This window comes from Chlorocebus sabaeus, chromosome 11 (genome assembly GCF_047675955.1).
Source record: "Chlorocebus sabaeus isolate Y175 chromosome 11, mChlSab1.0.hap1, whole genome shotgun sequence".
Lineage (NCBI taxonomy): Eukaryota > Metazoa > Chordata > Mammalia > Primates > Cercopithecidae > Chlorocebus > Chlorocebus sabaeus.
Window position 1 is genome coordinate 50772490 of NC_132914.1, and position 125151 is coordinate 50897640.

The 125151-nt window shown below is 49.9% G+C and overlaps 6 protein-coding genes across 31 annotated transcripts; 3 read left to right on the forward strand and 3 right to left on the reverse strand.

The window, feature by feature from the left end:
• Positions 1–6092: 6092 nt before the first annotated feature.
• CSAD (cysteine sulfinic acid decarboxylase) lies at positions 6093–38918 on the reverse strand. Of its 13 annotated transcripts, none has more exons than XM_008003377.3 (15): positions 38808–38918; positions 21785–21916; positions 20963–21089; positions 20787–20877; positions 20323–20429; positions 19768–19883; positions 18882–18961; positions 18530–18584; positions 9708–9824; positions 9562–9626; positions 9200–9281; positions 8558–8757; positions 8317–8368; positions 8072–8161; positions 6093–7131 (listed from the first exon to the last, which is right to left on the reverse strand). In XM_008003377.3, the coding sequence occupies exons 2-15, from the start codon at positions 21908–21910 to the stop codon at positions 6958–6960; spliced, it is 1482 nt and encodes a 493-aa protein (XP_008001568.2). In that variant the 5' UTR covers positions 21911–21916; positions 38808–38918; the 3' UTR covers positions 6093–6957. The 13 variants fall into 13 exon arrangements, 12 of the variants coding, with proteins under 12 accessions (XP_008001568.2, XP_072876880.1, XP_072876882.1 ...); XM_073020779.1 differs by having other exon boundaries at positions 21785–23974; XM_073020781.1 differs by lacking the exon at positions 38808–38918 and adding an exon at positions 38312–38418 and having other exon boundaries at positions 21785–23974.
• Positions 38311–48243, forward strand: ZNF740 (zinc finger protein 740). Of its 2 annotated transcripts, none has more exons than XM_037997066.2 (7): positions 38311–38417; positions 39258–39771; positions 42376–42525; positions 42871–42960; positions 43436–43559; positions 43872–43990; positions 44980–48243. In XM_037997066.2, the coding sequence occupies exons 2-7, from the start codon at positions 39763–39765 to the stop codon at positions 45067–45069; spliced, it is 582 nt and encodes a 193-aa protein (XP_037852994.1). In that variant the 5' UTR covers positions 38311–38417; positions 39258–39762; the 3' UTR covers positions 45070–48243. The 2 variants fall into 2 exon arrangements, with proteins under 2 accessions (XP_037852994.1, XP_008001566.2); XM_008003375.3 differs by having other exon boundaries at positions 39258–39573.
• A 494-nt stretch (positions 48244–48737) lies between these two features.
• On the reverse strand, positions 48738–69488 carry ITGB7 (integrin subunit beta 7). 10 transcript variants are annotated; one of them, XM_037997058.2, is made up of 17 exons: positions 66562–66647; positions 58532–58608; positions 58141–58166; positions 57649–57852; positions 55147–55348; positions 54890–55060; positions 53974–54215; positions 53416–53574; positions 53000–53095; positions 52749–52838; positions 51611–51757; positions 51106–51299; positions 50542–50765; positions 50101–50320; positions 49740–49948; positions 49273–49433; positions 48738–49053 (listed from the first exon to the last, which is right to left on the reverse strand). In XM_037997058.2, the coding sequence occupies exons 3-17, from the start codon at positions 58162–58164 to the stop codon at positions 48973–48975; spliced, it is 2424 nt and encodes an 807-aa protein (XP_037852986.1). In that variant the 5' UTR covers positions 58165–58166; positions 58532–58608; positions 66562–66647; the 3' UTR covers positions 48738–48972. The 10 variants fall into 10 exon arrangements, with proteins under 10 accessions (XP_037852986.1, XP_072876875.1, XP_072876876.1 ...); XM_037997060.2 differs by having other exon boundaries at positions 49044–49148; positions 66562–69488; XM_073020774.1 differs by lacking the exon at positions 58141–58166 and having other exon boundaries at positions 48738–49148; positions 66562–69486.
• Positions 69489–70242: 754 nt separating this feature from the next.
• On the reverse strand, positions 70243–91897 carry RARG (retinoic acid receptor gamma). Of its 3 annotated transcripts, none has more exons than XM_008003401.3 (10): positions 91652–91897; positions 90847–90913; positions 87082–87407; positions 75299–75447; positions 74946–75087; positions 74104–74264; positions 73717–73893; positions 73154–73358; positions 72741–72899; positions 70243–71545 (listed from the first exon to the last, which is right to left on the reverse strand). In XM_008003401.3, the coding sequence occupies exons 3-10, from the start codon at positions 87263–87265 to the stop codon at positions 71358–71360; spliced, it is 1365 nt and encodes a 454-aa protein (XP_008001592.1). In that variant the 5' UTR covers positions 87266–87407; positions 90847–90913; positions 91652–91897; the 3' UTR covers positions 70243–71357. The 3 variants fall into 3 exon arrangements, with proteins under 3 accessions (XP_008001592.1, XP_072876878.1, XP_008001594.1); XM_073020777.1 differs by lacking the exon at positions 91652–91897 and adding an exon at positions 91184–91586; XM_008003403.3 differs by lacking the exons at positions 87082–87407; positions 90847–90913; positions 91652–91897 and adding an exon at positions 79564–80060.
• An 8376-nt stretch (positions 91898–100273) lies between these two features.
• Positions 100274–102173, forward strand: LOC140712855 (uncharacterized). The gene has a single exon (XM_073021342.1). It carries the CDS (start codon positions 100535–100537, stop codon positions 101051–101053), a length of 519 nt encoding a protein of 172 aa, XP_072877443.1. The 5' UTR covers positions 100274–100534; the 3' UTR covers positions 101054–102173.
• Positions 102174–111171: 8998 nt separating this feature from the next.
• On the forward strand, positions 111172–113855 carry MFSD5 (major facilitator superfamily domain containing 5). Of its 2 annotated transcripts, none has more exons than XM_008003406.3 (2): positions 111172–111517; positions 112268–113855. In XM_008003406.3, exons 1-2 carry the CDS (start codon positions 111187–111189, stop codon positions 113635–113637), a joined length of 1701 nt encoding a protein of 566 aa, XP_008001597.2. In that variant the 5' UTR covers positions 111172–111186; the 3' UTR covers positions 113638–113855. The 2 variants fall into 2 exon arrangements, with proteins under 2 accessions (XP_008001597.2, XP_008001596.1); XM_008003405.3 differs by lacking the exon at positions 111172–111517 and adding an exon at positions 111540–111713.
• The last annotated feature ends 11296 nt before the right edge of the window (positions 113856–125151 follow it).

A 125151-nucleotide genomic window follows, 5' to 3' on the forward strand; every position in this document is an offset into this window, starting at 1 on the left:
CCCTCTGGTCAAAACTGGAATAATTTGAGCATTAAAATAAGAACTGAAATTAATTATAATCTATTGAATAAAACCAGAGTCCATATTGATAATACACATGAATCAAAAAGGAGTGAGGAGGGCTCTTTTTTATAGTCTAACGCCAAATGATAAAAATAGAGGGAATGCTGGAGTTAGAAAATCACCATTGTGCAACTATTATGATAAAAATTGGCTAGGGGCCGGGTGCAGTGGCTCACACCTGTAATCCCAGCACTTTGGGAGGCCGAGGTGGGTGGATGACTTGAGGTCAAGAGTTCGAGACCAGCCTGGCCAACATGGTGAAACCTCATCTCTACTAAAAATTAAAAAAAAAAAAAAAAAAAAAAAAAAGCCGGGCATGGTGGTGTACGCCCGCAATTCCAGCTACTTGGGAGGCTGAAGCAGGAGAATCACTTGAGCCCTGGAGGCGGAGCTTACAGTGAGCCGAGACTGCGCCACTGCACTGCAGCCTGGGTGACAGAGCGAGACTCTATCTCAATAAACAAACAAACAAATAAATAAATAGTTGGCTTGGGCAAAATCATGAATGGATACTGACGCAGGGCAGGCAAGTCCCATAGTAGGGCTTAGCCCATGAAGGTCTGTGGCTTCACCCAGGAAAGAGGGCAAGCTGGTGGTAGGGTAGAAGAAAACAGCCTTATTGAAGTGACAGTGTTACAGCTCTGTGACTGCTTAGGGCAGGTCTGTAGTCATATTCACACCTACTTTTAATTACACGTAGATTAAGGAGTGGTTTATGCAGAAATTTCTAGGGAATTAGTAACTTTTGGGTCATTGGGTCGTTACCATGGGAAAGGGTGGTAACTCCTAGGTGTTGTTGCCATGGCAATGGTAAACTGACATGGCACACTTGGGGGTGTGTGTCTTATGGAAAGCTGCTTCTGCCCCATTCCTGTTTTAGCTAATCTTCAATTTGGTCCAGTGCCCAAGCCCTGCCTCTGGAATGAGTCCGGCTTCCTACCTCAATGCTAAATCTAGATGGGGAAAACTGAACTGGGCAGGGTTATTTGCATGATCTCAAAGCGTCTCCCTACAGATTATTTACAAATTGTTACAAGTTCGCAAGTTACAAAATAGTAACTATATATCATGGAGAAACCAGACAACATCATTAGCAAGTTCGACCTTGATTAAATTAACATCACCAGTAAGGAGCAGGTAGACATTGTAGGGCTTGGGTTGGGCTTTCCCTTAAAAGAACACAACACAATTTATGTCGTATTTCAGGTCAGATGCATAACTTAAACCCGGTCATGAGCAAACATCAGGAAAACACAAACTGATGAACATTCTATACAATAGCTGGCCCGTATTTTTTTTTTAATGTCAGTGTCATTAATGACAAAGAAAGGCTGAGGAAGTATTTGAGATCAAAGGAGACAAACAGCAATGACAACAAAATGCAATCCATGCTGGGGAACTGGGCCTTGTGCTGGAGGGGGAAGTGCTACCAAGGGTTATTGGGACAGTTGACAATGGTGGAATATGAACTTTATAATGTCAATGTTAAACTTCCTGTATTTGATCATTGTACCATAATATATATTTTGTTAATTTTAGAGACAGGGTCTTGGCTCTGTTGCCCAGGATGGAGTGCAGTGGCTCAATCATAGCTCACTGCAGCTTCAAACTCCTAGGCTCAAGCAATCCTCCCACCTCAGCCTCCCGAGTAGCTGGGACTATAGGAGCATGCCACCATGCTGGGCTAACTTATTTTTTATGTTTTTATAGAAATAGGGTATTGCTGTGTTGTCCAGGCTGATTTTGAACTCCTGGAGTCAAGGGATACTCCCACCTCAGCCTCTCAAAGCGCTGGGATTGCAAGTGTGAGCCACCTTGCCTAGCCTGTACCATGATTTTTGTTTGTTTGTTTGTTTGTTTGTTTTTTCTGAGACAGAGTCTCACTCTGTCGCCCAGGCTGGAGTGCAGTGGCGTGATCTCGGCTCACTGCAACCTCCACCTCCAGGGTTTAAGGGATTCTCCTGCCTCAGCCTCCCAAGTACCTGGGATTACAGGCATATGCCACTACATCCGGCTAAACCTGTACCATGATTATTTAAGAGAGTATTCTTGCTATTGAGAAATAGGCATTATAGTATTAAGAGATAAAGGGTCATAATATATGCACTGACTCTCAAATGATTCAGAAAAAAATGAGTATAATGCATTTAGAGAGAGAATGACAAAGCAAATTTGTCAAAATGTGAGAAATGGATAAATCTGGGTAGAGTATATGGCAGCTATCTATAACTAAGAATAATTACAAGAATGCAACTTTTCTATAAGTTTGAAATTATTTCAAAATAAAAAGATGTTGACTATAGTCCTCTGCCGTACTAGCTGAGCTATTGAAGGATGCTATAAAAAAGGTTTTTAAAAGGCACATAAACAGAAGAGAAAGAGCCAAATGAGGACTAGGGTGTATAAGGACAGTTCCAAGTGTCCAGTCAAATTCTGACTTTAGCTTGTTCTCTTTTACCTACTTTTTTTTTTTTTTTTCTTGACAGAGTTTCGCGCTTGTTACCCAGACTGGGTTGCAATGGTGCGATCTTGGTTCACCACAACCTCCACCTCCCAGGTTCAAGTGATTCTCCTACCTCAGCCTCCTGAGTAGCTGAGATTTATCTACTTTCTTAAAAGGGCTCTTACTCTCAACCTCAGAGAGCTGCTATGACATCATAGGTACCCCACCCAGCTTCTTACCTTCCTAGGTCCTGGCCTTCCACCCTGTGAAGGGCACCATCTTCCTTCCCCAGGCAAGGGGAGGCTGGTCCCTAGGTGCTAGAGACTAGGATACTTTGATGCCTTTGCTCTTACCGAAACCAAAATCAAAACCAAACGACAACAAAAAATAATTCTAACATTGCAACCCACTCAGGCGTTTCCAATGCCTTTATTTTCCTATTTGAGGGAAATATCATTTCCCCAGACCAAGGGCAAGATGGGTGACTAAACCTGGGAATGGCCTCAACCTTCCTGCAAGCAGTAGATCCACAGCACATGGTTAATAATTTATGCTATTAAGGTTAGGCTACTAAGGCTATTAAGGTGTACAGTCCTAACGGACACACCTATGAATTAGATACACCTGTCAACAGAAGCCGGTCAGATCCATAGTTAAGAACCAGAGCAAGGCCGGGCGCGGTGGCTCAAGCCTGTAATCCCAGCACTTTGGGAGGCCGAGACGGGTGGATCACGAGGTCAGGAGATCGAGACCATCCTGGCTAACACGGTGAAACCCCGTCTCTACTAAAAACACAAAAAACTAGCCGGGCGAGGTGGCGGGCGCCTGTAGTCCTCGCTACTCGGGAGGCTGAGGCAGGAGAATGGCGTAAACCTGGGAGGCGGAGCTTGCAGTGAGCTGAGATCCGGCCACTGCACTCCAGCCCGGGCGACAGAGCAAGACTCCGTCTCAAAAAAAAAAAAAAAAAAAAAAAAAAAAAAAAAGAACCAGAGCAAGATGGTCTGAGTTTAGTTTCTGACTCCACCACTTACAAGTTGTGTGAACGGTTGGGTGCAACAGCTCTGCCGGGAATCCTGGCCCTTGGAACGTTGAGGCTGGAGGGTTGCTTTGAGCCCAGGAGTTTGAGACCAGCCTGGGCAACATAGCCAGACCCTGTCTCAATTTTATTTTATTTTTTAAAAAGTTGTATGACTGAGAGCAAACCAGCTAGTTTCCGTAGCTCATGAACCATTCACTCAACAAAGTAACCACCTCGTAAGCACCAGGCAGTATTTTGGGAGGCAGCAAAATGTAAGCTCTCTGCTCTCAGAGCTTACATTCCAGTTAGATGAGACAGAAACTTTAAAAATAAATAATTAAAATATAGAGTGTAACTTTATTGAATCCAGAGAGTCTGAGGCTGAATTTTGGGAAAGGAGAAAAGAAACATCAGTTTTATAAAGTTGAAAGGAAAAAAAAAAAAAAAAAACACAAGTGATTAACTGATTTTATGTTCTGTTCTTCTGGCCTTCTCTTTAAAATATTTCTCAAATGGAGATGATTCAAGGAATTTGAAGATTTTATTTTTGTTTTTGCTTTCTGGCTTTGCTTTGAGTCAAAAATAAGGCTTTTTTTTCCTACATTTGAGACATTTTGCAGATACACAGAATCCTTTAAGAGTAGAGTTTGGAGTTTACATTGAAGGTGTCAAAAATTCTACTATTAGAGGAAATTAAAATACCATTCATAATGAGAATAACAACTTTATAGGGGAATTACTAGCAATTTATGAAAGGCTTTTTTTCTCCAAATGGTCAAAAGAATTGCGTCGGAGATTTGGATGTTCTTTTGCTATGGTTCGTACAGTCTGTATTTGCTCTTCAAATAACTTTGGATGACTTTTACATGGCCACATTACTGTTTCCATAAATGATATTTTTAGGAATTGGAAATAACAAAAAGTTCTGGTAGACTTGCCACTTGTCCTTAATAACTTGTGTAGCTAAATGTCTCTTTCCCAAAAAGTGATTGAGAAACAGTATCAGCTAGGATTTTAAATGTTAAATGGATGGGCTGGGTACAGTGGCTCATGCCTGTAATCCCAGCACTTTGGGAAGCCGAGGCGGATGGATCACTTGAGGTCATGAGTTCGAGACTAGCCTGGTCAATATGGTGAAACCCCATTTCTACTAAAAATACAAAAATTAGCCAGGCATGGTAGCATGCACCTGTAATCCCAGCTACTCAGTAGGCTGAGGCCAGAGAATCACTTGAACCCGGGAGGCGGAGGTTGCAGTGAGCAGAGATCATGCCATTGTACTCCAGCTTGGGCAACAAGAGTGAAACTCCGTCTCAAAAAAAAAAAAAAAAAAAGTTGGCTGGGCTCGGTGGCTCACGCCTGTAATCCCAGCACTTTGGGAGGCCGAGGTAGGTGGATCACAAGGTCAGGAGATCGAGACCATCCTGGCTAACACGGTGAAACCCCATCTCTACTAAAAATACAAAAAATTAGCCAGGCGTGGCGGCAGGCACCTGTAGTCCCAGCTACTTGGGAGGCTAAGGCAGGAGAATGGCATGAACCTGGGAGGCGGAGCTTGCAGTGAGCAGAGATTGCGCCACTGCACTCCAGCCTGGGTGACAGAGCGAGACTCTGTCCCCCGCCCAAAAAAAAACGTTAAATGGATGTTTTTATGTAAGACAGTAAGAAAACCACAGGACATGCAGTGGTTTGGTTGCTGGTTAGTTGTCATTATCGTTAACTTTTCTATTGTTTAAATTTCAGAAGAAAAATCTTGTGTGCATATTAAGATTTTTCGAGATTGATAATTACATAAGGCTCTGGTCTCAAGATCCAATCCGTGTCCATTTTGTTTCAATGTCACTAAAGTAAAATTGATTATAGGGTGATTCTGCTTTTTCTCTCCCATTAAAGGTTTTCAGGGGAAAAAAAATTGTTCCTCTCTTACCATCTTTTTATTTCACTTTTTTGAGACAAATTCTCACGCTGTTACTCAGGCTGGAGTACTGATGCAATCACAGCTCACTGCAGCCTCAACCTCCTGGGCCCAAGCAATTTTACCACCTCCTCTGAAACAGCTGAGACCACAGGTGTACACCATCATGTCTGGCTAATTAAAAAAAAAATTTTTTTTTAGAGATGGGTCTTGCTATGTTGCCCAGGCTGGTCTTGAACTCCCGGGCTCAAGCGATTCTCCCACCTCAGCCTCACAAAGTGCTAGGATTATAGGCCTGAGCCACCATACCCGGCCATATCTTGTTTAAAAAAAATAAATAAAGTTCTCCATTATTTGATTGAATGTTTTGTTGTGCTTCGTTTTTTGAGTCTTGCTCTGTTGCCCAGGCTACGGTGCAATGGCGTGATCTCAGCTCACTGTAACCTCCATTTCCTGGGTTCAAGCAATTCTCCCACCTCAGCCTTCCAAGTAGCTGGGATTACAGGCACCCGCCATCATGCCTGGCTAATTTCTGTATTTTTAGTAGAGACGGGATTTTATGCCTCAGCCTCCCAAAGTGCTGGGATTACAGACGTGAGCCACCGTGCTTGGCTGGTTGAATGTTCATAAATTTCAAAAACATACCAAAAGAATGCACTTGAAATTTTAACTTTATTATTTTCCCATTACAAAAGTAATGCATATTGATTACATAATAAAAGGGACGGAGCTCAAAACATATAAAGGAGTCTATGCTTTTTTCTTTTGTTTTTTTAAAGGAGTCTGTTTTAAAATTGCCTATTACCCTATTCCAGGGAAAACTATTAACATTTTGCCATATTTCATTTTATCAGTCTTTTCCTATGTATTTTTGAACATAGCTCAAATATTACTGTATATGAAGTCTTATATTCAGCTTTTTCAACATAAATTACGTTAAAGTTATTTTTATGTCAATAAAAATTATCTTTGTAAACATAATTTTAATGGCAAAATGACATTCCATCATACAGACATACTATAATTTATTTAAACACTCTCCTAAAATCAAATATTTAGTTAGGAGGAGGAGTTAGTAGGTCAAAGCATATAAACATTGTGCAGATCACTGTGGCCTAGAAAGGCTGTTCTTTTTTTTTTTTTTTTTTTTTTGAGACAGAGTCTCGTTCTGTTGCCCAGCCTGGAGTGCAGGGGTGCGATCTCGGCCCACTGCAACCTCTGCCTCCTGGGTTCAAGCAATTCTGCCTCAGCCTCCCGAGTAGCTGGGATGACAGGCGCATGCCACCACGCTCAGCTAATTTTTGTGTATTTAGTAGAGACAGGGTTTCACCTTATTGGCCAGGCTGGTCTCGAACTCCTGACCTCAAGTGATCCACCCACCTCGGCCTCCCAAAATGCTGGGATTACAGGCATGAGCCACCGTGCCCGGCCTCAAAGGCTGTTCTTGAGAGCACAGGGAGGAAATGCAGCGACTCTGCGGGTGAGGGGTGGTATCAAGGCTGGCAGCAAGGAGAAGGCTCACAGGTCCTGGCCTAGTCGCTCCAGCTCGTTGAGGAGGAAGTCCATATCAGCACAGGTCAGCGCAGGGTTGGCCACAACCACACGGAAGAAGTTACCCCGGGTTCCGTGGGGCTGGTAGCCAATCATCATGGAGCCCTCCTTCACCATGCGCTCCTTGAGCACGGGGGCCACCTGTGGGAGGGTGGAGAGAGATTCCAGTTGCAGCCTGGGGTAGGCTGACAGGTAGGCTGGCTTCTTGTCCTGCCAGGCTTTCAGAGGTGCTTTTCCCTCCCACCCAGCCACCTTCTAGGGGTAGGTAGCATACATTGCTCAGACTTTGACCTTGGCCTCAGTTTACCTTTTCTGTCATATCTAACCTGCTTGGCCTTCTCTATCTTCTGCTTTTCTCCCCATTTCTCCCATCTCCAAGAAATCTGTCATGTGGGCCATTTTCTGCCAAATCCTGACTCTCTCTTGATTGCTAACACTGCTTTAGTCTAACTTCAAGCCTTGGTCATCTAAGGCTTAGTCAACACCTTCTTCTCCCCTCTCTTAATTCCTGTAATATTTTTGATAATATTAATCTGTGCCCTGTGATCTAGCAAGTAATTTACAAAATTGCCTTGAACACATTGCTTCCAAATAGTAACTCCTGTTTTATAATAACAACTCCATCAGGGCAAGAACATTTGTCCTTTCGGATCATCTGCAGCACCTAGTACTACTCTATCTTTAGGGACCAGGATATAACACAGCTCCTTGCCTCCAGGTGGCACTTCTAGACTGGCCTTCCCGGGTTGCTCTGTCCCCAGCACGGGTGATAAGGCTCTTCCATGATCTTTCTGCCTCCTATCTGTCCTGGGCCTGAGTTCCCAGCCCAATTGCCAGCACAGGGCTCTGTGTACTGCACACTGGTAACTTCTCTGACTTCTCCTGTAACACCCCTCGCTTCTTCTTACTTACCAGAAACATACCTTCCTCCCCATCCCCAACCCTACCCCTACCCAAAAGACAGCATCTGTGCCTCAGAGCAAGAGACCAGCAAGGGGACCTGCCATGCCACTCCCAGCCAGCAGGGGACAGAAGCGCATCAGGTCCCTAAGGGGAAAGCAGAGCTGCAGAGCACGCCTACCTTGGACAGCCTCTCGTGGTAATCTGGACTGTCCTGCTTCCCTCGCAGGCTGGGGGGTACGAACCAGAAACACACATTGACGAACTCAGGCTGAGAGGAATGAGAAAGAGGAAGGTGCAGGCTGAGGAAGGGGGACCGTTTTCCCTCTCCCTGCCCTTTTCCCTCCACTAAGGCTTTAGTTGGGGTTAGGGAGCTGCAAAAGAGCTGGGCGGGGGCAGGTGCCACAAAAGAGAAGGGGGTCCTACCTCCATGACTAGCTCCAACCCTTCCCGCTTCTTTATTTCCTCTACCAGGTACCTGTGAACAGTGAGAAACCATAGGCGGGGAGGAAAGGCAGAGATCCAGAGACAAAAGAGGCCTACTTAGAATGAGCCACAGAGAGACCCAGAGAAAAATAATCCCGGGGAGCAGGAAAGGGGGAGGGGCAGTGACCCAGGAGAGGGGAACAGGGACGACCCCCCACACACCCCCACTCTACCCGCCTACCGGGCAAGGGCAAAGGCCTGGTCGATGCGCCGTTCCAGCCCTTGATCGCCCTGTGCCTTCCACATGAGCCACAGCTTCAGACAGTCCACACGGCGGCCACACTGCACTACCTTGTCTCCCGTGTCCAGAGCCACATCATAGAACTTGTCCTGCTGGAAAAGGTAGCTGGCCTGGGACCCATGGCAGCGCTTGAGCAGGTTCTGTGTGGGGGTGAGGAGATTGTCAGACCCTACCCTCTCCACCGAGGCTTTCCTCCAGGGCTACACTGTGGGGGTCTTAGCTCAGGATACCCTTTTCTTTCCCTGGAACCAGGCGGCACTGCTGGGATGGCTGCCTGCTGGTTCCAACCTTCTTTGGGTTTCCTCTCAGTACCCAGGGTTCTTCCTAAACTCTGATGGCAACTTCAAGCTAGAAACTCCAGGATACCTCTGACTCCAACTTCAAACTGGAAACTTTTCCCTTTGAAAACAGGACCCTGGGGGAGTGAAGGAGCCTAATACAGAATAGGGTGGTAGCAGAGATGCAGCTTCAGAAGGGATGGTAAGGAGAACAGAGAAAGGCCTGAACTTTATCTAAGGTAGGATAGAGAAGGCAGAGCTCCAGAGAGAGGTGGGGCTGGTGCAGGGGCAGGGGCAGACCCACCGAGGTATCCTGGAGAAGAAGTGCAGAGCATTGCAGGCCTGCCGCGAGGAGCTTGTGGGGATTCCAGGCCACAGAGTCAGCCCTGGATGGAGTGGAGCAAAGGCAGGTCAGTGGCTCCTCCTCCAGCTGCCCAACCAGAGCCCCTCCTCCTTTTCCAGGACCCCAGTAAAGGTGCTTTGGTCTCATCCTCACCCCGGCATCAGGAAGAATTGCCATGTCTGACCTCCCGGCTCCAATCAATCCTCTCCAGTCCCCCTCCCCTCAGCCTCCTTCCCCAGCCATGTTAAACTCCCTAGTCCATGATGATTCTCTGGACCAGTGGTTTGAAGGGTGGGATTTGGGAAGAAGGGGACTGTATGCACCTCTGGATCCCATCCAGGAGATGCCTGTGTGTCTGTGACAGCAGGACGCTCCCACCCCAGGCAGCCTGTGGAGCAGGAGGAACAACGTGGGCCTTGGCCTTAGCTCGGCCCACCCCACCGCACCCCCAAGCCCAAGTCCCACTCACATCCACATGCAGCCAGAGCCCATGACGCTGGCACACATCAGCAATTGCCTCCAGGGGGTCAAAGGCCCCTAGCACAGTGGTGCCAGAGGTGGCACTAACCAGGAACGGCACAGCACCCTGTTGCCAAAATGTAGAGGGAGAAAGATATAAAGTCATCTCAAAAGCAACTCAGAGCCTGGTGCTGGGCCCAGCTCTAAGCTCTTTGCATGCCTAAAATGGCCCATTTCAACCTCACAACAATGTGTTACTGTCCTTTTTAATGTGCAGTCAGGGACACTGAGATTCAAAGATCCAAGCAGAAGCTCCAGAGATGGACTTTGAACCTAGGTTTTTATTTCCAAAGCTCATACTCTCAAAAAATTGAATGTTTTAGTGGCAGATCCAGTGCTACTGAAAAAGGCATAGTGGCTCACACCTATAATCTCGACACTTTGGGAGGCCAAGGCAGGATTGCCTGAGGCCAGAAGTTCAAGACCAGCCTGAGCAACACAGCAAGACCCCACCTCTAAAAAAAATTTTTTTTTTAAATTAGTCAAGTGTAGTGGCACATACCTGTAGTCCCAGCTACTCAAGAGGCTGAGATGGCAGGATTGCTTCAGCCCAGAAGTTTGAGGTTACAGTGAGCTATGATTGTGCCACTGCACTCCAGCCTGGGCAACAGAATGAAACTCTGTCTCAAAAAATATAAACAAACAGGCCAGGCACAGTAGCTCAGGCCTGTAATCCCAGCACTTTGGGAGGTGGAAGCCGAGGCAGAGGCATGAGAATCGCTTGAACCCGGGAGGCAGAGGTTGCACTGAGCCAAGATCGCGCCATAGTACTCCAGCTTGGGCAAAAGATCACGATTCTGTCTTAAAATAAATAAATAGGCTGGGCGCGGTGGTTCACACCTGTAATCCCAGCACTTTGGGAGGCTGAGGCGGGTGGATCATGAGGTCAGGAGTTTAAGACCAGCATGGCCAAAATGGTGAAACCCCATCTCTACTAAAACTACAAAAATTAGCCAGGCGCAGTGGCAGGTGCCTGTAATCCCAGCTACTCAGGAGGCTGAGGCAGGAGGATCACTTGAACCTGGGCAGCAGAGGTTGCAGTGAGCCGAGACTGTGCCATTGCACTCCAGCCTGGGTAACAAAGTGAGACTCTGTCTCTAAACAAACAAACAAACAAACAAACAAATAAATAAATAAATTTGAATAGTACAAAAGTTTATGCAGAAATTGAATTAGTAATTTTTAAGACTACCACAGCTTGATGTGGTAGCTCATGCCTATAATCCCAGCACTTTGGGAGGCCAAGGCAGGAGAATTGCTTGAGCCCAGGAGTTCAAGACCAGCCTGGGCAACCTAGTGAGACCTCACCTCTACAAAAGAAAAAAAAAAAAAAAGTCTGGGTGTGGTGGCTCACGCCTGTAATCCCAGCACTTTGGGAGGCCAAGGCAGGCGGATCACCTGAGGTCCAGAGTTCAAGACCAGCCTGACCAACAGGGAGAAACCCCGTCTCTACTAAAAAGACAAAATTAGCTGGGCGTAGTGGCACATGCCTGTAATCCCAGCTACTCGGGAGGCTGAGGCAGGAGAATCACTTGAACCCAGGAGGTGGCGGTTGTTGTGAGCTGAGATTGCGCCACTCCAGCCTGGGCAACAAGAGTGAAACTCCATCTCAAAAAGAAAAAGAAAAAAAATAGGTGTATAGTGGTGCACTCCTATAGTCCCAGCTACCTGGGAGGCTGAGGTGGGAGGATCACTTAAGCCCAGGTGGTCAAGGCTGCAGTGAGCCCTGATCGTGCCACTGCACTCCAGTCTCAGCAACAGAGCAAGACCCTGTCTCAATTTTTTTTAAGTTAAAAAGAAAAGAAACACCCAGGTCCAGATGGCTTTGCTGATAAATTCCATCGAACATTTAACAAAAATTGGTAACAGATCACACACTCTTCCAAAAGACAGAATATACAAAAATCAATTGTATCTCTATACACATTAGCAATGAACAATCTAAAAATGAAATTAAGAAAACAATTTCATTTACAAAAACACCAAAAAGAATAAAATACTTAAGAATCGATTTAACAATAGAAGTATAAAGCATATACTCTGAAAACTACGAAACACTGTGGAAAGAAATTAAAGACCTAAATAAATGGAAAGATATTTCATGTTGATGAATGAACACAACTCCTATCAAAATCCCAGTTGCCCTCTTTGCAGAAATGGACAAGCTGATCTTAAATTCATATGGAAATTCATGAAACCCAGACTAGCCAAAAACAATCTTGAAAAAAAGGCAAAGTTGGAGGACTCACACTTCCTGATTTCAAAACATACTACAAAGCTACAGTTGAATCAAGACAATGTAGTCTACAGGATAGACATGTAGATCAGTGGAACAGAACTGAGAACCCAGAAATAAATCCTCACATTTACAGTCAACTGATTTACAACAAGGATGCCAAGACAATTTATTGAAGAAAGAATTGTCTTTTCAACAAATGGTGCTGGAACAACTGGCTATCCACATGCAAACAATGCAGTTTGAATGCCTTTCTCATATCACACCCTCAAATTAACTCATATTGGATCATAGGCCTAAATCTCAGGGCTCAAACTATAAAACTCTTAGAAGAAAATATAGGAGTAAATCTTTGTGGGCTTGGGTTAGGTTAGATATAACACCAAAAGCAGAAGCAACCAAAGAAAAAGTAGATAAATTGGACTTCAAAATTTAAAACTTCTGTACTTCAAAGGATACTATCAAAAAAGTGAAAAGTCCAACAGCAAAGACATGGAATCAACCTAGGTGCCCACCAACAGTGGATTAGATTTTTTTAAATGTGGCATATACAAACCATGAAGTATTATGCAGCCATAAAAAAAGAATGAAATCATGTCTGTTGCAGCAACGTGGGTGCAGCTGGAGGCCAGTATCCTAAGTGAGTTAACACAGAAACAGAAAACCAAATACCACATGTTCTCGTAAGTGGGAGCTAAATACTGAGTCCACATGGACAGAAAGATGGGAATAAAAGACACTGGGGACTATAAGAAGCAGGAGAGAGGGGAGAAAAAGTTGAAAACATACCTATTGGGTACTATGCTCACTACCTGGGTGATGGGTTCAATCGTGCCTCAAACCTCAGAATCACACAATATACCCTTAGAACAAACCTGCACATGTCCTTACTGAATCTAAAATAAAAGTTTCAGAAAAGTGAAAAATCAACCTAGAGAGTGGGAAGAACATATCTGAATATCATATATCTGATAAGGGACTTACATCTAGAATATATGAAGAACTCAGTAACAAAAAGACAACATAATTTTTTTAATGGGCAAAGGATCTGACTAGACATTTTTTCAATAAAGATATATAAATGGCTAATAAGCACATGAAAAGATGCTCAACATCACTAATCATTAGGGAAATGCAAATCAAAACTACAATGAGTTACCACCTCATACCCATTTAGGATAACTACTATCAAAGTAACAGAAAATGGCGGGATGCAGTGGCTCACGCCTGTAATCCCAGTACTGTAAGAGGCTGAGGTGGGAGGATGGCTTGAGCCTAGGAGTTTGAGACCAGCCTGGGTGACACAGCGAAAAGGAATTTTGGTAGAGATGTGTCTCTACCAAAAATAATTTTTAAAATTGGCCACATGTCGCAGTGTGCACCTGTGGTCCCAGCTCCTTGGGAGGCTGAGGTGGGAGAATCACTTGAGCCCAGGAGGTTGAGGCTGCAGTGAACCATGATCGCACCACTGCACTCCAGCCTGGGTGACAGAGCAAGACCCTGTCTCAAAAAAACAAAACAAAGCAGAAAATAACAAGCATTGGCCAGGCGCGGTGGCTCACACCTGTAATCCCAGCACTTTGGGAGGCCAAGGCAGGCGGATCACAAGGTCGGGAGATAAAGACCATCCTCGCTAACACCCCGTCTCTACCAAAGACGTGACACCCCGTCTCCACCAAAAATACAAAAAAAAATTAGCCAGGCCTGGTGGCAGGCGCCTGTAGTCCCAGCTACTCGGGAGGCTGAGGCAGGAGAATGGTGTGAACCCAGGAGGCAGAGCTTGCAGTGAGCCGAGATCGCACCACTGCACTCCAGCCTGGGCGACAGAGCAAAACTCCATCTCAAAAAAAAAAAAAGAAGAAGAAAATAACAAGCGTTGACATGGATGTGAAGAAATTAGAACCCTTGTGCACTGCGGGAATGTAAACTGGTTCAGCCACTATAGAAAACAGTATGGCAGTTCCTCAAAACAATTCAATAGAATTACCATATGCTCCAGCGATTCCACTTCTGAGTACACACCCAAAATATTGAAAGCAGGGTCTTGAAAAGATTCCAAACAACAACTCAAACAGATAAATGGATAAGCAAAATATGGCATATATGTACAATGAAATATTATTCAGCCTTAAAAAGGAAGAAAATTCTCACATGCTACAACGTGGATGAACTTTGAGGACATTCTGCTAAGTGAAATAAGCCAATTGAAAAAGACAAATACCACCAGGCACGGTGGCTCATGCCTGTAATCTCAGCACTTTGGGAGGCCGAGGCAGGCAGATCACAAGGTCGGGAGTTTGAGACCAGCCTGGCCAAAACATGGTGAAACCTTGTCTCTGCTAAAAATACAAAAAATTAGCTGGATGTGGTGGTGCGCACCTGTAACCCCAGCTACTTGGGACGCTGAGGCAGGAGAATTGCTTGAACCCAGGAGGCGGAGGTTGCAGTGAGCCAAGCTGGCGCCATTGCACTCCAGCCTGAGCTACAAAAGCAAAACTCTGTCTCAAGAAAAAAGAAAAGAAAAGAAAAAGACAAATATCGTATGATTCCACTTACATAAGTACTTAGAGTAGTCAAAGTCATGGAGACAGAATGGTGGCTGCCAGGGGCTGGAAAAGGGGGTAATGAGTTGTTGTTTGATGAGTATGGAGTTTCAGTTTTACAAAATGAAGAGTTCTGCTGGGTGTGGTGGTTCATGACTGTAATCCCAGCACTTTGAGAGACCAAGGTGGGCAGATCACTTGAGGCCAGGAGTTCGAGACCAGTCTGGCCAACATGGCAAAATCCCGTCTCTACTAAAAATACAAAAACTAGCCAGGTTTGGTGGCAGGGGACCTGTAATCCCAGCTACTCAGGAGGCTGAGGCACAAGAATCGCTTGAACCCAGGAGGCAGAGGCTGCAGTGAGCTGAGATTGTGCCACTGCCCTCTAGCCTGGGGGACACAGTGATACTCTGTCTCAAACAAAACAAAACAAAAAAACAAGATGAAAAGAGTTCTGGAGACTGGTTGCACAACAATGTGAATGTATTTAACACCTACTGAACTGTACATGTAAAAATGGTTAAGATGGTAAATTTTATGTTACACACACAAAAAAACAAGTAGAACTGGCAGCAGATTCTCAACAGAGACCCTTCTGGCATGTTGGGTGAGTCAGTTCTTGTTCATATAGAGCTATCCCTGTACATTGCAAAAATGTTTAGGATCCCTGTTTCCCTCTCAATAAACACAGTAATGCCCACTGGCTAGTGTCATAACACAAAGCAAAATAAAACAGTTCCACACACTTCCAAATGCCCACTTGATGACTAGGAGAGTGGGGGTGGATGGCAGCACCAGCCCCAAGCAAGTACCTATGGATGAGGAAGGCTATAGGTGGGGTGGAAACAGTCCAGGCAAAGGGGGGAAGCTGCTCCAGCCCCATATCTTCAATTCCAGAAATATCCCATGGCCTCTGCACACACACAGAATCTTCTTGTCTACCCAAAGGGGTACCACCTAGTTTATTTCCTTTCTCCCTTCCAGTCTCAGCTCAACCATCCCTTCTGAGGGAAGCCTTCCCTGACTCCTTCACCTCCTGATTAGGTCAATTCTCCGGTATTCTATGCTCAAAGAGCACAATGTATCTCACCTTCATAGCACATATATATATTTTTTTTTTTTTTTACATATATTTATGAATGTCAGTCATCCTTACTGGAATAAAAGTTCTATGAAAAACAAAATGGGTGAAGGATCTGAATAGACAGTTTTCCAAAGAAGATATACAAATGGCCAATAAGTACATGACAAGATGCTCAATATCATTAGTCATCAGGGAAAATCAAATCAAAACACAGTGAGATCCCACTTCACACCCACTAAATGGTATAATAAAAAAAGATATGACAAGTGCTGGTGAGTATGTAGAGCAACTGGAACCCTCATACACTGCTGGTGGGATTGCAAACTGGTGCAGCCACTTTGGAAAACAGTCTGGCAGTTTCTCAAAAGGTTAGATACAGAGTTACCATATGACCCAGCAGTTTCACTCCTAGGTATATAACCAAGATAAATGAAAACATATTTTCACACAAAAATCTGTACACAAATGTTCATAACAGCATTATTCATAAGAGTCCCAAAGTGGAAACAACCCAAATGTCCATCAACTGATGAATGGATAAATAAATGTGGTGTGTCCATTTAATGGAATATGATTTGGCCATAAAAGAAGGGAAGTGCCGATACACGCTACAGCTTGGACGAACCTTGAAGACATTATGCTATGTAAAAAAAGCTCATCACAAAAGGCACGTATAATATGATTCCAGAATTCAGAACTGGCAAATATAGAGACACTAACTAGGTTACTGGTTGCCTAGAACCGGGAGCTCTGGGAGAATTAGAGACCGATGGCTAAAGGGTATGAGGTTTCTTTTGGGGGAGATAAATGTTCTAATACTGATTGTGATGATGTTTGCACAACTCTGCAAATATGCTAAACCACTAAATAGTACCCTTTAAGTGGGTGAATTACATGTTAGGTGAATTATATGTTATGTGAATTATATATCAATAAAACTATTACCAAAAAAGTTTCTGTAATAAAAAGAGAAACATCACTACTCTAATTGTGGCCCTTACTGCTACTCAGAGGTAACATCCACATATCAATAAATATATACTGTTCTAAATAACAAAAATGGGCTCATAATGTCCAACCCTTTTTTTTTTTTTTTTTTTTTTTTTGAGACGGAGTCTCGCTCTGTCACCCAGGCTGGAGTGCAGTGGCGTGATCTCAGCTCACTGCAAGATCCACCTCCCAGGTTCACACCATTCTCCTGCCTCAGCCTCCCGAGTAGCTGGGACTACGGGCGCCTGCCACCACGCCCGGCTAATTTTTTGTATTTTTAGTAGAGACGGGGTTTCACCGCATTAGCCAGGGTGGTCTCGATCTCCTGACCTTGTGATCCGCCTGCCTCAGCCTCCCAAAGTGCTGGGATTATAGACGTGAGCCACCGCACCTGGCTCATAATGTCCATTCTATACTGCAATTTGCAATATATATTTACTATACACAGTGGAGATACTTTCATGTTAGTATATATAGTCTCATCTATTCTTTTAAATGGCTACCCAGTACTCTAATAATAGTAATAAACAATAACAACAACAATACCAGTAGCTTGTATTTATACAGTGCATCTATGTGCCAGGCAATATTCTAAGTGTTTTACATATACTAATTCATACAATCCTTACAATAACCCTATGTGGCAAGTTCTATATTCTGTCCATTTTACAGGGGAAGGAACTAAGACACATAGATATACCATAATTTATTTTGTCTACTAATGGACATTTAAATGTTTTTTTTAAACATTTGTGGCCAGGCATGGTGGTTCACGCCTGTAATCCCAGCACTTTGGGAGGCCGAGGCAGGTGGATCGTTTGAGGTCAGGAGTTCAAGACCAGCATGGCATTGAACCCCATCTCTACTAAAAATACAAAAATTAGCCAGACATATTGATGCACGCCTATAATCCCAGCTACTCGGGAGGCTGAGGCATGAGAATCACTCGAACCCAGGAGGTAAAAGTTGCAGTGAGCCGAGATTGTGACATTGTACTCCAGCCAGGGTGACACAGTGAGACTGTCTCAAAAAAGAAAAAAAGAAAAAAAATGGCCGGGTACAGTGGCTCACACCTGTAATCCCAACACTTTGGGAAGCTGAGGCAGGCGGATCACCTGAGGTCAGGAGTTTGAGACCAGCCTGACCAACATGGGGAAACCCCATCTCTACTAAAAATACAAAATTAGCCAGGCCTGGTGGCACACGCCTGTAATCCCAGCTACTTGGGAGGCTGAGGCAGGAGAATCGCTTGAACCTGGGAGGTGGAGGTTGCGGTGTGCTGAGATCGCACCATTGCACTCATGCTTGGGCAACAGGAGTGAAACTCCATCTCAAAAAAAAAAAAAAATTTACATTTACATTTATTTATTAATTATTTTTGAAATCACACCACTGCACTCCAGCCTGGGTGACTGAGTGAGACTCTGTCTCAAAAACTATTAAAAAATAAAAATAAAAAAAATTGTACAGATGGTGCCAAAATGCCCTCCAAGGTGGCTGTAGCAGTTACATACCCCTCAAAGTGGAGGAGTGTGCTAATGTCCCCTCATCCCCACTACTCACAGCCTTCACCAGTGCCTCTCCCCTCCTCAGCCTCTGCCTGCACAGACCCTTGCAGCCCACAGGAACCTTCCACACTACAGTGCAGGCCCCCAGCACCCTCCCTGTGGTGCTGCCTGGGACTCGCTCAAGGCAGGTTGGATCCTGCCTCTCAGAATCCAACCCGGCATAGGTGTCTGGGCAGAGCCCCAGAAAGCAATGTAGTGTCCTCACCCCCAGGTTCCCCACAGTCACTTCAGCCCACAGGGGAGATGGGCATGGAGATGAGAGGGATGAAGGGTGCCTTGAGCGGGGAGAGCCCCAATAACCCTCCAAGAAGGTTGGAGGCTCCATCATCCCAGCGAGCCTCACTTACTCACCTCAGCCTCAGCCATACCAATCTGCCTCTCCAGATCCTCGGGGACCATTTTCCCTCTGAAAAAGAAAATGCAGAGGGTACAGCAGGGACAGGTTCTCTGTTGAAGGCAGGGTAAGATGGGGTTAGCAATGCAGAGATGACAGTGCTAGTTTTTCCCTCAGGGGTTGAAACAGAGCTCAGGGCAGAGGTGGGAGACGCTGGCAGGCTCTGGTAGACCGGAACAGCAATTCTACTGAACAGCGAGGGGAGAGAGGTCCACCAGCGGTAAAGGGCCTGATGCCAGAGCATTCTGGCAGCAGGAAGGTACTCTGTGCCAAGCTGGGTCACAGCCATGTGGGCAGAAAGACCTTCACCTCTCATCAGCCTTGACTACTCGGACACTGTCGGTGCCAAGTCCCAGAAATGCAGCTCCCTTCTGGATGGAGTAGTGACACTGCAGGGGAAGGCAGAGGGCAGGTTAGCACAACTTGATGGGGGAGGGGAGAGAAGGTAAAAGTCAAGTGTGAGCTCCAACAGATGGGATCCTGTAGACCAGGGCTTCTCAAATGTTAGCGTGCATACGAATCGCCTGGATGTCTGGTTAAAATGCAAGTTCAGGTCCACTAGGTCTGAGGTCTGGGGTGAGGCCCGAGATTCTGCATTTCTTTTTTTTTTTTTAGACAGTTTCCCTCTGTTGCCCAGGCTGGAGTGCAGTCATGCCATCTCAGCTCACTGCAACCTCCACCTCCCAGGCTCAAGAAATTCTCATGCCTCAGCCTCCTAAGCAGCTGGGAATCCAGGTGCCCACCACTATGCCTAGCTAATTTTTTGTATTTTAGTAGAGAAGGGGTTTCACCATGTTTCCCAGGGTGGTATCAAACTCCTGAGCTCAGGCAATCCGCCCACCTCAGCCTCTCAAGTGCTGGGATTATAGGCGTGAGTCACCGCGCCCAGTCAGATTCTGCATTTCTAACAAGCCCCAGGTCATACCAATGCTGCTGGTCCACAGACCACACTCTTGAGTAGGAAGAGTATGGACTGTGTCCACTGTACTCACGGCCCCTCCTCTGCCCCCAAACAGAAGGCAATGTGAACAGGAGCAGTTACTGGCCTCCTTGACTGGAAGGAAGCACATCCGCCTGGGGGCAGGCTGGCCTTGGAGGATGTGGGGAGGGCAGGGAGAAGACCTGGAAGGTCTCTACTTAGCTGGCTGGAGATTAGAATCAGGAGCCCAGGGTTAGGCCTATGCCTCTTCCCCACCTCCTTCGATGTGAATAGTGCCAGGGGCGGCAGTGTGCGGAGGCCCCTCTGCTTGCAATCCGGGTAGCGCTGATAGCGGGCCAGATTTACAGCATACATGTTGGAGATGGAGCCACCTGTCACAGGGAGGGGGCGGTGGCAAGAGGAAGGAGCACTGGGTCAAGACTGGAGCTTGCCTCCCCTTCCCTTTCCACCAGAAGAGCTCATCAAAGCAGCAGGTATGACTGGCTCCGAGGCCACAATTCCCAGGATCATGCCATCTCAGAATGGATCCAGGATCAGATTCTCTTGACCACACCCCTCCATAGCCGGGGCTGCCCCCAAGAGACAGCACCCATCCAGAGACAGCAGGAACTAGACCAGTGATCCCAGGGAATGGTGACAAACATGAGCATGAAGGGACGAGACAGCCTCCTCCCTGGTTTGGCCTGGGTCCAGCTGGAGAGGAATCAAAGAGGAATCATCCCTCCCTGCCAGATGCTTAGAGCAAGAGAACGGTGCAGAAGCAGGAACCCATAAAAAGGGCAAAGAAAGGTCCCCCTCATTCTCACAAACCAGGGCAGAAGATTCCATCCCCAGAGCTCCAGCCCACCAGGGCCCGCAGTTTCCTCAGCACCTCCTCTTCCATGAGCACAAACACGGGGGCGATTTCATATGTGTACCTGACAGGAGAGAGAACGATGAGAAAGGAAAGATGGGGAGGGACTGCCCAGACAGGCCCTTAAACTGCACAGGAGTCAGAAAAAGGAGGCAATGAACAGTGAGCGAAGGAAGAGTCCAAGGAGAAGAACAAGTTGGTGACAGAACCAGGGAAGCAAGAAAGAGAAAACAGAGGTCAGGAGGCCTGAGAAAGTTTGGAGAAAGGGGGTCCAAAGGATACAAGGAAAAACTCTCTGCCGATAGGGATTCCTAGAAGCAGTAGAGAGAGGGCAGAACCATTCTCCTCCCCTACCCCTCAGGCACCTCTCCAGCAAACCTAAATCCTTTGTGGGATGGTAGAGGGGCCGTGGGATGCTCACTGGCTGGTGTTGAGGCTCTCAGTGATAATGCGCCCGGCCAGAGCATGGGGATCCAACCCTGAGAAGAGCTGGTTGAAGAACCGAGGGTGACCTGGAGAAGGAGAGTATGCCAGGGAGCTCAGAGTAGAGTTCAGGGCAAACTCCCAAGTCTCCTTCCCAAAGAAGCCAGGGCCCACCAGTCTTGACACTGTAGCGAATCACAGCCCGACACCGCTCCAGGATCTGCTCCTGCGACTCGCCCTGGCTCCGCAGCTCCAAATCCAGCAGCTGCTTCAGCTCCTCAGGCTCCTTCCACTCACAGACCTAGGAAGAGAGCCAGGGCCGCTGGGGGCCTGGGATGCCTGTGGACTGACTGTCAAAACACACCTCCACAGACACGAGACAAGGCCAATCTGCACTAAAAACAACTTTGGGATATTTCCAAAGTAAAACTCTGAAAATGAGCAAGAGTAGTGAACACAGTAAGACTCAGAATGTAAATCCCTGAGGTACCCGGAGGGACAGGGATGAATTCTGGGGAGAAACCTTATCAAAAAGAGGAAAGTTCTGAGCCAGATTTGGAAAGAAAAAGAGAAGGCTTGGGCCGGGCGTGGTGGCTTATGCCTGTAACCTCAGCACTTTGGGAGGCCTAGGCAGGCAGATTACCTGAGGTCAGGAGTTCAAGACCAGCCTGGCTAACATGGTGAAACCCCATCTCTACTAAAAATACAAAAATTAGCCGGGTGTGGTGGCACATGCCTGTAATCCCAGCTACTCGGGAGGCTGAGGCAGGAGAACTGCTTGAGCCCAGGAGACGGAGGTTGCAGTGACCCGAGATCGTGCCACTGCACTCCAGCCTGCCCGACAGAGTGAGACTCTGTCAAAAAAAAAAAAAAAAAAAAAAAAAGACGAAGGAAAGAAGGAAGGAAGGAAGGAAGGAAGGAAGGAAGGAAGGAAGGAAGGAAGGAAGGAAGGAAGGAGGCTGGCTTGATGGGAAGGAGGAGGAGGAAAGGACTCACCTTCTGGGAGGCACTGGTTCCTTTCTGAATGGCCTCATCCACAACAACCCCAAACACGGCCCGGAGCAAGGCTTCCACAGCCACTGGGTCCCCAGCAAGGGAGGGGAGTGCTTCTGAGTCAGCCATTAGGATCTGTGGCAGAGCAGAGTCATTCCCTACTCAGCCTGTGAACCCTACCTGGACCTACCCAGCAGGAGTCTCATCTTCCAAACGGGCCTGAGGCCCAAGTCCTGCAGCTCAGTCTCAGCATCCAGTGCACAGACAAGGGCAAGTGAGAGTGCCCAGGGAGAAAGCCAGTGGGAACAGGTGGGAAAGAAAAGGCAGACAGTGCTGAGCAGGTGGACTCTAGTGGCCATTTCCACCTAAGGCAGAGACAAGCTTACCTCTCTGCTCAGGAGAGCCAGAGGCAGGGTGCAAAGGTAGCTCCTCAGAACAGTAGGACCAAGACAGCAGAGGGAGTGGGGTGAAAACAGCAGTCACATGGCCATAATTCTCATGACCTTTGCCCTAAAGAGAACTTTGACAGATTTGGGATAGAGACAGCAGGGTGAGGTGAAGCTCCCTGAATAATCATTAGCTGACAGAAGGAGATGGGAAATCAGATGAAAGGCAAAACCCATGCCACATTAACCCCACGGTGGCGAGAACCAGAGGGCCAGTGCAAAAGAGGGGACCCGCACTGTGCATCCCAGGGCCCAGCATGGGGGTGTCTTGAGGGCAGACAAGGGCCTGAGAAACTGCCACAGGTGACCCTGGAGACTGAGGCGGAGGGCGCCTGAGAGGCAGGGACGTAAAATCCCCCCACCTTTTTATTTTTTGAGATGGAGTGTCACTCTGTTACCCAGGCTGGAGTGCAGTGGCACAGTCCTGGCTCACTGCAACCTCTGCCTCCTAGGTTCAAGAGATTCTCCTGCCTCAGCCTCCCAAGTACCTGGGACTACAGGCGTGCACTACCACACCCGACTAATTTTAGTACTTTTAGTAGAGACAGGGTTTAGCCATGTTGGTCAGGCTGGTCTCGAACTCCTGACCTCAGGTGATCCACCCACCTCAGCCTCCCAAAGTGCTGGGATTACAGGCATCAGCCACCATGCAGGCTGACATAAAATCCTTTAAGCAGGCCTCAGAGGCCAACCTCTTTTGCATCCCAACCCCCAGAGTCTTTTCAGAACTGCCCTGCTTTCTAAAGCCCTCTCCTAGAGCAGGAAGGAAAGGGGTTATATTGAGGAAGCATTTGCTAAACAAGTGCGATCCTGTGCCTTCCGGGCTGGGAATCCTGTTTGTAGTGAGCACCAACTGTGTTCACCACATGGTGCTGAGGACTGAGAACGCCTCCTCACCCCACTGGGAGGACACAGACACATGTGCAACAGTTACAGACCAGGCCATGGCTGGATGCCGACCCTAGGTCTCCTCGGAATTCAGGAAAGAAGGAGATGGATGGAGGCTGAAGGCTGAGAAAGACCTGCAGTGGGACTGCAGATGAATCCTAAGAGAGGGCAGGAGAAATGGGGTGGGTGACTGGAAGGAAGAGAAGCATTCAGGGGTAAGAGGAGGAAAGCCATGAGCTTACAGCGGAAATGAATAGGACTTGTCCTGAGGTCAGTGGCAACACAGGGCTGGCGGGAGCATGGGAGTGAAGGCAGGGTGGGGAGAGTTTTGTGAGCACATGAGGAGTCATGAGTGCCAGGCAGGCCAAGGAATCGACATTTTATCCTACAGAAAATGGGAAGTCACTTAAAGATTGTGTGACAAGGAATAATGTAGTACAATGGATGCTCTCAGAAGACCAATTTATAGCAGTAGGACGCAGAAGAATTAACAGGCTCTTGCAGTAAGTAAGGCAAGAGGCGATCCACACTTGAATAAGAGTGATGATGGTAGGAAATGACAGAGAGAACAATCTGTAGGCGTGCTCATTCTCTGGATTGTGCTGAATTCAACACTTAGGGGAGCTACGTTGTAGGAGAAGGAAGACTCAAAGATGATCCTGGGATTTCAAGCCTGGGAGACTGGAAAAATAATGGCACCTCTCAAAGAAACAGGGATGCAGAAAGGGAAACTGGATAGAAATAAAGTGGTATTGCTTGGAAATACTCATCTGAGTGGAGGTCTTCTGGGACTACAGATGGCAAACTGTTTTCCATACATCCTATGGGAGGGGGTCAGGCCCACAGCTCTGATGAGATGCTAGAATGGAAAGCAGGTTTGAGAGTCAGGGTATAGCTGAAGCCTTGTGATGGGCTCCATTCCCTAAAGGAGAGAGAATTCAGAGAGATGGATGGGAGGAGGGAGCAAACACCAAGGCCTGGGGGACCCTCCAAATGACAGGGCAAGAAGATCAAGAAAATCTGGAAAGGGAGCAACCATCCTCAAAATGGGATGGTCTAATATAATCCACTGCCAACAGTCACTAGACCTCACACATGATGTGTGGTGCACACATCATGCATCACGTAACGACGTTTCAGTCAACGAGGCTGCAGTGAGCTGAGATCGCACCACTGCACTCCAGCCTGGGTGACAGAGTAAGACTCTGTCTCAAAAATAAATAAATAGTAAAAAATAAAGTGGACAATTACGTGGTTTTTCATATATTCACAAAGTTGTTGCAACCATCATCACTGTCTAATGCCAGAACATTTTCATCACCCAAAAAAAACCCTCAGTAGCAGTCATTTCCCATTCTTCCCTTCCCCGACCCCTGGCAACTACTAATCTACTTTGTTTCTATAGATTTGTCTAGTCTGGCCATTTCATATAAAAGGGGTCATATAATATGTGGTCTTTTGTGACTGGCTTCTTGTGCTTAGCATAATGCCTTTAAGGTTCATCCAAGTTACAGCACGTACCAGTATTTCTTTGTATGGCCAAATAATATCTCATTATATGGATACACCACATTTTATCTATTCATTTATCAGTTGATACACATTTGAGTTGTTTCCACTTTTTGGCTATTATGAATAATGCTGCTGTGAACATCTGTGTACAAGTTTTTGTGTGAACATATGTTTTCAATTCTGTTGAGTGTATACCTAGTAGTGCTGGAATTGCTGTGTCACAGGGTAACTCTATATATAACCCTTTGAGGAACTGCCAAACTGTTTTCCAAGGTGACTGGACCATTTTACACTCCCATCAGCAGTGTATAAGGGTTCCAGTTTCTCCACAACCTTGCCAACACTTATTATTGTCTTTGTTATCACAGACATCTGCATTTTTAATTTTTATAGGGATTGCCTACATCCATAAAGGTTGTACCAATGTATGAAAGTCCCTGCATCAGGCTGGGCGCGGTGGCTCAAGCCTGTAATCCCAGCACTTTGGGAGGCCGAGACGGGCGGATCACGAGGTCAGGAGATTGAGACCATCCTGGCTAACACGGTGAAACCCCGTCTCTACTAAAAAATACAAAAAACTAGCCGGGCGAGGTGGCGGGCGCCTGTAGTCCCGGCTACTCGGGAGGCTGAGGCAGGAGAATGGCGTAAACCCGGGAGGCGGAGCTTGCAGTGAGCCGAGATCCGGCCACTGCACTCCAGCCTGGGTGATAGAGCGAGACTCCGTCTCCAAAAAAAAAAAAAAAAAAAAGTCCCTGCATCTTCAGCCTCAGCAGCAGAGTATGCTATCAAACTTTTGAAAATGGAGACTAAAAAATGGTACCTCAGGGTTTTAATTTAGTTGAATGCCTGCATTAGTCAGTTTTGCCATATCAACAAATGCCTTCAGAATCCCACAGAGGTTTATTTCTCTTTCATGGTTTACATTGGTAGTGGTGTTGGCTACAGTTCTGATTCATGTGCCTTTATTACAAGACCCAGTCTGAAGTAACTGCCCTCATTTGGAACACATTGTTTTAACGGCAGGGCAAAAGAACAAAAGGCAGAGAAAACCACACACTTACTCTTAAAGCTGCTGCTCAGACCTGGCATATGGCATATCTGCTCATACTCACTTGACCAAGACCACACAGCCAAGTACTAGGGCAGTGGGGTGAGGACGTATATTGCTCCCACAGAGGGCACTGCAAAGGGCATGGCAATGGGGGAAAATATAAACTTCTCTTACAAGATCATTGGGCACGAGCCCATAGTAGGATTTTTCGTTGTTGTTGAGACAGAGTCTCACTCTGTCACCTAGGCTGGAGTGCAATGGCACGATCTTGGCTCATTGCAATCTCCAACTCCTGGGTTCAAGCAATTCTTCTGCCTCAGCCTCCTGAGTAGATGGAATTACAGGCGCAAGCCACCACGCCCAGCTAATTTTTGTAGTTGTAGTAGAGATGGGGTTTCACCATGTTGGCCAGGCTGGTCTTGAACTCCTGAGCTCAAGCGATCTGCCCACCTCGGCCTCCCAAAGGGCTGGGATTACAGGTGTGAGTCACGGTGCCCAGCCCCATAGTAGGGTTTTGCATTGTCTCACCTCAGCCTGCACCGCCCTCCTCCCTCATTTACAGATTTCTGAGTATGAACCACTGACACAAAAGCTTCCTCTCCTTCTCCCTCACGGATGCCCTCTTGATTATCCCTTCTCATTTTTTCAAATCTGCATCCTACCTCTTTCTCACAGCATTTTACATTGTTCAAACCTCACAACATACCCGCCTCCAGCCACCTCTTCACGGCCAATCTTCTTCAAAGGGTTATCTCCAAGTAGCTTCCACCTTCAAGGTCACCAAGAATTTCCCTGCCTCCAAACCCAATGGACACATCTCATCTTTATCCTGTTTGACACCTCTGGAGCCATCCAACATAGTTTGCCACTACATCTTGAAACATATTCTTTAACTGGCTTCCATATTACTACCCTAGTTTGTCCCCTCTCTCTGGCCATTCCTAGCTTCCCATGAATTTTCACCTTCCTCTGGCCCTCCTTTAAATGCCGGAGTTCCTCAGGGTTCTGTCCCAGGGCCTCTTTCCTCTGCATCTGTACCTACTCCTGGGCAAGCTCATCCATGCCCAGGGCTATCTGCTGGTGACCCCGTCCCTCTCAGACCTCTCCTGAGCTCCAAATCCCTGATGCCACCTGCCTGACCTGGAATTCCCACAGGCACTTCACACTCCACAAATGAGCTCCTTATCAGCTCTCTGAAATCTGCTCTTCTTCTTGGGTTCCCCAGCTCGGTGAATCGCACAATCTTCTACTGGTTGCTCAAACCAGGGATTTTAACTGATACTAAACTGATTTTCCTATATATATATATATATATTTTTTTTTTTAGACGGAGTCTTGCTCTGTCGCCCGGGCTGGAGTGCAGTGGCCGGATCTCAGCTCACTGCAAGCTCCGCCTCCCGGGTTTACGCCATTCTCCTGCCTCAGCCTCCCGAGTAGCGGGGACTACAGGCGCCCGCCACCTCGCCCGGCTAGTTTTTTGTGTTTTTAGTAGAGACGGGGTTTCACTGTGTTAGCCAGGATGGTCTCGATCTCCTGACCTCGTGATCCGCCCGTCTCGGCCTCCCAAAGTGCTGGGATTACAGGCTTGAGCCACCGCGCCCGGCTTTTTTTTTTTTTTTTTAAGAGACAAGGTCTTTCTCACTCTGCCGTCCAGGCTGAAGTGTGGTGGCATGATCTTGGATCACTGCAGCCTCAAACTCCTGGCCTCAAGCAATTCTCCTCAGCCTCCCTCCTGGGATTATAGGCATGAGCCACCATGCCGGGTCTTTTTATTTAATCTTCAAAGGTTGTTACATTTTCTCTCTCTTCTCCAACACAACACTGAAACCTATCAATCAACACAACACCAACACCTGGATAGCTTCACTTTTTTCCTCTGGGGCATGTTCTAATTTTTTTTCCTTAAAAATATAGTACTTTAGGCCGGGCGCAGTGGCTCAAGCCTGTAATCCCAGCACTTTGGGAGGCCGAGATGGGCGGGTCACGAGGTCAGGAGATGAAGACTATCCTGGTGAACACAGTGAAACCCCATCTCTACTAAAAAATACAAAAAAACTAGCCGGGCAAGGTGGCGGGCACCTGTAGTCCCAGCTACTCAGGAGGCTGAGGCAGGAGAATGGCATAAACCCGGGAGGCGGAGCTTGCAGTGAGCTGAGATCTGGCCACTGCACTCCAGCCTGGGCGACAGAGCGAGACTCCGTCTCAAAAAATAAAAATAAAAAAATAAATATAGTACTCTAGAGCTGGGTGCAGTGGCTTATGCCTGTAATCCCAAGACTTTCAGAGGCCAAAGCGGGCGGATCATGAGGGCAGGAGTTCGAGACCAGCCTGGCCAATATGGTGAAACCCTGTCTCTACTAAAAATATAAAAAGTTAGCCAGGTGCAATGGCACATGCCTGTTGTCCCAGTTACTCAGGAGGCTGAGGCAGGAGAATTGCTTGAACCTGGGAGGCAGAGGATGCAGTGAGCCAAGATCACGCCACTGTACTCCAACCTGGGGGACAGAGCGAGACTCCGTCTCAAAAAAAAAAAAAAAGAAAAGAAAAATACAAAAATTAGCTGGGCGTAGTGGTACTCACCTGTGGTTCTAGCTACTCCAGGGGCTGAGGTGGGAAGATCACTTCAGCCTCGAAAAACAGGAGGCAGAGGTTGCAGTGAGCTGAGATCTCACACCACTGCATTCAGCCTGGGTGATAGAGTCAGACCATGCCTCAAAACAAAACAAAACAAAACAAAACAAAACAAGCACTTTCCTTTAAAGGAAAAGTGGTAGCTTTACAGTGAGAAAACCTGGTGGACACCACTTTGCCCAAGTAATCATCACCAATAAGGCAACAGGCCGACATCATGGGCCTCCTGATATGAAACGCTCAACATCACTTATATAGTATTTCTGCCAAAAATGCAGGACCCAAATCTAATTGGGACACAAAATATATATCTAAACTGAGGGTCATTCTATAAAACATCTACTCTGTACTCTTCAAAAATTTCAATGTCATGAAAATTAAAGGGAATATGAGGAACTGCTCCAGACTGAAGGAGACTAGAGGTATTACGACCAAAAGGAATATGTAATCTTAGACTGGCTACTGGATAAGGAAGAAAAATTCCTGCTATAAAGAGGGCCAGGTGCAGCGGCTCACACCTGTAATCCCAGCACTTTCAGAGGCTGAGACAGGCGGATCACATGAGGTCAGGAGTTCGAGACCAGCATGGCCAACATGGTGAAACCCCATCTCTACTAAAAATACAAAAATTAGCTGGGCATGGTGGCATGCATCTGTAATCCCAGCTACTCGGGAGGCTGAGGCAGGAGAATCTCTTGAACCTGGGAAGTGGAGGCTGCAATGAGTCAAGATCACAACACTGCACTCTAGCCCGGGCATCACAGCGAGACGCCATCTCAAGAAAAAAAAAAAAAATTATTGGAACAACTGGTGGAATCTAACTATGGATGGTATTATAAATATTAGTATTCTACCAGTGTTAAATTTCTTGAATCTGATAACTGTATTGTGGTTATGTAAGAGAACGTTCTTATTCTTAGAAAACATGCTAAAAGAGCATAATGTCTGCAACTTTCAGACAGTTCAGAAAAAGACAATCCTATTTGTATATATGCATAGGCATTTATTTGTAATATGTTCATTGACATATGATTCACATACCATGAAGTTCACCCTTTAAAAGTAATTCAGTAGTTTTTAGTATAAAACTATGCACTGATCACAACTATTTGATTTCAGAACACTTTCATCACCCCAAAAAGAAACTCCATACCTATTAGCAGTCACTCTCCATGCATTTTTGAAAATACTGAAAAGGAAGGAAAAATACTTCAAAATATTCATTTGTGGCTATTTCTGGGTGTTGTTACTATGGATGATTTTTAAGTTTCTTATTTATACACATCTATATTTTTATAACTTTATACAATCATTTCACATTGCTTATGGAATTAAAATAAAGGTTATTTTTAAACAATATAAAAATTGGCTGGGCGCGGTGGCTCACGCCTGTAATTCCAGCACTTTGGGAGGCTGAGGTGGGTGGATCACCTGAGGTCAGGGGTTTGAGACCAGCCTGGCCAACATGGCAAAGCCCCATTTCTACTAAAAACACAAAAATTAGCTGGGAGTGGCAGCAGGTGCCTGTAATCCCAGCTACTCAGGAGGCTGAGGCAGGATCCACTTGAACCTGTGAGGTGGAGGTTGCAGTGAGCCAAGATGGCACCACTGCACTCCAGCCTCGGCAACAGAGTGGGACTCCATTTCAAAAATATATACATATGGAGGAATTAAGGGGGTACAAGAATTCTAAAATATACAAGTCATCAGGCTCAAGGAATGTCCCTTGCACATTATGTGATTTCCCAACTCCTCAATCCACTGTTATCAAAGGTCTAATGGAAGGCAAAGGGAGCCACACATTGCTCATCTCTATTACACAACCCCTCAACCCCCCACTGGCTCTCAGGGAAGGGAATGGGTTCAGTTTGTTTAGCAAACATTGACTGAGTGTCCTCTACTTCTGAGTGCCTGGCTGGCATTACCCTAGGTGCTGCATCTGCCCTGTGGGCTCCAGCTAACAGGCTGGCAAGAGAGACCTGCATGTAAAATAAAGGGAAATTGCCATAAGAGGGAGTTGAGAGGTCACCATGGAAAGGCAGGAAAGTTCAACTGGCCCAGGGCAGGCTTCAAGGAGAAAACACTAAGGCTCTCCTTAAGGCAATAGAGAGCTGGTGCAGGAAAAGACTCAGCAGTAATAATTACAATGCTATTTGAATAAGTGATGGAGTGGGCCTGAGGGAAGAGGGAGTTAGGTAAGGTCACATAGGAGGAGGCCTGCCTGGGGACAAAGGGATCTAGGCAGTTGTCTCCTGAAGCGCTCTCAGCCAGGTTTATGGTTAGAAAGTTAAAGTACTCTGTGCTATCTCCCAATCAACAAACCCCACTGGCTCCACGCCCACATTAAGAGAGGTACAAACTCCAAACCCTCCTATGTATATAATCTTTTCTCTGCTTCTAGACTGTACTTTCCTGGGTGGAGAGAACTAAGTCTTCTCCTTCATTAAGTAAACTAATAGAAAACAGGGACCCCTCAAATGTTAGTTTCCATCTTCTTGATTGTCCTCTCCCCTCCCCCAGGGACTTGCACAGAGGCATTACATAAACATTTGTTGAATCAATGACTTACAGGTACTGGAAAAAATGCTGCATTCTACTTAACATTTGACTTGCATCAACCAAGAATCTGTAGTAACGATAACAGATTTGCAAAGGGGGCTTTTTCTTCTCATTTATTATCTCATTTGAACTTCACAGTAGTACTAGAAATTTGCCTAAAGAGGTATTTATTCATTCTTGTTTTCAAGATGAGGATTCTTGGCTGAAAGAAGGTCAACTAATTTGCCCAAAATTACAAAAGTGACATGGGAACAAGCCTAGATCGCTGACTTTCTGACTTTAGGCTACCTCTTCCACTGCATCACTGGTCCGTGTGGCATTTCTCACTATTTCTCACCTCTGACAAAAATTAACTGCAGCTAAGATAAAGACAGAAACTGAAAATATACAACCATAAGAATCCCAGAAAGGGGTGCGGCGGGCGCAGTGGCTCATGCCTATAATCCCAGCACTCGGAAGGCTGAGGCGGGTGGATCACCTGACGTCACCTGAAGTCAGGAGTTCGAGACCAGTCTGACAAACATGGTGAAACCCCGTCTCTACTAAAAATACAAAAAATAGCCGGGTGTGGTGGCACATGCCTGTAATTCCAGCTACTTGGGAGGCTGAGGCAGGAGAATCACTTGAACCCAGGAGGCGGAGGTTGCAGTGAGCCAAGATTGCACCATTGCATTCCAGCCTGGGCAGCAAGAGTGAAATTCCATCTCAAAAAAAAGAATACCAGAAGGGGCTGGGCGCGGTGGCTCATGCCTGTAATCCCAGCACTTTGGGAGGCGGACGGGTCAGGAGATAAGACCATCCTGGCCAACATGATGAAACTCCAGTCTATACTAAAAATACAAAAATTAGCTGGGCGTGGTGGTGCGTGCCTGTAATCCCAGCTACTCAGGAGGCTAAGGCAGAAGAATCGCTTGAACCAAGGAGTCGGAGGTTGCAGTGAGCTGAGATCATGCCAGACTCTGTCTCAAGAAAAAAAAAAAAAAAAGAAAAGAAAAAGAAAAGAATACCAGAAGGAAGTACAGGGAAATATTTAATAATATTGAGGTATCATGTCACAAAAACCCAAGAGCCACAGGTAGATTTGACAACGTAAAACTTTTTAAATTCTGCATAAAGACACCATTAAAGTGGTTAAGGATAATGCCTTGCTTTATTTTTCCCACTCATTATTTTATCCAATCAATATTTTTCAGAATGTTTTTTGCTGTCCTTGCAATTATTCTTTTCCATGTAAATTTTTTTTTTTTTTGGAGACGGAGTCTCACTCTGTCGCCCAGGCTGGAGTGCAGTGGCCGGATCTCAGCTCACTGCAAACTCTGCCTCCCGGGTTTAAGCCATTCTCCTGCCTCAGCCTCCCGAGTAGATGGAACTACAGGCACCCGCCACCTCACCCGGCTAGTTTTTTGTATTTTTAGTAGAGACAGGGTTTCACTGTGTTAGCCAGGATGGTCTCAATCTCCTGACCTCGTGATCCACCAGTCTCGGCCTCCCAAACTGCCGGGATTACAGGCTTGAGCCACTGTGCCTGGCCTCCATGTAAATTTTTAAATCAGCTCAAGTTCCATGTAAAATCTTGTTTTAATTACAGTTTGCTTTAACTTAATCTGTAGCAAAAACTGATGTCTCTACAATATTAAGTCTTCCTATTCATGAGCATAGTAAAACTCTCCATTTAATCAAACCCTTTAAATTTTTTAAAAATTTTATTTATTAATGGCAGGGCACGGTGGCTCACATCTGTAATCCCAGCACTTCGGGAGGCTGAGACAGGTGGACCACGAGGTCAGGAGATCAAGACCATCCTGGCTAACACGGTGAAACCCCGTCTCTACTAAAAATACAAAAAATCAGCTGGGCATGGGGGCGGGCGCCTGTCCCAGCTACTCGGGAGGCCGAGGTAAGAGAATGGCGTGAACCTGGGAGGTGGAGCTTGCAGTGAGCCAAGATCACGCCACTGCACTCCAGCCTGGGCGACAGAGCGAGACTCCGTCTCAAAAAAAAAAAAAAAAAAAAAAAAAATCATTATTTCAGAGATTAGGTTTTGCTGTATCACCCAGGCTGAAGTGCAGTAGCACAATCATGGCTTACTGCAGCCTCAAACTCTTGGGCTCAAACAATTCTCCCACCTCAGCCTCCTGAGTAGCTAGGACTACAGGCACATGCCACCACGCCGGGTTAATGTTTTAATTTTTTGTAAACAGGGTCTCACTATGTTGCCCAGGCTGGTCTTAAACTCCTGGCTTCAAGCAATCCTCCCACCTCAGCCTCCCAAAGCACTGGGATTACAGGTGTGCGCTACCTCGCCTGGCCAAAATAGAATGTTTTTATTGTGAATTGGATTATTTATTCTATAGTATTTTAGTGTTGGTTATATTCTTATATTTTATTTATGTAATTTTTGTTCATTAATCTGACATCTGGTCATGTTGCTGAACTCCACAGTTTTGATACATTGTCAATCGTTTCTCTTTGTAAGATGAATATATAGGAAACCAAGGAGGCTTTAGGGTGACCAGGAGCTCTCCTAAAATATTAGTTTTAATAGTAAACATCGGCCGGGTGCGGTGGCTCAAGCCTGTAATCCCAGCACTTTGGGAGGCTGAGATGGGCAGGTCACGAGGTCAGGAAATCGAGACCATCCTGGTTAACACGGTGAAACCCCGTCTCTACTAAAAAAAAATACAAAAAATAAAACTAGCCGGGCGAGGTGGCGGGCGCCTGTAGTCCCAGCTACTCGGGAGGTTGAGGCAAGAGAATGGCGTAAACCCGGGTGGCAGAGCTTGCAGTGAGCTGAGATCCGGCCACTGCACTACAGCCTGGGCGACAGAGCGAGATTCTATCTCAAAAAAAAAAAAATAGTAAACATCCCTGACTTGTTCCTATCAAAGATAGTAATGTTGCAAATATTTTCCCATAAAGCATGGCTTTTGTCTCAAAAGCTGAGAAAGATAAGTGAAAAACAGAGAAAATATTTTATATGCAGATGACAAAGAATAGCTATTAACCACAACACGGACAGGATTTCTACCATCAATAAGAAATATACAAATGATCTACCTTTTTTTAATGGGCAAAGGATATGAACAGACAGTTTACAAAAACAATTAAAAAGGTCAAAAAGCAATAAAATAGTCCCACCTATTTGGAAGGATGAAGTGGGAGGATCACTTGAGCCCACAAGTTGGAAACCAGCCTAAGGCAACAAAGCGTGGAGGCCCATCTCTTTATGTATGTATTTATTTATTTATTTGTTGAGACAGAGTTTCACTCTTGTTGCCCAGGCCGGAGTGCAATGGCACGATATCCGCTCACCGCAACCTCTGCCTCCTGGGTTCAAGTGATTCTCCTGCCTCAGCCTCCTGGTAGCTGGGATTACAGGCACACACCACCATGCCCAGCTAATTTTTTTTTGTATTTTTAGTAGAGATGGGGTTACTCCATGTTGGCCAGGCTGGTCTCAAACTCCCGGCCTCAGGTGATCTGCCTACCTCGGCTGGGATGATAGGCATGAGCCACCATGCCCGCCCAGAGACTCATCTCTTTAAAAAAAAAAAAGGAATAAGAGAGAATATTAACTTCACTATTAATGACATGAAAATTTAAACAATTAAATACGATTTTTCACCTATTAGCTGAGTAACTGTATAAGAAAATTCATAGCACACCCTAAACATTGCCAAAGCTGTAGGAATAGGGAACATTCACACACAGCTCTGAGTAAGCATGGGAGTTGTTACAAACTTTTACAATTAATTTTCACAGAATCTATTAAAATTTACATATCCGGCCAGGCATGGTGGCTCAATCCTGTAATCCTAGCACTCTAGGAGGCCGAGGCCAGTGGAGAGCTTGAGCCCAGGAATTCGAGACAAGCCTGGGCAACAAGGCAAAACCCTGTCTTTACAAAAAAAAAAAAACACTACAAAATTAGCCAGGCATAGTTGCCCACATCTGTAGTCCCAGCTACTTGGGAGGCTAAGGTGGGAGGATTCCATGAGCCCAGGAGGTTGAGGCTGCAGTGTGCCCTGATTGCACCCCTGCACTCCAGCCTGGGCGACAGACCAAGACCCTATCTTTAAACAAAATGAAAATACAGTCGGGCATGGTGGCTCACATCTGTAATCCCAGCACTTTAGGAGGCCAAGGTGGGTAGATCACCTGAGGTCAGGCGTTCAAGACCAGCCTGACCAACATGGTGAAACTCTGTCTCTACTAAAAAATACAAAAAAATTAGCTGGGCGTGATGGCGGGCACCTGTAATCCCAGCTACTCAGGAGGCTGAGGCAGAATTGCTTGAACCTGTGAGGCAGAGGTTGCAGTGAGCCAAGATCGCGCCATTGCATTCCAGCCTGGGCAGCAAGAGTGAAATTCCATCTCAAAAAAAAAAAGAATACCAGAAGGGGCTGGGCGCGGTGGCTCATGGCTGTAATCCCAGCACTTTGGGAGGCGCTCTCTGCACTTTACCCTGGGCGACAGAGTGAGACTCCATCTCAAAATAAATAAATAAATAAAAATAAATAAACATAAAATTTTATCCCATCTACAAATCCTTACAAATGCAAAAGGTATTTTTTTTTTTTTTTTTTTTTTTTTTTTTTTTTGAGACAGGCTGGGGTGCAATGGCACCATCTCGGCTCACCACAACACTTGCCTACCGGGTTCAAGCGATTCTCCTGACTCAGCCTCTAGAGTAGCTGGGATTACAGGCATGTGCAACCACGCCCAGCTAATTTTGTATTTTTAGAAGAGACATGGTTTCTCCATGTTGGTCAGGCTGGTCTCGAACTCCCGACCTCAGGTGATCTGCCCGTCTCAGCCTCCCAAAGTGCTGGGATTACAGGCATGAGCCACCTCGCCCGGGGCAAAAAGGTAACTATTTAAGGATCTTCATTATTGTATTGTTTACAAAGAAAAAAAATCTGAAACCTTAATGTTCATCAAGATGGAAATAGACAAGGCACACAAATAAACTGGAATACTGTGCAACAATTTTTTAAATGTTAGCTGACTTTGGCCGGGCGCGGTGCCTCAAGCCTGTAATCCCAGCACTTTGGGAGGCCGAGGCGGGTGGATCACGAGGTCAGGAGATCGAGACCATCCTGGCTAACACCGTGAAACCCTGTCTCTACTAAAAATACAAAAAACTAGCCGGGCGTGGTGGCGGGCGCCTGTAGTCCCAGCTACTCGGAGGCTGAGGCAGGAGAATGGCGTAAAACCCGGGAGGCGGAGCTTGCAGTGAGCCGAGATCGCGCCACTGCACTCCAGCCTGGGTGACACAGCGAGACTCTGTCTCAAAAAAAAAAAAAAAAAAAAAAAATGTTAGCTGACTTCGATGTCTAAAATACACTGTATGGTGCATTACAGGTGCTCAATACTGGATGAAAAGATTTTTGTATGAACATAGAAAAAAGCCTAAAAGCATATACACCAAACTGGTAAGAATGATTTCCTTCAGGAGCATGGGATAAGTAGATGAGGAGAATAACTATTGTGTGTCTTTTATACTTTTGCATTGTGACGATTTGTAAAATAAGTAGGAGCTAATCTTTTTTTTTTTTTTTTTTTTTTTTGGTGAGATGGAGATTTACTCTTGTTGCCCAGGCTGGAGTGCAATGGCCTGACCTCGGCTCATCCCATCCTCCTCTTCCCAGATTCGAGCGATTCTCCTGCCTCAGCCTCCCGAGTAGCTGGGATTACAGGCATGTGCCACCACACCTCGCTAATTTTGTATTTTTTTTTTTTAGTAGGGACGGGGTTTCACCGTGTTGCCCAGGCCGATCTCCAACTCCTGACCTCAAGTGATCCACCCGCCTCGGCCTCCCAAAGTGCTGGGATTACAGGCGTGAGCCACTGCGCCCGGTCTTGAGCTAATTTTTTAAAAAGATTTTTTTAAAAGACATTTCTGGTGATGTTTCTTTATCTTTCTTTCTCCATTTTGTCTCTATTTTAGAGTGATCCTAAAACACAAAAAAACGTACTTTCAATGGCCCAAATCATGGAGTGGCTCAGGGATATGAAATCTGCCTAAAATAAATAAATAAATAAATAAATTAAAAGTTGAGAATCCTTGTCTTTTTTTCATCACAAAGAGTTTTTTTTTTTCCTTCTTTTGGCATCACCATTACTTCTCCTAAAGTCATGACATAATATCACCTACAGCAAATAATGAGGACTTAAGTGGAATTGACATCTCCTTCCATCAAGCGCATTTGCAGTCCATCTTCAGCAGGACCTCTCTTTTTTTTTTTTTTTTTTTTTTTTTTTTTTGAGACGGAGTCTCGCTCTGTCGCCCAGACTGGAGTGCGGTGGCGCGATCTCGGCTCACTGCAAGCTCCACCTCCCGGGTTCACGCCATTCTCCTGGCTCAGCTCCCAAGTAGCTGGGACTACAGACGCCTGCCACCGCGCCCGGCTAATTTTTTGAAATTTTTTTTTTATTAGAGACGGAGTTTCACCGTGTTAGCCAGGATGGTCTCGATCTCCTGACCTCGTGATCCGCCCGCCTCGGCCTCCCAAAGTGCTGGGATTACAGGCGTGAGCCACCGCGCCCGGCTAGCAGGACCTCTCTCTAATGGCTAAGGCTAGGCAGAAGAATTTGAAGACAGTCTGGTTTCCATTTTCCTAATGCAGCCTGGCCCAGGAGCCAGGTCTCCCATAAGACTAGTCTACTGGGGAAGTCAGGGTCTTTTCCACGTGTGGAGGCTAGTGTTCAATGCTGGACGGCCTGGAATAACGGGGGAAAGTGAGAGGGTAACCAGGCTGGCCTTGGGATTCGCAGACCATGGCTGGGGCTTTGACTTCTGCAGGGAGGTGAGCAGTGTGGCCTCGGGCTACTCAAGGAACGCTTCTGCGAGAACACTCATTTTCAAACTGGTTGAGCGCACAAGGCAAGAGTGCGCAAAGAAAAGTTAACGCCTCTCCCAGCTGACCCCAAAATCTACTGATCTGGGCTTGACAGAAAAAGTTTGGAGAAGAACCACCTCGGACGAGTTACGTGAAAAGGCTGGGTACGAACTACTTTGGCTCTACTTGGGGCGCCGGCTCAGAGAGATGAGGAGAACGTCCGCGAGGAAGACAGAGTGACGACGATTTTTCAAGGAGTCTAAACCAGCTCACCCAGCAAACCCTCTTCCCATCGAGCACCCAGCGCACAATTATTGCAGGGCCGAGGCTCCTACCCTCAGTCTCGATGGCGACCGGGGCGCGCCCCGGCCACGGCGCACGCGCGGGCCTTGGCGCCCCCTCCTCCAGGCCATCCGCGCACGGCACCGCCCACTCACCAACTGCACCTCTCCGTGCGTCCCCAACCTCACCCGCTCTGAGGCTGCCCCCGCTCGTCTAGCTGCCGAGCCCGGAAGTGGATGCGGCAGCTCGGCGGAGAGGACGAGGGGGAGGGGGAAGTGCTTCCGGGGAAACGGGCCGGGGTTGGTGTTTGTAAACTTGCCTCGGTCCCGGTGGGGGCAGCCGCGGCTGCGGCGTTGGCAGGGTGTGCTGGGGCCTGGGGGAGGCGCCGCGCGGCCGGGGAGCCAGCGGGAGGCCGCGCCTGGCAGGTAGGAGCACGCCCCAGAGAGCGCAGCGTCGTCCGTACAGACGGCAGCGCTTCAGTACCTCGCAAGCCGTGGGGCGCCGCGCGGGAAGGGGGAGGGGAGGGGAGGAGGGGCGCGTGGCGAAGGGAGGGGGTTCTCCGGGGAAGGGAGGGGAAAGGCCGTGCGCGCACACCGCCCCCTGCCCGCGCGTCCCGCCGCGTCCCCGGCCCGGGAGAGGGCTCGCTGGGAGGGGACGCGGGCGCGAGCACGCACCTCGCGCGCTTCTCGCCACTCTCCGGCTCTGCTCGCGGTTGGTGCAGCGGGTGCAGGGGCTGGCTGGCCGGAGAGAGATGGGCAACACGCCGCGCCGGGCTTTGCCTGCCTGCCCTTCACTTCCGCAGCGAGTTTCCCTACCTTCGGGCTGACGCAGAGAACGCGCACGTGTGGGCACTGCCAGTCCCGTTTCTGCCCGCCACCGAAGCACCCAGCGATGGCCCTTGAGCTTTCCTCCACCCTAGTCTGGCCGCCTCTGTAAAGTGCGAGCTTTTCGGGCCGGCCCATTGGGCACAAAAGCCCCAAAGGATCTCCGCCCCCTTTTTCCATTCCTGAGATGGCAAATCCAAGCAATTGCCCTTTTGGCAGAGTTCCTCCATAGGAGGCCCCAATTACTTTTGCTCCTGTTGGCTTCCCCTCCTTGCCCAGGAGACCAGTTCCTCCTATTGACCTAGAAAGAAAACTCTTCTTGACTCATGTCCTGGTTCTGAGCTTCACAAAGAGCGCCCAGCAAAAAAAAGTTCACATCGCACGTTGTAATGGCCTGAAGATCTTGCATTTAGCAGCCCCCTTCGTCCTTTCTGGTTTTAGGTTTCTGGAACAGATCGTGAGCTTCATCGAGACAATTCAACTGGAAAACCAAGACTGGTAGACGCTCTTTTTCTTCAGACAATAGGCAGGAGCCAGGCAGAGTCCAAGGATTCTTGGAACACCTATCTTTTCTTTGGAGGACACTAAGTTCTATTTGAAGACAAAGTTCAATATGGCAACAGGACTGATGGGACACGAAGGAGTCGTTACCGTGGTTTGGTGACAGTTGTTCAAAACGACAGTGTCTTAAGGAAAGGTGGACCAAGGAACTCCTGAACTTTTGGGTTGCATTAAGTGAAAAATCAGCATGGCTCAGGTAAAAAAGCTCTAGAGTCCTCCTCCAAGATCACTGGGAAGCCTGTTGCAGTTTCACTCTTGAATGCTGCTCTAGTCAACATATTGACCAACCCCAGTGATCCAAGCTCTGTATTAAGCACCAGGGGGAGATCTAGAGGAAGGAAAGGAGACAGGCCACAGCCCCTGCCTTCAGGGAGCTTCCAGTCAAATGAAGGAGGTAGGCTATCCTGCATCACAGGCACTGATGGGACATGTGCAAAGCAACGTGTACTCAGTTTACTTTTGGTACATTAAGTGCTGAGGGGTGTAAGGGAGTGAATAGTATGGTGAATGCTTCATCTGTTTTTTTCCAACAGGAATTTATTGAGTTCCTGTTGCATGCAAGGCATTGTGCTGGGACAAAGATGAATAAGATTGTCCTTGTCCCCAGTGAGCTTCCAGGCTAGTTGGGGTCGGGAGAGGGATGGAAAGACATTTATTTTTATATTCACAATGCCTTGTATAGTGGCTAGGTAGTAGTAGAGACTCTGAATCTGTTGATTGAGGAATGTGCAGTAATAGGGGTATGCACACAGGAGAGAACAGTACTTCTGCTTGGATAGAAAAAGAAAATGAAGGTTGACAGATAGAAGGGCGTTTGGACAAAAGGAACAGCATGGGCAGGAGCTTAGAGTCATGGGAAAACGTGATGAGGTTCTGGGTACTGCAGGTGGTTTGGTAGTTATAGACTAAGGGATTTAAATGGGGGTGGTTATGGAGATAGCATTGACAGTGATAGGTGAGGAAGTTGTTCCCTGCGATAAGCAGAGTGTAACCTAAAGCCCTTTTATGCCTTGCTAAGTTAAGCAGCGGAGTAGCATCAGAGCAGTGTATGTAGGAGGTCATTATCATTGTGGAGGTAGAGGATGGATTGGAGAGACAGAATGAGCAGATAGGCTGTTGTAGTCATCTGAGTAGAATAGCTGTGTGCACACATCTCCAGAGCTTCTCCCAAGCTTTCTTCTAGGGAACCTTCCCTACCAGTCTCACCAGGATGGCAGTCTGATTGTAGTATAATTGGCTTTCCTCCAGCTGCTTCTGAATGCACAGCTTCCTCCTTTCCATATAGAATAGGGGCCAATCAGTTTCTTCTTCCTTTGTCTTTTGCAACCCACTTCTCAGCATTGTATTCACTCTTCTGTGAAGGCTGCCTTCCACTAAGGACTCAGCTTTGTGCTGGACACTGCTAAGCATTTTACATCTTAGTTTACTTTTTATCAACCGTGTAAGGATAAGCATTATGACAGGCATTTTTCATGTAAGGAAACTAAGGCTTGCAAAGGTGAATAACTTGCCCGAGATTATACAGTGCAAACAGCTGAGCTAAGATTTTAACTCTGGATCTTTCACTCCAAAGTCCTAGAAGTTGGAGGGAGGGGTCCTAGAATATACTGATCATCCAAAAGGAATTTCTTCATAAATTTGGGCATTTGCTGACCAACAATTTCTTAAAAGTTTTTTTTCAGTAAAGTATTTTCTTTCGTGCTGGCTAACCGAAGTCAGCCTGAAGAATGTAGCAGTGGAATGAGGAAATGTACTTAAACATACCTTACTTAAGTAATTTTTTAAACTATATGTGGAGCAAGGAATGTGAAAAAATGTGATCATACATGCACACATATAAATGGCCTAAAAGGTCAAGAGGAATACTCAAAAAAACCTTCCAAGTGGTTTAATTTTTCTATCAGTTGCAATTGGTAATACTTAAGGAGTTTAAAATCTAAAGGGAGAAATAGCCTGTAATCCCAGGACTTTAGAAGGCTGAGGCTGGAGGATTGCTTAAGCTCAGGAGTTCCACACCAGCCTAGGCAACATGGTGAAACCCTGTCTCTATAAATGCAAAAAAAAATAGCTGGGCGTGGTGGTGTTCTGAACTCCCAGTTATGAGATAGAGGTGGAAGGATCGCTTAAGCCAGGGAGGTCAAGACTGCAGTGAGCCGAGATCGTGCCACTGCACCCCAGCCTGGGCAACAGAGTGGCACCCTGTCTCAACCAACAAAAAATGAAACCAATAGAAAATACAGTTGGCACCAGTAAAGTCTGCCAATCGAAAGTGGGCTCTGAAGCTAATTTATTTATTTATTTATTTATTTTTGGAGACGGAGTCTCGCTCTGTCACCCAGGCTGGAGTGCAGTGGCGTGATCTCAGCTCACTGCAGCCTCCGCCTCCCGGGTTCAAGCAATTATTCTGCCTCAGCCTCCCAAGTAGCTGGGACTGCAAGTGCGTGCCACCACATCTGGCTAATTCTTATATTTTTAGTAGAGACGGGGTTTCACCTATTGTCCAGGCTTGTCTCGAACTCCTGACTTTGTGATCCGCCCACCTTGTTCTCCCGAAGTGCTGGGGTTATAGGTGTGAGCCACCATGCCTGGCCCAACTGAGGGCTGTTGAGAGAGGAAGGAGGAAGGTCCTGAAGGAATCTCCCATGTCAGTGGGTTAGCAAGATGGAACCTCATACCCACTCACAGTTAAGGCCTAGAAATACCTTCAAAGAAATATGTAGTCACACACACTGCCTAGTTCTGATGACAAAGGTGTCGGTAATACTTGATTATTTACTTGATCTGTATTTAAATGCTGAGAGATGACAAGTCATTCCTGGTGAGATGAGTTAGGGAGGACTCTTGAAGGAAGCAAGGCTTTGGCAGTGAGGAGGGACATTCCCTGGAGCGAAGCAGTGTGTAGTTGGGTGTAAAAGGTAGTTCTATAGAGGATGGCAGTCTATTTTTGCCCTGCCCTGCCCTGCCAGGTGACCTGACACCTCATCTCCTTTCAACTTAGGCAAGTCTCCTGGCTTGTGAAGGCCTAGCAGGTGTGAGTTTGGTTCCCACTGCAGCCAGCAAGAAGATGATGCTGAGCCAGATTGCCGGCAAGCAGGCTGAGAATGGCGAGCGGGCAGGTAGCCCTGATGTGCTGAGGTGCTCGAGTCAGGTACAGTGCTTGAGTCCATTGTGGCACCTGGGGATTGGGTGGCCCGAGCTCTCTGCCAGGAGATACCAAGCTCTGATTCCTTGATGCTTCTGCATAGGGAAGTGGGGCAAGGGGATCCAGCTGGGGAATGGATGAACATTGGTATTTCAGAAAGCTAAGGAAGGTCTTTTGTGTACCTTCAACTTTTTAAGACCAGATGATTGGAGAAGAAATAGTTGTATATTTCCTCTAAGCTTTCGGGGCAGGTGGTTGACTCTCATTTATGAATTTTGTCTGAGAGCTGCATTGGGTCTCATCTCATCTTCTGAGATGGGCTGTGAGTTTAGATTTGATTTGTCTTCAAAGGGTCACCGAAAAGACAGTGATAAGTCCCGGAGCCGCAAAGATGATGACAGCTTGTCTGAGCCCTCTCATTCAAAAAAGACTGTTAAAAAGGCAGGTAATGGGGTGGCCCCCCAACTCATACAGTTTGGTAATGGGGTAATATTCCTCCTTCTTCCCTCTACCATGTAACCTGGAGCTTTCTCTAGATGCTTTGATCTCTGATAGCCAGTGAGTGAGTCGCCCAGATTTCATCTAGAGACTACCTTGGTAGTTGATCTCTAGCCTTGCTGGAACAGTAGAGTACAGGTTGGGGAGCATGAGATCCCAGATCCCGTGGCATGGGGGCAGACAGGCTCCAGCTCAAGTCATACTCAGACTGCTGGGTTTGACAGGATAGACAGCTTACCCACTCCACCTCCTTCCCCAAAGGGTCTCTTACCTCCATGGAGTACAGGAGATGGCAGCACCTTTAGACAGCATCAGAGAGGTTCCTTTCTTCAGCAGCTGGAAGTGGACCCAGAGTAGAACAGTCTCTCCAGGAAGAGGGCAGTGGTGGCCTCATGACATGCCTGATTATTGCCCCCAGGTGGTGGTAGTGGAACAAAATGGTTCTTTTCAAGTAAAGATTCCCAAAAATTTTGTTTGTGAACACTGCTTTGGAGCCTTTCGGAGCAGTTACCACCTAAAGAGGCACATCCTTATTCACACTGGTAAGTGTCTTGCTTATATTCAAAAGAGGGAGAATAGTCTATCGCTTGTATTCCATGTCTGTGTGTGGTTCTAGTTGGGTTTATTTTAATGGGTATTAGAAATGAAGGAAGAAGATAAGTCAGTGAAGCAGAGAGATTGCATGGCTTTGTATCTGTTGTCACTGAGACCAGCACCTTTGGGGACCCCTCCCCATTTATGATCACTTAGGTGTCTACATATTACTAATAGCTAAAGTTTCTGAGAAAATAACTGGAATGAGGTCCCTACCATACATACCTCCCCACATTCACTTCTCTCTCCACTTGGGCCAGGTGAGAAGCCATTTGAGTGCGATATATGTGATATGCGTTTCATCCAGAAGTACCACCTGGAACGCCACAAGCGTGTGCACAGTGGTGAAAAGCCTTACCAATGTGAACGGTGTCATCAGGTAAGGCTCATCCCTGCTGCAATCCCCCACACACTTTTCCTTCCCCAAGAATCAGGGCCACCCTCCCCTCCTGCCTGACAAAAGAGCCACCAGCATTGCTCGCCATAATAGTTGGCACATCAGGGTGAGGTGCATCTGTCTGGCCTTACGCAGCTGATCATGGGGAGGAGCAGTTAGAACATTGTAATAATAATAATAATAGCATTTCATGATCACTTACTCTGTGCCAGGCACTATGAGAGCATACTTTACACAGATGATTTTATTTAATCTTCACATTAACTCCCTAAGGTAGCTGTATTGTCCTTATTTCACATATGGGAAAATTGAGATTCAGAGAAGTTAAGTTTCCCAAGGACACAGCAGATCACGAACAGAGCTGGGATTCAGTCCAACTTCAGAGCTCATGCACTTTGGAGGAAGAGATACAATCTTTGCCCTGGGGGTCAGTATCTGATCTGATGAGAATGTAAGAGCTGGGGCCAAAACAAGACAAGAACAAGAGATGAGAAATGATAATAGCTAACACTTCCTGGATGCATTGCTAGGTCCCAAGCTTTGCTCCGCACTCTTACATTGAATCTTCAGACACTAGAATAAAAGCTCTATGAGGGCAGAGACTTCGTTCCTCTGGTTCTCTACTCTGTATCTGCCTTGAGATAGATACTCAATAAATCTTTGATGACTAAAGCAGCTGTGCTGTGAGTAGGTACTTGTAGCCTTGCTTTACAGTTTTGTAGATGAGTGTACAGATTCTGGGCTGTTAGGTAACTTGCCCAAGGTCACACAGCTGCTGAGCCATAGAGCCAAGATTCAGCCCCAGGCGCTCTGGCCCGAGAGCTTGCATTCTCCACCACCGTGTGCTCTTGCTGTCTGCGCACATGCTGAGGGGATGGAGAATGTGGCATCTGCCTCCTGTGAGAGGAATGAGGTAGCCAACAGGTAGCTGAATTTCCCCCTCAGGCACTTAACCCTCCCTTTCTTCTCAGTGTTTTTCTCGGACAGATCGATTACTCAGACACAAACGGATGTGCCAAGGGTGCCAGTCCAAGACTTCCGACGGGCAGTTTTCTCTATAGGCGCAAGGGCCCCCCGGGTGGTGGGAGTGATCAGAAGAACCTGCCGAAGAGCACACCCCCTCTGGTCTGATGGTCCCACCAACGCCCCATGTGAACCTGTCCCACTCCTGGAGGAGTGGACCCAGGAGACCAGAAGAATGCATCAGGGGACAGTGGCCCCAGAACCTCAGCTCTGTAAATAATCTGAGACTATGAGTATCTCGGGGAAGTTCTTACAGCATTCCTGGGTAGGGGAGCTAGTCCCTGGACCCTTGGCTGAGGTCATAGGTGGGGACTCAAGGTACAGGACCAAGACTGAAGTGTGGCTCCCACAACCTTGGACTCCAGCTGGCAGCTGAAATGGAAAAGATTGGGGAAGGGGATTTGTTTGTTCTGTTCTTGTTTTTGTTTATCCAAAAGCAACTTCAGCAGGTACACTGTGGACACAGGTAATCCAGAGGTATAAGCGTCCTGGTCCAAAGTAGGGACTATAGCTGGTCCAGCTCTCCCCAAAAATTGGGTTTTTAGTTGTAGCAGCTCCTCAGTGTTTCACAGTCCTGCACTTCACCTCCTTTTTGAGGAAGAATAAGATCAGGAATGGCAGCTGAGCTTACTTTGGCTTCCTTATACACTGTAGGGATAAAAGGAAAAACGGGGTGGAGCAGACAAGGACTGGATCCAAAAAGTGGATGGCACCTCTTCCTTCCTCAAGGGAAAAGGAAGAGTTGTGCCTGTGGGTGTTGTCATGGCCCATGTCACATTGGCATCTGATGGCATCAGCTCAAGTGCCTTTAGGAGGAAACTTGGGTGAGAGTGGCCCGTGAAGCCCTTTTCTTCTTTTCTTGGGGAGTCAGTCTTGGAGATGGTTTGTGGCTACCTCGCTGCCATTGACTCCTAAAGTGAGACGTGTTGAGCAAGGAGTCATGGATGTCAAAGTGGGTTCTCTCTCCTTGTGCCCTCTTAGGAACAACCCAAGACTGGTCCCAAGTTGGCTAACAGCTGCTCAAGAAACAAAGGAATCTGGGGTCTTCTGACATGCCTGTTGAGCAGTAGGAGCTGTTCTCCCTCCCCAAGTCCTATCACTGTATTCAGGTAGAGGAGGTTGGGAGGGGTCTGTCCTTTGGTCCCAAAAAAACAAGATCTCAGCTTCCTTCCTAATGGCCATCCCTACCCAACAGAGTGTGGGGGATGGGATGGGGGTGCTGCAGAGAAAAGACTAAAGAAGAAACCTAATGTAGGTTCCATTCTTAACCATATTCTTTGCTCCTCTCTGCTCCAATACCACCACCTTGTCCACTCCCAAAAAAGTAATCAGGGGTGTGTGTGTGGATGTGTGTGTGTGAGATATGAGTGCATGTATTTGTATGCTTGCAAGAGATGGCATAGTAATGAGCCAAACACTTCTCTGGCCCTCACCTTTGGGGAGGATGAGTGGAAAATAGCCTCCTCTTGCCCAAACATGAAGGGTGCTTGAGGTCTCAGCAGGAGCTGAAGAACACAATTTAGGGAACAGAAGGGCTTTTGTTTTGGGGGATTTTTTTTTTTTTTTTTTTTTTTTAGATAAATTCAACAGCCTAGTGGTTAGGGTGTTTCTAACCCAAGCCAGGGCTTGTGAACATGAATTTTCTAAGGTGAAATAAACCTTTTCTTTCTGCTAAAGAAAGAATCCTTATGGGAAGTTCTGGGGTTTGGTTGACCCCCGATGTAACCTGACCTGCCCTGTGGCGGGTAAGGGAACTGTCTTAGTAATCATGGAGACTGGGTGAACCTGAGTACCAAGCTGTCAGTAGGGTCTTTTTTTCCCAGAAAACGTAAAGAATGGGATGATTCCTGGCTGTTACCTATTCTGGAGGGGTGGGGTTGGGGAGGGGGTTGTCCATACCTCTGTGGTATGAGTATTTCACGGAAAAAGCAGGCATGGCACCCATTCGATTTTCCCTGACAGCATCTGAGATCCTTTTGGGGAGACGCTGAGGAGTGTGTGCTGCCGTGTACTCATTGCTTTATGCTGACACTCCCATTTGATGTGGTCCAGAACTTAGACCTCAGTCCTTGGATCAGCCCTGTGGTCCCTGCAAGCAGGGGCATCTTTCTGCATGTGAGCCAGCCCCCTTCCTGTTCAAGGGTTCTGCTGGAGCTGGGGTTTTCGTCCTTCTGGGATGATTCACCCCACATCTTCCAGCACCCTGTAAACCATTTTAAAATGTTTAGAAAACTATTCTCCCAAAAATGCTTTTGAAAATGAGAGGCCTTTCTCCCTGCCACTTACAGCTAATCTGTTTGGGATAGGGGTGTATGTGGAAAGACACACATGAGTGACCTATGCCCCTATGTGTACTAATGTGTGTACTGGGTCAGAAGGTGCCCTGGGTTCCCACAGACCTTGGTTTCCTGCCTGGATGGGTGGGGGCGAGGGAACTTCAGAGAGTATGTGCGAACAGCCATAGCAGAGCCACCCCTGCCAAGGACCCAGTGAGGGAAACTCAGGAGCAGGTGGTTGGTTCAGTTCCCGCACCGATATCTGGGGTAATGGATGTGTGAGAAGAGAGAAGCAAAGCAGTGAAAGGAGTGATTCCACATCCAGAGGGTCCGGGAGTCCCACAGATACCCCAGGGAAGCCACTGACTCAGACCGCTGCAGAGGCTCCTGGGCCCAATGCCTCACCCCTGCTGGCCAGCATGGGGCCTAGCACTGGAAGATGCCTCAGGTGTGTTTGGAGTAGGGGAGACGGAAATTGGGCAGGCTCTCAGAGACCAGGACGGAGAGTCAGGGAACCTGGGAGAGAGTAGTGCCAGTTCCGGGTAGGCTGCTGCACCAGGCCCTACCAGCCCAGGCTATAAAGAGTCTGCTTTGCCCCAAGTCTTTTCCGTCCACCCCCAACAGCCTCATCATCACTTAGCTACTGATCGCGCCCATGGCTTGACATTGGAGGGTTACATTAGTGGAGTCTGCCACAGCTTCTAACCCTCTCCCCAGATGCCCTTTGCCTCTGCTGTGGCCCTGGGGTTTTATCAACTGTCCCCTTCCTATCCTCCTCTCCACCTTCTTTTTTTTTTTTTTTTTTTTTTTTAAATAATATACTTATTTTGCTATGGGGGAGGGGAATATCAAATGGACAAGATCACTTTTAAATGGTAGTTTTTATAAGATGTTATAAACTTGTATCTTTTTACCATTAAAGTGCAGTGTATGTTCCTTCGTGATATATTTAGGATATTTAAATAAAAGGAAAATGGGGCTTTTCTACTATCTCCTCTTTGGGGAAGCTTTTTCATACTGGTTTTAGTTGTTTTCCTTCCTTTTTTCTCCCTGTATAATCACCCCACAACTTCCAGCACCCTATAAGCCATTTTAAAACCCCTTCTCCACAGAGGAGCAAACAAGTAGGAGCAAAAACAGGGCATCAGTTCTGAGCAAGAGGAAAAACACACGCAGCAGAATGGAAGGGGATTAGACACCAACAGATGCAGTGTCTCTGGTCTGGGACCCACCTGCATCCGCAGAGGCCCTTTCCAGACCTGGCTTCCGGGGTCCCAGGGCGCACCTCAGGAGTCTCCTGCACATTCGCGCTTGGGCCCCTCTCCCTGCCCTCAGGTGGCAGGAGAAAGATGGACAAGAACTTTCCCGAGGTCCAGGCTATAAACAGCCTGCTTTGGCCTTGATGAGGTAAAGAAAAGTGACAGCTGTGGTCTGAGGTAAGACTCTTTATTATATACTTGGGTGGGGTAGCCCAGGTGGATGCAAGGTTGCAGGCATGGGAAGCAGCCCTCTTGGGTGTCACTCTGAAAATGAAGTAGGGTGGTGGCCGCTCCTCGCCAGTGAATTAGTCCCCTACCAAGGTCTTACAGACCCACCCTTCCTTTCACCCTTCAGTTCCCACTGTCCTCCAAGGAGAGGAGCCTTGGGTGAGTGTCCCTCCCTCCTTCAGAGAGTGGGACTGTCTGCCTCTTGAAAGCGAGGATTGATGGTGGTCGTGATGGCACTTTTGTAGAGAGGATTACTGTCCTGAGGAAAGATGTTGCAGATTATGAGCAAAAATCCCAGGATTCCTTGTCCCCTTTCTAGACCTAAGAGGCCAGTCTTGAGCCGAATCCTAGGAGCTGATGGAAGTTAGCAGAGGGATTGGTTACATGTGCCAGGCGCTGGGGGAACCGAGTGGGAGGAATCAGGGATGGGCTTGTGGTGGGGAGACAGCTAAAAGGGGGCCTAACCAGGAAGTTTCACCTGCTTCCAGTTGAGTTGTTGCTGCTCCTTCTCAAAGCGACTGTATTCCCGGCGGTCATAGATTTCCACCGAGACCCGGTAAGCCAGGACCAGCCCCAGCCCCACTGCCACGATGCCCCCTACACAGCCCAGCACAATGGCCTGGGTGTGGTCTGCTCCCTCTGTGAACAAGAAACCAGACACACTTGTGGGAGCTGGAGCATAGGGACAGATCACCAGTTGTTCACAGTGTGTCCAGCCTGTCCAACCCTGTCACTGAAAGCAAAGGGAACCCAGCAAGGTCCAGGGTTATTCTTACTGCCCAGGGCCTTAGACCTATCCACTTGCTCAGTCACCTCTGCCTTTGTTCTGGATTCACAGTTCTGCCTCAGCCCCCAGCCTGTTTCCCATTATCTTCACTCTGCATCCCCAGAGTTGAGACCCTGCCCATCAAACTTCCAGGGTTTGTGGCATCCCTGACCACTTACTTTCTTGGGGTCTCACTCTGAGCACGACCCTGCCTCTGGTGTCATCCTCCACCAAGAAGAAGAACAAGTGGTTGTCCAGGGTCCTCTCTTTGCACCAGCCATCATCCAAGATAGGGGCCAAGACCAGGGTCACATTGGTATGGGCACAAGCTGTACTGCAATTGGTGGCCAGGGGGCCAGTCCCAAAGGCCCCACACTCTGCACAGTCCCTATGCAGTAGATGCCAATAAGTTACCGGCTGGGTAGTTGTCACCCAATGCCCTTTACCCAACTACAAGCAGGAAGGAGAGTAGGCAGATGGGAGTGGCTCAACAAGCCCCACTGTGCCCCTGCTCCCAAGATGCAAGACCTGAGGCCTCACCGGTGTCTCTCGCATGGTGTCTTGCAGCCTGGGCATTGGTCGCATAGAGCACCGTAGTAGCCATCCGAGCACTGGCAGCGGTTGCATTTGCAGTGTCCATGCCCACTGCAGAGCCCTCCCTCGGGACTGATGCAACTGTCCATGTCCCCACTGCATTCGCATGCTCTGCCCGTGCGGTTGGCATGACAGTGACATACTCCACATTGGCAGCGACCAAAGCCTGGGGTAGAGCCATGCAGAGGGTGACAACCATACTCCACACACACAGTTGGCCATCACATGGCACCACAAGCACATGCATCCAGTCTTTTTCAAGTATGCCAAACACACCCTCTAACCCATACACCAGAATCTTTGACATTTGCCTTCCATGCCAGGAGACTCCCAGAGCCTAAGTGCCTTGGGAAGGCCTCTCAGACCCTGCCCTTCTCCCCAAGGTACCTCCACAGAGGATGCCCTCATGTCGCTCACAGCTGGCATCGTCACACTCGCACAGATGTCCAGAGCTCTGTCCATTGCAGCTGCAGTGTCCACATTGGCACTGACCCTTTCCGCTGCATAGGGGCCCTGTGCCATTGGGAGCCCGGCACCCAGATTCCAGATCTAAGGAGGACAGCTCAGCCTCAGAGCACTCACAGAGCCGGCCTAGGCGGCCGGGGGCACAGCTGGGAGGGGAAGGCAAAGGAGGAAAGTAGGTCAGAGGGTTTGATCACCCCTGACTTGTCTCTCCCAGGAACCTCTAAACCCAAGTTCTCAAGAGTTGGAGAAAGACAACTGAAGGAATAAGTACAGTGGAACACCGACGAGGGGTGAGAGAGTGGAGGGAGCCCCAGTCAAGGGGAGGGCCTGAACATATCTGGGAAGCTTGAAGGGATGAAATTGAGTGGGGAGTCTAGGGATGTCAAGGATACTCTTGTGGGGGGAATGGAAAGCAGCGGAGGAATACGGGCCAGGGTTGGTCATTTGTTGGCAGCCAGCTGGGTGAAGGGAAGAGGAGGCTCTCACCTGCATACCCCACATTGTAGGTGTCCCTGGCCATCACTGCAGTGGGGAGCCTGGGCCTGGGCGTCACTGCAGTTACAGTCACACAGCGTGTGCAACTCCACAATCAGCTCCTCTGAGAAGCCAAGGGCCCGCAGCCTCAGGAGATGGGGCTCTGGGAGGCAGTGGGTGGCTTGGAGAGAAACCCAGAAAGTCACCTAAGAACAGGGTAGGCAGGAATCAGGCCATGGTTATACAAACACACACACACCAAACTCACCCAGAACCTCACCCCTTAGATCATCCAGAACCTCACCCCTTAGTAAATGAAGAGATGGGGTCATGGTAACACCCAACTCCTAGAAACTTTACCTGCCACTCAGACTACTTCAGGAAGGATGGATGGAGGATTACCCCAAGCTCTCCCATCACTCCCCATTCCTGCCCCCCATCTTTCCCTGCCTGCTTAATTTCCCACTCTCACCTCCCCCTGCCCGCCCGCCTTCTGCCTGTGCTTGCTGGCTCTCACCGTCTGGTTGATTCGGACATGGTTGCACTGTCCTCGATCCTCAGCCTTACCCTCCGTCTTCTCAGGACCCTCACACTGGGATTCGTAAGAAATGTGGACCCCAGGAGGGAGTGAAGAGTGTTCAAGGGTCACAGTGGAAGACAGGCTCTATGGGAAGAGAGCAAGTGGATAACCACGTGACGGCAGGAAAGGACCCCACCCCCACCTTATGTCCTCTCCAGGTGTTCCCAGTTCTGCCAGCACCCTGCCCTCTGCCACCTGGGGCTCCTTACATTCTGCCCAGTCGAGGCATTTCTGGAGGGAGGACCCATGAGAACCTTGCATAGAGTATACAGGATCCAGAGGCCTCTAATACAGCATTTCAGTGCAGAGACCATGTTTGTGAAGCCCCACATCAGGACACATAACCTGGGTGCATGCCAGGTCTAAAGGGCAAATTCATTACCGAGTTTGTCTTGGGAAATTTGATACCGTCTCAGATTTTTTTGCCATAGGTTTAGGAGATGCTCCGTTATCAGGAAGCCTACAGCCTAGTTGCAGAGATAAGACCTAAACCACTAAGAGTTTTTATGGTTCCTTCTACCTGTAAAATTCTATGGTTCTTGTGAAAAATAGCTCTGAATTATTTATAAACATAGTGAAAGCAGGCTCCAGATCTCACATTGTTTATGTACAGACTGGGGAAAAATGCCAGCCCTTCTGTTTGTTATCTTTGTGACCTTGGACAAGTCACTTAGCCTTGTGTGGGTTTCCTCCTCTGTAAAAGAGGGATGGTAACAGTTACGAAGCAAGGCTTTTTGACGGGGTTAAATGAAGTAGAAACAGTATGTACACCTAGGATGGTGGGTGCGTGAAATAAAAGCTCAGTGACTGAAACTTTCCTGGCAGGCTGCACTCTGCCAGGTGAGGAGGTGGGGCGGGGATCTGAGCTCCATGCTCTCTGCATGTCAGATGTTTAAGATTTATGAATGTAAGATTGAACAATTAATGACAGCCACATGCAGACTATAGGTAGGAGCTGTGGAATGTTAGACCAAAAAGTGACCATTTCCCCTTAGTTCTGCCACCCAACCAAGGGCCCCTTTCCACCTTTCCCTAGTGCCCACCCTCACCATCTCCCCCTCGTTTGGCCCCTCACATTATAAGCATCCATGATGAGCTGTACCACATTGCTGGAGTCCTCACTCAGCTCCCCAACTGCAGACTTAGGAATCAGCTTACTCAGCTCCTGAGTTATGGGGAGTTAAGGGAAATGGTAGGTCACAGCTCTAGGAAAATGGGCTCCTGGGGGTCTGGAAGGAGGGCATATGGGGGACAGAGAATGGATCTTTGGGGGAATTGAGAAAGGCTGGGGTAGGGCTGGGGATCTGACATGTAGACAGCTCTCACCTGGTAGACAGGCAGTGCAGCACTGGTGACGGCAAAGATGGGCTGGATGTTTGCTGCAGAGAGGGCCTGGGCTACCTGACCCACAGAGGGGTAGTCCTGGGGCAGGGAGCAGGGACAAGGTGAGCCCCACAGGTCTCCCCCACAACATGCAAGGTGCCCTCAGCCTGGGGAATCCAGGAACCAAGCTTCCACCAGCTGGAGGAGCCCTGGAGGCTTGCTATGGAATAGGAATGAGGTAGGGAATGGGGTGACAAAGGTGTGTCCTGTCGCCGCAGCTGAAAGGAGGAACTGCTGGGGAAGATGGCAGGTGTCTACAGGGTGGTTACTGGTGAGGACTGTAAGGCTGGGAGTGGGAGTCCTGGAAGGAAAGAGGTATGGCTCAAATGGGGAGAGGCGGGGTGACTATAGGGACTCACAAACTCTGTGCTGCGACTGTAGAGGCCATTGCTGTCCAAGTGGCAGTGCCCATCACTGGGCATGAAAATGCCACCCAACTTCCCGTCCCCAGCTGTATGGAATGTGTCATCTGAAGTGAACACCAGCAGCCGGGACACATTTCTCCAGCCAATCTGCTCCTGAGGTACAGTGGGGGTGGTAGGCTATGCACCTGGGCATGACCCTTGAGCCACCCCGGCCAGCTCTGTGAGCCAAGAATGTGGCAAGCCTCACTCTGAGTCAGCTTGTCCATCCCCTTGCCTCCAGTAGCTTGCTTCCTCCTGCTCTCCCCAGTCCCCCCAAAGAAGGCTGCTGCTAGTGGAGGCTTACTTGTGAATTAGAAAAACATACCTTCTCCTCAAGATACTCTCCTCAAGATATTTTACTCCAACCCACTAGGTAATTGTTAAAATAAGTATACAAACTACACCTACTATGGTATGAATGGCACCCCCTAGAATTGTGCACTATACAACCATAAGGGGCAGTCCCATTCCCAAACAGACCTCCAGGCTCAGATCCCCGCCCCACCTCCTCACCTGGCAGAGTGCAGCCTGCAGAATGGCATCGAAGCCACCTTCAGGCGAGTCCAGATTGCCAGACACGCTCTGGCGCCCCACCTCCCGCTCGAAGGCTTGCGCATCCCCCGTCAGGGACAGCACATGGTGAAAGCTGAAGGGTGACTGGCAGCGCTCCAGCCGTGTGGGGCAGGGGTGGCGCAGCTTGGAGGGCACTGTGCTCACAAAGGGCAGCACCGTTTTGTCCACAAAGGAACCAAAACCTGGGAGAGGAGAGGAATGAAGGCTGTGCCAGAAGTCGCAGGGCAGCAACAGAGGACCCACGAGAGCGCTCTATGGGAAGTGGGGTGGGGCGGACGGTCATAGAAGAGGTGATGGGAGAGGGTGCACCCTGGGACAGGGACCCGGTAACTGACAAGCAAAGCAGTGAGACCACTGGCTCAGGGAAGTGGCAGGTAGAGGACATTAAGAGGAGGACACAACTCCCAGGGCAAATGGGAACTTCCAGAAGGCGGAAGAAGGCCCGGGTATAGGATATGGTAGCAGCATGAGGCAAAGGAAGGAAATTTGAATAGAGGAGAGTTGGCACAGAATGTGGTGCCAGGGACAGTGGCATCTAGGCCTTGCCCAAGGAGACTTGCATCAGGGCAGGTTCCAGGCTGGTAGGCTCAGGGCAGTTGTCCAGGCCCAGAGAGTCTCCAGACGCTGGGTCTCAGCTAGACCTGTAAAACGGACTGTCTCTGGAGTCCTCTCCAGCTCTGACCTAGAAGATGGGTGTCTTTAGGGAAAGATGGAGGAATGAACCTGTGGCCTGGCTAGGCCTGTCAACAACTGGGAGGGCAAATTGGGGCCCTTGTGAGTCCAGGATGTTGGCAGAGGCTAAGGCAGTGGTTGAACAGGCAAGGGCTAACAGGGCGAGAGGCAGCCCTCGGCTCACCAATGCGCACAGAATGGGTGACTTCCTGCAGCCGGACCAGCAGAGCGTGCCCGAGCTGGCGCACGCGTTCCAGGTCGTCCTTCATGGAGTAGCTCAGGTCCATAAGGTAGTACAGGTCCACCGGGTATCCCTCAGCACGAAGGAAGCGGACCTGGAGCTGCTGGGGCTCTCCTGGGGGGTGGGTGGCGGGCGGGTCAGCAGAGCACATTGGAACGCCAGCCTAGACCTCTGGCCTGGCCCCGCCGCCCCTAACTCACCAGGCCGTAGCGTGATCCGGACCCGCTGCGGCGCCAGCTGAGTGGCACCCTCTCCGCGGACGCCCTGGCTGAGCGGCTGGTCCTGCAGCACCTCCTGCTGGCCGCGGGGCTCCTCCAGCTCCTCCAGCGGGCAGCCTCGAGCCAGCAGCTCCTCTCGTCGGGCGCAGCGCCGTGCCTCCGCCTCCCCCGACGCGGTGAAGTTCTGCTCAGCAAGAAAAGGCGCGTCGGGACCCGGTCCTACACAGGCCCCAGGCCCCGCTACCAAAAACACCCTGCAAACTCGGCCCCCTCTAATGCCCCCACCTCCAGTCCATTCCCTGAGTCCCTGATTCCCTCTCCTCCTCCTCACCAGAGCTACCCTTGAACTCTGTTTTTTTGTTGTTGTTTTGTTTTGTTTTTGAGACAGAGTCTCACTCTGTTACCCAGGGCTGGAGCGCAGCGGTGCTATCTCTGCTCACTACAATCTCCACCTCCCCGGTTCAAGTGATTCTCATACCTCAGCCTTCCAGTAGCTGGGACTACAGGCCTGTGCCACCACGCCCAGCTTTTTTGTATTTTTAGTAGAGACGGGGTTTCATCATATTGGCCAGCCTGGTCTCAAACTCTTGACCTCAAGTGATCCTCCCACCTCGGCCTCCCAAAGTGCTGGGATTACAGGCGTGAACCACCACGCCTTTTTCTTTCTTTCTTTCTTTCTTTTTTTTTTTTTTTTTTTAACCAACTGTAAAGACAGGGTCTTGCTTTTTTGCCCAGGCTGGTTTCGAAGTCCTGGGCTCGAGAAATCCTCCTGCCCCAGCCTCCCAAAGTGCTGGGATTACAGGCATGAACCTGTGGAACTCCGGTCCTTTCTTCCTTGTCACAGCCCCACTTCCTATAGCAGTCCCCCACCCCTCCGCTTATCTCAACTCCCCCTTGCCCTAGTCACCTACCCCTCTCCTCCCCAATAGAGCCACAGACTTCCTGTTGAGATCTTAGAGACTTCACTACCACAAAAAAATGGGGGCCTTGCCTCCTAGGCCAGCGTTCCCAGCAAGCTCACACCAAAATGGGAAGGTGGTCAGACTAAGACCCACAGCTCCTTGGAATGGAAAGGATAAGAACAGAAGAGGAGGCGTCCTACCACCATAATATGTCTGGTACCCCTAAGACTGGTTGGGAAGCCACAGGGGAAGGAAATGGTTAGAGTGGCTTCTCAGCTTGCCCTGGGTGTCAGCTCCTGGTCTGGGGACTGGAGAAGCCAGACACAGACCTGACTACCTCAAGAGCTCCAGCTTCCCAGCTCCAGCCTGGCACCTCTGCCTCTCTGCCTTGTGCAGACTCAGTATCTACCCTTCTTGTCCTTTCAGAGTCACTGTGTGCCTTTCTCCTGGATCCTCTTAGCATCTGTAGCTCTGCTTCCATGTGAATTTGCCCTCATCTCTTATCTGGGCTCCCACACTGATCTAACCCTCCATCTTCCCCTGAGAGAGGCAGACCTGCCCCCGTCCCAGCTTGGGCGCCCCTCCTGCACTGCTGCTCCATGAGCTCTGTCTCTTTCAAGCATAAACAAGCAACAGCTTTGTTTGAAGAACCAGGGAGACGCCTGCACCCTAGCATCCTTCTTGGCCACTTAGGTAGCTTAAGCCTTTCCAGTCCCCCTCAAGCCCATATACTTCCACCCCTCCCCTTTCTACCTGTCCAGTCATAGGCTACTACACACCCAGGAACAGAATGCCTCCACCCAAAACACAGACTTAGAAATCTAACTACACACTTTCTGCTATGGACTGAACTCTGCACCCCTACCCCACCCCACTCCCAGCCCATTCTATATTGAAGCCCTAACCCTCCATGTGATGGCATTTGGAGATGGAGCCTTTGGGAGGTACCTAGGTTTAGATGAGGGCCTAAGGGTGGAACCCTCATGATGGAATTAGTGCACTTACAAGAACAGAGGCAGTTCCCACCCCCCATCCTCCAGCCCCCTCCCTACGATGTAAGGACATAGCGAGAAGGTAGCCAGTCTGCAAGCCAGGAAGAGAGCCCTAACTGGGGAACCAAATCAGTCAGCACTTTGATCTCGGACTTCCCAGCCTCCAACATTAGGAGAAATGAATTCCTGTTGCTTAAACCACCCAGCCTATGGTATTTTGTTATGGCAGCCCTCACTGGCTAGTACCTTTCTCACATGTTTACATACACAACAGCTCCCTCTACCTATACACAAGCATGAATTCCCACAAGTACGTACTTTCTCCCAATCCATGGTCACAAATTCTCTCCATATATACACAAGCAAATGGATACAGACATAATCCTAAGTGCACAGGAAATTTGCATGCATGTGTATGCACACACATATAGCCACACACAGGAGTCCTATGTGCACAAACTCAGTCACACGTGAGACTCTGGAGTGTTCCTAGAAAATCATACATGTGCCCACACAATCACACACATATATCCAGGCTGCACATACACATACACATACACATGGTTCAAAGGCCATAGGCCCATCTTTACCAGTTGTTTGCACCATGCACAGCTGGGGTGTGAGACGATGCACTTCTGGCAGGAGGGGGCTGGCTGGCAGGACCCCAGCAGGGACAGGTGAGGATTCCCCCATTCTGTGGCCTCCCCTGTGGATGGGGTCTTGGCGTCCAACTCACTCTCACCTCTGCTCAGGACCAGCAGCAAAACAAGGACCACTGGCAAAGCCACCATGCCCTGTAATAGGATATAAAGGGGGACATGTGCGTCCTCAGGGAGGACCCTCAGCTCTCAGTCCTCTAAACTTAGCTTGTGGTTATCACTCTCAAAACTCTACCCCAACACTTTATCTCCCCTCATAGTTTCACTTCCCCTGTGGATTCAGCAGTTTCTTCAAAATGATGGGAAGGAGCAGGTATCAGGCAAAGGTAGGGGCCTCCAGACGTGGTGGCTCATGCCTGTCATCTCAGCACTTTAGGAGGCCGAGGTGGGTGGATCACTAGAGCTCAGGAGTTCGAGACCAACCTGGTCAACATGGCAAAATCCCATCTCTACGAAAAACACAAAAATTAGTCGAGCATGGTGGCGTGCACCTGTAATCTGAGTTACTCAGGAGGCTGAGGCAAGAGAATCGCTTGAACCCGGGAGGCAGAGGTTGCATTGAGTCAAGATCACACCACTGCACACCAGCCTGGGTGACAGAGCAAGAATCCGTCTCAAAAAAATAAATAAATAAATAAAATAGGGACCTCAGAGGAGATCTGTCCTTCCTGTGTGCAGACTTCATGTGACCAGGGTGGGCAAAATGGCCTACTAAAGGATCTGGGGACTGGCCTGGAAGCGCTAAAGTCTGCACCCAGTTCTATTTACCGAGATCCCAAGCCGTAATGGTAGTAGAACCAAACAGAAAACAGACCGGATTCTGGTACTGCTGCAGTCACTCACTGGCTGTGTGGCAAGTCAGACTTTCTCTCTGGGCTTTAGTTTCCACATCTGCAAAGTGGAGGAGTTGAATAAATAATCTGACATACTTTGCAGCTTTTACAATCTTGGATTCTAAATAAGAGAAGAGGGTCAGTGAGTGGGAATTAGAGAAAAGAAAGCTGGAACAGATGAGGGAGTGTGTGAAAGTATCAAGGAAGAATAGTTCTACTTGGGTGACATGGTGGCAAGAGGAATGAAGATTAGACCACAAGAACTCTCTGCAGGTCTGGGATAAGGGGAGAAAGAAGGCCAGTGTTGGCAAAAAAAAAAAAAAAAAATTCTATTTTCTGTACTTTGCACAAAGATAATCTAGATTGAAGAAAGAGCCTGGAGGCAGGGTAATTCTTCGAGTGACCTTTTGGAAAGCCAAGCAGATTCCTGATTTTTAAAAACATGTTAATTTTTTTAAATGAGCAGGTAATTCGTTTACCATGCTTCATAAGTCAAAAAGTTAAATCCCATTGGCCCTTTTTTTTGCAGAAATGGAAAAACTGATCCTAAAATTTATATGGAATTGCATGGAACCCCAAATAGCCAAAATAATCTTGTAAAAAAACGTACTGCAAAGCTACAGTGATCAAGACAGCGTTGGCTGGTCACAGTGGCTCATGCCTATAATCCCATGGTGGGAAGACAGCTTTAACCCAGTAGTTTGAGGCTGTAGTGAGCTATGATCGTGTCACTGTACTCTGCCCTGGGCAACAGAGTGAAACCCTGTCTCTTAAAAAAAAAAAAAAAAAAGGGAAGACAGTGTGGTACTGGCATAAGGATGACATAAGGATACACATATATTATACATCAATGGAATAGAATTGAAAGAGTCCAGAAATAAACTGTGCTTCTGTGACCAATTGATTTCCAATAAGGGTGCCAAACCATTCAATGAGAAAAACTGTCTTCAAAAAATGGGGCTGGGACCGGGCACAGTGGCTCATGCCTGTAATCCCAGCACTTTGGGAGGCCAAGGCAGGTGGATCACTTGAGGTCAGGAGTTCGAGACCAGCCTGGGCAACTTGGTGAAACCCTGTCTCTACTAAAAATACAAAAACTAGCCGGGTGTGGTGGTGTATGCCTGTAATCCCAGCTACTCAGGAGGCTGAGGCAGGAGAATCACATGATCCCAGGAGGCAGAGGCTGCAGTGAGCTGCAATTGCGCCACTGCACTGCAGCCTGGGCAACACGGTGAAACTCTGTCTTATTTTGTTTTGTTTTGTTTTTTTGAGATGGAGTCTCAATCAGGCTGGAGTGCAGTGGTGCCATCTTAGCTCACTGCAACCTCTGCCTCTGAGGTTCAAGCAATTCTCCAGCCTCAGGCTCCCAAGTGTCTGGGACTACAGGCATGCACCACCACACTCGGCTAGTTTTTGTTATTTTTAGTAGAGAGAGGTTTTCACCACATTGGCAGGGCTGGTCTCAAACTCCTGACCTCAAATGATCCAACCACCTCAGGCTCCCAAAGTGCTGGGATTACAGGCGTGAGTCACCATGCCCAGCCGAAACTCCATCTAAAAAAAAAAAATAAGGCCAGGCACAGTGGCTCGTGGCTCATGCCTGTAATCCCAACACTTTGGGAGGCCGAAATGGGCAGATCACAAGGTCAGGAGTTCGAGACCAGCCTGGCTAACATAGTGAAACCCCATCTCTACTAAAAATACAAAAATTAGCCGGGTGTGATGGCACACGCTACCACTTTTTCTTAAAAAAAAAAAAAAAAAAATGTGCTTTCAACGTGCAAAAGAATGAAGTTGGACCCTCCTGCCTCACACCACATACGAAGGTTAACTGAAAAGGGATCGAAGGCCTCAATATAACTGCTAAAACTATAAACTCATAGAATAAAGTATATGGGTAAATCTTCATAATCTTGGACTTGGTAATGGATTCTTACCTGTAATACCAAAAGCACAAACAACAAAAGGAAAAATAGATATATTGGACTTCATCAAAAATTTAAACTTTTGTGCATCAAAGACAATGTCAAGAGAGTGAAAACAACATACAGAATGGGAGAAAATATTTGCAGATTATATATCAGATGAGTATCCTTAATCTATAACGAACTCTTACAATTCAACGACGAAAAGACAACCCAACTTTTAAAATGAGCAAAAGACTTAAAAAGACATTTCTTCAAAGAAGATAGACAAACAGCCACCCAGCATATGAAAAGATGCTCAACACTATTAATCATTAGGAAAATGCAAATGAAACCCACACTGATCTGGGTGTGGTGGCTCACACCTGTAATCCTAGCACTTTGGGAGACCGAAGTGGGTGGATCACTTGAGATCAGGAGTTCAAGACCAGCCTGGGCAACATGGTGAAACTCCCATCTTTACTAAAAATACAAAACTTAACTGGGCATGGTGGTGCATGCCTGTAGCCCCAGCTACTCGGGAAGCTGAGGCACAAGAAGCGCTTGAACCCGGGAAGGAGAAGCTGCAGTGAGCCAAGATCGGGCCACTGCACTCCAGGCTAGGCGACAGAGTGAGACCCTGTCTCGAAGGAAGGAAGGAAGGAAGGAAGGAAGGAAGGAAGGAAGGAAGGAAGGGAGGGAGGGAGGGAGGGAGGGAGAGAGGGAGGGAGGCAGGGAGGGAGGAAGGAAGGAAAACCACAATGAGATACCACTTCACTTCTACTAGAATGACTATCATCCAAAAATGAAAAACAGCAAGTGTTGATGAGAACATGGAGAAATTGGGATCCTTATATATTACCGTGTAAAGAATGTAAAGTAGTACAATCTCTGTGGAAAACAGTTTGGTTCCTCAATAAATTGAGCGTAGGATTACCCTATAACCTGGCAATTTCACTCTTAGGTATATACCCAGAAGAATTGAAAACAGGTGTTCAAACAAAAATTTGTACAGAAATGTTCACAGCAGCACTACTCACAATAGCTAAAAGGTGGAAAGAACCCAAATGTCCATTAGCTGATGAATGGATAAAGAAAAGGTGGTATATACATACAGCAGAAAGTTATTTGACCATAAAAAGCAATGAAGTGGGGCGGGCACAGTGGCTCACGCCTGTAATCCCAGCACTTTGGGAGGCCAAGGCAGGTGGATCACCTGAGGTCAGGAGTTCAAGACCAGCCTGACCAATATGGTGAAACCTCATCTCTATTAAAAATACAAAAATTAGCCAGGCATGGTGGCGGGCTCCTGTAACCCTAGCTACTTGGGAGACTGAGGCAGGAGAATTGCTTGAAACCGAGAGGCAGAGGTTGCAGTGAGCCGAGATTGCACCATTGCACTCCAGCCCCGGTAACAAGAGCAAAACTTGATCTCAATAATAATTTTTAAAAAAGCAATGAAGTACTGATACATACATGCTACAACGTGGAAAACATTGTACACTAGCAGAAAACATGTTCAGTGAACAAAACCATTCATGAAAGATCACATATTGTATGATTCCACATATGGAACATATCCAAACTAGAAAAATCCACAGAGACAGAAGGTAAATTAGTGGTTACCAGAGCTTGGGGGAAGGGGAAATGGGGAATGACTGCTTAATGGGCAGTTTCATTTTTGGGGTGATGAATAAGTTCTGGAATTAGTGAATGTACTTAATGCCACTGAATTGTACACTTAAAAGTGGTAAAAATGATAAATGTTTGTGTATCTTACCATTTTAAAAATCAAAAAGTTAATCCTACCCCATATGCCATACCCAGTTTCCACACCTACCCTAAATGAATATCATTTATTACTATTTTATTTTTTCTTTACTTTTTTTTTTTTTTTTTTTTTTGAGGCAAAGTCTCACTCTGTGGCCCAGGCTGGAGTGCAGTGGCATTATCTACAGCCTCCGCCTTCTGGGTTCAAGTGAGTCTTGTGCCTCAGCCTCCTGAGTAGCTGGGATTACAGGTGTGAGCCACCACGCCCAGCTGATTTTTGTGTTTTTAGTAGAGAGAGTTTCACCATGTTGGCCAGGTTGGTCTCGAACTCCTGACCTCAAGTGATCCGCCCACCTCAGCCTCCCAAAGTGCTGGGATTACAGCCATGAGTCAACCTATCTTTGTTTCTTATAATCTTTCTAGAGATTGTTTTATGCATATACAAATTAACATGCATATGCTTTTTTTTTTTTTTTTTTTTTTTTTTTTTTGAGACGGAGTCTCGCTTTGTCGCCCAGGCTGGAGTGCAGTGGCCGGATCTCAGCTCACTGCAAGCTCCGCCTCCCAGGTTCACGCCATTCTCCTGCCTCAGCCTCCCGAGTAGCTGGGACCACAGGCGCCTGCCACCTCGCCCGGCTAGTTTTTTGTATTTTTAGTAGAGACGGGGTTTCACCATGTTAGCCAGGATGGTCTCGATCTCCTGACCTCGTGATCCGCCCGTCTCGGCCTCCCAAAGTGCTGGGATTACAGGCTTGAGCCACCGGGTAGACTCAAATGGCACAATTCTTTAAATGGTAGAAAACACAATTTTTCACTTTTTTTTCCTGTAACTACTTTTCTTGAAGATCTTTCTACATGAGAAAATTAAGAACGTCCTTGTTCACTTTTACAGCCATAAAGCTTTCCATCTCATGGATACCTCATATCACAGTTAATCAGTACCCTAAGGATGTGCATTTAAATTGTTTCTTCTTTTTTCTTTTGAGACAGGGTCTCACTTTGTTGCCCAGGCTGGAGTGCAGTGGTGCCGTGATGGCTCACTACAGCCTCCACCTCCTGGGCTCAAGTGGTTCTCCCCACTGCAGCCTCCGTCGTAGCTGGGACCACAGGTGTACATCGTCACGTACAGCTATTTTTTTATTTTTTTGTAGAGACAGGGTGTTGCTATGTTGCCCAAGCCGGTCTCAAACTCCTAGGCTCAAACTCCTAGGCTCAAGTGATCCTCCTGCCTTGGCTTCCCAAAGTGCTAGGATTACAGGCATGAGCCACTGTGCCTGACCTTAAATTATTTCTAGTTCGTTATGACAAATAACGCTGAAATGAAAAGTAATGTATTTATTTATTTATTTATTTATTTATTCATTCATTCATTTGAGAGATAGGGTCTTGCTCTGTCACCCAGGCTGTAGTGTAATGGCACAGTCATGGCTCACTGCTGCCTTGACCTCACCGGCTCAACGGATCCTTCCACCTCAGTCTCCTGAGTAACTGGTACTACAGGCGCATGCTACCATGCCTGGCTAATTATTTTTGTATTATTTTGCAGAGATGGGGCTTCCCCACGTTGCCCAGGCTGGTCTAGAACTCCTGAGCTCAAGTGACCCACCCGCCTCGGCCTCCCAAATTGCCACGATTAAAGGCGTGAGCCACCTCCCCCAGCCAAATGTCATGTATTTACCATTTCACATGTGTGCAACTGAACCTGTAGGATAAATCCCTAGCAGAGAACATGCAGGATAAATAGATAGATATCATTTTCAATATTGGTGTGTATTTCATCTACATTCTCATGCTAAGAAAAGTATATATATGTTGGTGGGTATTGCCAACATAAACTCCTCGGTGCTTGCACGGGTCCACATTCCCATCAGCAGTGTATGAGAAAGGCCAACTAACCCCTCGTCATAAACCATTTGCATCTTCTTCAGCCTGGGCCAGAGTCCGTTCCAGATACTCTGCACAGAGTGTGGGAAAGGGGTGGGGTGCTGAGTTCTTGAACATCCTGGTGCTGCTCCCCACCACCTGTGACCTCAGGTGCCATATATAACGGAGGCTCCACCCCTCGGGGAGAGGCCGGCCCCAGTTCAGCCTCAGTGTAACCTCAGCCCTGCTTGCTCTGCGTGCCTGTGGTCAGGGAGGCTGGAGATGCTGCAACCCAAAGCCCGGTTTTGACTCATTTCTCACAAGTGGAGCCCCAGCTGCCACATAGGTTTTTCAGAGATCTCAAGCCCACTCATCTCCCCTTAAAGGGGGCCCTGGGGCTCCCTGGACAGCCCTTTTCTACCTTTCTTCCCAATTATCCTCTCTTCTCCCCTGCTTGGGAATACATGTTCTGCCACCTGTTTCTCTGCTTCCCTGTCTCTCTCTGGCTCCTTTCATTTCAAAACTTCTGTTGCATCTCTCTGCTGCTTTTCTCTGCTCCACTTCTTCATAGGGCTGTTTTACTTCCTTTTCCCCTCTGTTCCTAACTATAGAATGGCTGAATCTTCACTCCATCCCACTCTTTTTACAAATGGAAACCTAAATTCCATGAGGCCATGAAGGGGTGGCCTGCCCCTCCACACCTGTGGGCGTTTCTCGTTAGGTGGAACGAGAGACTTGAGAAAAGAAATGAGACACAGAGACAAAGTATAGAGAAAGAAAAAGTGGGCCCAGGGGACCGGCACTCAGCATACAGGGGACCCGCGCCGGCACCGGTCTCTGAGTTCCCTCAGTATTTATTGATCATTATCTTTACCATCTTAGAAAAAGGGAAGTGGCAGGATAATAGGATCATTGTAGGGAGAAGGTCAGCAGTAAGACATATGAATAAAGATCTCTGTGACATAAGTTTAAAGAAAAGTGCCGTGCCTTGATATGCATATGCAAACATCTCCATAAACCTTTTTAGTGCATAAAGAGCAGCATTGCGCTAGCAAGTCCCACCTTTCGCCCTAAGGCGGTTTTCTCCCATCTTAGTAAATAGAATATATAATTGAGTTTTAGACCGAGATGTTCCATTGCCCAGGGATGGGCAGGAGACAGATGCTTTTCTCTATCTCAACTGTCAAGAGGCCTTCTTTCTTCTTATACTAGTCCTCTTCAGCAGAGACCCTTCACGGGTGTCAGGCTGGGGAATAATCAGGTCTTTCCCTTTCCACGAGGCCATATTTCAGACTATCACATGGGGAGAAATCGTGGACAATACCTAGCTTTCCTAGGCAGAGGTCCCTGCGACCTTTGGCAGTGTACGTGTCCCTGGGTACTTGAGATTAAGAGAATGGTGATGACTTTTCACAAGCATCCTGCCCTCAGGCACTTGTTTAACAAAGCACACCCTGCACAGCCCAAAATCCGTTAAACCTTGAGTCACCATAGCACAAGTCTCTTGCAAGGACAAGGTTGGGGGTAGGGTCACAGATTAACAGCATCTCAAATACAGAACAAAATGGAGTCCCTTATGTCTACTTCTTTCTATACAGACACAGTAACAGTCTGATCTCTCTTTCTTTTCCCCACAAGGCCAGGGTCACCCAGTGAACTAGGGGCAGGGCAGGACAGGGCAGGGCCAGACCTCTGCTGTGCTTCCTCCTTTCCTCCCTCCAACCCAGGTACCACCTCCATCAAAAGTTGTGTTCTGCCTCCGCTAGCCCTGATGGGCTCTGCCTAATCCCATTTCTCTTTCCTTAGGGGTACTCTGCAGTCTTCCCTTCTCTTCCTGGGACCGAGTGGTTATTTCCATTTTTCTGGACTCCATTCTGACTCCAGTACACACCATGTGGCCCCCCTCAGCAGCTGAGAAACAGAGCCTCTTCCCAACCCATCCATACCTCCCAAGTCAAGCAGAACCCTCTGCTGCCCACTGGGAGTCACAACGAGGGAACGGAACTGAGCTGCTGGGCCTCAGTGTCCCAGGAGAGTGAAGTCTGTGGCCAAGGTGCCGATTAGGAAGAAGTTTGAGCTGAAGGCAGAGCATTAGGGATGGCAGCTGGGGGTGGTGTTGGGGGAACCTTCCCTCAGGATAATCGGTATACCTACCCTACCTCAGTATAATCCTTAGCACATGGCAGGCACTCGAATGACAGCACTTGTACACATCCCTGCCTCCAGACCCACTCTTGGGAAACTGATGCAAGAGGGATGGGCTTTGGGAGAAGTGGGGGTCGGGGGGGCTGTGAAACTGGAGGAGGGAAGCAGGTCAGGGGATCTTAGGAATGCAGAAAGGAGTTCAGAGCCTTTCTCAAGTCTGGACAGGACCCTCGATATCTAGGTCAGAGCCCTCTTCCCAAGAGGTTGGGACCAAGTGGGACTGGGCTTGTAAGGAGAGGAGGCAGAAGGGCTGGTGCCCTGGTACTCACAGGTGCGTGCAGAGCAGCCCTTCCTCTGGCGGCAGCAGCAGCCTTTGTGTACTGGTCTGGGAGACTGCAGAGGAGGAAGTGACACTCCCTGGGGTGGGGAAGATTTGGGGTTGGTGGGGGTGACTGATCTAGAAGGTGGAGCAGATTGGGGTGGGGCTGAGCCAAGGGAGTGGATGATACAGAGATCTGGAAGAAAGAAGCTCATTTATTGAACTCCTGTCATGTGTTGAACGTAACATACTATAATTAACCCTCACAACAACCTCATAAGATAGGGGTTAATATTCCCCTAAGTCCCAATTTTACAGATGCGGAGATTGAGGCTTAGAAGCAGGAAATATAGAATTTTGCCCAAGGTCCCACAGCTAGTAAGTAGCTAGTCTAGGATTTAAAAAAAAAAAAAGAAGAAAAAAGATTTTTATTTTAAATTTTTGTTATTTTTTGAATTTTAATTTAATTTAATTTAATTTTTGAGACAGGGTCTTGCTCTGTTTCCCAAGCTGGAGTCCCATGGCACGATCTCAGCTCACTCCAAACCCCGCCTCCCAGGTTCAAGCAATTCTCCTGCCTCAGCCTCCCGAGTAGCTGGTGCACAGGGGTGCACCACCATGCCCGGCAACATTCTATATTCTTAGTAGAAACGGAGTTTCACCGTGTTGGCCAGGCTGGTCTCAAACTCCTGACCTCAATTGATCTGCCCACCTCGGCCTCCCAAAGTGCTGGGATTACAGGTGTGGGCCACCGTGTCCAGCCTATGTTTTTATTTTTGAGACAGAGTCTTGCTGTGTTGCCCAGGCTGGTCTGTAACTCCTGGATTCCAGCAATCCTCCCACTTTGGCCTCCTGCATAGCTGGAATTACAGGCACACCCAGCTGGTCTGGGATTTAAATCCAGGTCTGCCTGCCTCCAAAATTCATGATCTCTCTATTAACTTATATAGGAAGGAACATGATAGGAGGGAATAGAGGCAATAAGTACTGTAGAGAGGCGGGAAGTTAGAGACTTGTTCATTTTGAAAACCCAGGATACATTGTATTAGTGTGCTTGACTACATAGGCTCTGGAGCCAAGTTGCTACAGTTCAAATCCTGGCTCTACTACTTACTTGTACTAAGGATCTTAGCTGAATTACTTAACCCCACCTGCAGCTGTTTTCTCATCTGTCAAGCAAGACTCACAGGATTGTCGGGAGAATTAAAAGAGATAATTCATATCAATTGCCTAGAAGACTACCTAGCACATACTAAGTAAGGGCTTGATAAGAGAATTAGTAGGGATGAGAAGTGACAGAGGTGAGAAGTGAAGAGGCTTTGAGAAATTCAAGGTCCAGACAGCTGGAAACTTGGAAGAGAGAGGCACAGGGCCAGGCTCAGAGCATGTGATTGGGGAGCCAGGAGCCAAGACAGTAGTGGAGCCTGGGAAAGGGGTGGAGGATGTGAACTGGGAGAAGCAGAGCGCAGGAACAACAGCTGAAGCCAAGGCAAGGATGAAGCCTGTAGGGAGAGTAGGAAAATATTAATGGGATTTGCTCCTGGCCCATACAGATCACTAAGAGCTTTGAGAGGGAACTAGACATGAGATCTGTGTTCACAGGTCGATCTCCCCTACCAGAAGGAGCACTCCTTGTGGGCAGGGACTGGCTCTACCAGGCTTCCCTGCTGGCGCCACCGCACCTAGCCAAGTGCCCATCTTACAGTAGGTGCTCAATAAATGTCAGATGGATTGCAGAGGTGTAGCTGCTAGGAGGGGACAATTGGAGAGGAGGGGCTCTTTCTCTGGGTGGGCTTGGCCGGCCTCAGGCTATGGGATAGCCAGAACCCATACCCTTCCCCCACAACCAGGGTTTACCACTACCACGGCAATGACCCTCCTTCCCCACAGGCCCTGTGGTTTCCTCTAGAGCTTCTTTCACTTTCTTCTTCTGCTTTCCGCCCTCCACTCTTCTCTCCCCTACTCCCACATCCTCAACTTTTTTGTCATATCCACAGGTCACCAGTGAAGAGAGCCAGGAACAAGGTAGGCAAGGCACTGTCCCAGGGAAGGTAGAACACGGAGGCAGGGCTTGAGGGGAGTCACAGAGGGCGAAGGGAAGAGTACAGGGTGCAACAGTAGAGACCAAAGACACTGCAAAGGCGTGCTGCAGAGAGAAGGTGTGTGGGAGCAAGGACAGATATTCGGAGAAGGTAACAGTGCAGGGAGCGGTGAGTGGAGGTCATGGGGTGAAGAGTGGGAACAGAGAGGGTGGGGGGAGTAAGCTATAAGGTGATAGCTGGGTGGGTGGGGACAGAAGGCCAGAGGGCTCCCTGGGTGAGGGGCTGGTGTAAAACAGAAACAGTAGCTTAGATGCAGGTTGTGGTTCTTCTCTTCTGGGGCCAGAAACCCTCATAAGAACTAAATGAAACTTCAGGCCAGGCACGGTGGCCCACGCCTGTAATCCCAACACTTTGGGAGGCTGAGGTGGGTGGATCACTTGAGGTCAGGAGTTCGAGACCAGCCTAGCCAATATGGTGAAACCCTGTCTCTACTAAAAGTACAAAAATTATCTGAGCATGGTGGTGCACTCCTGTAATCCCAGCTACGTGGGAGACTGAGGCAGGAAAATCGCTTGAACCTGGGAGGCAGAGGTTGCAGTGAGCCAAGATCACGCCACTGCACTCCAGACTGGGCAACAAGAGTGAAATTCTATCTCAAGAAAAGAAAGTAAATAGGCCGGGCGCGGTGGCTCAAGCCTGTAATCCCAGCACTTTGGGAGGCCGAGTCGGGCGGATCACGAGGTCAGGAGATCGAGATCATCCTGGCGAACACGATGAAACCCCGTCTCTACTAAAAAATACAAAAAACTAGCCGGGCGAGGTGGCAAGCGCCTGTAGTCCCAGTTACTCGGGAGGCTGAGGCAGGAGAATGGCGTAAACCCGGGAGGCGGAGCTTGCAGTGAGCTGAGATCTGGCCACTGCACTCCAGCCTGGGTGACAGAGCGAGACTCCGTCTCAAAAAAAAAAAAAAAAAAGAAAAGAAAGTAAATAAATAAAAAGATAAATGAAACGTCAATGGACTCCTTCCCCAAAGAAGAGCAGATATGCACATATGCATAATTGGAGGTGGGGACAGGCTTACAGACCTGTGAAGTCCATTCATGCCCTCCCAGAGATCACAGGATCCAACATAAGAACCCACACCAGGCCAGATGCAGTGGCTCACGCCTGTAATCCCAGTACTTTGGAAGGCCAAGGCAGGCGGATCACCTGAGGTCAGGAGTTTGAGATCAGCCTGGCCAACATGGTGAAACTCTGTCTCTACTAAAAATTAAACAAATTAGCTGGGTGTGGTGGTGCACCCCTGTAATTCCAGCTACTCGGGAGGCTGAGGCAAGAGAATTGCTTGAACCTGGGAAGTGGAGGTTGCAGTGAGCCGAGATCGCGCCACTACACTCCAGCATGGGTGACAGAGTGAGATTCTGAACCCACACCTGGTGGTTGTGGGAAACCCGGTCACTCAGGGTGAGTCCCCATGGCTCCCTTTCCCCCATCCTGTCCCCACCGCAATCCAGGCACATTTCATCCTGTTTTCTTCTACCAAGAAAGCTCCAAAGTCCAATCAATTACAAGCTTTCCCTACTCACTTAGCTTCCTCACCAGGTCAGCTGGTCATTTCCCTACCACCTCCTAAAGGGAGCCACATCCCATGAGTTTCCATCACTTTATTTTGCAAAAATAGAAAACTCAGCAATATGCAATACAGCGGGGTAGAGGGGAGATGTAAACAGAGGGGAGGGGACAGTACCCTGACCCCCCAAGAGAACACAGGGAGCCAATGGGAATCTTATTTGGCAGCTAAATACAAACTGGGGATTGGAGGAAGAAGGGAGGGGTCACAGGGGCCCTGGGCTCCCCCACCCAAGACCCCTGGAGGAAGGGGTCAATTCCAGGGTGTAAACAAAAGCTAATAAATAAATAGAGGCTTCCTCTGGGTCAGGGCAGGATCAGCTAAGCAGCATCCCCCCTCCCTGGGCCAAGCTGCTCTGGGGGGTAAAGGGTGGAAGGCACTAGGGAGAGAGGGATCCCCTGGCCCCTCTGTAGTGTAGGAGGGTCCCTGCCCCGATGGCTGAGATGGAGGGCAGGAGGAGCCCAAGGCACATGACAGGGCTGGGGGAGGGACTTGTAACGGAGGGCACAGGGTGAACTCTGCACCCGAGCCAAGAGGTGCAGAATGGACCTGCATCTATCTGTCCCTTTCACCCTCTGTTCCTGCCCCGGAAATGCAGGGCCCAGCCTGCCCCCACCTTGACCTGGCACAAGGACGGGGCACAGAGGCTAGCACACACCCTGCAGGTGCATCACACAGCATTAGGCACCAAGGGTAGGGGCAAAAAGGTGGGCTCAGCCCTTCTCCTTTGCCCCCTTTTTGGTCTCTAGTGTTCCTATTTGCTCCCAGAGAGCCAAGCACCTGGCAGAGGAAAGGGCTGTGGAATGGCAGGGTCTTCCTCTTGCCCTGGGGAGCCTAGGACCCTGGCACCTGAGGGGCAGTGCTGAGATTTTAGAGTCCAAACTCAGGCTCATCCCTCTGCCCTCTCTCCTGGTGGGAGCAGGGCAGGCCCCCAGGACTGGCGAGGGAGCCGGTTAGATCGGGAAGGGGATGAACACAGAGGCACCCCTGGAAACTTTGGCAAAAACAAGGAGCTCATTGGAAGGGGTGGGGAGAGGGCAGAGCAGGTCCTCCCCCAGTCACTGGCAGTCTGGGAGATGGTCAGTCTGCTGCCTGGAGCCCCAACCCCCACAGCGGAGAGGTCAGGGGCCCTGGTCAGGCTGGGGACTTCAGGCCCCCTTTTCCCTGGCCCCCAGGAACCTCATCCTCGCTAGAGGCATTGGGATGGGGACCAGGCTGCGAGGAGTCATCCTCAAACATTTCAGGGTTCTCCAGCATCTCTCGGATTAGGGGAGGCATCGGGCCTGGAATCTCCATCTTCAGGGTAATAGCCCTTTCAGCTCCTACAATGGAGAGGCAAAGAGAGAGGCTCAGGAGGACAGAGGCACATGGCCCTTCAGGCCATCTCCCTAACCTTTCTCAACTGCCTCTGACTCCCCTAGGGGGCGCCCAGCACAGGCCCACCACCTCTCTGTCCCCAGCTCATCCTCTTCTCACTAGGCTGCCTGGGTGCCACTCCTCTGCCTGGAACCTCTACCTGGCCTTCTCTACCAGGCCTGCTGCCTATTCATCCCATTCTTTCAGGCTGTCTCTTCAGAGAGCACAATGCACACAACTTCCAACCCCACTCCCCAAGTACCCCACTCTCGAATGTCCAGAGCTTGCCAGTTGTTCCTAGTCCTGTTCTCTTAATAACATTTATTACAACAGCTAATATTTATCAAACACAGTGTTCCAGACATCCTTCTAAGCCTGGACTGTCCAATAGAACTTTGCAATGATGGGAATACAGTAGTCACTGGCCACATGTGGCAATCTGAAATGTGACTACTGCAACTGCAGAATGGAATTTTTAATTCAGCACAATTCTAAGTACACTGTATGTGTTATGGGGTTTTTTTGTTGTTGTGGTGTTGTTGTTGTTGTTTTAGAAGCAGAGTCTTGCTGGGTTACCCAGACTGGACTGCAGTGGCTATTCACAGGTGCAATCATAGCTCACAGAAGCCTCCAACTTCTAGCCTCAACTGATCTTTCTGCCTCAGCCTCCTGAGTAGCTGGAACTACAGAAGCTCACCATGGTGCCTAGCTTTACATTGTATATTAACTAATTTAGTCCTCAAGACAGCCTTACAAGGTGCGTGAAGAATAGCCCAGTTTACAAACAAGATAAAAAACGTAAAGCAATTTGCTGAAGACTTTGTGTGTATAGATATATAGACATATGTACGTATATGTACTTGGAATTGTGCTGAATTAAAAATTCAGTTCTGCAGTTGCAGTAGTCACATTTCAGATGCTTAAAAGCCACATGTGGCTAATGATTGTTGTATCCCCATCATTGCAGAAAGTTCTATTGGACAGTACTGGTTTAGAAGCAATTTGCCCAGAGTGTCCCACTACTATGTGGTAGAGCTAGGATTCCAGTGTAGATTGCCTGGATCTCGACTACTCTGTTCAAGTCACTGCGTGTCCACCTGTCTGACCTGGGAGACCAACAGCCCTGGGAAGACAGAGAGGGGACACCCGCTTATGACTCACCCTTAGTGCTGATGCCCCGGAGGTCGGTAATTTTCATGAGCATCCTTGGGAACATGTAGGGCTGGCTGGGCCGCCGGCGCCGGGCATATAGCCTCAGGGCTTCCAGTAGTGGCTCCTGCAGCTTGTCCACTTTTTCGGGCTCCTCCAGGTCCATGCGGTCTATGGGAACACGTATAGTGGAGTGAGAGGGGAAGGAAGAGATGAGGAAGATACAGTGACAGATGGCTGATCCCCAACTGGCCTTTTGGGAAGCCTGTACAGGGTTTGAGAACTCTGTGGATGGGGCCTGGTGCAAGAATTACCAGGGGAAGAGACCGCTGGGTCCTCCACGCCCCCTCCCAGTCAGAGATCCCGCATGGAGTGGTGGAAAAGGAGACTGAGCACTGAGCAGACGCCAGGGGGCGCCCCCGCACCTCCGCAGATGAGGCAGATGGCGCTGAGCAGCCCTGTCTCGGTGTCATCCATCTCCAGGGGCAGGAGCTGCCCAGCAAAGGCAAAGACAAGGTCTGTGAGGGGCCCGAAGCCGGCATTGTGCATCTGGGTCCGGTTCAGGGTCAGCCCGTCGGAGAAGGTCATAGTGTCCTGCTCTGGGGTGTACCTTGTGCAGATCCGCAGCATCTGAAGGTGGGAGGTGGAGGAGGGTTAGTGCTGTTTCTGAGGGATGGGGAAAAGAGGGAATGAGTGGAAAGTGAGGAGGTTAGGTCCCCAGTGAATGCATCCTGAAGCAGGCATGGAGAAGGCAGAAGTGGAGGACCTGAGGCTTGGCAGGGGTAGTCCTGGGAAGTCAGGAGGAGACAGGGCATCCAAAAGTCTAGGATCAGGTCATAGAGGGAGGGGCTAAGACAAAAAGAGAGCTGAGAAGTCCCCCATGTGTGGCAGGGAGTGCAAGGTAAGGAAATCTTTGCATGGATCAAGGAATTGTTGAGGGTCCCATATGAGGGTCAGGCTGTGGCAGGACCCACAGGGCCTAACTTACCAGGATATCTAGGCAGGCAGCCTTGAGCAGAGTTATCTGATCAGCAATGCTGAGCCCTGTAAAGCCAGGCAACCGCTTGGCAAACTCCACGATCTTGATGATGCACTTGGTGGCCAGCTCACTGAACTTGTCCCACAGCCCCAGATCTAGCTGCACGCGGTGGTCTGCACTGGAGTTCTATAGAGGGGAGGGGTAGGAGGTTGGAAGGCAAGCTAAGGTCCACCTCTGGAGACTGTCTTCTCCCTACCAATATCCCAAGCTCTCTCCTCTGCATTCTGATGCCCTCCTTGTCCTCAGCACCAGTCGATGATAACCTCCAACATAACCCAGCCCCATTCCCTGAAGTGAAGAGTGCCCTGCCCTCACTGGGCTCTGCCCATTCCTCACCGTGGTATACTTGCCCAGCTGGCAGAGCGAGGGGAAGGTCTCCTGATGGGCTTTGCTGACCTTGGTGATGAGCTCTTCTAATTGGGGGCTCAGCTCATAGCTGTCAGGTGACCCTTCTTCCTTCACCTCTTTCTTCTTCTTGTTCCGGTCATTTCGCACAGCTTGTGGGTGGAGGCACAAGGAGAGAGTCAGGACCCTCAGAGCCTCCCTTTGGGTGTCTTCTCTCACCCTAATTTAATGTGCTTAGTCCTTATCATGAATATCTATTCTCTGGCACTGTAATTAGTGCCTCAGTTTCCCTATTGCCTATATTAGCTCCTATTCCCAGGCTGGTTCTCCCCAGCCCCACCCAGGGCCTGCGGCCCCTGCTCCCTCCGCAGGCCATTCGGCTCCATCCTGCCCTTCCTGTCACCCTGCAGGAGCTGGGGGAGGGGGGGCAGGATATGCAGGCGGCAGGATATCCACTTATAGCCTTGGCAGCACAATGGTGGGGGGGGTGGAGAGGAGGAGCCACCCCATATCCATCTCTGGCTCAGTCCAGGGGAGGGGAAGGGACTGGCAAGCCCACTGGCTTCATTTCCCCCATGAAACAGGGGGAATGTGAGACCCTACTTATTCACCCATTCAGAGGAAGGGTCAAGCTCCCTGAGAGGGAGAATGGGAAACGGTGGGGCCTCCTGGGTGAATGGAGCTAATCAAACAAGACTGGCCTAGGAGAAGGCAGCACCCTAGGGCAAGCCAAGTCTCAGAGGTCAGGGAAGTGGGAGTGGCCAGAGGAAAGAGGGCCACAGCCATAGGGTAGGAACGGAGTGCTCCTGCCCAGGCCAAGGATGGGAGCCTACCTTCCTTGGACATGCCCACTTCGAAGCACTTCTGTAGCCGGCAGTACTGGCAGCGATTCCTGGTCACCTTGTTGATGATACAGTTTTTGTCACGATGACACGTGTACACCATGTTCTTCTGGATGCTTCGGCGAAAGAAGCCCTGGAGTTGAGGGAAAAAGACAGGGTCTCTGAAGCACAATGCTGGGAGTACCATCCTCTCACTGGCCTTGCAGGTTGCCCCAGGCCTGACCTAATCTATTAACCACCTATGTGCAAAGCAGTGCTGCTCACACACAGCATCTGTGTGCCTGGTCTCTCATCTTATTCGGGTAACTGGATCCCCCGTCTGCCCACCCCCACCACGTACACACCTTGCAGCCTTCACAAGAGCTGACTCCATAGTGGTAGCCAGAGGACTTGTCATTGCACACGAAGCATGGCTTGTAGACCCGAGGAGGCGGAGGGGGCGAGGGCGAGCTGGGCACCATCTCCTCTGAGCTGGTGCTCTGTGTCTCCACCGCTGGGAGGGAAGCAGTGATGTGAGGGTCAGGGGAGAAGGACCCCACAGATATCCAGGCTTCCTCACCACACACACCCCATGTGCATTTGTTCCTTGGCCCACCGGTGAAAGCCATCACTACCACAGTGCACTAGTCCCAGCAGTAAGCACTGTCAGAATCCTCTAAAAGACCACTATTACCACAGCTTGCTGTGACCCCTAGTCTGCCCTCCACAGTCTAACCAACTTGTTCACAAGAATGCCAGCCCTCACCCTGTATGACATGTTTAATCCTCCAAATTCCAGACCAAGGCCATTCTGGAACTTGACTTCTCTGGGTCTGTTTCCCTAACTTTACAGGAGGTAGATAGAAGGGTTAAAGCCCTGCAGCTCTGAGCTCTCTAGTCACTCTCTGTCTCTTTGGTAGATCTTCGTCGGGTAGTCTACCTCCCACTGTCCTCCCTTATTGTGGGGCAATAACTCTGGAGGCAGGTAGGCAATGACAGGCTTCCTGTAGCTGGCACTGGCCAAATGACCTGCTGGGATGCTTAGCAGGTAGACCAGGACCTCATTTCCTCTCCAGTAGTTCAGGGGGGATAACTCCTCAGGCTTCTCTCTCACACCACCCCTGAATAACTGACAGCGGAGCAAACGGGGCACAGGTCTCAGGGGAAGACGCACCACAGCCTTGGTTCACGCTTGAAGAAACTGAGGCCACAAGAGGGGAAGTGACCAGCTCAGTGCCACACCACCAGTGGATCCAAGTGGCTGTTGAGTCAGAGAAGCTGGGGAAGCGGAGACTGAGGTGTTTGCTCAGTTTCTCAAGTCTGGAAGCCATTGGAGGTGTAGCAAACTGGAGAAGTCAGGTGACAGTAGGTAAAGGGGACTGATGGGGGAGGGGACCTGTTTCTGGACCCTCTCTGAGCTTCTGTCTTCACTCTGAAAATACCCAATTGCAGCTCAAAAGGGGTCTCAGCCCCACAGTATGGGGAGGACATGCTCTGCTCTGTTCAAAGGCTGCCGGTTAAGTGTGTGTGTGTGGGCGCGTGTGTCGTTGGTCTTCAGAGGTTCCAAAAATTTGTAAATTATTCACCTGTACGACCTGTTGCCCAAATCTGGAGGACCCAAGTTAATGCAAAAAAATTCCTAAGACCCTCCCTAAGGTGTGTCCCATGCACCCACCTCATGAACACCTTCTCCCCTCTAACCCTCTGCAGCCCACCTAGTCAGAAGTCCACCCCAATGCAGCCAGAAGGGCGGAAGGAATGCCCGGGATGCCAGGGTTCCAGGCTAGCTCCACCCACCCCACAGGAGGGAAGCCCTCCCCACCCCCAACACACATACATTCAATTAGCATAAGAATCCTGCCGGAGTGAGATTCCCCAAAGGAAAAGGAGAGAGGAGAGGGGGAAAAAAGGGTGCCTGAAGTCTATTCAAGACTAGGGACGGGGGCTCCAGGAGGGGCTAGTGCTGAGAGATGTGGGGAGGGCTGGAATGCCTTTCCCAACCTCTCACTTCTCAGACCCACCACTGTGTCCTTCGAGGGCACACGTTCTGCCCAAGGCCTGTGTGTGGGGTGGTGCTCACTCTGGCGCTGACGCCCTCCCTGCCCGCAGAGCGCTGCCTCATTTCCTCTCTTGCGCAAGGGCCTGGGTGCGGTCAGACTGGCATGGGGCAATGCCAGCCAATTATAAGACTGGGGGCCTTAGGGAGACAGGCCCGGGGGCAACTTTTTCCGTCTAAGTAATACTGTCACATCCCCACCCCCTGAACCCTAAAGTGCAGCCTAGTGGCTCCGAGGTCAATCTGCGAGGTCAAGGCCCCAGAAAGCTAACTGGGTCTACTCCAATCAGATCCCCTCCCCAGCCTGGGGCTCGGACCCCACCGTAGGGATGCTGCTCCTGGGTTAGGCAGGGGCCCCTGCTGGGGAGGATGGGGGTGGGCTCTGGGGTTTTCTCCTTTTAAAGCCCAAATTGCTGAAATTGAGGAAATTCCTGACCAGGCTGCGCGGAGCTTCAAACAAACTCTTTATAACCGGCTGTAAACGCTCCCAGCTGCGAGGCCCAGAGCTGAGCAGCCCGGACTCACAATCTAGCACACACCTCCTTGGAGACACACATACTCACAGGTTAACAACATGCAGGGCACTAAAGCAGGCATGTTACAATGGGCTTCTAGAACCCTCACTAGATTCTGGCACAGACACAGAGTCAGAATAGAGACACACTCACTCCAGCCACACCGTGGAGGTAGATGTACCAGTCACAAGGCTGACACACAACACCCAGCACTTGGCCACACAAGGGAACACTCTACCGCCAGACAAACACCCCAGCCTGCGCACGCAGCACCAGGACACCAAAGCCTCCAAACAGGCACACACACACACATCCAGCCCACCCCCACCCCCCAAGCAGCCTTCCCTCTGAAAGTGTGTGGGGGCAGGCCTGAAACTGGCTTTGTGTGTCCACCAGGATCCCAGAGGCCAAAATTATTGGTCCAAATTAAAACGCAAAAACCTACTGCCAGTCAAGCCCAAAGGGCTTCTTCCATAGGCCTGAGAAAAGACAGGGTCTCCGCCCAGCCCCCAGAAGCCCTACCTGGAAGATTCTTTCCATTTCAGCACCCCTACAACATACAACATACCCCAACTCCCCATTCTATTGGGCAATGAGAAGAAAGTTAAGAATTCACAGGGATTTGCTGCAAAGCAATAGTTCCATGTTTTCTTGGTTCTTTAAATGACACGCTTTTAATTCTTCCCCCACCCCACCCAAAAGTAAAGTAAAATAAAGTCCGGTCTCCTTGTTTGCCATCTCCCTCTTCCAGCTTCCCAGTTGTTAAATTTGAGCAGCTCTGCTCTGGAACCAAAAAAAAAAAAAATTCCGAACTTGTAAACAGCGCTGCCTGGTGCCAAGGAGCGAGGCGCGTTGGCGGGGGCTTGGTGACCTGGCGTGCGCACTCCCCCAGCACCCGCCGCCCCGCCCGCTGCCCGCCCCTTCCCACCCTTCCCAGCGTGCCCCCAAACCCCTCGTCCCCGGCCGTCCGCACCCGGGCTGCGAGCACATCCCAGCCCAGGGTAAATTTGGGGGGTGTTCCAGGCTCTGCTCCTGGCCCCTCCCCACACCCCACCCCCGCCAGGCACTGTGGCCCAAGCTTCAAAGCCGCCTCTCATCTGGACTTCATTTTTACTGCTTCTCAGTCCCCAGCTTTTTATTACTGCTCTGGAAAGGGGTTCCAGGGCCCCCGGCCTGGCATCTCCCATTTCACGGAGGGGGAAGATAGATATTTGGGGACCCAGCAATGGTACTCGCCCTGCCGCTGTCAACTTCAGGCCGCCCCCCACCACACACACAGACTTTGCTTTAAACTTTTCGCTTCCTGCTGAAGTTGTGTGTGTTGGAGTCATAGGAAAAAATCATCTCTCTGCATATAACCGCATACACGTTTCCAAACATTTCTTTTTTTATATGGAGGATGGCGTACAGAACTCAGCCTTCTCCCTCTTGTGTGCACAACCTTTTCCACCCGGCATGAGAACACACAGGATGCACTCTCGAACACAGCACTTTCCAAAACCGCCCCCGCAGCCACGCAGGGGCACACGCCCTCCCGGCCTCACGCCACAAACATCCCCTCACAGGCCATGTGGACCTGGCAGCTGTCGCAGGCGACACTGGTGGAAAGACCCTTGCTCCCACACCCACACCACCTAGGCAAGGCGCTGCACACTCCAGGGATTCACACGCTCTGCAAACAATATTTTTAACACTGCCAGCTTCCCACATGGGCTTTACAAACGCCACCCACTGTCCTGAGTGTCATATCCTTCCAGGGCCACGGACCTGAAGGCGCAAACTACCCACACACCTCGGTCTCCCCCTATCCCCAGGAACTCTGGAGTGGCATCAACCACAGGTTCGAGCTAAACACTCACCATAAAAACCACACACACTCCAAACACTACTGCACACACGCAAAGGAGACGCTGAGGCCCCCACGTTTAAAGGGCCAGTACCTTACATAGAAAGGACCAGAAGCTCCTCCTTGCACCCCAGTTCCACTCTTTACACACGGAAAGAGTAAATCCCAGCCTCTCCTGCACCCTACACCCCAGCCCCGGACTCGGGTACCTACATTGCAGGCTGGTGGGTTGCGGCCAGGCAAAAGACTCAAGTCCGGCGAAACAGGAGACGCCGGTGGCTCTGCGCAGCAAGCCGGTCCCGGGCCCGGCCGCCCCGTACAGCCGTCGCGGACCCGGGGCAAACGTTTCCATACAGTCGTACATCGCGACCCGGCTTGGAGGGAAGCTGGGTGCTAGAAACACCAAGGACCCGCAGCCGATTCCCCCTCCTCCCCCGGCGGCGCCCCGCTCCAGCAGGGGGGGAGGGGGAGGGCTAGCATAGGGCGCTGGGCTGCATGCGGGGTAAGGGGTGGGCGGGGAAGAGGGGGATCCCCAGCAGGGGAAAGGGACTGGGCGGGGCGCGAAGCTGGGGCTGCCGCTTTAGCCTCTGTCCAGCTCTATCTGGGTGCCTCGGCAGCTAGCAATAGGGAGACCTTTTTAAAAAGCGAAGCCCGGAGGGGTGAGGGGTGGGGCTTGGAGAGGGAAGGGGGCCGGGCACCGAGATGAGCAGAGCTGAGAGTGGAGCGCACACATACACATACGTACACTCGCTCCGCGGCGCGCGCGCTTGCTTAGACACACATCCGTGCATGCATTTATCTTATCAGGCACCAAGAATTTGCAAATATGCAAGAGTGCACATACATGTGAGCACGCATATAAAATCATGGGTGCACACACGTTTGTGCAGACACCTTGCTCGGGAGAATGTTTGCAAGCATACTCTTCACAGCTTATAGGCTTTGCACGCATTTGCACTGAGGCGCGTGCCCAGGTCGGGGTTGGAGGAAGGAGTGGAGGAACCAAGCATAAGCATTTCCTTTCAGAGATTTTCCCCTCCTCAGACTCTCCCTTTTTCACGCTAGTCAATACAGGGGTGTTAAGGATGATTGGGAAGAGGGGAAAGTGGAGGTCCCCGCGCGCTGCTGCTCTCCTGAGGCTCGGGACCTGCACTACCTCCACCCCTCTCATTCCCAGGCCTGGCTCCGCCCTCCCCCTCCGCGCGCCCGCTTCAGGGCCGAACAGTGCATTCCTGCGGCTCGGCGCGCGCTGCCTCCTCCTTCCTTCCCGTCTCCCCACCCCCGGTCCGAGGGCCGGAGCGCGCTCCCGCCGTGAACTCTCTGGGAACCCCCCTCGGGGCGGGTGGCCGAGCGCGCTCACCTCCTCCTGACCCGGCCCCGCCCCACCCCGCCCAGGCCGTCTCCACCGCGGCCGCGGAGTCCCCCGCCCCCTCCAGCGCAGCCAGAGTCTACCCCTCCTAGCCCGAGCAGTCCGCCCTCCACCGCGGCCCGGGCCGCCTCCCTCCGAGTCCCCGAAGCCCTATCCCGCCACTGACGCTCCCTAAGCGCCTCGACCGTCTCTCTCGATGCTCCTTCCTCGAACATAACTTCACTTTTAAAGCACAAAACTACCCCCTAAGCTGTGCCTGCCGTGCCAACTGCGCCTCGATGAATCTGCCCCTGATGGCCAACTCCCCTCCTCCAGTGTCTGAATGCCAAGGGCTCCCTCGGCAATAGGGGCGCTTCCGGTCACTGACTGTTCTCAGGGTCTTTAAATACCCCCAGCCTAGGCATAAGTGCCCTCCCTTCAGTCCCACGCTAGTGCCCCTCAGCTCTCCAAGGGCCGCCACACTGTTCCCTGGGTTGCCCCTTCCGGCACTGAGCGCCCTCGCCCGGCGGAGAAGGGGGTGAGGTGGGCGGGGGTTTGGCCACGTCAGAAGTTTGCCCTGGCCCGGCAAAGCCGAATGGGGGACCCTGGCCCCGGACAGCGCCAGCGGCGGCGACTCCCGGAAACCGCCCCCTCCCCCGCGCCCCGCCTTCAGCCGCCGGGTCGCCCGGCCTGCCTGCCCAGCCGGCTCTGTCAGCGCCGCTCACACGGGCAGCGCCGCGGAGCGGGAGCGGCGCCCGGCCCAGCCCTTCCCCCGCCAGGCGGCTATGGCTGGGCCAGGGCGGGGCGCGCTTTTCTAAGAATCTGTTGTACCGGGTGGGGGGCGCACTGGGGGTGCTGCAGGAGTGGGGCGCCTGTTGGAAGAATAAAGGGCAGGAAGGGGTGCCAGAGTAGGCAAGGGATGGCGGGCGCGGGGGAGGGGATAGGGGCTGCCGGGGCTGGGAATAGGCCTGACTTGTGGATGGCGGGGAACCTCGGGGTGGCAAGACTGACTGGTGGGCTTGAAGCAGGAATGGGGAGGGAATGCACTGCTCTTTCCAACCCAGTGTAAGCTCCCTCCTGCTCTCCCAATCCCAAATACCCATTTCTGAATCCAGTCACCCCCACCCCACAAAAAGAAGAAACAAAGAAAATAGAGAGAGAGAGAGAGAGAGAGAGAGAGAGAGAGAGAGAGAAAAGAAAGAAAGAAAGAAAGAAAGAAAGAAAGAAAGAAAGAAAGAAAGAAAGAAAGAAAGAAAGAAAAGAAAGAAAGAAAAGAAAACTTTCTGAATCAGAATCTGTCCAGCGACAAACAACAAAAACAATCAGTTAAGTGCAAAATAGGGAGTACCCCCGAAAACAAGAGGGAAAGAGCCTTGATTAGTCAACTTCAAGCTGTCAGTACCCCCCTTCCCCCTCAGAAATCTGAAAGGTCCCAATTAAGTCAGGCCTGCCTGGTTGGTAATTAGAACCAGAAGTGGCCAGGCCACAGGGAGGGGGTTGGGAGGAGGGCACAGGAGGAGTTGGGGGAGGGCTCCAGGAAGCCATGAGTCCTCAATAGCCCCCATTTCTCTTCACCAGATGCACCCCACTCCTCATCACCCCATGTGTGTGTGCATCCCAGGCATTGCATGGAGGGGGTCCTTAGGACCAGGCATTAGGGCGTCAGGCCCTCCCTCCCCATCAACCCTGACCCCCCCATTCTAGACAGACTTAGTACAGCCTTGGGGAGAAGGTAAGAGGATGGGGGATCTAGTGCCCCCTCTTTTCCCCAAAGTTTCTCCAGACCTTATTGCAGCAATTAGACCCATTAGCCTTCTAGCATTTCATGGGAACCAGATGTTCTCCGCCATCCTGGTGGGAGTATGAAGGGGGGCTGCTGCCTGACTCACCCTCTTCCCTATGATCCCCACCACCAGGGCACAGCCCCCTCCCAGCTAGAGCCCCACAAAGGCATAGTCCTAGAGGCAAAGAGGAGTGTACCTCTCCCCAACTAATAAGGCCATTAGCACTCAGATTCTTTCGGGGTCACTCCTCAGAGCCCCTGCCACCCTGGCAAGGATGAGTTTGGCCAGGAAGAGGCAGAGCAGGGACAGCTAACTCCTTATGCACCCCGCCTTTCCCTTCTTGCCACCTTCTGGATGGGGCTTGAGGATAACTGGCTCTGAATTCTTCACGCTAAATTCTCCCTTTTTTCTAAAACCCTCCCTCGAAAAGCTGAAAAGGGGGTATTTCAAAGTAAAGCAGGCCCTGCCAGAAGGGTGAGTCCTGAGGTAGGAGTCCCACCTGAAGGGAAATGGGAGGGGGGTCTCTGGAGGAGGGGGCAGCAGAAGAGCAGAAGAATAGGGAGGTGTGAATGAGAGTGGGGCCCAAAGCAGGGATGTGAGGCGCGCTGGGCAGGATGGGGGCTGGGACCGGGTAGGGGGCCAGGAGAGGGGGGTGCAGCCTGGGCCCTGGCGGCGGCGGCTTGCCCGGCTCCCCCCGCCAAAGAGGTTTCCTGTTGCAATCAAAGCCCCGTTTGTGTCGGCCTGGAGCTGGAGCCTGTGCCGGAGGAGGAGAGACCAGGGAGGGGAGGGGAAAGGAGGCAGTCGACTGGGGTTTTTTCCTGGAGGAGGCCTCACTGCTCACTGCCCTTACCCACCTGCTTGTTCTCCTTGCTTCTCTCAGTGCCTGGCTTCTCTGTGTCTGCACCTTTGTGCCTGGGTAGCTGTCCCTTGTCTTGTCTGTGAGTCTCTCTTTTTCAGTTTCTTTTAAGCAAGACTCTCTCTCTGTGCCAGCCTGTCCTCAGTTTCCCCATGTGTGGTAACTTAGTGTGGTGAAGTCTGGGCTTCTTGCCCCAGGGACAGTGGCCCCATGGCCAGGGCAACATCGCTAGGTTCAGAGGACAAACTGGGCTAGGTCGTCAGGACCACAGCTATCTGCTCAGGAGTGGGAGGAGGGCAAGGCTTCTTTTTTTTGTTTTTTTTTTTTTTTTTTTTTTGAGACGGAGTCTCGCTCTGTCGCCCAGGCTGGAGTGCAGTGGCCGGATCTCAGCTCACTGCAAGCTCCGCCTCCCGGGTTTTCGCCATTCTCCTGCCTCAGTCTCCCGAGTAGCTGGGACTACAGGCGCCCGCCACCTCGCCCGGCTATTTTTTTGGTATTTTTTTTTAGTAGAGACGGGGTTTCACTGTGTTAGCCAGGATGGTCTCGATCTCCTGACCTCGTGATCCTCCCGTCTCGGCCTCCCAAAGTGCTGGGATTACAGGCTTGAGCCACCGCGCCCGGCCGAGGGCAAGGCTTCTGTTCTCTCTCATCAGACTCTGTTCCCTGTAGAAAGCAAATCTAGAACACACTAGGATTCACAAACATAGAGATACATAGGGACACAGACACACACGCACGCACACACACATACACACACCCCTCTGCTTTCCATGAGCACAGGCCTGTGCTTGCCTCAGCAACACGTGCTCCCCTGAGCCTCCCCTCCACCACCATGCAGTTCCGAGACGCCTGCCTCACCCCTTTCAGACCCCGAGACAGCCCCAGGAAGTAGAGCAAGACTTCAATTCGCAACAAGGATGTCCCCAAGGTGCCAGGGACCCAGCAATAAGATCCAAGAGCCAGCCCCAGGGAGAAGTGCCAGACCTCTTCAAGGGCCACCTCTCTTAGTCTGTGTGTGAGAGAGAGTGTGTATGTGTCATCCACAGAATAAGGGAGAGGGTGATGAGACGCACAAACTCAAGGTGAGTATGCCTTTGGCATCAGATTTAGGCCTCTAAACCCTCTCCACTAGATGCTCCCAGCCAAAAAGGGACAGCAGGTCAGAGAAATGAGAGAGGACACTCTGTCACCCTTCTGCTACTCTCCCAGTCTGGAAGGTTTCCCAGACTCCTGGGTCTCTTCCTCTCCCCTATGTCTTCCTCTCCTACCACTAGGTGCTGCTTGCCCCACCCCCATGTAAGCCACGTAGGGACCCACCCCCAAGCCTTCCCCTCCTCCCTCCTCCTGCCACCTCCCTGCCCAGGCCTGTCCCTCCACGCTAGCCGCACCCTCCCCAGCTACCTGCCCTGGCTCTGGCTCCTCCCTTGGATTTCTCCTTTCAGCCCCCTCCTTCAGCATGGCCTTCGAAGATGGAGCCCAGCCTGACCACTTCCCTACCTTGACCTCACTTTGAACCCTGACCTTGATCTCAGTGTGTCCACAGCACAGGGGCACAAGGGGGACGTCACTGGGGACTGGCTACTAGCTCTAGCGTTGTCCCCACTACCATTCTCTCTCCTCTCCCTCTCCACTCCATCTCCTTTACTTGCCTCTCCCAGAACCTGGGAAAATCAAGTCCCAAGAGGCTGAGTTGTAGGATTCACTGCCAGAAGTACATTCATGTGGGGAGGGTGGTTCCTTCCCACTTCCCGAGGTCCCTAGGACAGATTCGTGGGGTGAAAATGAAGTCTGGGGAAGCCCAGCCGAAGTTTCCAAAAAGGGCACTTTGTACTCTCTTGTTCACCTACATGCCACTCAAATAACCCCTGTTGGACTACAGACATGCCACCAGCAGGCTTCTTCACCAAACGCCAGCCACAGAGTCAGCAGCACTACGAAATCCCTCCTCACTCCTCACACTGACTCTTTGTTGCACACACTGGAATTCTTTACATGAGCAGAGGCTCAGGGAGATGCTGTGCACACACAACTGCATCAAGTCTGGAGGCACCACACACTCACCCCTTCTCCAGATGAACACACTCTTTCCAGTGGAGCTGCCAGCCCAGCCTAGTCGCCCCTTTCACATACAGACACACAACCCTCTGCATGCCCCCTCCTGGAAGCAGGGCGCCTTCTCTTCTACCTCTATCTCTGCACTTGTGGAGCCATGAAGGATGTGCCTTTATCTTTTTGTCTTTTTCTCTCCAACTCTGTCTCAGAAATTGCCCTTTCCCCCGCCCTTCAATCACCTTCTCTTGTCCCCAGTTGAAGCCTTCTCTTAACCAGCTTGGCACCCCCACCTGTAATGTAATGGCCTGGCCATGAGGAATGACTACCAACTGGGAGGAGAGGGGTCCCAGAGGGAGGAGGAGAGGAGAGGCCCAAGCCTTGCCTGCTGTCAGCACTCAAAGGCTTAACCCAAAGAGGGCAGGCCTGGGGAACAAGTAGGGATCTGCACAGCATGCAGGCTCTATGCCAGACCTGCAGGGAGGGGAGGAGCCCAGACCCACACCGCTGGAGGAGAGGATGCTTCTGGAACACCCCCCTCTGCCTCTCTGGATTACTTATGGTATAAAAGCTACCTTCTTTGCAGTCATTTCTATCCTCCCCCGAACCAAGAAGCACAGTCTCCTCACCCCACACATCTTTGGGGACCTGTCACAGGATTTTTTTCCCCTTTCTGCAGCCTCCACGTAATTCAAAGCAATTTCACCTTTTTTTTTCCCCTCTTTGAGACAGAGTTTTGCTCTGTTGCTCAGGCTAGAGTGCAGTGGCACGATCTTGGCTCACTACAACCTTTGCCTCTGGGTTCAAGCAATTCCCTTGGCTCACTACAACCTTTGCCTCTGGGTTCAAGCAATTCCCTCAGCCTCCTGAGTAGCTGGGATTACAGGTATGTGCCACCACGCCCACTAATTTTTGTATTTTTAGTAGAGACAGGGTTTCTTTTTTTTTTTTTAATTTTTTTGAGATGGAGTCTCGCTCTGTCGCCCAGGCTGGAGTGCAGTAGCATGATCTCAGCTCACCGCAACCTCTGCCTCCCAAGTTCAAGCGATTCTCCTGCCTCAGCCTCCCAAGTAGCTGGGATTACAGGCACACACCACCACACCCGGCTAATTTTTGTATTTTTAGTATAGACGGGTTTCACCATGTTGGCCAAGCTGGTCTTGAACTCCTAGCCTCAAGTGACCCACCCACCTCGGCCTCCCAAAGTGCTGGGATTGCAGGCGTAAGCCACTGCGCCCGGCCCAGTTTCACCTCTTGATCACAGAGCCAGGTGACTATCCTCCCAGACTCTTCTGCTTCCCATTCTGGCTCCCCACAACTCCCAACTGCATGCAGGCAGCAGCTTCACCCTGCACCAGACCCACCCCCAGCTTGCCCACACAAAGGTGTGCCCCTCTACTAGTTGACTGACCCAGGAGGCAGTTTTAGATACCCGCCTTCCAAGTTTTAGGCCTGCTACCTCCCTATCCTATTTGAACAGGAGAACTCTCATTTGCAAACACTTCCATTGAGTCCACATCCAAACTCCTTCCTCACCACCACTGCCACCCTCTGTTACTCACTACTACTCCATTAGGCCAAACCCCTGTCCCCTGCCTGTCTTCCTAACTGGGGTGCCAACTCTTTTACCATCCACCCTCCAGATGCCCTCCTGTTTCCATTTGCCCTCATTCCCCAAGATCCCTGAGACTCACACAGAGAGGCCATCTCCTTGGGGAGGTCAGGCTGGCCCAGGCCCCGGAAGCTAGGGCTCAGCATCTCGAAAGGCGGAGACCCCCTGAGTGCCCCTGGGAAGGCGAAGGGGAAGCCTGCCCCTGGGTAGCCAGATCCAGGCCCCAGGGCACCAGCCGCAAAGAGTCGCTCCTTATTGGTGGCCATGGCAGCTGCGGTGTGGGAGTCCCCCGGGGTCTGCAGTGGGCGGGGGAGGTCTTCAGCCACAGCCCCTGCCCATGCCCACTGCCCCAGCCTGGGAGGCTCCGTGCCCGCCCTGCCTGGCCTGCCCACTGGGCCTCCAAGAGTCCTAGGGAGAAAGAGAGGGAAAGGAGAGATGAGAGAATGACCACTCTGAGGTTCCAAGCCCCATGACCCTCTCTCAGTTGCAGTCTTCTCCCTCTGTGCTGCTATGGTTTATCCTGCCCTGGCTCAGGGCCCTCACAGTGTGGCAGAGACGGCAGGGCAGGGGGTTATGCAGGCTTTGAGAAACTCCAGAGGAGCTCCAGGAAAGGGTAAACGGAGGTCCCAAGGTGAATGATGGTCTGAAGACTTCTGGTGGAGAGAACTCTTAGATTGGGAAGTGATCATGAATCACTACAACTGGGCTAAGCATTTGACCTACCCCTCACATCAGTCCTGTGAACTGGGAGTTAGGATTCCCATTTCATATATGAGGAAACTGAGATGAAGTGACTGGCTTAAGGTCACATGACTGCAAGTGGGGGAGCCCAGATTCAAACTCTTTACCATCCTGGAGAAAACAAACATAACTCTGTTATTACCTGGGAGCCCTACAGCTCTCTGGAGAGGAGTACAAGGCAAAGGTTGGGGGACAGACTCTAGAGCCAGACTACCTGGACTGTACCCTACCACTTGCTAGCTGTGGAACTTCAGGCATGTTAATCTCTCTGTGCCTCAGTTTTCTCATGCATCACTTGGGACTAATAATAGGGCCTACCTCATATGGTTGTTGTGAGGACTAAATAAATTAACCAATGTCAAGTGTTTGGCATGATGTAGGGCACATAGGGAATGCTATGTAAATGTCTCATATTAGTTCTCTTTGTACCTGATTTTCCTCCATAGCTCTGCTTTAGTAAGCACTTCCCTCTCTATTTAACACTCCCTCTTCCAGTTTCCCCTCCCAATTCTTCCTGTCTCTAATTTTTCCTCACCCTCTAAGCCCTCTTGTACCCACTGCTTCAAATCTAAGGATGTTGATGGAACCCACACTTGTGCCAAGTGTATGATGCCAAGGAGCTGCTTCTTGGTCAGCTGACTTTACTTCTCTGCCTCCTTTTCTCTCTCTCTCTCTCTCTCTCTCTCTCTTTTGAGACGGCTAATGTTTGTATTTTTAGTAGAGATGGGGTTTCTTCATGTTGGTCAGGCTAGTCTCGAACTCAGGTGATCCGCCTGACTTGACCTCTCAAAGTGCTGGGATTACAGGCGTGAGCCACGTGCCCAGGCATTCTGCCTCTTTTTCTTTCTTATCCTTGGGCTCCCTATTTCTGGGACGTTCTCCCTGCATCCTCTCCTCCCCCAAAGTAGGCTTCCCTCTAAGAGTTTAAACCTGAACCCAGGGGAAGGGGAGGAGAAGGAGGTAGACAGGAGATGGGAATCCTAGTGCTAAGTAGGTGGCTCCTATCCTGATCCTCTGACAAAGGAAAAGGTTCCCAGGAGCCCCAGAACTTCTCGCCTCTCTAGGCAGTTAGTGGGCTAGGGAGGAAGAGTCACCCCAGCCTGGGTATCTCCACCAGCCAGAACCATAACAGACTGCTGTGAAGGGCAGAGAAGGGCCAAGAGACTAAAACGCAGAGAGACCACGGGGTGGGCAGGCCTAGAGGAAGGGGATGGGTATATCTGCCTTTGTTTCCATCAGTATTTGCTTCTAGGATTGATAGCTCTCAGTCTTTATACCTCTGGTTTTTATTTTTGTTTTTGCTTGTTTTTCTTTCTCTCCTCTACCTTGGCCTTCAAGCCCTTGAGGGTAAACTGTCATGGAGGTTACAAGAACCCAGACCCCAATGCCATCACACTTCACTCAGCCCTTATGAATGAAGCATCCCCTGCCCCTCACCATGGCACCACCCATACACCCAGCACCCTCAAACTCTTTAACCCAGTGTTTTCACAGGCCCTAAAAGTCTGAGCTCCAAGCCTCCAGGGTCCCTCTCCTTTTCCTTCTCCTATTCCCCTCCGAAGTTCTCATCCCTAGTTAAGCCCAGATGGAGCCAGGAGTTCGGGGCCCCTGAGGCCCCTGGGCCACAGCTCAACTGGCCAGGCCACATTCCAAGTGGATTAACCCCTCCAATGACAAGGGTGAGAAGCTACTAGAGGACTCCTCCATCCCCATGTTCCCCAGACTTGGCTTAGACTGGGAACAAGGCTCTCTGCCTTAGCCCTCCTTGTCTTTGCTTCTCACCTACCAATGGGAAACACAGGCCTGTGGGGAGGGCAGTGGGGGGTTCCCACAGAGGGATGTTCAGCTCCTGATCCTCACCAAGGAATGATGCTGCATGTGAGCCAAAGAGAGTTGTCCCTGGCCTTCCTCTTATTTTGCCTCAGAGAAGGGACTTGGGAGTTGAGTGAAGAGAGGAAGGGGACAGAGATTCCTCCCATTTCTGAGCCTTGATTCTCTCTTGGCTGGGAAGAGAAGGGGAGGGTCTTAAATCTAGGGTAGAAGAATGGACTAAGGAATTGAAGGCAGTGCAGAGTAAAAGGAAATCCTAAACTGAGGCCCTAGATGCCTTGGTTCTTTGGGGGACTCGTGGAAAGTAGAGAACATTCTTCCTCTACTAAGATGCCATCTCAGATGGTGGGGCAGGGGGGATGACGGACTAGGGGAGAGGGGCTTTTACAAAGCTGCTTCTCTTAGAGCTGAGGTGGAGTTGAGGGGAGGGCATGGATGAAGGGGGCTGCCGGATGGAGGGGGGTGCGTTTCCCTGCCGCCCTGCCCGCTCCAGAGCCTGGAACAAAGCTGCTCTTGTCGGCCACTCTCCACCCGCTGCCCCCCTCCCCTCTGTATAAACACGACCACCTTTTTCCATGACCCCATCTCCAGCCTGGGCAGAGAACCCAGGCATCCTCTGCTCTAGCCTGGGCCCCCAGCCTGCTCCCCAGGAGGCAGCAGTGGGCCAGGCTTCCTTGGCCTCGTGCCATCCCTGGGGGAGTCCAGACCCTTGAGTCTCCACCTCTCATCCCCAGGTGCCCTCCTTCCACCCTACTAGCCCCAGGGAGGGGCAGTGCCCAGGAGGCAGGCAGGCAATGCCAGTGGAATGTGTGTGGGCATCAGAGGGCATGGGCAGGGTGGGGCAGAGGGGGGAACTGGAGGTGCCAGTTAGGTGGCTTTCTGAGCCAGGGGTGGGGGTGTGCCGGGATGTGGGGGGGGGGCGTGCCCCATGCTGCCTACTGGGCTGTAGGCCACAGTGCATGTGTGTGTGTATGTGTGTGTTTGTGTGTCTGTCTATACGGGATACCCAAGCTCCAGGCACCCTGCACACACTATCCCCACTCCCCTGTCTTCTCTCTACTTGCCTCAAGGATATGAGACGCTGGCTGTGGTCCTTGACCCCAACTCAACATTTGACACTAAGGGTAGAAGCCTCAGACTTGAGGACTGGGATTCCAGCTGCCCAGGACCAGAGCCCTAAAGCAGGACAGTCATCTCAGTTTCTTGCCCTGAAGACCTCCTACTCAGGCTCCCCTGCCGCCCCACCACCACCACTAACAACCAAGCATCTTCTTACCGGCTGGCCGCCTGCGGAGACTGGCTCCTACATACTGGGTCAGGTTGAGGGAACTGAGCCGTAGCTGCTAAAGACAGAGAGGCAGCGTCAGTGGAACTCTGGGACCAGCACTCCTGGGTCCCTGTCCCGGTCTTCCTGTTCTTTCTTTGTTCCATTTGGGCTTCCCTCAAGAATACTCCAGAGGTGCCCCCTGCACCTTGGCTGAAGGGAGCCAAGGCTCCCACCTGGGCTGGGAACGTGTCGGAGGGAATCCAGAGCTTCAAGGAAAGTTCACAGATCCCTATCCTATGCACTAGTCCCTCGGAACTGCTGGACGCGGAGGGCCAGGCTCACTTGCCTCTGAACGTTTTCCTTGCCTTCTGATGTCCAAGGTGTGCCATTCCACTGGAGAGGGAGGAACTTGGACCAGCATGGAACATCAAATCTACCCGTCAGAGCCCGGGGGTAAGGGGGTGGTAGTCTTTCCCCGCGAGAGAATCCCTGTCTTCTCTCACATTCCCAGCACAAAAATATAAGGAGGAATGCCCCCGGCTGAAGACTTCCCCAAATGCCCTCCTCTGCTATGCACCAAAATGCAGGGCAGATGACCCAGCCCATCCTCAGCCCGTTAAAATCTTCCCCATTCCCTTCCCACAGCAGGGCTGGCCCGGGTCGGGGCAAGAAGCCCCCCTCAAGCCCGGCGGCCAGCCTGGCCAGCCTCGGGAGGACGTTCGCCCGTGCGGCTCCTCCGCGCCCCCTCCCCCAGCCGCCTCGTCGGAGGACCCAGGCGACGGAGCGGGCGAGCCTCCTTCCCCGCCTGACTCACCTGGAGTGGGAGGGGGAAGGGAGGCGGCGGAGCCCCGAGGTCCCGGCGTCGGGCGGTCTCTGGGATGGAGCGTCGCAATGTCCGGGGCTCGTGGTACTGGGGGGCTCCTGGGGGGGCACGGCTTTAGGCTGGGACTGTCCCGGGGCCTCTCGGAGCCCGCCCGCCCACGTGACCGCCCCAAAATATCCGACACATTTTCTCCCAAACCGCACACTGACTCTGCAGGCGGGGACACGGAAAATATTTTCTTTCTTTTTCTCCCTCCCCACCCCCCCACCTCCCTCCCTGCCTAGCTCCCTCCTCCCCCTCCCGCCCTCGCTCCTCCCTCCCCTGCCTGCCCCTGCCCGGCTCCCTCCTCTGTGCCCTGGGGCTGGGGGGCGGAGGGATGGGTGGGCGGGAGGGGGACAGGGCGGGGCGGCCCGGGACGCCTGGGTCTCTGCCCCTCCCATTTGCTAGGCTTCCGTGACTCCATCCCCTGGGAGGCCGGGCACGGCTGGCAGAGGAGGTCAGTGTCCTGGCCCCGTGATGCCAACCCTTTCTCTCTGGCACTATTCTCCTTTCTGCGTTTTGGGGGGACTAGTTGTCCGTGGCCAGGCTGTGACTCTTCCGAGGCCAGTCTCTGGTGCCTCCCCAGGGTAGGCAACGGGGCGCTGGAGTGGCCGGGCAGAAGTATGCCAGATCTAGAATAGATGCTCCTGCCCTTATTCTTTGCTCAGCCTTCACCTGCAGGTCCAAGTAGCCTCTCCCTTCCCCTAGCCCACCTCAGTCCCTTGGTCCCAGGAGCAAACTGGTTGACTAGTGGCTGTTGTTGGGGGTGCTGAGGCCAGGGTTCACAGACATCTTCCCTGTGGAGTTAGGGCGCCTGGGTCCCTGGCTGCCAATGTTGTCCCCACCTTTAGGCCTGGATTTGGAGGGGGAGAGGCTGGAGAGGAGGGCAGGAGGAACTGTGACTGGGAGTGGGAGGAGCCTTGGGCTGGGTGTGAGAGAGAAAGCACAGGCAGAGGGTGTGTGTCTGCCCTAACCAGCACCGGCCTGCCTGCCTGCCTGCCTGCCTGGTAGATGTGCCATGAATGCTTTTGACTCTGGGTGTGTGTGTGTGTGCGCGTGCGTGTGTGTGTGCACGCGCGTGCGCGTGCCAGTGCCGAGAGTCAGTGTCTGCGTCTGATGGGGGCATTCTCTGCTTCAACATAGACAGACTCTCAACCCTAGAGTGCGAACCCAGTGGTTTCACTCTCCATTCCACTGAGGACAGAGGTAGAGAAAAGAAGGGGTCTGTAGTCCAAGCTGTGTGCATGGATCCCAAACATTCCCATGGGGACTGGAGTTGGGAGGGAGAAAGAGGAGGAGGGGAGGATCTGAGCTAGGCTGGTAGGCTGGACAGACATAGCCAAAGTACTTTCCCCAGCAACGCTCGCAGGGTGGCCAGGACCCGGGACACAGACTTCTGGGTCACGTCACATTTTCTGTACTGGAATTACTTGGCTCTCTCCTTGCTCCCCTCTGGGGGCCAGGTGTCCTCCCTCCTGGGAAAGGCTGCTTTTGGTAGCCAAAGTCAGGTGAAGGAGAGGGGGAAAGAAGAGGCATGCTGTGGCTATCTCAGGAGAATGCGAGACGGCAATGGGGGTGCAGACAAGCCCTCCCTTTCACTCCAGGGATAGGAAGAGCTGGGAATAGGTACTCCAGGGTCCCGTCCCCAGGTGGCCTAGCAGCTGTTGACTTTGCTTGGTTACCCTGGGAGCAGCTCTCAGCAGTGTGGGAGAGGCGGGTGTCAGGGAGTTGGACCCAGGCGTCCAGGCTGGGGTGGGATGGCGCCCCGCCTGTGTGGCAGGGATCCTGCCAAGAGGCTGCAAAGTTAACCCCTCCTGCCCTGCCCTAGTGGTGGCTGGCGGGAGGAGGGCGGGCCCAGTTGTGGTTTGGGAATGTGGCCCTAATTTTCCCCTCCCCCTTCCAGCACATCTGTACTTGGTTTACAGTGAATGAGCCTCCTGTCCTCATGAACCAGGCGAGGGCACCACTCCCTCCCTGGCCGGGCATTCTGACACAGAACCAGGCACCACCCGTGACACTCTCCTCTCCCTGCTGAGTTATCATCTCTCTGAACTCTTCCCTTCTCCTTCTATAGAGGGGCTTCGGGTTGGTCCCAAAGATCAACAGCTGGAGCTCTGACACAGTGTGTCTAGGTAGCAAATGGGGCCAGGGAAGCTTAAATCGGGGGACAAAACACTTGGGGTAGCCTTTGAAGACAGAGGGAGTCAGAATTCCAACTGTCTCTGCCCTCCCTTTGTCTTGGTTTGTCTGTCTGTCTGCCTGGGTCTTTGTCTCTGGTGGGCGTTTGTCTATCCATCCGTCTTGGTAACTGTAGCTCCTCCCTTCTGGCGGCCTCCTCGTCCCCAGCCGACGACAGCAGCCAAGCAGCGATGCCCAGGAAGACCCGCCCTATGCCGGCCCCTCCCCTTGGGATTGCCACTGCCTCCACCCCCCGCCCCTCTACCGCCCCTCCCCAGGACCCAGTGACTGGGGTCTGTTCACTGCAGCAGTTTGGAAGTCAAACCAAGCAGCAGCAGCAGATTGGGGGACAGGGAAGAGGGGCATTGTGAGGGCTTCAGATTCTTCTCCCCAGCTTGCAACAGAGCCAGCTTTCTGTCCAGAGAGTCCAGGAGGAGGCTTGGGAAGAGGGCTACCCACTCTGGAAACTGGTAGAGGGGGCTCCCCTCATTCCTCTTTCCCTTGGGTCATCCCTATTTCTAGGCTTTGCTCGGTTTGTGGCTGCTCCACTCTGTCACCCTGGCAACTTGGAGAAATGATATCTTGGGGGCCCTAAGACCAGGCTTTGCTTGCTCCCCTCATCCCAGAGCAAAGACCAAAAGGAGAGATTATGAGGAGAGGAAAAGGATGCAGATATCTGTCCCACCTGTCCTGAAAGTCATGGGGAAATGACCTATTCAGTGTCCTGATGCTGGAGGGGGTGGACAGTGGTGAGGATGAAAATTGCCCCACCCTAATTTTCACCCTCACCCCCTCCCAACCCTCCAGCATCAGGACACTGAATAGGTCATTTCCCCATGCCCAAATCTGGTGGTGTGGGGGATGTCCTATGCCATGCTCAGAGGTGTCTGGCAGATGTCTATGGGGGGTGGTGGGGGAGCTGTGTTGCAACCCCCAAGGACATCATTAAGGCATGGAAGTGCTCTCAGGGCTTGGAGACCAGGGCACCCAGGGAGAGCGTGATGAAAACATGTTTTGTACAACATGTGTCCTCTCTTTTCCCTTCTTCCTCTCCTCTCCCACCTCCTCCCCCTAGGCAGGCTCTGTGCCAGTGCTGATGCCAGCCCTGCCTCTGGTTCTTGCTCCACTCCATCCCTTGTACCAGGCCTATTCTGCTGCTTGCCAGCTCGTTGACTCTTCTGGTGAGTGAGTTTGTGTGTGGAAGGTCCTTACCAGCCCCAGTGCTGCCCAGAACCCCACATAGAATAAGGACTTAATTTTGAAGCTCAGGATTTTAGGATTAACCTAAACCGCTCTGGGAATTTCTTCCCTGAACAGGCACCATGCATTAATTCAACAAATCTTTATTAGGCATCCACTATGTGATAAGCACTGTGCTAGGTTCTGGGAATACCCAGGCATGGTCCCTGGCGGGTTCACAGTCTGATGGAGTCAGATGTTAACCAAATAATCCACAAAACTGCAACTGGAATAATCAGTGTGGAGAGGCATGAGGTACGATGAGAATGGAGCAGAGGAGCATTCCACCCCTGCCAAGATCAGGAAAGTCTTCAGAGAAAAAATGAGAGGAGATTAGAGAGAAGGAAGGGCAGTGAAATATATGTGCTACTCAAGAGTATGTACAGAGTCCCTGGAATTGAGGTCCTGGCCCTCAGCCAGTCTGCTCCCCCAAAAAGAAGAGGGTCCTTTCATTCCTGTGACCTGCTTGGATTTCAATATGCCATAAGGGAGGGATGGTAAGCACCTCCTCGTGGTCATAGCAGGACGCTGAGATACCAGAATACATTCATTTCCTCCAGAAAGGGAAACAGACACAGAGAGGGAAGACAACTCACAGGCTGAGACTTGAGATTATACTACGGAAAACAAGGCTCCATGCTGGCAAATCCTCCAGGGTGAGGGATTCCTGCATTTGCCCAGCTGGAGCCTCACCAGACAGAAAGCCTTCTCCTCTGAGCCTGCTTTACCATGCCCCAGCCCCCCCTCCCCGATCCAGCCCTGACCTGTCCCACTCCCTGGAGCTAGCATGTCTGCCTCCACAGTTGCCTGGAGTATGTGTGAGGTGAGTGCTGCAGGTGTCTGCCAGCCAATGTGTGGGTGGATGTAGCTGTCTGTTTTGCACAGAATCTCCATCCAGGGGATACGGGGTTCTCTCTCCTCTGTCCACTGGAGAGCTTCCAATTCCTCCTATCCAGACACCAAAGTTTCAAGTTTCTTCCTTTCTGAAAAGGAATTGGGGGCCCTTTGAAAGAGGGAGCAGGCTTCTTTGTGGCTGTGCCTCCTCTAGAGCCAGCAAAGAGGTCATGGAACCAATGGGGTTAAATCCCAGCCCTGCTCTGACCCACTTTCCTCCCTGTGCCCACATCCCCTGGGGCCAGGGTGTTGGGTGGGGCCAGCCTGGCACCCCCACACCCACACCTGGGACTTCCCCTGGATGGAAACTCCCAGAACCCAGGCATCCTGCTTCCCCTGCCAACTCCCACCAACTCCCTGGGTTCTATTCAGCTTCAGTTAGATCTCCCTGTCTGCCAGCCTTTGACCAAACTACATCTCTGCACCAGCCCACCCTTTGATGCCTGGCTGCCCCTTCTGTAGGACTCCTTTGAAGAAAAGATGTGGAGCTGGGGGAGGGGGTTGTGGAGAAGCCATCTTTTATTGAGCACCTACTATGTGCCAGGTATTGTGCTAGACATGTACATTATCTCATTTAATCCACAAGTCAGGGAAGTCCAGAGAGCCAGCAATTATCATCCCCACTTAACAGAGCAGGGAGTAAGAACTGGAGAGGTTAAGTGACTTGCTCAATATCACACAGCTAGGAACTGGCAGAGCTAAGATGGGAACCCAAATCTTGGTGGTCGTGAGCTCTCTTCACTATAGCAGCGTTCCTCCACTTCTCCTGCAGCTGCCCACCTCTCTATGGGATGAGAGACTTAAGAAATTCAGTTTAATCCAATTCAGCAAACATTGAGTATCTGTTATGTGCCAGGTACTGACAGGTACCAGAAATAAAGAGATCACTGTCCTCGAGGTCTGGTGGGAAAGACGAGCATTTGGAAGTGCTCTAATGTCAGCATAATGACCTGAACAAGGTGGCATGGAGCTGAGAAACAAGTGGTACTTTTATTTCCTCCTTCTGTACAGAGCATATAAATACATTATAAACAGTATACAGAATAAATGGAATAAAGTCAATACCTACTTCATTGCCATCCAGGTCAAAAAATTGAGTATTTCCTATACTTTTAGAAATTCCCCATGCATCCTTTTCACAATTCCCTCAGTCCCCTAAAAAGGAACCACCATCCTGACGTTTGTAATAATCGTAAACACAGAAATTACTTGTTTTTCTATATAGTTTTAGCACCTGTGTATGCCTTCATGAACAATACTGCTCAACTTTGCCTGTTTTTGAACTTTCTATAAATGGAATGATACTCTATTACTTTTTGCTTCCTACTTATTTTGTTCAACTTGTGAGATATATCCAAGTTGTTACACATAGCTGTCTTCCTATTATTGCATAATACTCATTGCATGGATATGCCACAAGTTATTTTTTTCATTCTACTGTTGGTAAATGTTTGAGTTGTTTTCAGTTTGGACTGTTATAAACAATGTAGCCATGAACATTATTATTACTATTTTTTTGAGACAGAGTCTTGCTCTGTCGCCCAGGCTGGAGTGCAGTGGCACCATCTCAGCTCACCACAAGCTCTGCCTCCTGGGTTCACGCCATTCTCCTGTCTCAGCCTCCCAAGTAGCTGGGACTACAGGCGCCTGCCACCACGCCCGGCTAGTTTTTTGTATTTTTAGTAGAGACAGGGTTTCACCACGTTAGCCAGGATGGTCTCGATCTCCTGACCTCGTGATCCACCCGCCTCAGCCTCCCAAAGTGCTGGGATTACAGGCGTGAGCCACCGCACCCGGCCAGGAAGCAGAACTTTCTTTCTTTCTTTCTTTCCTCCCTCCCTCCCTCCCTCCCTCCCTCCCTCTCTCTCTCTCTCTCTCTCTTTCTTTCTTTCTTTCTTTCTTTCTTTCCTTTTTGAGACAGAGTCTCACTCTTGTGGCCCAGGCTAGAGTGCAGTGGTGCAATCTCAGCACACTACAACCTCCGCCTCCCGAATTCAGGTGATTCTCCTGCCTCAGCCTCCTGAGTAACTGGGATTACAGGCGCCCACCACCACACCTGGCAAATTTGTTTTTGTACTTTTAGTAGAGATGGGGTTTTGCCATGTTGGCCAGGCTGGTCTCAAACTCCTGACCTCAGGTGATCCGCCCACCTCAACCTACCAAAGCACTGGGATTACAGGCATAAGCCACCAAGCCCGGCCGAAGCAGAACATTCTAACCAGGAGCAAGCATAGGGCCAAGAAGACCCACACAATTTCTTGCCTAAAATCCTCAGAGGTTTTCTATTTATCTTATTATTTTTTATTTTTTATTTATTTATTTTCGAGACAGAGTCTCACTTTCTCACCCAGGCAGGAATGCAGAGGTCCAAACACAGCTCACTGCAACCTTGACCTCCCAGACTCAAGTGATCCTATTGCTTCAGTGCCCCAAGTAGCCGGGACTACAAGCGTGCACCCTCATGCCCAACTAATTTTTTGTATTTTTTTTTATAGAGACAGGGATTTTGCCATGTTGTCCAGGCTGGTTTTGAACTTCTGAGCTCAACCTATCTGTTCACCTTAGCCTCCCAAAGCACTAGGATTACAGGTGTGAGCCACCATGCCGGCCTTTAGTTTTAGTTTTAGTTTTATTATTTTTTGAGACAGGGTCTTGCTCTGTGCTCCCGGCTGGAGCGTAGTGATGTGATCTTGGCTCACTGCAGCCTCTGCCTCTTGCCTCAGCCTGCCGAGTAGCTGGGATTACAGGCTCATGCCACCAAGTTGGATAATTTTTAAAATTTTTTTGTAGAGAATGTGGTCTCACTATATTGCCCACGCTAGTCTTGAGCTTCTGGGTTCAGGCGATCTTCCCCTAGGCCTCCCAAAGTGCTGAGATTACAGGCAGGAGCCACCTCGTCCAGCTGTTTTTCCCTTTTTACTTGGAATAAGATCCAAGTCCCTGCCATGGCTCACAAGACCTGCGTGGTAGGACCTCTGCCTTACTCTCTGACCTGTGCCACTATGACTCTCCTTTTGCTCCTGGCACTTGCCATCCCCACTCTCTGGAATGTTCTTCCACTAGATATTTCCATGGCTTGCTCTCTCACTTCTTTCAGGTCTTTGCCTCAGTGACACCTTCTCTAACCACCGAATTTTAGATTGCCACCTCCAGCCTTCCTTATTTCTTTCTCAGCTTTATTTTTCTCCATAACCCAGCCATTCGGGTTCCATTCAGCCTCGGTCCAGGTCCGCTCTGCCTCCTCTGCCAGGTTTTGATAGACTGCATCTCCCCCAAAGCCCTTAAGGGTGGTCATACCTGATTGGGGGCTGGTCTAACTGTCACTTCTGATAGAGTCACTTTTTATCACATCACCCTGGGATAAGAATAGCCTTTCTCATGCTCTGAAATAAGCTTAGTTATATGTTTACCTGTTTGCTTTTTGTCCCCACCCCACTCCACCCCTCACTTTTATGGGAACTCCGTAAGAGAAGAAACTTAGCTATCTTGTCCATTACCAAGGCCAGTGCCTGATGCATACTAGGTCTCAAATAATGCTTGACCAGGCTGGTTGTCAGTCTCCCAGAGAAAGCTGGGCACCCCCTACACTCACATCTGGGACTTGGTCTCCCTGGAAGGTCCCAGAACCCAGGCATCCCACCTCCTCTGCCAGCTCCCAACTACATCCCAGACTCCGTCTCTTAGAGCCCTCCTGTGGCCACTGCTATTGCCTGCTGCTGCTTCCCTGTCCCTTATGGGAGCTGTTTGGGGGCCCTGAAACAGCAGCTCTGGAGGTTGGTGTTGGAGAGACTCAGGCATCAGGAGCCTAGAGCTCAATAAATTTTTTTTTTGTTTTTTTGTTTTTTTGGGGTCTTTTGAGACCAAGTTTCGCTCTTGTTGCCTAGGCTGGAGTGCAATGGCGTGATCTCAGCTCACTGCAACCTCCACCTCCTGGGTTCAAGTGATTCTCCTGCCTCAGCCTCCCGAGTAGCTGGGATTACAGGCATGTGCCACCACGTCCAGCCAATTTTGTAGTTTTAGTAGAGACGCGGTTTCTCCATGTTGGTCAGGCTGATCTCGATCTCCTGACCTCGGGTGATCTGCCCACCTTAGCCTCCCAAAGTGCTGGGATTACAAACATGAACCACCATGCCTGGCCAGGAAATGCTTTTTGATTGAGTAAAAGAGAAGACTTCAGAGATGACAGGGCCTCGCCAGGTGACGAAGGGAGCAGGGGTACTCAGAGCAGAAGGACCAGTGTGAACAAAGGACTGGAGGCCTGGGAGTACACGTCATATTTGAAGAACGTGTTCTGATCTGGTGCTGTTGGAGGATTTTCAGGGGAGGGGGGTTGTAGGAGAACTTTGCCGGCCTGGAAGGGGAGGGCTGGAAGAGGAGGGCTGGATGTGGAGGGCTGAGCTCCCTGCAGGATCAGCAAGGCTCAGCATGTCTTAGGTTTAATCCTGCCCCCCACCGTCCGCCCCTCCTACTCCAACCCTGTCCTCCCCTTCACCCAGCCCCCAGCCTGACCACAACTGCAGCTGAATGGACTTCTCTCTGGGCCTACGCTTGGGGCCTCGGAATAAGAAGCCTGCCCACCAAGAGCCTCCTGCCCGCTCCAGGCATGGTCCACCTGCAGCCTCTCCTTGTCTGTCCTGTCCCCCCTCTGCCTATGCCTTCCCCTGCCCTGGCTGTCCCCCACCCCCCTGTTCCTGCACTGCCTGTCCCTCTAGTGCAACTCCCTGCCCAACTTGTCCTAGCCTCCCGGGCCCATCCTGCACCTGCTCTTGCCCCCGCTGCCCTGCCTGTCCTCCCTTGACTTGTCCCCATAACTCCTGTGTCTCATGCTCCGGTCCACCCTTGACCTGCTGCCACCCCTCACCCTGCCCGGTTTACCCTTGCTCCGTGAGCCAAGCTGCCTGTTTGAGCTCCCGTTTAGGCTGCGGTGACAGCTGTAGCTGTGGCCGAGGGGCTGCCTGGGGGCCTCCAGGCTCCCTTGGCTGCTGTAGCTGCTGCTTCAGGGGACAACAACGAAGTTCTCAGGGGCGCTGTCTGATAATTTAGGTGGACTGTTGCCCACCAGGAGACTGCCAGTCTCCTGGAGCACTTCCGTACTCCTGCCCTGGCAAGGAGGCAGGAGCTGGGTGGAGTGGGAGAAGGATCAGCTGGACCCTTCCCTCAAGCAGGTAGAGGCAGCTGGCTTCCCCCAGTCCTGGGGAGGTGGCAGTGGGGATCTGCTTTGAAGTTAGTTTCTGGGTGTGCTCCTGCTGGTTCCAGAACCTCTTCCTCTGCAACCTCTGGAATGGAAAGTGTTCTTCTCAGGGCCTCCCCCACGGCCCCTGAAGGTGAGCAAGTTCGTCATTTCTTCCCCTCCACTGAGCCTCCATTGGAGTCTCCTCTGCAGTTCACATGAATAAATGGACTCTTCCTCTAGAGGAGCTGGAGGATCCTGGTCCAGAGGCCACTTCTTCTCCCTCTGACCTACACCCAAGATTGACCCAAGAGTCTCTGAATCCCTGACCTCTCACCTTGAGTCAGGCAGAAAGGGTCAGTGGCTTTTGGACCAGAAGAAGAGGCTGAGTGGAAGATATTTGGTTCCTCTCTCCACTTGGAAATCCTTGGCATCCTTTGTGGTCTTTTGTTTCTAGCCAGGAACCCTCTACCTGGATGTCTTGTCTTTCAAATCTCTGAGAGTTCACTCAGCCTCATGACCTCAATCTTGCAGCAGTGATCCCATCTGTGACATATAGGCTCATCTGGCATGGGGATAAGGGAAGCTGGGAACCCTTGACTCAGGCTCCTAAGGATGGCATCCACACATAGCTAGCTGTAAGTCTCCTGTCCCCAGGGGTGGGACTGGGAGATAAGACAAGCCACCCAGAGATAGCTGAGAGCCAGGCTCGGTGGGTCATGCCTGTAATCCCAGCACTTTGGGAGGCTGAGGCGAGTGGATCACCCGAGGTCAGGAATTCGAGACCAGCCTGGCCAACATAGTGAAACCCCATCTCTACTAAAAATACAAAACAATTAGCTGGGCATGGTGGCGCGCATCTGTAATTCCAGCTACTAGGGAGGCTGAGGCAGGAAAATCGCTTGAGCCCGGGAGGCGGAGGTTGCAGTGAGCCAAGACCAAGCCATCGCACTCCAGCTTGGGCAACAAGAGTGAAACTTTGTCTCAAAAAAAAAAAAAAAAAAAAAAAAGAGAGAGAGAGATAGCTGGAAGTGGAAGTGGGAGACTCTGGTACCTGCCTGGGACGAGCTCCTAGGCTGAGAGCCCCTCAGCACCGCTCCATGTCTCTCCAGTTTTCTGGCTCCTGCACTAATCTGTTTCAAGCTTCTTTTTCTTAGCTGCCTTCTCTAGGACTCCTTTCGTTCTTGTCTTTCTAGCTGTTTATTTTTCCTTCTGTCTTTCTACTTCACTGTCTCCATTTCTGTTTCCTCCTCACTCTCTGTCACTGGGACATTTTGCCTTCGCCTAATTGTATCACTACATCTGTTTTCCCCACTCTCTATCCCTCTATTGCTCTATCTAATTTGAAATCAATTTAACATATGTCTTCAGCACTCTAGGAAAGGTTAAAAAATTAGCATATGTGTTTTTCTTCCCCCTTGTCTGTCTTAATCCTTGTCTTCATGCTTATTTTCTTCCTTGGTCTTTCCTTTTCCCTCATATCTCTCTGCTTTTCTGTCCTGTTCTGCTTCTGGGTGCATTTCATTCTTTTTGTTTTTTGTTGTTAGTTTTTTGTTGTTGTTTGTTTGTTTTTTGAGACAGGGCTGGCTCTATCACCTAGGCTGGAATGCAGTGGTGCAATCAGAACTCACTGCAGTTTCTAACTCCCGGGCTCAAGTGATCCATCTCAGCCTCCCAAGTAGCTGGGACTGCAGGCATGCACCACCACTCCTGGACAATTTATTTAAATTATTTTGGAGACAGGTTCTCACTATGTTGCCCAGGCTGGTCTCAAACCCCTGGCCTCAAGCAAACCTCCCACCTCAGCCTCCCAAAGTGCTAGGACCACAGGTGTGAGCCACTGCACCTGGCCACATTTCATTCTTGATCCCTTCTATTTCTATTTCCCTTTCTTTGTCTCTCTTTATGTCTTCTCTATCTAGCTGCTTTTTCACTTCCTATCTCTCTTTCTGTCTCCCCATATCTGGTTTGCTCTTGTACTGCCCCATCCCCCCATCTCCCTATCTCCCTGGGTCCTACACAACAGAGCACACCATGCCTGTCTCATGTTTTTGTCATTGCTGCCCAAGGGCCAGAGCACTGAGCTCTCCACCAGTGTCTGTCATGGACACACAGTGCATGCCCTGGAGTGAGCCAGGGGTAGACATGTCTACCAGAATAGCCCTTCCTTTCCCCACTCACTATCCAGGCCATTCATTCCTGCTCAGCTTTAAGCCCAAGCCTCTTTTCTTTCTTTTTGTCTTTCTTTTTTAATGATACTTCTCCCAAATTCTTATTCTGGAAGTTGGCAATTAAAAAATAAAAAGAAATGGCTGGGTGCAATGGCTCATGCCTATAATCCCAGCACTTTGGGAAACTGAGGTGGGTGGATCACTTGAGGTCAGGAGTTCGAGACCAGCCTGGCCAACATGGTGAAACCCCATCTCTATTAAAAATACATAAATTAGCAGGGCGTTGTGGCGTGTGGCTGTAATTCCAGCTACTTGGGAGGCTGAGGCAGGAGAATCACTTGAACCCAGGAGGCAGAAGCTGCAGTGAGCTGAGATCACGCCACTGCACTCCAGCCTGAGCAACAGAGTGAGACTCCGTATCAAGAAAAAAAAAAAGAATTAAGCAAAAGAATTAAGCAGTTATTAGCCGGACGTGGTGGCAGGCACCTGTGGTCCCAGCTACTCGGGAGGCTGAGGCAGGAGAATGGCATGAACCCAGGAGGCGGAGCTTGCAGTGAGCTGAGATCACGCCACTGCACTCCAGCCTGGGTGAGAGCGAGACTCTGTTTCAAAAAAAAAAAAAAAAGAATTAAGCACTTATGCTGCCTGCATGTATAAACTGTATTTCAGGATAGCCAAATAGCTCTAATTGGTGAAGACAACTTCTTATTTACAGAATACTTCCAGTTAATGTGGAAGGAATATGGAATTAGAAAAATCACCATTTTGTAACTCCTAATGAAGTAACCGATCAAAGCAAGACTCACCTAATGGATGAAACCAAAGATGATGGGTGATGGAGAACTTTACAATGGAAATTGAGCTGCCACAACCTAACCCCACGGATGAATCTTAGCTTCACTAAAAGTGACACAACCAGGCACTGTGTACCTCCTGATGTGACATAATCTGAAGCACTCACCACCACCTATGAAGGAATCTTGCCAAAGAAACAAACAAACAAACAAAATTGAACATAAACCTAATCAAACTTCTAGTGCTGACTTCCATTTAACAGGAAATACAGGGAATGAAGGAACAAATAAAATGACACAATAAGGAAGTAGGTAAACGCCCCCAGAATGTGTGACATTCTAAAGGAAATCTGACCCCATTTCTTCAACTAGTGAATGGCTGGGCAAAAAAAATGAGAAGGGACTTAAGAAGACAACCATTACATGGAACACAAGGACCTTGTTTGGTTCCTAATTTGGACAACTCAACTGTAAAGACAGTTGGGGACATGTAATTATGGACTGGGTATTTATGATAACAAGGAAGCAGTGCTAATTTTGTTAGATATAAAAATGGCTCTTGGGTTATAGAAGAGAAGGTTGTTATTTCCTAGAGATGTATGCTGAAGTATGGAGTGAAGTGACCTATTTAATTTTAAATATTTCAGCAGAGAAAAAAGGACAGAAAGGGGCTGGGCGTGGTGGCTCACATCTGTAATCCCAACACTTTGAGAGGCTGATGCAAGAGGATCACAAGGTCAGGAGATCGAGACCAGCCTGGCCAACATGGTGAAATCCCGTCTCTACTAAAAATACAAAAATTAGCTGGGCGTGGAGGCGCACGCCTGTAATCTCAGCTACTTAGGAGGCTGAGGCAAGAGAATCGCTTGAACCCGGGAGGCGGGGGTTGCAGTGAGCCTAGATCGCGCCATTGCACTCCAGCCTGGACAACAGGGTGAGACTGTCTCAAAAAAAAAAAAAAAAAAAAAGAATATGTAAGTTCTGGCCTGGTTCAGTGGCTCACGCCTATAATCCCAACACTTTGGGAGTCCGAGGTGGGTGGATTACCTGAGTAAAGGAGATTGAGACCAGCCTGGCCAACATGGTAAAACCCCATCTCTACAAAAATTACAAAAAATTAGCCAGGTGTGGTGGCAGGCGCCTGTAATCCCAGCTACTCGGGAGGCTGAGGTAGGAAAATCGCTTGAACCTGGGAGGTGGAGGTTGCAGTGAGCTGAGATCGCACCATTGCACTCCAGCCTGGGTGACACAGCAAGACTCTGTCTCAAAAAAAAAATATATGGAAGTTCATAGAACTATGCTCTCTACCTTTGTGTATGTTTGAACATTTCCATAATAAAAGAGTTTTAAATGATGTTCCTCTGGTAAGCATGGTTTCCAGTAACTCCCAGAGCATTCTTCCCACTTGCTCTGAAAGCCAGGACTTACCCTTTGGCTCCCCATGCACAGATCCCAGCCCTTTCTCCCCTCCACCCAGGCCACCCTTTATCCCCTGTAGTTCTCTGCTGGCACAGTCCCCACATTTAGGACCTTTCCCAGCTGTGCTTCACAGCTCTGAGGGGCCAGAGAGACCTTAAGAAGTATACATATTTTGAATAGGTCCTACAATAAACAAAAATACACCAAAATAATATAATATTGCTTTTGGTCCCTATTAGGTGCTTCTGAGCAAAATACAATGCAATAATGGTAGAAAACTGGCCTCCATCCTGTGAAATAGAAGGCAAGGGATGTAAGGTCATCCTGTCTCATCCACTGCCTTCATCCAGGATGATCTGCACCCCAAAGGAAATACCACTAAGAATTCAGAGACTCAGGCTGGGTGCAGTGGCTCACACCTGTAATCCCGGCAATTTGGGACACCAAGGCAGGAGGATCACAAGGTCAGGAGATCAAGACCATCCTGGCTAACACAGTGAAACCCCATCTCTACTAAAATACAAAAATTAGCCAGGTGTGGTGGCATGCGCCTGTAGTCTCAGCTACTTGGGAGGCTGAGGCAGGAGAATCGCTTGAACCTGGGAGGCAGAGGTTGCAATGAGTTGAGATCACATCATTGCACTCCAGCCTGGGCAACAGAGCAAGACTCCGTCTCAAGAAAAAGAATTCAGAGACTCACTGTCATGAGTTCAAGAGGCTGAAGCCCAGGACTGGGATGGAGGGCACTTACTGAGTAACCCTGGGAAAATCATGATTTTTTTTTTTTCTTTTTCTTTTTTCTTTCTTTCTTTTTTTTTTTTTTTTTTTTTTTTTTGTTGTTGTTGTTGTTTTTGAGACAGAGTTTCGCTTTTGTTGCCCCGGCTGGAGTGCAATGGCGCGATCTCAGCTCACCACAACCTCTGCCTCCCAGGTTCAAGCGATTCTCCTGCCTCAGTCTCCCGAGTAGCTGGGACCACAGGCATGCTCCATCATGCCTAGCTAATTTTGTATTTTTAGTAGAGATGGGGTTTCTCCGTGTTAGTCAGGCTGATCTTGAACTCCCGACCTCAGGTGATCCACCCACATGGGCCTCCCAAAGTGCTGGGATTACAGGCGTAAGCCACCGCAGTGGCTTTTTCCTTTTTTAAAGACAGGGCTTGTTCCATCACCCAGGCTGGAGTGCAGCGATACCATCAGAGCTCACTGCAGTCTCCAACTCCTGGGCTCAAGCAATCCTTCTGCCTAAGCCTCAGGAATAGCTGGGGTTACAGGCACCCACCACCATGCCCAGACAGGGGTTTCCCTAGTTGCCCAGGCTGGCCTCAAACTCCTGGCCTCAAGAGATCCTCCCACCTCAACTTCTTAAAGTGCTAGGATTACAGGTATGAGCCACCAAGCCTGGCAGAAAGCATGATTTTTTAAATTTTTATTTATTTATTTACTTATTTATTTTTGAGACAGAGTCTCACTCTGTTGCCCAAGTTGGAGTGCAGTTGTGCGATCTTGGCTCACTGCAACCTCCACCTCCAGAGTTCAAATGATTCTCCTGCTTCAGCCACCTGAGTAGCTGGGATTATAGGCATGCACCACCAGGACCCAGCTATTTTTTTTGTATTTTTCGTAGGATGGGGTTTCGCCATGTTGGCCAGGCTGGTCTTGAACTCCTGGCTTCAAGAGATCCGCCCACCTTGGCCTCCCAAAGTGCTGGGATTACAGGCGCAAGCCACCACGCCCAGTCGGAAATCACGATTTTCTGTCTTAGTGTTTCTAGAGGAAAGCATGGGAACCATCACCCCTTTCTACTCTTCACTAGTTTGCCAGCTAGGGATGAAAGCGCTTTGGAACTTGTAGGATATAAACCAGCTGTTTTATCATAAGAAAGTATTTCTCTAGGCTGGACGCGGTGGCTCACACCTGTAATCCCAGCACTTTGGGAGGCCAAGGTGGGTAGATCCCTTGAGGCCAGAAGTTCAAGACTGTTTTGGAACAGGGTCTCATTCTGCTGCCCAGGGTGTAGTGCAGTGGCGTGATCTCGGCTCACCACAACCTCTACCTCCCGAGTTCAAGCCATTCTCCTGCCTCAGCCTCCCAAGTAGCTGGGATTACAGGTGTGTGCCACTACCGCCCAGCTAATTTTTGTATTTTTAGTAGAGATGGGGTTCCACCATGTTGGCCAGGGTGGTCTGGAACTCCTGACTTCAAATAATCCACCCACCTTGATCTCCCAAAGTGCTGGGATTACAGGCGTGAGCCACCATGCCTGGCCAAAAGAAAATATTTCTCCAGATGTAATCCCAAACCCTCCTACCCTGTCTCTAAACTTTAGTATTTAAAAAAAAAAAAAAAAAACCAACAGGCTGGGCGCGGATCACCTGAGGTCGTGAGTTCGAGACTAACCTGACCAACATGGAGAAATCCTGTCTCTACAAAAATTCAATATTAGCCAGGGGTGGTGGAGCATGCCTGTAATCCCAGCTACTTGGGAGACTGAGGCAGGAGAATCACTTGAACCCGGGAGCCAGAGGTTGCAGTGAACTGAGATCATGCCATTGCACTCCAGCCTAGGCAATAAGAAGCAAGAGCGAAATTCTGTCTCAAAAAAAAAAAAAAAAAAAAACATGTACTGATCTGCTGTGCAGGTAGGTGAACTAGTGTAATTGCAGAAACTATGTAAGCTTGGAACTGGAAAGATTGGGGTCCCAGTTCTGACTCTGTCTTTTACTATGTAACTCTAAACATGTTACCTAACTTTTCCAACTCTGGTTAGTACCTACTATATGGATTGTTGTGACAATAAGATGAGATAAGTCATCTACAGCAGTTGGACTAAACCTTCTTTATTTATTTATTTATTCTTTTTTTTTTTTTTTGCGACGGAGTCTCGCTTTGTTGCCCAGGCTGGAGTGCAGTGGCGCGATCTCAGCTCACTGCAAGCTCCGCCTCCCGGGTTCACGCCATTCTCCTGCCTCAGCCTCCGAGTAGCTGGGACTACAGGCACGCACCACCACGCCTGGCTAATTTTTTGTATTTTTAGTAGAGACGGGGTTTCACCATGTTAGCCAGGATGGTCTCGATCTCCTGACCTCGTGATCCGCCCGCCTCGGCCTCCCAAAGTGCAGGGATTACAGGCGTGAGCCACCGCACCCAGCCTTATTTTTATTTTTTGAGATGGAGTCTGACTGTGTCGCCCAGGCTGGAGTGCAGTGGTGCGATCTCGGCTCACTGCAAGCTCTGCCTCCCAGGTTCACACCATTCTCCTGCCTCAGCCTCCCGAGTAGCTGGGACTACAGGCACCCGTCACCACGCCCAGCTAATTTTTTGTTTTTTTTTTTAGTAAAGACAGCGTTTCACCATGTTAGCCAGGATGGTCTTGATCTCCTGACCTCGTGATCCACCCGCCTCGGCCTCCTAAAGTGCTGAGATTACAGGCGTGAGCCACCGCGCCCGGCCTGGACTAAACCTTCTTTTTTTTTTTTTTTTTTTTTTTTTGAGACAGAGTCTCGCTCTGCCGCCCAGGCTGGAGTGCAGTGACCGGATCTCAGCTCACTGCAAGCTCCGCCTCCCGGGTTTACGCCATTCTCCTGCCTCAGCCTCCCGAGTAGCTGGGACTACAGGCACCCGCCACCACGCCCGGCTAGTTTTTTGTATTTTTTAGTAGAGACGGGGTTTCACCGGGTTAGCCAGGATGGTTTCGATCTCCTGACCTCGTGATCCGCCCATCTTGGCCTCCCAAAGTGCTGGGATTACAGGCTTGAGCCACCGCGCCCAGCCTTGGACTAAACCTTCTTAAAACTCCTTAGGTACATCATAACTGATACGTGTTAACAGTTAATATGGGCCAGTACTTTCAATATTAATTTACATGTTACTCATTTAGTCATAGAATATTTATGAAATATTTATGATTAATACATATCAATGACTGTTTTAAGTATTGGAATACAGGTGAACAAAACAGATAAAAATCTGTAGGGAGAAGAGATAGTAAATATTTACTTATTTATTTACTTAGAGACAAAGTCTTACTCTGTCACCCAGGCTGGAGTGCAGTGGTGCAATCTTGGCTCACTGCAACCTCCGCCTTCTCTCGTCCCTCAGCCTCCTGAGTAGGTGGGATTACAAGCGCGCACCACCAGGCCCATCTAATCTTTTTGTTTGTTTGTTTGAGACAGAGTCTTGCTCTGTTGCCCTGGGCTGGAGTGCAGTGGTGCAATCTCAGCTTACCGAAACCTCTGCCTCCCAGGTTCAAGCGATTCTCCTGCTTCAGCCTCCCAAGTCGCTGGGATTACAGGTGCACACCACCACGCCCAGCAAATTTTTTTGTATTTTTAGTAGAGATGGGGTTTCACCATGTTGGCCAGACTGGTCTTGAACTCCTGACCTCATGATCCGCCCCCCTCGGCCTCTCAAAGTGCTGGAATTACAGGTGTGAGCCACCGCACCCAGCAATTTTTTGTATTTTTAGTAGAGATGGGGTTTCGCCATGTTGGCCAGGCTAGTCTTAAATTCCTGGCCTCAAGTGATTCACCCATCTTGGCTTCTCAAAGTGCTGAGATTACAGGTGTGAGCCACCACACCTGGCCGAGATAGTAAATAAATAAACAAGGAAAATACATAGTGTACTGTAGAGTAAAAGCAGCAGAGAGAATAGAGAATTGAAAGGAAAATAGGTAGATTACTGTGCTGGAGGTGGTGGTGTTGCTATTTTAAACAGGAGGGCCACGGAAGGCCTCTCTGATCAGGTGACATTTTTTAAAAATTTGTTTTATTTTATACTTTTTTGTGAGACAGAGTCTCGCTGTCAACCAGGCTGGAGTGCAGTGGCGTGAACTTGGCTCACTGCAACCTTTGCCTCCCCGGTTCAAGCGATTCTCCTGCTTCAGCCTCCTGAGTAGGTGGGATTACAGGTGTCCACCACCATGCCTGGCTAATTTTTCTATTTTTTTAGTAGAGACAGGGTTTCACCATATTGGCCAGGCTGATCTTGAACTCCTGACCTCAAGTGATCGACCTGCCTCGGCCTCCTAAACTGCTGGGATTACAGGTATGAGCCACCAGGCCCAGCCAAGATCAGGTGACATTTGAACAGAGAACTGGAGGAGGTGATGGGGGAACCACGTGGATATCTTGGAGAAGAATTGTACAGGGAACAGTGTGCAAAGGCCCTGGTGGTAACCAATATAGATGTAGTAGGAGGCAGAGTAGCAGGGGATGAAGTCAGAGGAGTGGCAGAAGGTCAGAGGACAGAGGGTCTTGTAGACCATTATAAAGATTTCGGCTTTTACCCTTAGTGAGATGGGAAGTCATTGGAGGCTCTTGAGGAGATAATACGGAAGCTGTAGAGAGGTTAAATAGCTTTTCCAAGGTAAAACAGCTTGAGTGGCAGAAGGTAGGGAGTTAAGCGCCAAGGCTGAAGTTCTTAACCCTATGCTGCATTTGGGCATTGCTCTCCTGTGACTTCAAAGAAACTGGGACACTGGGAAGTTATGCGGCTTGCCTAAGGCCACACAGCTGGTAAGTGACAGGGGCAGGATTGCGCCTTAGTCTGTCTGCAGCCCGACTCCAAGTTCTTTACACCACACCGCCTCCCTCAGGTGTCTGGACCATACTGGCTTCTCTTGCATGGAGGTCACTGAAGTGGGAGAGGAGGCAAACCGAGGAGACCGTCTCGGCTTCGGGCGGCGGTGCTGTTCCTTAGGAAACTCCAGCCCTTGGCTCTACCAGACTGCGGGCATCTTTCCCGAGCAAGGCACGGAAGAAAAGAAAATTGGCCTTTATTTCGGGGTGGCCCAGCAGGCATCCAAGAGCCAGAGGAGCAGGTGTCACGGGAGAGCGGCGAGCAAGGCCAGGCCAGGAGGAGCAACCGCAGCTGCCCACGGTCGCCCCTTCCTGACCCACCCCAGGTGTCCGGAGTTCCGCGCCCGGGTAGGGGAAGGAGGGCGGACGGGGCGGGGTTTTGGCGCCGCGCCCCCGTCACGTGACGAAGCCATCATGGCGGCGGCCAGAGGCCTGCCCGGCTCCCGGAAGCAGGCTGTGAGGGGCGGGAGCGCCGCTGGAACCCGAGCTGGAGCCGGAGCCACAGTGGGGAGGGTGGCCGGGCGGCCTGGAGCCGGACGTGTCCGGGGTGTCCCCGCAGACCGGGACAGCAGGTGAGATGGAGTCTGGGCGAGGTGCAAGCGGATGTGGCATCGCTGGGCAGGGGCTAGGGGGCGCAGTGAGGCGCCAGTGACCTGGAGGAGTGGGCATCTGAGATGCACACGCATGACCCTGAAGCAACTCGAGAGGCCTGCGCGGGTGGGAGGGATGCCCGGGACAGAGGATGAGACACTGAGGGCAAAAAGGGGCTCCCCTTTTTGGGAGGATGGGAGGTAATAGAAGGACGTGTGCGGGAGGTGCTGTGGGAAAGGGCAGTAGAATTTGGGGGACCGGGATTATTGGAAGGGACTCCCTCTTTACAGGCAAGGATGGGGTGAGTGCTCAGTCCTCTCCCCTGTCCTCTTACCCCTCCCTGCCCCACTGTGTCCCAGGAGACAGCTCTGGCGGGGCCACTCCTCCCACCCACCCAACTGGTCCCTCCGGTCTGAGATTCTGGGGAGTGGAGTTGACGGGGTTGGGTGGAGCTGCCTTCTGCTTAAGACAGTCGGCCGCTTGACTTTGCTGCCCGAAGGATGGATATGACTCTGACCCCCACCTCTCTTCCCAGGTCGTCGGGGGCCCACCATGCTGGTGACTGCCTACCTTGCTTTTGTAGGCCTCCTGGCCTCCTGCCTGGGGCTGGAACTGTCAAGATGCCGGGCTAAGCCCCCTGGAAGGGCCTGCAGCAATCCCTCCTTCCTTCGGTTTCAACTGGACTTCTATCAAGTCTACTTCCTGGCCCTGGCAGCTGACTGGCTCCAGGCCCCCTACCTCTATAAACTCTACCAGCATTACTACTTCCTGGAAGGTCAAATTGCCATCCTCTATGTCTGTGGCCTTGCCTCTACAGTCCTTTTTGGCCTGGTGGCCTCCTCCCTTGTGGATTGGCTGGGTCGCAAGAATTCTTGTGTGCTCTTCTCTCTCACTTACTCACTATGCTGCTTAACCAAACTCTCTCAGGACTACTTTGTGCTGCTAGTGGGCCGAGCACTTGGTGGGCTGTCTACAGCCCTGCTCTTCTCAGCCTTCGAGGCCTGGTACATCCATGAGCACGTGGAACGGCATGACTTCCCTGCGGAGTGGATCCCAGCTACCTTTGCTCGAGCTGCCTTCTGGAACCATGTGCTGGCTGTAGTGGCAGGTGTGACAGCTGAGGCTGTAGCAAGCTGGATAGGGCTGGGGCCTGTAGCGCCCTTTGTGGCTGCCATCCCTCTCCTGGCTCTGGCAGGGGCCTTGGCCCTTCGAAACTGGGGGGAGAACTATGACCGGCAGCGTGCCTTCTCAAGGACCTGTGCTGGAGGCCTGCGCTGCCTCCTTTCAGACCGCCGTGTGCTGCTGTTGGGCACCATACAAGCTCTATTTGAGAGTGTCATCTTCATCTTTGTCTTCCTCTGGACACCTGTGCTGGACCCACATGGCGCCCCTCTGGGCATTGTCTTCTCCAGCTTCATGGCAGCCAGCCTGCTTGGCTCTTCCCTGTACCGTATTGCCACCTCCAAGAGGTACCACCTTCAGCCCATGCACCTGCTCTCCCTTGCTGTGCTCATCGTCGTCTTCTCTCTCTTCATGTTGACTTTCTCTACCAGTCCAGGCCAGGAGAGTCCAGCGGAGTCCTTCATAGCCTTTCTACTTATTGAGTTGGCTTGTGGACTATACTTTCCCAGCATGAGCTTCCTACGGAGAAAGGTGATCCCTGAGACAGAGCAGGCTGGTGTACTCAACTGGTTCCGGGTACCTCTGCACTTACTGGCTTGTCTAGGGCTCCTTGTCCTCCATGACAGTGATCGAAAAACAGGTACTCGGAACATGTTCAGCATTTGCTCTGCTGTCATGGTGATGGCTCTGCTGGCGGTGGTGGGACTCTTCACCGTGGTAAGGCATGATGCTGAGCTGCGGGTACCCTCACCTACTGAGGAGCCCTATGCCCCTGAGCTGTAACCCCATGCCAGGACAGGATAGCTGGGACAGACTCTTGAATTCCAGCTATCCAGGATTGTACAGATCTCTCTGTGACTGACTTTGTGACTCTGTCCTGTGGTTTCTCCTGCCACTGCTTTGTGTTTGGGAGGACATGATGGGGGTGATGGACTGGAAAGAAGGTGCCAAAAGTTCCCTCTGTGTTACTCCCATTTAGAAAATAAACACTTTTAAATGATCATTGATTTGATTTACTCATCCTTACCTGTAGCCTTCTCAGTAGTTTCTGGCGAGTGGGCAGCTAGAGGTTTTTTGTTTTTTGTTTTTTCATTTTTTTATTTTTTGAGACGGAGTCTTGCTCTGTCGCCCAGGCTGGAGTGCAATGGTGCGATCTCGGCTCACTGCAACCTCCGCCTCCCAGGTTCAAGTGATTCTCCTGCTTCAGCCTCCCAAGTAGCTGGGATTACATGTGCCTGCTACCATGCCCAGCTAATTTTTTTTTTTTTTAGTAGAGATGGGGTTTCACCGTGTTGACCAGGCTGATCTTGAACTCCTGATTTCAGGTGATCCACCCACCTCGGCCTCCCAAAATGTTGGGATTACAGGCGTGAACCACCACGCCAGGCCCAGCTAGAGGTTTTGAGGTGGGATTATCAGCAAAAGTTTTCTCTTTCTAACCTCTCCAAGGCTGTCTCCAGTTGAGACTGAGAACTATGGAACTGTTCTCAGCAGAGCTGTGTGGGAAGGGCCTGAGGCCCCTAGGTCCTCCACATGCCTCTGTTGCTGGACAGGCACTGCCCCCAGTTGTCAAGCAGAACCCTTGCTTACATCCAGGGTAAGATGATCTCTGTAGCACATGGGGTAGATGCCCAGTATGCCAGGCCACTGAGCAAAGATTCCAGGGGCTTGGGCTACTGCTGTGACCACCTCTTCGGCAAAGCCAGGGCCCTTCCTACCAAAGTAAGCTTGCAGCTCAGCACAGGCCTGCTGCCTGCCTTTTGCCTCTGTGGCTATGAATGCAACATTTGTCCAGCATCATCAGGGTCTACCAGATCCTTTATCCCTGCATGAAACTGAAGTGAAAGGCTGCCAAGGGGAGAGAGTGGTGCATTGCTGAGGGACTAGGATATCTTGTCTATACCTGACTCTCCCCCACCCAGCCTGAATGAGGGTGAGGGAGCCATCAGGGCAGGAAACAGTACTAGTGAGCCAGTTCTGTGGGTCCCTCCCTGCCTCACCTCTGATTGTATCTGCCTTTCCTCCTCCCACCAAAACCTGGGCTTCTCAGGGGAAGCACAGCCAGCTTTAAGAAGGGTAGGAAGGGAAGGAGGGTAGGCTCAAGGATGTGTCCTGGAATGTGCTTGGGATGGGCATGGGGGACACCTATCCCTTCTGGAAAAGGGTTGATGACCTTTCCTTGGGTCCCAGACTACTTCTCAGACAGAAAGATGCAGGATGTTCCAAGAACTGCAGGTCCCAACCTGTGTGGAAAGATAGCATCAGCAGGTGCTGGTGGAATGCAGGGTGGAAGGGCTTCTGCAGGGTGAGGCCAAGGGGAGGAATGGGTAGTGGTCTCAGTTCCCTTCTCAGACCAGAAAAAAACATGTTGCCCCACCCAAGCTTCAGGGAATAGAGGTTGAGATTAAGTAAGAAAAAACGTATCAGCCAGGTGTGGTGACTTACACCTGTAATCCCAGCACTTTGGGAGGCCAAGGCAGGCAGGAGTTTGAGCCCAGGAGTTTGAGACCAGCCTGGGCAACGTGGCAAAACCCCATCTCTACAAAAAATAGACAAATTAGTTGTGCATAGTGGCATGTGCCCATAGTCTGAGCTACTTGGGAGGCTGAGGTGGGAGGATCAATTGAACCTGGGAGATCGAGGCGGCAGTGAGTGATGATTGAGCCATGCCACTGCACTCCAGCCTGGGCAACAGAGTGAGACTCTGTCTCAACAAACAAAAAAAAGAAAAGGTATCTTTTCTACTACACCCCTACTCCTGCCACTCATCATCTCAAGACTAAAGACAGAGTCTTGCAATAACTCCACTTCCTCTTTCTGCCCTGTTGGGCTAGACCTAGATATACTTTATAGTTAGTTATTTGTAGACATTGCGTCTCTTTCTATCATGCTATGATCTTGAGGGGACGAGGAAATAGTCTTACTACCTTTATCTCCTGCATATATACACACAAGTGGATGCTTTCCTCATGGCTGTGCTCAGTACATATCCGGAGAGGAGACAGGCTAGCTCACACCTGGCTTTTCAGGAGACACTTGATAATTTGTTGTTTTGGATGACAATAATTATCATTATTATTGTTTTTTGTTTTATTTTGTTTTTGAGACAGGGTCTTGCTCTGTCGCCTAGGCCAGAGTGTAATGGCAGGAACACGGCTTACTACAGCCTCGACCTCTTGGGCTCAAGCAATCTTCCCACCTTAGCCTCCCGAGTAGTAGGGACTACAGGCAGCACCACCACACCTAGCTAATTTTAAAATTTTTTGTGTAGAGACAAAGGTCTCACTATGTTGCCCAGGCTCATCTGAAACTTCTGGATTCAAGCCATCCTCCCTTCTCAGGCTCCCAAAGTGCTAGGATTACAGGTGTGAGCCACCACACCTGGCCTGACGGTAATTATTTAGGGGCCCTCACCTTCCTAAGTGATATAGAAACAGAGGGCTAGGGGAGATTAATGAGATTCCTTTAGCTTTGTCCCTGCTGAGCTTGCTTCAAAGGTGCTGGTAGCAAATAGAGTGGAGAGGGTTCTTTCCTGTCAGACTCACAGCGTCTTAAGAGCTGGAAGGCATCTTAGAGATTATCCATTTGGCCTTAAACATTTTTTATTGAGCACCTACTATGCCATGTGTTTTACTGCTAGGTACCGGTGATATATATATTTATTTATTTATTTATTATTTTTTTGAGATGGAGTCTCGCTCTGTTGCCAGGCTGGAGTGCAGTGGCATGATCTTGGCTCCCATGTTCAAGTGATTCTCCTGCCTCAGCCTCCCGAGTAGCTGGGACTACAGGCATGCCCCACCACACCCAGCTACTTTTTGTATTTTTAGTAGAGACCAGATTTCACCATGTTGGCCAGAATGGTCTCAATCTCTTGACTTCGTGATCCACCCACCTCAGCCTCCCAAGGTGCTGGGATTACAGGGATTACACTCGTGAGCTACTGCGCCTGGACTTATTTATTTATTTACCCAAGAGGAAAATCCACTTAAAGAAAGCAAATAACTTGCCTAAGGGCATGTAGTAAGTGAGTGATGAAACTAAGACTACACCTTGCCTCAGGTTGCCAACCCAGTGCCCCTCTATGACACATGCTGCCTCTGTCCCATGGGCCTTCACTTACCCGTCTTTTAGCCTCCATCCCTGCTTCCCCATCTGAAGCTCTGTCCCTGGAGAACAGCAAGAGCAGGAGCATTTGGCTATCTGATCCACTTAGGGGTATCTGTCCAGATTATTCAAATGAGGGATTGATTCACCAGGTGCATATTCCCTGCAAAATGCTGCTCATGATGCTCCACCAAGAGGTCCCATAAGGGAAGTGATTAAAAATGTGGATCTGAGGCTGGGTGTGGCAGCTTACGCCTGTAATCCTAGCACTTTGGGAGGCCGAGGTGGGCGGATCACGAGGTCAGGAGATCGAGACCATCCTGGCTAACGTGGTGAAACCCCATCTCTACTAAAAATACAAAAAAAATTAGCTGAGCGAGGTGGCGGGAGCCTGTAGTCCCAGCTACTCGGGAGGCTGAGGCAGGAGAATGGCGTGAACCCGGGAGGCGGAGCTTGCAGTGAGCTGAGATGCGCCACTGCACTCCAGCCTGGGCAACAGAGTGAGACTCCGTCTCAAAAAAAAAAAAAAAAAAAATGTGGATCTGAGGGCTGGGTGCGGTAGCTCATGCCTGTAATCCCAGCACTTTGGGAGGCCGAGGCAGGTGGATCACAAGGTCAGGAGATCAAGACCATCCTGGCTAAGATGGTGAAACCCTGTCTCTATTAAAAATACAAAAAATTAGCTGGGTGTGGTGGCAGGCGCCTGTAGTCCCAGCTACTTGGGAGGCTGAGGCAGAAGAATGGCATGAACCCAGGAGGCGGAGCCCAGACTTCGCGACAGTGGGAGACTCCGTCTGAAAAAACAGAAAACAATGTGGATCTGGCCGGCACAGTGGCTCACTCCTGTAATCCTGTAACTTTGGGAGGCCAAGGCAGGTGGATCACCAGAGGTCAGGAGTCGAGACCAGCCTGGCCAACATGGTGAAACCCCATCTCTATGATAATACAAAAATTAGCCAGGCATAGTACTGGGCGCGTGTAATCCCAGCTACTCAGGAGGCTGAGGCAGGAGAATCACTTGAACCTGGGAGGCAGAGGTTGCAGTGAGCTGAAATCATGCCATCATGACATTGCACTCCAGCCAGGGCAACAAGCAACAAGAGTGAAACTCCATCTCAAAAAAAAAAAAAGAGCCCAACTGCCTGATTTGAATCTGGCTCAACAACTCTGTGCCTCAGTTTCCTCATCTGTGAAATGGGGAGGATAGCATAGTTTCAACCCCTAAGGGTTCCTGTGAGGATTAAATGCATCATTGTACTTAAGTGCTTAGAACAGTATTTAGCCCACAGTATAAGCACTACATAAGTGTTTGCTTTTATATTTTATTTCTTAACTTCTCCAATCCAGCTGAGCCTATCTGGATTTGAGTGTGGAAATGAGTGGACAAGACTGTAATGGGGTGCAGAACTTTCCAATGCATCTCAGTGATTGGGGGATTCCCAGCAGCGTTTGTCCTCAGTACTGGTCCAGATGCAATTATCGAGCTATTTGAAAAGGCTTCTACTCTGGGGTATGTGAGCATCTGAGCTGGGTGTCAGTGTGTTCCACTTGAACCCATTTCCTCTTCCTCTAGTGGGAAGGTCAGCTTGGGGTTAGACTGGATACAACCACCATCTTTCACTAAGAGGCTCCTGATTTTCTGAATTTCCATCCAGCTGGAAACATGATTATTTGATCTGGAGCTTTTAAGCGATCCTGAGGAGAGAAGAGAAACATCCCAAGGACCCAGGAGCCAATGGATGAGGAGGCAGGAGGACTGGGGCAGGAAGACAGTACAGGATTCTGAGGCCTGGAGGATGACCTCTTCCTGGAAATTCAGTCCCTGCCCTGGGAGGGGAGGGGCTGTTCCCAGCTAATGGTCAGCTGAGTCTAGGTACTCTCCTCATTGCTATTCCCCTAACCCCAATCCTGTGGTTTTCCCTGTCCTTTTTATTATTTTCTGCCTCCCCATAGAACCACAGATTGGAAATGTAACACAAACGAATGTCATGCTTAGGATCAGATCTGAAGTTATAAAAATACCTCACATTTACTTTAACTGTTTTTTCCATAAAGTTATAGGGTCTCATTGTAAAATGGTCAAATGCAAAAACAGAAATGCATATGTAATACACATATGTGAATATCAGTATGTGCTAATTATGTTATAGTAGTATATTAAAATACGTATATTTGTATTGCTATATAAATATACAGTTAACATTTGAACAACAGCAAGCCACTGACCCATGGCGCAGTTCAAAACCTGCGTATGGCCCTTCCTTCCTTCCTTTCTTTCTTTCCTTTTTTTTTTTTTTTGAGACAGGGCCTCCCTCTTTCACCCAGGCTGGAGTGCAGTGGCACGATTTTGACTCACTGTAGCCTTAGCCTCCTGGATTCAAGCAATTCTCCTACCTCTGCCTCCCCAGTAGCTGGGACTGCAAGGTGTGTGCCGCCATGCCTGACTAATTTTTGCATTTTTAGTAGAGACGGGGTTTCATCATGCTGGCCAGGCTGGTCTCAAACTCCTGACCTCAAGTGATCCATCCACCTTGGCCTCCCAAAGTGCTGTGGTTACAGGAGTGAGCCACCATGCCCGGCTTTTTCTTGAGACTGAATCTTGCTGTGTCACCCAGGCTGGTCTCCAACTCCTGAGCTCAAGCGATCCTCCTACCTCCACCTCAGCCTCCAGACTAGCTGGGACTACTCAGACTACTCGAACACCACCATGCTTGGCTTTTTTTTAAATTTTGCCTTCTGTTGCTGCCTCTGAAAATAATTCATTTTTTTTCTTTTTCTTTTTAAGACAAGGTCTTATGTCGCCCAAGCTAAAGTGCAGTGGTGTGATAACAGTTCACTGCAGCCTCGACCTCCTGGGCTCAAGCAGTCCTCCCACGTCTGAGTAGTTGGGACTACAGGTGCACACCACCACACTTAGCTAATTTTGTTTAATTTTTTGTAGAGAAGACGGTCTCACTATGTGGCCCAAGTTAGTCTCAAACCCTTGAGCTCAAGCAGTCCTCCCACCTCAGCCTCCCAAAGTGTTGGGATTACAGGTGTGAGCCACTGTGACTGACCTGAAGATAATTCTTTAAAGTTACTTTACTTTTTACTTTTTTTTTTTTTTTTGAGAGGGAGTCTCGCTCTGTCACCCAGGTTGCAGTGCAGTGGCACAATCTCAGCTCACTGCAATCTCCGCCTCCCGGGTTCATGCCATTCTCCTGCCTCAGCCTCCTGAGTAGAGTAGCTGGGACTACATGCGCCCGCCACCACGCCCAGCCAATTTTTTATATTTTTAGTAGAGACGGGGTTTCATCGTGTTAGCCAGGATGGTCTCGATCTCCTGACCTCGTGATTCGTCCGCCTCAGCCTCCCAAAGTGCTGGGATTACAGGCTAATTTTTACATTAAAAAAAAAATTTTATTTATTTATTTTTTGAGACAGAGTCTCACCCTGTCACCCTGGCTGGAGTGCAATGGCATGATCTCAGCTCACTGCAACCTTCGCCTCCTGGGTTCAGCAATTCTTCTGTCTCATCCTCCTGAGTAGTTGGGACTCCAGGTACAGGCCACCATGCCCAGCAAAATTTTTGTATTTTTAGTAGAGATGGGGTTTCACCATGTTGGTCAGGCTGGTCTTGAGCTCCTGACCTCAGGTGATCTACCTGCCTTGGCCTCTCAAAGTGCTGGGATTACAGGTGTGAGCCACCGCGCCCAGCCACTTTAATTTTTTTAGACATGGAATCTCATTTTGTTGCCCAGACTGGAGTGCAGTGGCAAGATCATAGCTCATGGGAGTCTTAAACTCCTGGGCTCAAGCAATCCTCCCACCTCAGCCTCTTGAGTAGCTATGACTACAGGCATTGGAGCAACCATGCCTGGCTAATTTTTCAATTTTTTATAGAGATAGAGTCTTGCTATGATGCCTAGGTTGGTCTCAAACTCCTGGCCTCAAGTGATCCTCCTGCCTCTGCCTCCCAAGTAGCTGGGATTACAGATATGAGCTGCCATGCCCAGTGATTGTGTATAACTTTTTTTTTTTCTGAGACAGAGTCTCTCTCTGTTGCCCAGGCTGAAGTGCAACGGTGGTGATCCTGACTCACTGCAGCCTCTGCCTCCCAGGTTCAAGCAATTCTCCTGCCTCAGCCTCCCGAGTAGCTGGGATTACAGGTGTGCACCACCATGGCCAGCTAATTTTTGTATTTTTAGTAGAGATGGGGTTTTGGCAAGTTGGCCAAGTGATCGACCTGCCTCAGTCTCCCAAAGAGCTGGGATTACAGGCGTGAGCCACCATGTCTGACCGTTTTTTTTTTGAGAGGGAATTTCGCTCTGTCATCCAGGCTGTAGCGCAGTGGCACAATCTTGGCTCACCACAACCTCTGCCTCCTGGGTTCAAGTGATTCTCCTGCCTCAGCCTACCGAGTGGCTGGGATTACAGGCATGCACCACCACACCTGGCTATTTTTGTATTTTTAGTAGAGACAGGGTTTCAGCATGTTGGCCAGGCTAGTCATGAACTCCTGACCTCAGGTGATCTGCCCACCTTGGCCTCCAAAGTGCTGGGATTACAGGTGTGAGCCACCATGCGCCTGACCACGTATAATTTTTGACTCCACAAAAACCTAGCTACTAATAGCCTACTGTTGACCTGAAGCCTTACCAATGAATAATATAAACAGCCAATTAATACATATTCCATAATATGTATGATATTATAGATCCTTACAATAAAGTAAACTAGAGAAAAGAACATATATACACATATATATATATTTTTTCAAGACGGAGTCTTGCTCTGTCACCCAGGCTGGAGTGCGGTAGCATGATCTCAGCTCACTGTAACCTCCACCTCCCAGGTTCAAGCAATTCTCCTGCCTCAGCCTCCCGAATAGCTGGGATTACAGGCACCCACCACCACACCCGGCTAATTTTTGTATTTTTAGTAGAGATGGGTTTCACCATGTTGGCTAGGCTGGTCTCGAACTCCTGACCTCGTGATCCATCCACCTCAGCCTCCCAAAGTGCTGGGATTACAGGCGTGAGCCACTGTGCCTGGTCAAGAACATGTTATTAAGAAAATCATGGCCAGGTGCGGTGGCTCACGCCTGTAATCCCAGCACTTTGGGAGGCCGAGGCAGGCGGATCACAAGGTCAGGAGATCGAGATCATCCTAGCTAACACGGTGAAACCCCGTCTCTACTAAAAATACAAAAAAATTAGCCGGGCGTGGTGGCAGGCGCCTGTAGTCCCAGCTACTCGGGAGGCTGAGGCAGGAGAATGGTGTGAACCTGGGAGGCGGAGCTTGCAGTGAGCCAAGATCCCGCCACTGCACTCCAGCCTGGGCGACAGAGTGAGATTCCATCTCAAAAAAAAAAAAAAAAGAAAATCATATGCCAGGCAAGGTGGCTCATGCCTGTAATCCCAGCTCTTTGGGAGGCCAAGGTGAGTGGATCACTCAAGGCCAGGAGTTCGCGACTGGCCAACATGACAAAACTGCGTCTCTACAAAAAACACCAAAAAAATTAGCTGGGCATGGTGGCTGATGCCTGTAATCCCAACTACTTGGGAGGCTGAGGCAGCCGAATTGCTTGATCCCAGGAGGCAGAGGTTACAGTGTGCCACTGCCCTCAAGCCTGGAAAAAAGAGTGAGACTCTGTCTCAAAAAAGAAAAAGAAAATCATAAGGACTCTTATCATAAGGAAAATATATTTATTACTCATTAAGTGGAAGCAGATCATCATCTTCATTGTCTTCATATTGAGTAGAATGAGTAGGAGGAAGAGGAAGGGTTGGTCTTAATATCTCAGCAGTGGCAGAAGTGGAAGAAAATCCTCACATAAGTTCACCTGTGCAGTTCAAGCCCATATTGTTCAAGAGTCAACTGTACTATAAATATACATATATGCATGTAGAAATATAAAAGGTAAAAAATGACAGGCTCCCTTAATCCTGCTCATCAGGCCGGGCGAGGTGGCTCAAGCCTGTAATCCCAGCACTTTGGGAGGCCTAGACAGGTGGATCACGAGGTCAGGAGATGGAGACCATCCTGGCTAACGCAGTGAAACCCCGTCTCTACTATATACAAAAAACTAGCCAGGCGAGGTGGCGGGCGCCTGTAGTCCCAGCTACTCGGGAGGCTGAGGCAGGAGAATGGCGTAAACCCGGGAGGCGGAGCTTGCAGTGAGCTGAGATCCAGCCACTGCGCTCCAGCCTGGGCGACAGAGCGAGACTCCGTCTCAAAAAATAAAAAAATAAAAAATAAAAAATCCTGCTCATCAGAGATTACTACTGTTAAATGTTTTGGGTCTAGACCAGCAGCAGATTTAATATCAAATCTTCTTTTTAGACAGTCTCACTCTGCTCAGTCTGTCACTCAGACTGGAGTGTAATGGTGTGTTCTTAGCTCACTGCACCCTCTGCCTTGCGGATTGAAGCAATTCTTGCGCCTCGGCCTCCCAAGTAGCTGGGATTACAGGCATAAGCCACCATATGCAGTTCATTTTTGTATTTTTAGTAGAGACAGGGTTTTGCCATGATGAGCAGGCTGGTCTTGAACGCCTGTCTTCAAGTGATCCCCCTGCCTCGGCCTCCCAAAGTCCTGATTACAGGCTCATGCCTGTAATCCCAGCACTTTGGGAGGCTGAGGCAGGTGGATCACTTGAGGTCAGGAGTTCAAGACCAGCCTGGCAACATGGTGAAACCCCATCCCTACTAAAAATACAAAACATTAGCTGGGCGTGGTGGTAGGCCCCTGTAATCCCAGCTACTTGGGAGGCTGAGGCAGGAGAATCACTTGAACCCAGGAGGGAGAGGTTGCAGTGAGCTGAGATCACGCCATTGTACTCTAGCCTGGGTGACAAGAGCGAAACTCGGTCTCAAAAAAAAAAAAAAAAAATGCTGGGTATGGTGGCTCATGCCTGTAATTGTAGCACATTGGGAGGCTAAGGCCACGGAGGATCACTTGAGCTCAGGAGTTCGAGACCAACCTGGGCATCATAGTGAGACCTCATTTCTATCTTAAAAAAAAAAAAAAATTGTAGGTATAATAAAATACGTTGGGAAAAAGTCCTAGAAAGCTTGCTAAACAACAGGTAAATGAACACTGATAGCTAAGGTGTAAGTAAGAGGAATTGAGTACTGTGATGAATAATTGTTTTTTTGTTTTTTTTGTTTTTTTGAGACAGAGTCTTGCTGTGTCAACCAGACTGCAGTGCAGTGGCAGGATCTCAGCTCACTGTAACCTCCGCTTCCCAGGTTCAAGAGATTCTCTCAAGTAGCTGGGACTACAGGCCCCCAACACCACACTGGCTAATTTTTGTATTTTCAGTAGAGACGGGGTTTCACCATGTTGGCCAGGCTGGTCTCGAAGTCCTGACCTGAAGTGATCCACCCGCCTCGGCCTCCCAAAGTGTTGGGATTACAGGCGTGAGCCACCGCGCCCGGCCTTCTTTTCTTTCTTTTTACAAAAATAATCTTCCCTGCTAGATTCTCAACTCATAAAAGAGCTCTATGATGATGGAGAAAGATGAATTATCCAGCAGAGTTCATCAGCGACAAGCTGATAACCACTTTTGAGCTTAATTCTTTGGTGGAGGAAGGAAAGAGACAGCTGAATCTGTGTTTGGGGAAGTGGTTAGTACTTACGAAACATAAGCCATTACAGACTGTGAAATATCCCAGGAAATGAATTTCCAGAGTTCTTCCTGCCACTCACAACTCCCACCCCACCCCACTACCCTCTCTCCCCAATCAAAGAGCACCAGATCTTGTCTTTCTCATACAACCGATAGAAGGAGTAAGGCTGGAAGGCAGAGAGAGAGCTGGAGGCCGTTACGGGTACTCATTTTAGTTCCCCTAGAAAACCATCTTTAAAATAATTTCGTAGGGAGTTGGGCGTGGCGGCGCACGCCCGTAGACTCAGCACTTTGGCAGGCCAAGGCGGGAGGATCACTTAAGCCCAGGAGTTCGAGGCTGCAGTGAGCTGTGATCGCGCCACTGCACTCCAGCCTGTGTGTTAGAGCAAGACCCTGTCAAAAAAAAAAAAAAAAAAAAAAAAAAAAAAAAAAAAAAAGCATAGAAAAAAGCATAGAAGTCTAAGCCCTTTTCTTCTAGTAACCCAAACCGCGTGAGTTCCCAACTAAGTTATTTTTGTTATTTCTCTTCTCTTGAAACTTAAACTCTTGCCTGAGCTCTGAACATAAAGGAGGAAAAG

Bases quoted from the DNA above. Each gene is read 5' to 3' on its own strand.
- CSAD (XM_008003386.3), bottom strand. From the start codon at position 38,123: ATGGCCTGGAGGAGGGGGCGCCAAGGCCCGCGCGTGCGCCGTGGCCGG. The intron at 21,917-38,045 runs GTAGGAGCCTCG...GCTCTGCCACAG, and splicing joins GGTCGCCATCGAGACTGAGG to ATCCTAATGGCTGACTCAGA. The intron at 9,825-18,529 runs GTGAGTAAGTGA...TTTTGGCAACAG, and splicing joins TTGGTATGGCTGAGGCTGAG to GGTGCTGTGCCGTTCCTGGT.
- ZNF740 (XM_037997066.2), top strand. The intron at 42,961-43,435 runs GCAGGTAATGGG...TATTGCCCCCAG, and splicing joins CAAAAAAGACTGTTAAAAAG to GTGGTGGTAGTGGAACAAAA. The intron at 43,991-44,979 runs GTAAGGCTCATC...CTTTCTTCTCAG, and splicing joins AATGTGAACGGTGTCATCAG to TGTTTTTCTCGGACAGATCG.
- ITGB7 (XM_037997058.2), bottom strand. From the start codon at position 58,164: ATGGGATTTTGCCATGTTGACCAG. The intron at 55,349-57,648 runs GTAAAGATGGGC...CTTGCTGAGCAG, and splicing joins GTGCATGGTGCAAACAACTG to AACTTCACCGCGTCGGGGGA. The intron at 53,575-53,973 runs GTGAGGAGGTGG...ACTGTACCTCAG, and splicing joins TGCAGGCTGCACTCTGCCAG to GAGCAGATTGGCTGGAGAAA.
- RARG (XM_073020777.1), bottom strand. From the start codon at position 91,265: ATGTTCCATGCTGGTCCAAGTTCCTCCCTCTCCAGTGGAATGGCACAC. The intron at 90,914-91,183 runs GCAAGTGAGCCT...CTCTGTCTTTAG, and splicing joins GGCAAGGAAAACGTTCAGAG to CAGCTACGGCTCAGTTCCCT. The intron at 75,448-87,081 runs GTGAGTCTCAGG...CTTCCCTCCCAG, and splicing joins CAAGGAGATGGCCTCTCTGT to CGGTGGAGACACAGAGCACC.
- LOC140712855 (XM_073021342.1), top strand. From the start codon at position 100,535: ATGGACTTCTCTCTGGGCCTACGCTTGGGGCCTCGGAATAAGAAGCCT.
- MFSD5 (XM_008003406.3), top strand. From the start codon at position 111,187: ATGGAGGTCACTGAAGTGGGAGAGGAGGCAAACCGAGGAGACCGTCTC. The intron at 111,518-112,267 runs GTTTTGGCGCCG...CTCTCTTCCCAG, and splicing joins AGGAGGGCGGACGGGGCGGG to GTCGTCGGGGGCCCACCATG.